At 45.0% G+C, this 144,179-nt stretch overlaps 1 protein-coding gene across 4 annotated transcripts; it reads right to left on the reverse strand.

Annotated features, from left to right (window-relative positions):
• Positions 1-1,988: 1,988 nt before the first annotated feature.
• On the reverse strand, positions 1,989-69,091 carry FDX2 (ferredoxin 2). 4 transcript variants are annotated; one of them, XM_069218859.1, is made up of 6 exons: positions 68,847-69,087; positions 47,693-48,018; positions 29,794-29,842; positions 24,161-24,267; positions 12,987-13,074; positions 1,989-2,316 (listed from the first exon to the last, which is right to left on the reverse strand). In XM_069218859.1, the coding sequence occupies exons 2-6, from the start codon at positions 47,988-47,990 to the stop codon at positions 2,160-2,162; spliced, it is 699 nt and encodes a 232-aa protein (XP_069074960.1). In that variant the 5' UTR covers positions 47,991-48,018; positions 68,847-69,087; the 3' UTR covers positions 1,989-2,159. The 4 variants fall into 4 exon arrangements, with proteins under 4 accessions (XP_069074960.1, XP_069074961.1, XP_069074962.1 ...); XM_069218860.1 differs by lacking the exon at positions 68,847-69,087 and adding an exon at positions 68,518-68,753; XM_069218861.1 differs by lacking the exon at positions 68,847-69,087 and adding an exon at positions 51,840-51,975.
• Positions 69,092-144,179: the final 75,088 nt, after the last annotated feature.

The raw sequence follows: 144,179 nt of genomic DNA on the forward strand, positions 1-144,179 counted from the left end.
CTTGTTTAGATTTATCTTTTTATCTACTGATGGCCCGCTAAAGGTTCATACATCCTGTTCTCTCTCTCCTTCTGTTTGTGTGTCCTCGAAACCTTGTCTAGAATATTAATATTAGTCAAATGGAATCCGTTAGGAGTGGGTAAAGGCATGCTGACATTGTTGGTGATGTTCACTGTCATGACAAACTCAATTTTAACAACTTAAATATGTTGACAACACGTTCCCCTTGCCCTCACAGGTGATTCTTCTGATTGGTACTATTTTGCTTTTTGAGGAGTCCAACCTTACCATAATTAGGATTTTCCTTGTATGGAAACAGATAGTTAGGGCTTGTTTTGCAAGGCTCTTTCCATCAGTTTCTACTGGTGTCTGCGAGGTCTTCTTGATCTTGCCCAAGAGGGTGTGGGTATTAGCCAAGTCTTGAACTGGAGACGTACCATTGAACCTGGTTTTCCTTAGCATGGGCCTTCCTCCTCTTTCAGCAGAGGATCTGAAGCATAGGAGCAGATTGCTGTGACTGTGACTATGGTCAGGGAACCTCCTGATCCAGAGGACCGTCAGAACCCTGTCAATGTTGTGCAAGACCTGCCCACGAACGATAAAAGGTGGTCTGCATATTTCAAGCTCCGCTAACTCCTCAGCAGTACTGGCACTCCAAAGCAGCTGAAGCAGTTGCAAACCAAGGGCATTCAGAATCTCTCGCAAATGGCTAGTTGGATCAGGTTGGTAAATATCCTGCTTTTTGGTATTGTGATTGTTCAGAGGCCTTTGTGAAACAAAATTCAAATGTTTGGTGGGATGCCACACTGGATTCCTGCAGGACACCATGAATAGACTTCTTAGACAGACCACAAGTGGTTTTACTTTTTTCACTTATCTATTTAGGCCATGGGGTCCAGGTATATGTTGGATTTTGTGGATAGAGTTAGCCCTGAATGTGGTGTTGCATAGAGGTGCCCCATAAGGGAACCACCAAAACAGATGACCCAGCAGAGTTAGGATCGGTGGGCACCCTGGTGCAAGGAAGGTCAGAATTACTTCATAAGGTCCTTTATGTTATGCTGCATTGCCACAAACCAAGATTAGGCAGTCGCTTTCTTCATGCTGGCCCCTACCTTCTTGAACAATTTGCCTCTTTTTTTGAGAGAAAAATAATATACTACGTTTCTTTGGGAAATCTCTGACAACCTGATTGTTTTCTAAATTCTTAGTTTACAATTTGGTTTCGGAGGTTTGCTTCCTATCACCATTAAAGCCATTATGGTGTATGTGTGCTTACAAAAGACTGCTAACTGGATTATCACCTACACCAATACAACTGTGATATAAATAGCATTGTTTGGAGTTGGTCATCAAAGATATTAGCAGTCCTAAGACCGACACAAAGGCAAAGAAGAGCATAACTATCAAGCCAAGTCCATATACTTTAAGAGGAATAAAAAAAATGGAGAGAAAAGCAACAGTTGTATAAGGACACAGAACCTTTAGTGCACACGTGCTCAGGTCTGAAAAGATTGGTAACTACTATCATGCATGCTATTTTTTTTTTAGCAGTTTGATTCTGTTGCTTAAGGTGTGCCCTACATCCAGAGGAGGTGGAGATGTATCAGTATAGAAATAGAGATTTGGAAATGGTTCTATGTGACTCAAGAGAAATGCCATCCTATGTGAGTTGTTTTGTAGACAAATACTTAAAAAGCTCTTGTGAGAGGCAACTGCATCAGACTGGTTCACAACTTGTGAACTGACAGAATGAGCTGAATGCAAGTTCACTGAAGCTGAATCAGTGTTACTGTGTAATGTGATTATTAACATAATTGATCAAGATATTTAACCCAGTGATTCAAAGTGACAGGCGAATGGATACTACTTAAAACATTAATTACTGGGAGAGAACATGCAAAATGTCATTCATCATACACTAAGAAATGCAAGTTGTTGATCCTACTTGCCAATATTCTTTCTTGACCAATGAAGAGTTAAACATGTGCACACAAAAGTTTAATAGAGGTTGGAGGTTACAGAAGCATCCCCACATCTGTCACTAACATTTGTAGTATCCTTGGCATAAATGAATTTCTCTATAGTATACTGCATATTAACTAACTGTACATGTAGGTTTGTTGATACAACCAGTTCTTTAAAGTCCTTTTTATTTTCTAATGGGGTTTGGGTACATGTCCATCCACGTAAAAGTTTCTTGTTATTTTAGGGAGTGTAAAAACAGCTCCTTCGAGTTCTTTGGTAAGTATAATTTGACAACCCAGACGAGAGTTCTCCTGAAGTAATGGCGCCATGTCCAGCATGTCTTCTTCTCTGTAATAAGAAAACAGTAGGAATAATTAAGTTACCAACCATCCTTTGAGGCACATGACTGTACCCACTTACTACAGGTGTACATTTTGAATACACAATTCAGATCACATCCACAGACCTCCCGGGTAGAAAAAGGACTTCATTGATGGAGCCTCAGATCTCACCAGCACCTCATTCATCAGAGATGCCCACACCACCCTCCCTGCTGACTTAAATCTCCAAGAAAAAATTAGCTAAAAAGTCTAGAGAAACCCTGTTCAAAACACAGAACATGGTGAGGCCTGTCAGACAACCAACTCACTCCAAAGACACATCCCCGACCTTGTCTCTTTGACCTCACTAGAAATCCAAAGAAGCCACCCATACACCCAGATTGGACTGGCCACTTTGCCATCTCTATCTCCCTGCTCAGCATTCTACCAACAAACAAACTCATATCTTACCCTATCAACACCCTTCTAAACATTCCAATTAAAACATATAAGTGCAAGACAAAGCCTTCAGTGCCCTGGTACTCCAGAGCTGACAATAAATAATCAATTTACAGACAGGAATGAAAATGGAAGGAAAACAGAACTCGAAATGCCCTTGTATTACCGAGGTCCTTTTGCAGAAAATAAAGACAGCTCATCACATGTGCCAAAGCAAATTATTATGCCAACACCCTCAATGAAGCCACCAACAGAAGCAGAATGCTTTTCAAGACAAACACTGAAACAATTCCCTGCCAAACCCACCTATTTCTCAAGCCACCGAAAAGTAAAATGCCATCAACCTCTTCCTCAGTGGAAAAAATACAGAAAGGCCAACAGCACTTCAACGAGCCTACTTCATCACTTAAGCCCTCATTTTCTCAAATAATCCTGCAATGGTCAGCCTTCAAAGCACTATTTCTCAAAGATCGTGCCAACATACTCAACTTCCTTAAAGCCACTTCTTATGAAGATGATCTCTTACCAGCTTTGTTTATAAAAGCTCTCACTTTGGGCGCTCTTTTACCCCTATTCGCCAATGTCAATGCTTTCCTCATTTAAGGCATCCTTCTCAAAACTACCAAGACAGATGATCTCACTCAAAGAACTCTAATGTCCTCACAAGCTACTGGACCATCACTCACCTACCATTTATCAGCAAGATCATTGAAAAAGCAGTCTATGTTCACATCAGGTCACATCAATGCTAACCATCTCCTGCACGAACACCAGTCTGGCTTCAGATCATTCTGTAAGATGAAGTCCGCTACCTTACACATCATAGATAATGTCCTCCTGACCACACATGAAAATGGCTCCTGCCTCCTGATACTGCTGACCTCTCAGCTACCTTTGAAAGAGTTGGCTATTTCACTTTCATACGTACCTGGAGTCTCGAATAGGATTCACCAGCTATGTCTCTCACCAAATCTCTTCCTATCTTTCCAACCGACACCAGTTTGTTCACATGGCACCACCACATCATAAAAGTCCTATCACCTGTGGATCCCCCCCATGGTTCCAAACTATCTCCTGTTATCGTCAATCACTAAAAAGAGGCACTTGGAGTTCTACTCACAGATAACATAAAAATTCACCAATATGCTGATGATACACACTTCTACTTGAGTCTTCTCTGTTCCTGATATTCAATGCCCCAAGCAGTGCCTGCACATCATCCAGACCTTGATGTCCAGCACCTATCTCAAGCTCAACCCAACCGAGACAGAATTCCTGATATTTGGCAAGAACAAATAAGAAACAGTACGATTTATGCTCAAGATCATAATTTCAACAGCTTCAACCCCCGCCCTTAAGTGAATTCCAAGTCCATGTGATTCGCTGTCAACACCAACCCTCACGGAACAGGTCACAAAAAAAAAATTATAACGATGTCCTGGTATCAGCTCTCTATTCTAAAGAAAATGATACTGTTTCTTCCAGACGGTGACTCCGGAACTGCTGTTGAAGCCCTGGTACTCTTTCATTGGATGGTGTTAAGGCCCTGCTCTATGATCTCCCTGATTCCAACCTGGGAGCCCTTAAGGGCATCCTACAAGCTGCCTGACATCTTATCAATGGCCTAAAAAGAAATTCATCTCATCACCCCCAACACAATGGAACTAAATTGGCTTCCTTCGCCGGCTCCCATCATCTTCAAAAACAGATGCAACATTACAAATCAGTTTCAACCAACACCTGCATATTTTGCAGACAAGGTCTCCATGTTGAATGGCTCTTAGCAGGCCCACAGCCAGGACACCATTATACTGCAGACTAAGAAATGTAAAAAAATAAAAAAGGCAGACATCCCTTTCCATCTACCCTCATCAAGACTGCCCCAGTGCAGCTTCAAATTAGGAAAGAGTTGAAGACTCACCTCTTTAAAGAACACTATGCCACATTGCACAAATGGTCCATAACCCAGCTGTCTCTCCTATCACTCGATGACTTGATGCAGGTCTTTGACCCCAGCCAGCACTAAGCAGCCTTTTGGCTAGGTCTGCCTTACAGAAATTCTATATACACAGATACACCAGTAAAGAGATTATGGTCAAAATGGAGTGTGCTATTAACATGTAATAGCACCTGCCTTTAGGCCATCAGTAGAGTGCAGGTTGGCTATGAGCTGAATAGGATGTTGTGCTTCATTTGTGTTCCAAAGGAATGCAAGTCCACTTAAATGGTTATAGTAGTTATAATAAGATGATCAAACCAATCCTCCTTGGTTTTCCAGCATCAGTCTAACTATTCTACATCATTCAAGGAACAATAACTTTTTGGGGGCAGTAACCACTCCAAATCACACAGTGCTTGCCTCATACATTTACTTGCACTGCCCTTCAAATTTTACCTGTGTGTATGACTTACCAACGTTTTGGATCCTTGTAAATTCTTCCTGGTCTAAACTATATAAACGTCCTTAACAACACCTCTCTCACCTGCTACCATCACCATATTTCCCTCTATGTTCCACTGCATCAATTGTCTCTCCCTTCACAAAACCTATGCTTCTCAACACTAACTGCTCCAAACCGTTTGATACCTCAGTCCTGCCTGCATAAGTCCCTCCGGAAACAAAACAATTTTCAATGGTCAAACTAATTCGGACTCAAACTGTCATATAGACCCATGAAGGAATAAGAGGTGAAAAATGGCCCAGTGCGGATAACAACAAAGTCCAGTTTTGTGTGTTTTTGCATGAATTATAACATTGGTAGTAAAGAACATTGAACTAATGGTTTTCCTCCTCTTGTACTAGTGTTATTACCTCTTGCACACAGCTTCACATGAGCAAGTACCACCGGTTACAGGCTGGTGATAAAAGCTTGTGCAATAATTGAAATAAGTGCAGTTTTCCACCATGAAACAAAACGACTGACACGACAGGCAACCAGAACCCTGAATGGGGATCTTCTTGTTTTCAGTCGGTGGTTGGACATCATCTGCAGTTACTTGGCTATCAGATGGATGCCTCCAGACTGTGACCGCAGGGTAGCAGGCTCAGAAGACTGTAGATTTAAATCAGAACTTTGTACCATAATACAGAAGTACGTTTGTACAAAGAGCACTCTCCTTAAAATATAGTGGGTTACCAGTTTAATACTATCAAATTCCAGGAAAACAAGCAAAGGAAGCGTGCAACAATGTTAGCGCCACACATATGATGGGACCCAAACTCTGCAAAATGGATAGCGATGTGCCAGAGGCAGCAAATGCCAGGGCAAGATCTACATATCCAATGTAAAAAGTGTAAACCACAGCAGTTGTGGCATCGAAAATATGCTACATTATTGGTGGACAACACTGAAACGCTAAAAGCAGGGCACAGACAAATCTTCTACAGGACGTCAGGTGCACTGGTATCAATCAAGCGAGAGGAACAAAAGACCTATAGTTTCCAGACACCCTTATGATAGAGATGCCCTTGTGATAGAGCTATAGAGTGAAACTGATAACCCATGTCCATACTGCAACACCCAAAAGTGGATAAAAAACGACTTTAGTCATGTCAGCTATTAAACATGATGACATATGGCATGTACAACTAGAACCATTATGTCAGCCCTTAAGTTAATTGGGAACCTCAGTACCTGAAGATCAAGACTTGAAAAGTAGGGAAGGGGAGCACACTGGGTTATACGGTGAATTAAAGTAGCAAAGTCAGTGGCCATCTTGGTCTGGAAAACCATACAAATAACCATAAGGAAGGCCAAAACACCTTGAAATCAAGCAGGTCATGGTTTTCAATTAAAATATGATACAATATATATACAAAGTACTTAAGGAACCAATACGCTAAATTCTCACTACAATGCTTTCAATTAAGCACATCAAATACAGAACATAAAAATAATATCTCACAACAGAAACTTAAGTTCCCACACAGAGGCTATGATACAGAATTTAAAACCCCCCAAGTTTCAGTCAGTTCAACAACCATTACTGGATGGAATAGGTTTTACACAGTGGTGGTTGCGAAGGGAGGCTAACCAGATAAATCAAGAGTTTTGGGTGGTGTGATCTGTTTGGATACTACTTTGAATTCTGTACTCTTGTGATACCTTTGTGATTTACTATTAAGCTTTTGCTAGGACTACGGACAAATGTTTGTTCTTAGCCTATTAACTTGTTTGGATTCTATATTTGATTAATTAATTCATGTTGTATGTGGTCACTGCAGTCTATCTCCTATTACAACACTGGGTCTCTGTTGCTGGACAGCTTAGTAAATAATAATACATTCACATAATATGAGCATCCCTCCATGTGTTTTATAAAATCTAGATTTTACAGTCACATCTCCTGTAAACATCAACCTTTTCTATAGACATAAAGGCACTTATTATGGCTGTTTGACCCTCTCCAATTTTGTTACAGGTTATTACTTTAGAATGTGCTTATATGTACCGGCACTGTGTGCTCGCTAACTACGATAGAGAAATACATGGCCCTGGTAGCTGCATTCCTAAGGAAGCTGCATCTCTAGATGTTTCCTCACCAGGAAGTTTTGCTAGTCAATGCAAAGTCTTATGTATTAGCCGAGAAATCTACAGACAGTCTTTCTTGCAAACTGGGACTTTCTCTGATCAAAGAAAAGCCATCCTTTACCCCATAAACTATACTGGACATGCAAACAAGAAATCATGTCCCCCAGAATAGAGGATACTATGACTTCAAAAGCTATAAAGACAAGAGGCAAAAATGAAAACAATTGCACTTCATTTTCTTTAGATAACTACTAGCTATGTTGTCATCCTACTTACGCTAACACCAAATCGCTTGCTATCCATGCATTCTCTACAGGAGAAATTGCATGCACAATGACACAAATTACAGGGTCATTCAACAGCCACTTCAATGCTACAGTAATGGTAACTACTTTTTCCAGGTGGCAGTTGCAGACCAACCTGGCTATCAGACTAACTTTTTCTAAAGTATCAGCTGAAGTTGTCAATTTTATGGAGGTTTCCATAGACAGTTGGGGCACCCATTTACAAGATTTGGTTAATGAGGTGACATTAATTCCACCAAGAGAAGTAGCTGCAAATCAGCGTATTGGAGCTCAACATTAGACAAGGTGGCTCGTAAATTTTATGGACAATACCATGCCAAAGTGTTACATAACCAACCTGGGTGGAGCAAGGTTGTTGCTTCTGTCAGAATAGTGGAACTGGCTTTTCAACCATGGGATCTACATGAAGAAAGTGCTCCTGTTGAATCAGCAGCGTTTTGGTGGTCTTTCTGCATCACACTGTTACGGCCAGAAGGGAGAACTCAATCGGACCTAACTTGACAAGGCCTTTTGCTGTAGGGCCAGCCAGGGTTGGATCGGTTTGTGACAGAAATGCTTCACAAACCTGTTTCTCAACCTTGGTACCTAGAATCTGCCTTTTCAACATCATAGACCTGCGCATTTGCCTACACCATGCCACTTCTTCCCCTCGCCTGTGAGCAGTGGGCAAGATTAAGAGAGCCCCGCCACCTGATCCTAATACCACTGGCCTGCACCACCAATAATGGCACACAAATCTTGTGAACTCAGTACATCCATTAGGCGCACACTAGGTTACCGAACCAGAGGCACAGGAGCTGTTCTCCAACACAATCTAGCATTTCTAAAGCTATTGGAATTCACTACCTTAGACATTTCTCCAGAATGTCATACCAAATGAGCGTAAGCTACGGCATCATAAACTAATAAAACTTACCAGGATAAATGGAGGAGATTTTGCTGGTGGTGTCAATCTAAAGGGCAATATCCATTGTCAAAGCCACATCAAATCCTTCTGCATTAAGCTCAACTGGATTGCTCTTACAGGTCTACTAAAGTTCACTGGCTGTCAACCGCAAGACATCAAACAATCTATCTCTGCGTTTTTTTAATGAGAATCATCAAGGAATTTCATAAAAGGGTTGTTCAGGGTTTATCCTACGGTAAGACTTCTGGTAGTAGACAGGAGCTCAAACACAATTCTAAGTTAGACTAAGAGCTGTTTGCGCCGATTCACAAGGCAGAAATAAAATTCTTTCTCACTGAAGGTAGAGACTCTGGTGGCGCTGACATTCACCTACTGTTTTTTATCAAGATCCAGGCATTTATAATCAAAGAGCCTTTTATACCTTTCCATAAGGAAAAAGTGATTTTACAAAAAACCTAAAGCTTATAGCCAAATTCCTGAGAGATTTTCATCTGAACAAACCAGTTATTCCGAAAGTGTTTTTTTACCACTCTTGCAACTATGGCAGACTAATATTTCCACTCTAAGTTGTGCGCAGACACGCACGGATACCATTCAACTATAGATCTCAATGATGACAACCTGATCAGAACAGTGACAGCCATCTCTTCCCAAATATCGTTTTGTAAATCCCTCCCCCAGCTCAAATTGGGGATACTATCCTTTCAAAAAATGGTGGTCTTCCTCCACCCATTTTAATGTTTTTCGACTTTACCTCTAGATGTACCCTAAACCTTCTTTGCAGACTTAGGCACACTCTTTAGTGAATTTGTCTAAATCACAGACAGGAGGAGGGTGGCCCTTGCCAAACCTCACCTTCCTACAGGTATTGCACCCTCATTTTGAACTATACTATATTGCAGCTCAACTCCAGTAGTTAAGCAGATAGCTTTCGGATCTCTCCCTTGAGGAGACAGCCACACAGACAGCACCTTTTACGAGTGGCGACCTGAACACTCTTCTACTCGAGATCACTCAGCGATATCACAGTCACCCTTGGATCTGCTGAGTAGCTAGTCAGTGCTATTCAGGTGCATTAAATCTCACCAAAAGAGTAGCTCCCAATGCTCCAGCCATTCCTCTTTTGGGTTGATCAACAGCCATCAGCAGCACTGATCAGAGGAATCTTTGTTACCGACAAGAGTCAAACCATATGACCATGGACAATCTATTCCACAAAGAAACCCAGCACTCCTTCAGGAACTTATGGATAAATGCAGACTCCACAGGTGCCAATTTCTGCTATACAACACCACCCAACATACCCTACGTAGGCTATGGCACAATTCCGACTTGCCCTGGATGTTAACCCATTTATTTAGGCATTCTGTAATATGGGTCATGGTTTTGCACGGCCAATTCCCCAAACCTCCGGTACGCAGACTCAGCTCAAAGACAAATGGGAGGTAGAAGCGGGCAGAGCTTTTCACAACTAAGAATGAGCACAAGCTCTTTAGCTTCCACCTATAATGAAAAAAAAAAAATGTATACTATATACTAAACATCTCTTTCCTGCGGCAATTTAGAAGTATATCCCATAAGCAGCATCCTCATACCCCCAATGCTCATCCCATGCTGCAGACTTTCCAACGTGCTTTGGTCTGGCCCCCTCCTCAGACAATACTGAGCCTGCATAACTAGCATCCTGTCTACCGTCACAGCCAAACCTATCCAGTAGCACTTTGAATTTACTAACAGCCCACAAGGTTGGCTAACGTGGCCTTCATTTTAGCAAAGCACACAATCCCTTCCCGGTGAAAGCTGAAGATCCCACCCTCTGTGACAGACTGGACTCCGGCCCTTCTCATGTAGACTGGTGCAGAAAATTCAGCACTATGTGGAAAAGAAGCCAGAGGGCTCCCAATGCATACCAATGCAGCAAACTGAATCATACTCTTGGAACACCTGGCAACTATATTGGCTGAGAGTGTCCTCCCTCACTGTTACAAAATCAATACTTCACAGATATTCCTGTCCATTGGTAATCCTAAAAGTTATAGAACTGACCGGACAGCTTTGCACACTACTTACATCAACTCTATTTCTCTTACTGATTGGTTCCATCCTAAGCCTCACCACCGGGAAACTTTCCAGCTCTGCATGGCCTACCTGCATATCTCTTCCCTCCTCTCACTGTCCCTCCTTTCTCCCCCAAGTCAGTAATTAGGTTAACATCTAGCACAATACAACTGTTCCCTTTTATACTCCAGTTCTTGCGGGCACCTGCAACAGAATATGGGACTTAATGTTGCATGCTCTTAATATATTGCTATCAATGCAGCGCAATTTCTCTGAATTTTGTTTTTCACAAGCACAAATAAGCCCTGCACATGTAAAATATACCTTTGTCTGTAATTGTAAGCATGCTCAAAGTCAGTTGAAATGTTCTAAAATAACAAAATGCAGATACAATTGAATTTAAAGATATGTGCAGATACCTCAAGTTGCAATGTCTTCAGGACAATCACTTTCGGTAAGGCAGACCAACTGTGTTTTCGCCTGACCATCTACAAAAAGTTGGCCTCTCTCTAATGAAGGCATTAGGGGCCTGATTACAACTTTGGAGGAGGTGTTAATCCGTCCCAAATGTGACGGATATACCACCAGCCGTATTACGAGTTCCATAGGATATAATGGACTCGTAATACGGCTGGTGGTATATCCGTCACATTTGGGACGGATTAACACCTTCCTCCAAAGTTGTTATGAGGCCCTAAGTGTTGGATTGCAAGCATCATTATCTGGTCATCATCTCATACTTGCGACAGCTGTTTTTTGGTAGAGCATCTTCCTGTTATGTGCACATTTGATGTACACTTAAATAAATATACAACCATATTTTAGATGGCAATTTTGTGCCTTGTACGTGTATGTACAAACACTACTTACTATTCTGATTGAAGCATGTGATTACATGACAGCCACTGCTGGAGAAAAAAACATGTTACTTATTTAGACCTGTTAGTATCTTTCATAGATTCACGTGACCCACACTCTTTCCCATCACAGGCTCACCTATAGTATATATCCTTTCAAACGTGTGCTACAAAATCTGAGATATGGTTGGATTTAGGAGGAGTTACATATAGGATGCTTCTGTGTGACTGGCTGAAGTCTGGATCTTTTTCTGACACTGGTTGCCTACTAAAGTTCCACTGTCTCTTGCATTTTAGGCCTAGTTTTAGTAACACTACTTTCTAAAGATTACCAAAGGACTCTCAATGGGGAATGATTCAAGCATGTCAGGCTATGAAAGATACACATGCTGGAGAACTGTAGTTACAGGTAAGAAACATGTTTCTTGCCCATAAAGTACAAGGAGGCACTGTTTTTAGAGACATCTGTCTCACACTGGTAATAAGGCCGATGTTGGTGGGGTTACCTCGAGTGACATTGAGGACATCCATAAACACAGCAGTAGCCACAAATGTTTGCATCCTTTAAAAGCCAGGAAAGTCTGGCTTTGGACAGTGAAATAGTTGAGAGCTAAAACAGATTATGCACCCTAGGTAGGCTAAGAATATGCAGGAAGAAGAATTTGGGACCAAAAAGTATAGTTGTGTCTAAAGGTTGTGTGTAATAGACCATGCTAACTTTGACTACCTGACCAAATTAAAACCATTTGACAAACCTGGCTGCTTTTAACCCTATTAGGCTAGTCTCAAGAACGCAAGAGAGACAAAGACAAGGAGCAACATCATCATTCAACCTCGGCAATTAAGGAGAGACAAATACAAAAGGTCTAGAGCTTACAATTTTTAAGTTAGCTGAATTTCAAACATCCCATCACCTAAGTCATTAAAAATACCATTCCTTTCTTTATTGCAAATGCTACAAACGTATTTTGGTTTCAAATAGCAAAAGACGAATCACAAAATATGATAGCGGAAGGTGTGAGGGGGGGAAAAAGTGAAAAAACCCAACCTAATCTCAGCACTTTGGCGATATTCTAGTTGTGACGTAATTAAGTAACTAAAAATATAGCACATTCTTTACAATTGGGTAATTATTCACTGTCATTGCATTTTGATATCCACCATGAAACCATTACTAGATGCCAGACCGTAAGATCCTACCAGATACTTGTTTTTGTTCCACAACAAGAATTGTGAAACCCCATGCTCTGACTATGTTGGAAAGGTGATTAACTGTTATGATGGAATTAGGATATTTTGGTATATATTCAAAATAAAACCTTTTTTCAACCATCTTTGGTCTTATTTTAAGTCATTTCAACTTCTTCAAGTGTGCTCTTCCTTTGCGTTTGAGAATGGAACGTCACGAAATGCCCAGCCCAGCTGTGTTTTTGGAACAATCATTTTAGTTTTGAACGGAGCTTAGTATTTTTGACTGAAAACTCTGACAATGTTTCTAGTGAATTTACAATTTAAAGAAAATAGCTAACAGCATCACACAAATATTTACCACTAGATAAACAATAACTTGATTGGGTTACCTTTCATCTGGGTCAGGGAGCTTACTGTGGTATTCCTCGCTCACATACACATGGCAGGTTGAACATGCTAGTGACGATTCGCAGGCACCTTAAAAACAAACAGCATTTTTCCAAGTACCACAAAAGAGCTCAGTCATTAGGACTCTAGGATCAAATATACTGTGACTCTCTTATAAAGGGCACATTTTTTAACTTATCAAATTATTTATCAGATTCACTTTCATCAAATTATTTTTATTTGTTTTTTCAGATCAGACATTACATTTTATATGTTCAGACAACAGCCTGAATTTCCAACAGTACAGAAATTGTAAGGCCAACAACACCCGTTTTCCCCCACCAACCCTTACCTGTAACAGGGCTTAGAGCAGCTGACATAAGTGGGTGGCGTAGAGATGTTAGTAGTAGTATTTGGACCTTTTTTTAAAATTTCTTAAATCAGTCAGAGAGCTGGAGTGTCTGCAAGCGTGGAGGTGTGAACCACAGGTGTCCTATTCTTGAGGAGGGAACCAGAGTTATTCTAATTTTGAAAAGTATTTAGCCATTTTGAGTTTTTGTAAAGTGCAGCTACTACTCCAGAGGAGTCTCTAAGTGCTAAAGAAGAGAGAACAGGTTCTGCACCAGCAGGGATCAGGCATTACATTATTAGATCCAGGACTTCAAAGCTTTCCTGAACTTAATGAATAATGTTTGGGGTTGAATCTCAAGGCAACTGAGTCCCAAAAGGTTGTACCCAGTATTATAAATGCTCTGCCACCTCGTTTTTGTAACTGAAGTGGGGAATTTGAAAAGTAGGTATGTTCAAGGTTCCAGAAAGGAGCTTTGCCATAGTGGATCTTCCACATTATACGGGAACATGTTCAAATCTTTCTCTTTCTCACTGGTAACCAGTGAGGCTGATGAAGATGATTGGAGACTGGGTCGAACTTTTGGAGACTTCCTTTACTAAGACATTTTGGGTTTTTTGGAGAAGTCAATAGATTGCACAAGCATCACTGATATAGTATAGACGTGAGTGCACAGATATATTTGCTACTACATTTTTGTTGGCGAGAAAGGGGAGGATGCATCACATTACTCTCAATTAATAAAAACAGGATTGTGTAAGCTTATTGATCTGAGGTTTTAGATTAAGCTCAGAGTCCAAACTAAAGCCACAATTATGGACCGAAGAGACCTGATCTGCACAAAAGCTAAACTGGCCTGGCCTAAAGAAGTTGTCCCACTGACTACGCTTGCTAGTGATAGCCAAAATATCTCATTTGAAATAGTTTAGTTTCAGGACGTTTTGATTCATCCAATAAGAGATTGCAGTTAGGGTGCAAGACAATCCTAGCCTGGGATTGTATGTCTCATTGGTCAATTTGATAACAATTTGGGTATCACCGGCATATAAATACACTGTTGCATGAAACTGACTTAGGAGTTTATACAAGAGGGTGAACACACAAACACACACACACACACACACACACACACACATTAAAAAGCAGGGGGAAAACACCCCAAAACAGTAGGGTGGAAATAAATAAGGAGACAATTTGAACTTGTTGGGTTCTGTCAGTTGAAAACAGATTCTTAACAATTCAAAGTTTTTATGCTTGGCTCAAAGGGTTTATGCTCTTTTAGCAGGATTTGGTGGATGACTACATTAAATTTGTTAGATAGGCCTAAAAGTATCACTACTCCTGAACCACCATGCTCCACCAGCCCTCCAAGATCATCGGCTACTGAGATGATGACTGGTTCTGAACCATAGCCTGAACAGAATCCATGTGTCCCTGTACCAGTTTGGTGGTTGTTTTCTCTAGTAAGGTGTAGGCATAAAATTGCTAGGATCATCAAGGGTCAAATTATTATTTTTTAAATTGGCCCCTCTGTTTTATTGCAAAGTATCAGGGACCTTGCCTTGCATGAAGGAAGCACTTGATTTTACTGAACGTAACGGCCACAGAGAGACCATGGGTTTTAAGTTGAGAGGCTGGGCAAATGTCTGGAGGAGAACCAGACAAGTTACTGGTGCTAGTGATGTTAAGGCAGTCTTTCTCTGTGGCAGGGGAGAGAATTAGGATAACGTTTTTAGCTGACAAGCGAGTCGCAGTAATACCATTATCAGAGTTATTCATGGCCACAATATGGTTCAGGCTTTAATTGTACGGATTTTGTCATGAAAATAAGCAGCTAACTCATTCACTGCATTTTGCATAGGAATAGGGTGCAAGCTATTTGCTACATAATTAAAGAGGGAATAGATGATGTGAAATATTTCTCAAGAGTTGTTTTCAGCAGAGAGGATTTAAATGGAATAAGAATTCCTTTTAGCTTTCCTGCAGAGGTGGTTATAAAAGTGCATCTGTCTGAGAAAGATCATTTCGTCCTGGGTATTATAATTTTAGTGGGAGGCTTTTTAAGGCTAGCTACCCTTCTTTGTATTGTCTCTTCTTTGTCCCAGTGGCATTCCTATTAACATGAATTTGCTCTTTCTCTGTACTAAGTCGTTTGTAACTGCTCCATCTGTAGGAATGGTCATAATTTATGAAGCCACAGAGCAATGGATGAGGGTTTTCTCATGCTCCAGAATAAAGAATTGTGTTGTCCTTTCACCTCAAGCATGTGCAGCAACAGGGCTCATTTATAGGCGTTCATGCCCGCCGCAGCCTCTTGTCATACACATAGGTGAAATAATGTTTGGTCTGCCAAGGGAGGATACCATAAGGTCCATTTAATATGCCCTAGGACTTCCTACAGAATGTCTGTTAAGACGAAAAAGGATCACCAAATGTGTGTGATAGTACCCCTTTCATCCTCACAAGTGCAGCATCTATCTGGAGCAGCCAGTGAAATTTGGTGAACATGTTCAGGCATCACGTACCACTAATACATTATTTTAAACAACACTGATTCTCTGTGAGAGACTCTCAGTATATCTTGGGGGTGTCCGACCATAGTTCTTCCTAAGCTTTATCTGGGACCGGACTCTGAAGCTCCACCTCTCACCTTCTCTGATAGACCGATCTCCGTAATGTCTCACTGATTTTGAGTACCTTGTAGGGTTTGGTGATCAGACCCTGGAAGCCCAAGTGCATGTGGCTCAGTTTTTCACGCTACGCCAGGGATCTCTTAGCCATGTTTGGGGTGTGGAGATGAAGTACCCGGTGTCTTAGTTGGAAGTACCAGAGGCACTGTTTTTACGTTTTGTTTTGTAGGCGTGTTTTGAATTTTAGGCCCAAGTTTGTCTTCCTTTATCCTGAGGAGGCCTTAACTTACAAAGACTGAAACATGTTGAACTTGCCAAATGAGGGGTCCCATTGAAATACAATTTTTAATGATTCATTTTATTTAAAGAAAACTCAAGGAATCTGATCCCCCATTGTCTTTTTGGACCACTCCGACTACCTCAAGATGGATTCCACATTGGATTCACTTTATAACTACCCCATTTAAGGAAGCAAAGACAGAACAGACAGACAATGAGCCTTTCCCAATACGGATTATTGAAAAACGTTGTGGATTTTGTGTATTGCATGTTGTAAAATAAATATCTGTAATAAGCTGTTTGTTTGATACAGTGTAATTTTTAGATCGGAATGTTGGGCAAAGATAGGCTTAATTTGAAGTAAGGTAAATGTGTATTATTGATTAAATCTATTTCCCACTGGGAATTCTCGTTCGATTTGGATTCAACTTCAAATTTATCCCCACTGTATTCTATTGCGTTGTGTTTTTCATATAATTTGCCCAGGTCATACGAGGTTATATGAGATTATGCAAGGTTATATGAGCAAACCACTATTTGCAGCATAGTTAATTGGATATAATAGCAAACACACTTGCTGTCAACTGACCGAGGGCCAATGGTCCCACATATAGATCTACAAAGGGGTTTTGAATCAAGGCAGTGGGTCAATGTTAGGGTTGGATTGAATACTTTCTCTGCATCTTCCCATGCTCCCAGAGAGCAGTGCTCTCCTGCTGGCCTTTGAGTTGGCTCATCGGGATCTACTTTGCATCTTCCACGTTGGGGTCCCTGCCCCCCAGTCTCCAGGCCCCAATGGGCAGGTGATTCAGGAAAAGGTCTGTCTGCAGGGCTTGAGCGCACCTGCGACCTTCCTCTCATTCAGTCCCAGGAGCTCTCTCAAGTGTCAAAGAAAAGTGAATTACTCCCATAGATCACATTCAGCCGAGCCGGGAAGAGTTGCCTGTAGGTCAGATTCATAGCTTTAGGTTCTGTTGCTGGACCTATAGACCATGATTTGCTGGTGGCAAGGATCAGGTTACCCTTCTTTTGCGAAGTTTGAACAATTACTTTGCAATTCATGTAACTGAGGAGACGGATAATGAGTAGAAAGTGGGGGAGGGATCACCCAGGGGTAGCCTCAGCACCAATGAGTGGTGTGCCCACTCTAGCACGAAACATAGCAGCAAATCTGAGCCACGCTGTTGTGCAGTGGTTCAACTGAGACAGTTTTGGGCACACTGACACTTTCACCACTCGCACACTGTTGCACCAGGAGCAAACCTCAGCATCATTTGCTCTTTCCTAGTTACCTTAAGAGACTGCCTAGCTCTACCTTGAAAGATTTATAGTGTATCTTCTGCCCCAGACAGCATGCCCCCTGCTTCAGTTACTCTGTCCACCACATTTCTTACCCCTGTGGAGGAGGGACAGGTCACGGCTCACCTCGCCAATCTTCCCTTCGAATCAAGAACATGTTTCCCGTATGGCCTGCAGGATAGTGGAGGTTGCAACTTCCTGTAATTCCTCCAGTCCTTAAGTGGGAGCTCCCCAGAACTCCCTTTCTCATGCTTCAACCTTCTATACTGGAGCCCCAGAGGTGCTGGCTTCACTGGATTTTTCCTGCCTTCTTCCCTCCACGGCTGGATGGGAAGGTGGGAGCAGATTCAATGGGACCTGGTCTGCATTTCCTGTGACTTATTTGTAGTAAAAATCAAGGCAGGCCTGTCAGGTGTTCAGGCACCAACGGGCAAGTTCACCAAATCTGGCGAAGAGGCTAACCAAGCCACAGACCAACAGGAAGATGTGGGCCACCACGATGGGCAACTCAGGTAAGCCGCAGCTCAGCATACATCCTAGCAGTCTGAGTGGCCTTCTATATCATTAGCACACAGGCAGACAGGGACCCTGGTCAGGAAACTCAAGGGTTTTGGCCTCATCACCAAAGCATCCCAGAGGACGACAGGAGTATCAGGCCGACTAGCTGGTGGCAGCCCAGCTCTGACCCAGAACAAAGGGCTGATCCCAATACAGTCCTGATCCCTGGGCTCCAGCTGATCATCTGTCAGGATAGCCAGAATATTCATCTATTTAGGACTGTGCCGCGTTCGATTCAATTTTTATTCAGCCCGCAGATTCTGTCAGATTACAGGGGCAGTTATGCAGAAATCTGCTGCCATCTTCAGTGGCTAAGCCATGTCAAAGGAGAGGGAGTATGGCCTCAGTTGAGAATTGAGGTAAATAGTATCAGAGTTTTTTTCTGAAGTCATCGATAAAAATCGGGCACCACTCGGAAAGGTGTCCAACCTTCTCTGCAGCCTAACCATTTGCCAGTTCTTTTACTGCCTGAACTATTTCTTGCTCAGTGTAGAAGTTTAGTTCCTGCACTTCTTTTTCTAAAAGATAGGGAATATGCAGCTTTCACAAGAACCCTTAATTTCCTCTTCTGAAGTGGTTGCTGAATTTTAATATAAATCCTGAAAATGAGAATATAAAAGCCTTTTTATCTTCAAAACATCCGATGTGAGAAAATGAGTGTCTAGGTTTCTAATATTAGAAATCTGATTCCTGGAGGCCTGGGTCATCGTCTATCAGACCAATAATTTCCCAGAAAGTTCCCCCTCCTCATACAACCATTGACCAATCAATTGACAATTGAATAGCTCTTGCTCCAGGAGAAATCTATCAATTCTTTGTTTTCCATCTACCCACCCCAATAATTATTAGACAGAGAGATCAAATTCCAGTGCTTTTTTGTAGCAAGCTTAATTTGAGAATATTGGTAATCCTTATCTGAACCAAGTAACGCATAACTGAACTCTTTTAGAAAATCTTCCCACTTCACCTCAGAGCCACCACCTCAGTCCTTGAATTTGGAAAGAAACTGAAGACATGGCTCTTTAACTAGGCTTCAGACTCAGCCACTCAGTCCCCTCCTTTTCTAACATCTGGATACCCTCCCAAGTAAAATGTGTGCTCTATTATATTTAGATCAGCTATGTGGATATTTTATATTCTCTAGTCTATCAACAATATCTTCTCAAGAAACCTCCCCTTTTTCTCCAGCTTGAACCACCTATGACCCCAAGGGTCTGGGAGAGCCATTTTGTCCCTGTCCAGTTGCCTGGTCATTCACCCCTTATCCTGAAGCTTGATGCATTGATTGGCACCTACAACGAGGGAAATTAGTGATGATCCTCTCTGCCCAAGGACACTTGTGTTTAGCACCTCCAGTCTCTTCCCATTTGTCTATCTCTCACCACAAACCCACCCCTCTCTACAGCTCAACAGACATAATACTATATCATGATCTCATATGATTAATACTTCTGCAAGGCTATATAACATTCTGCGCCATGTTGCACATCTTTAAGAAATTCCTGAGAGTTAAAAAGCTTGAAAAAGAATTAAAGTATCCATTTGTTAACCCATTTAGCTTTGCAATTTTAGTTACCATGGTATGAAAACACCATGTGAACTTGAAAATATCAATAAAATTGCTAGGAGGCGAGATGATGCTTGATTAAGATTTATTCATAACAAGAAACTCCAGCCACAACCTTTGAAAGCTCAGAAGTAACTTCTCTCACCTACTACATATGACAAACATTTTATTACACAGTTCTAATGGAATACAGAACGCCATGGTAACATCCTTCCCCATGATAGCATTCAATTCAGAAAAGTATAACTTAACAAAATATTTACACATTTTAACACAATATGAGAAAGTGCACATTAACACAAACCACACCATTACAATAGTGGAATAATCTGCTTAAATTATCATGTTCGTTTGGAAGTTTCAGAGGAAAAATCAAATTAAATCTGAAAATCTAATGTATCACCTTTGAAGGTTTATATTGTATGGTAGTAGTCAATACTCCCTTTAACATGCTAATCATCAGTTTACTAATACACAGTTATTGGTCAAATTTGTTCTGTTCTGAATTGTGAGATCTTCCACAAAGCCTGGCCATACAATTGTTCTGATATTCTTCTATCAATTCTGTGACTTAAGATTTTAGCTTTCTCCTCCTGGTGAATTCTAGTTAGTCTTAGATTAGGATTGGGAGCCAATTCTGCCAAGCTCTATTAACATCTCTTCCACTTGGAAACGTAGTGAAAAGGCCATGTCATTTTCATCTTGCTTAATCATGTGAATTGTTCAAATGCTATTCTGCAGCATGGCCACATTTAACACAACATGGTTTGAGTGATCTGGCTGTGAAGAATCTGTTATCTGAGGCATAAAGGAGGCTGCGTTGATTTTGGAAGAGAGCAAATCCGTTACGCTGTGTTTTGGCACAATATCTAAAAACTCCTGTGCCCTCAAAGTGCCTTTACCATTTGGTTTTGATGCTAGAATAGAGTCAGGGACTGGCTTTACATTATGAGAATTATGAGCTAAACTCTGAGCTAAGGGGACGTGCATGATCTGGGCAAACTCCGAGGTGGTTGTTTTTCCCGTGGATAACCCTGCTGTTAACTTTCTGCTAAAATGTGTCTTAGTTAATGTCTCTGCTGGAAGGCTATGATGGCTCTTGGAAAAAAACACCAAAAATGTTATTACATCCCTAAGAGTCTGGGTGTCTTTTCTGTCAGTTATAGAGAATTCAGTGCTACCCCCAGAAGGGGGGGAAGGATGAAGCGATATGGTCTAGACCAATAAGACCTGTTTCCTCTGCTTAATTTTGTAACTTCATATTGATTGGTTGAATCACTTGGATTAAGAGTTATTTAATGAAGGTGATATGCTTTCAAGAGAGCCCATCTAAAGACTCCAATTCTTTTGCCCTCCCCATTTTTCAGCACAACACAAAATCAGAGGAACACTCTGATTAAATTGCTGATCCTCAAGCAGAGTAGCGTTAACTTGAGTATCCTTGATATCATCAGTTCAGTCTCTTATCTCCTTTGATGCAGGATTCTGGGATGTTACAACAGGCATCATGTAAATTTAGCCTGGCTAGTTCCTTGCTGGTATCTTATGACACTGCAGGTGTTTTTTGTATGTTGTTTAATCTGGTGTAGCGCAGCCTTTCATGAGGCTACTGGACTGCCTTTTTCTCTTTGCTCTGACTTAGTGATATAGGTGTCAACTAAGACAAAAAAGAAATCCAAAGCTGGGTGTCTATAGGCTGTCTACAATTCTTCCACCAGTCCGATTAAAAAACATATCCTCCACCCAACACTTTTCTCTGCTCTCAGTTGTACACCTTCCCTTCACCTTCTTAGCCCCTACTAGGATCTTACCTCAAGTTCCCCATTGTAGCTTTCTAGCTTCCTGACCAGACCGTGCTGGTTTCCTAAGACAGACATTGGTCTAAGAATCACGCTGTGGAAGGAGAGAGCTGGTAGTACTTGCATGTTGTACGTGTCCTGGTTCGGTTGTAACTTTGGGTTTGAGTGCTAGCCGCTGGTGCCTTTTAATGTCTCAGACAACGCACACCTAAATTCAGGTGTAAACAGTGGCTGAAATCAAGGTGCCACAGTGCACCATGGTTAGAAGTGTGGAGAGTAAAACCATTGTTGTATTCTGCTGTCTGCTACCTCTGCTCGGTTTGGGTCAACTTAATCAGAATAACGAGAAGAAGCAGCTTGCAGGGAATCTCAAGGAGGTGGGAGGTATTTACTGCAGTGGCCCAGTGGCTTTCGGTGACTCCACGTCTCTGGCGCTCTCATCGTGACCTTCAGCCGGCCATGATGCAGAGATGCATGGTAATGCTAGGGACAGAGGTAATGCTAGGCTAGTTCTGCCTCACGAACAATAATCACTTTGCTCTATGGGATGTGTCCATGGTTAATCTGATAAATAAATAAGGTGGCTAAACTTCATGATTCCTTGCTAATCTCCTTGTATAACCGATCATTCACATTACCATGGTTACAGTTTGATGTTTATAAACTGACAACCACAGAAAACTCACGATACTGCATTTTTGCTTTCCACAGAGTCAAGATAGAGATGTACTCTCCCTTTATCACTTTTCATCCACAGAGTTCCACGTGCCTTTGTAGTTTGTTATTTTGTGCCACTCAGTATGGCCATGGTCCGCTCTGGCATCAGCTGACTGCAGTGCAGCCTTTTTCTCTGTAGGAGCAGAGCTATGTTCTTTGTCTCCTTTCTATTTCTACTCCACAAAATAGAAAGAAGAGTGTGAGAGTGTGGGACTAAGGATGGGGCCTAATAGGGAATGTCTGTAACAATTCTGCGCCTCAAATACATAAACGCATTGCCATTGGCTGGTGCACAAACAAATGGGATATCTGGTGTTTTAGCACAGGCTTAGTTTAGTAGGATTAATATTTTGTCTCAATTTACTTTGTAGTTTTTTATTTTTTTTAGAATGCTTCATCATTTGTTGAAAAAGATTTTTCATGAACTCATACTGCCATATGATTCACAATTTCTAAATACAAAAGAACACATAAGAACACCAAAATGATTTGTAATTGTTTGGAAGGTCCTTAAATCTGAACGCTGTGTTAGTTTGTTAGTTTAAAAGTTCTCTGAAAAACAACTTATGTGCAGCTTTAACATAATTTGTTTATTCATATTGCAGCAAAACACAGCAACAACACTTTGTCCACTGAAAATTTGTCTTCAAAAGCAATTAATTTTAAGATCTGAAATCATAATAACCTCAATAGTTTCCTCACCAATTTAGGAAAAATAACTTAGGCAACAGGACGAGGAAACTGTTAAGATTATCTACAAAAGTGAAATCTAGAATTCAGTTTGAGAATGGGAGAAAATCAACAGGTTGTAACTGTAGTTCTCCTAATGATATATTAAATGTTTGATATGCAACAACTTGAGAAAAGGAGACTTGGGGATTTCAAATCCTCGTTGAGCAGCAAAGGAAAACACCTAGATTAACTGCAAAGCATTTCTAATGCTGCCGTCACATTTTTGTTACTCTAGATAAAGGAGTTATTGGGAATTTGATATTAAAGCCTTGAAAACTACATGGAAGCAGCAGACAGTATGTAGCAATAACAATTCTGAAAAGACAACTATTAACCTACAAAAATTAAACACATGAACCACTTGTGAATGGATGTGTAATAGATCTTAATGAACTTTACAAACATTAATGTTTGGCTACTGTTATAATTACATGAATGTAATATATGAATTTGTAAGAAACACATGACTTGAGAATACATTTACTTAAGTGAATAAGTTATGACTATCTCAGAGTTCAGTTTTTTTTTTTTTTTGAGAACCTCCAAATTATTTTTCTATTATAGTGTACATCATTATAGAAAGAGATGACTGGTGTAGTGGAGGGCAACACGCATTGTTCTCGGATTCTCCCTTTAGTTGATTACATTTCCTGGGTATCCAATTCATGTTTATCCCTTGATTCATGTGTCCTGGACTAGGCTACAGCTAGATTCTTAGCCTCAACGATCGGTTCAAAAACTAAATATGGGCTGCTATTTTTTCTCTTATCTTTAAAATATTCTCACATCAACGGTTCAAAATTATGCAGCCATGCATGGTTGTCAGAATATAGTGTTCACCTTCTACTCAAATTCAGAGCTGCCAAAATGTGCAGCCGTGGCCAGCATTACATTCATGTCTTCTTCAGAAAAGACCAGCTCCTTAGCTGAAATCTCTGCAGCTGCATCACCAAAGCAAACTACTATGTTGCTTCTCTAATCCCTTAAAAGGGGTGGGCACACCAAAGAGGAAATCTATGAATCTTAACCGCACTTGAGGCCGGAACTGGATAAAATCAACTTTGCTCCCCACAATGTTCTTTTCAGCAGATGCACCACTCTTATAATCAAAAGCTCAGTCCTGTTAGTCCCCACAGAAATAAGCATTTTTGCTGCAGGTGATGTGTACACAATTACTTATTTAAAATGTTCACCTTAGGCACACAACAACCAAACAAAAACCAAAGAGACTACAAATAACACATACCTTCCAAATCAATGCCATACCTATGTGCCAGGTACAAGACATTTTCTCCAAGTTTTCCCCTCACTGGAATTCGTTGTCCAGAACGATCTACAAAAACCACATTAATTCTAGGAAAAGAAAAATAATTTTAGTGTTAACATCAATCATATTTATAGCACCTCTAGCTAGATGTTTATGAATTCCCAGAACACACATTTATTACTGCACTTACGCAAGTGAGCATGTTAAGTTTACAACATATGTTACATAAGGAAAAAGGACCTGTCTTAAGTTCGGTGTAAAGGACCTTTGTCAAAAATGTTTCTGCTTGTGACTGGATATCAATTACTGAGGGAGGATGGGGATTACGTACGTTTTATTGGCTCCGATTGTTTTTAATTGTGCAAATTTTATTATTAGCAAAGCAGGTGAATGTTGCGGCTCATCTAGGAGTGCATTTTCTGAATGCACTTACCAACAATGGAATAACAAAGATGACAATCTACAACTGGAAGACGAAAGTAAATCTGATCAACATTAATTTTGGTGGAAAACAATCTGAGGAACATAACTATATTATGTGGTGGAACTACAGAAGTGAAGGTTATTTTACTTTGGAAACAGCGAAGAAAAGGTTAAGAGACATAATGTACATTATATGTATGTTGAAAAATTAACTTAGAATTAGATCGCTGGGTGAAGTAATCAGCGTGCAAAGTGTAACTCTAATTCAATTTCTAAGTACCTACATTTGGAATGGAACGAAAGGAAGGAAGGAAGGAATCCTTCAAAGACAGAGTTACTGAGGATGTGATGATACTGCTATAAAGAAAAGGGTTATTATTACAGGCCGTAGGTCCTGAAGGACCCTGAAAGGCAGAGAATACATAAGGGTTGGAAGGGTCTATGGTCATAAGGATGTATATGAGGAAGCTTTAGGTACACTAGAGCCTTCAGCCAGTATCTGAAAAAGGCCTAGATCTTCAAAAGGAATATGGCCCAAAATGTGTCTATTGGTAGATATACCGTTTTTAGGAGGAAGCAAAAGCGCAGCATTGAAAAATGTGTGACAAACGTGATATCCTTGGCATCAATTTGTAGATTAAGTGTATGCAGGAGGAGTTCAGAGAGGTTGCAACTGAATAATGAATCAGTAAAAAGAAAGTAATGGTTGTAGGGTCAATCCTTCAAAATGAAGTTTATTACAGTAGTGGTAAGAAAATCATTGTGAAGAAGGTGTTTTCAATTGGTCAAGGGAAGAAGAGAGGACAGGTTGGATGATATAATAAGCAAAACAGATAAAGCCTTCAAAATGAAGAAAACAGTTCAATAGTATAATAACAAAGCCAAAGGAGGGTTAAGAAATAGAGGAAGGGCAAGGTTTTGTGCTATTTAATGTGGATTGCATGGAAAAGAGTAACAACGTCCCAAGTATAAAACATTCTGACATTCTACTAGGTGCTGCAAAACGAAGAATTGTTTGCAAAGTTCAAAATGCACGATAAATGTTGTCTCAAGAGACTGAAATAGGATATGAAATGTTGAGAAGAAAGGAGCAAAAGGCTTTCTAGTTTACCTGTTTGTAATGTGGACAACGTTGGGATAACAATTGAGATGACTGAAGATTCAGCATCTCCGTTTACCATAGCTTAAAGGAAGGTAAACATTTAGTGAAGGGCAGGGGTTTAGTTTTCCTGTGTGTTAATTCGAGCACATATGATGGCCACTCTAAATAAATTGGGTTAGCACTAATTGAAATTGAAATTTAGAGGGAAAAGGCTGTGTCGTTTGTGGCAAAAACAAATATGTCAGTGTTAGGGAGATGAGACCAGGAGAAGTTAGATCAGATCGGAGCCAAGTAGGGAGGAACAGGTAGTATTAGTGGAACAAATCATTAATAGGATCCGAAAAGACTACTGAGAAGCATTCAGAGGTACTATTGGTATGTTTTTAAGTACCGTTATTAGCATTTTTGTAACAATTGAATACATCACATTAATTGAATCACTGTTCATTATATAGAGATAATATTCAGTAACATCTCGCAGTCATGAAGTATTTTGATAATTCTTAAATCAACAACGACCTAATTGATTGTACTATAAGTGGCACTCAAGATTCAATCAAGTCCACTCTCACTTTATTGAGAACAGCTTATATTAAACTAGGTGAATTTGATATTTCAATGAAGCAGGGATACATATAAATCAGAAATGGGATAGTCTGAAGTCATTTTTAAAGAAACGTCCACTTGAAGTATTCACTGTGCAATCTAATATATGAGAGGAGGGGGCAGTCTACAATGGTCTATTGCTGTCAATGAGGTCAAGCAAGCTCAAGTTATGATCAAGTCTGCACCACCCGATTCTGAAGATTGGGGCTTAGGAATGCTACGCTCAACCTTGGACCATTTCTTTGATTCTCTTTTCCAATGCATGATGCCTGGCGCCGTTGCAGCCTTCTATGTCATTCCTATATTGTGTCTGGCTACCACTACAGCTAGCCAATAAGCCTGCTTTCGGTCCTCAACTTTTTAGGACGTGGCAGAACAGCAAGAAGGCAACCTGCTGGCTTATACAAATTGGACTTGCCATTTATTGAGGCCAAGTTTGCTGTTAACATTATCCAATAAGGTTCCAAGTTAGGTTAAGCCTAGACCATGTGGTAAAGTTAGTGTTATATTGTTAAACATTTAGGACATGTTCCAGGCATGTCTGCCAAACTTTTACAGAGTCAATTTGAGGTAAATAATTTTGGCGGGAATAACTAAATTGCACCAATGTAAAGGAGGCATTTCTTGATACTTGAGTTGTGTTTTCCCTATACACGTCCAGTCTTTGTCAGAAAGCTCTCAGCCAGGTTCCCTTTACCTTCTGTGTACCTGTATCCGCATCCTATAGTCTGGATGTCCCATTGTCAGGTGCATCTTTAGTTTATTCATCTCATTACCCAATGTCAGTAGCAATTGCAACATCTTGTGTTCTGGTGGTTCAGTATTTTTTCATATTAAGGCATTGGTTTTGTTCTTTGCATAATATTAAGAGGACGGGTGTTTGTTAGGCACTTCCCAGTGGTAAATCATATCCCTGGTTGAGGTCTTCCATTGTGAACGTATCCACTCTTAACCAGAGGATCCCAACTCTGCTCACTTAACTGTAGGAAGGCACCAAGAATCTCAGCCCACAATGCCACTAGTATAGATATTTAGGTTCAGTGCACATTCTAAATATTGTGCTTTACAGCTTTTATCTTGGGAAATCCACCTATCTACAGTCGTTGAGCAGCTCCAAACCAGTAACTCTGAAACTACACTCCGATATAGGAAATATTATTTCTTCAACGCAACTCTTTTTCTTTAATCGTTCCATACTAAGTTTATTACCTTTGTCTGTATTTGTTTGATTAAGCTTCAGGGGAGAACTACTGATATATTAGCAAAACAGGAAAGCAGAGGAGGCAGTAGGACCATTGTGGAATGGATCACCCGTGTAAATATCAAGAGAGGAAGTCAGGTGCCGATACTGCTCTGATAAAATTTTCCTTAAATTAATAATATTGGTGAAGGTACATTCTGATCTCCAGATATTTAAAAGTGGTTTGAGCATGGTACATTTGGATGTTAGATGGCATGCACTAGCGTTGTTTAGGCTTCCACTGGAGTAGAAACACATGACTTAGTACAATTTACCTTGAGCCACAGAAGTCGCTTAATTTGTTAATCAGTTGTATTCAGGTGGAAGGGTAATTTTTGGGATCCCATAGTTACGAAAGCACATTGTCAGCATAAAATGAGATAACAAGTGTTGCAGTACATGCCTTCCCTCTTTCAGTTTGCTTTCCATTCTCATACTACTAGCCGAAGGTTTAATTGCCAAACAGGCCAGAACACGCAACCCTAGCAAATCATTCTTTGGACTCTTCAACTATAGGAGATCACCTGTTCTGTTCCACCTCTTGCATTTGGGTTACCATATAGCAGCTTAGTTGAGTTGGTCCCAAATTCAGGGTGCCAAGGACTGCGTACAGAAAATCCAAGTTGATGGTATTGATGCCACTGCATCTGACCTTTCTACTGTATTAGGTAATTCCTTGATGATGTAGAAGAGACGACATATGGTTGAGGAGGTGCTCCTGTTAGGGAGGAAGCCATTCATGTCTGTTTACACCATGAATGGCAGTACCTTCAATGGTATAGTAGTCACTATTTTACTCAGCAGTTCATAATCCAAGTTACTGACAAAGGGTGCAATAATGCTCCGTCCATGAAATCATAGTCACGTTTACAAAACGACCACAAGTAATGCTTCCTTTTTTGTTGGGGGAAGGGAACCCTTTTTTAGCTAGGAGGAGTGCAGATTTAACATCTAGGGCGCTAGCAGGTCTTAGAATGTTATGTAGCATTCGGCCAGTAGGCCATCCGTGTCCATGGTTTTGTTTCTATACAGACGCTTGAACACATTCAACATTTTAGGCTCACTTAACTGGTGCCTTCAGTAGTCTCTAGCTCTGGAGTGAACACCAGGAGGAGAATGCCTTTAAGTTGATGTGTGTAGTGCTTGGAACTGGGAAAGCAGAGTAGAGACTTGAAATATGCTTGAAGAAGATGGCATTAATGTCATTCTATGCTTAGCAAATTTCACCATTTTCACCTTGCAGTGCTGTCAGCTTCTATCAGTGGTGGTTTTGATTAGGTGGGCTGGTAATCGGTCAGGTTAATCACTTTTGTTACAGAAACAAATCATATATTCTCCAATGTCTAAACATGTTTGACTCTGCACCTTCAAATATGAGAGTTCAGCATTTCTGCTGTACAAAAAAAACATCTTGTTTGATTAAACAGACTAAACATTTGTTCCATGTATAATAAGAATCTAGCCCACATATAGAGTACACATGAGCCATGACTTGCCTCTTAGTTTACTAATAGCATTGCCATGAGTTTCACCGTTTATGCTTAAACACTCACTTTTAATAAATGTATTACTAAAGCATGGTGTAGTAGCTCACTGTCATTAGCAGAAAGCAAATTTCCAAGAAATGGCCAAAAATCTTCCCACTAACTTGCAACTTTACTGATAAAACTATATAGTGTATTAACAATTATCTGTGAAAATTGGGTTTCAGGAAACATATTTATCATTGCACATCACCAAGTAAAGTTTTCTGATGGTTTTCATACTATTAAAATATTTTTTCATCACACAAGTGTACAAAAAAAAATGGTCTTCCACAACTACTGAAATATATTTTGTAATGTTTGTAGCGTTGACTTAGTTATTTAAATGTTCTATGATAGGAAAAACCTGATACCCTACAGGTTTTAATTTCACACTTTGTTCAGCAATTCAGACAGTTTTACAATGAAATGTTCTGGGATTCTGCTCTCCTTTTGATCTGTATTTGAAGGTTGCCTGGTCTGTTCACCTTAAACATGCAGCAACTTGCAGGCTACAAGTTCACATCAAGGCAAGGCTGACCCGTCATTCCACCCATATGAAGTTGGTGAGCTGAGTATCATGACACTCTGCAACAACAACACAGGTTCCTTACAGTGCTTACAATGACCGAAGTGTTGCAATGAAGCACCATGAATAACAGAAATTAATTCTACAAACATCAATATCAAATCAATGCATTTTCCTATTAGTACTTACTCCTCAACAGAGGGTTCTGCTTCTTTCCTTTCTTCTTTGGCTTGATACACTGTTGAGGAAAAATGCATACCCCAATTATCATTATTACCAATGACGTTCTTGTTTTACATACATGAAGATACTGATTGTACCTTTATGAAATCAAATATAAAAGAAGACAGGAAAAGCGAGAAGACAGGGTTCATAGTGCCACTGGGGCCTCTGCAGGCCCTGGCGGTTTACCATATTTACAACCCAAATGAAATCCATTGCATTAAACTGGGGGGTGGAATTAGGTCTGGGATTCATACACATTACTATCACCCAAGTGCAGAGCACAATTAAGGCAACAACAAACACACACACTGACCTGAAGCCACTCGTGGATAGGCGCAGACAGATGCATACACACATATTTTACTTCAGGTTTTTGGAAGTTGGAATGATTTTTAGCAAGCAAAAAAGTAATTTTACTTTTGGGGCAAAAAGCCAACAAGTGGATTTTGCCTTCCTTCGTAATGGACTTAGTGGTACTGGGCTACATCTTTCTTTTAGTGTGACTATAAACAACACTGTGCTTCACCAATTGCTTTCTGCATAAATCTATATAGTATATAAGAAATCGCGTAGAGTGTAACACACTAGTTATTACTTGTGTTGAGTGTAGGGAAGGGCCATGACTCACAAGAGGCGAAGCCTAGCGTGTGTCAGGATGCCTCTCCCATCCCCTGAACAATGGTGATAGCATATTTGACTCAGCGTATCTGGATATATGTTTATGCCGTAGCATTTTCCATGTGCATTTGTCTTATGAAATGTACTTAAGCAAACCTAGGGCAGAAGGAATTAATTTGTGCAGCTACATAAAATCACACTTGAGATATGATGACAATTAGGAAAGTTGTCTCGTTGTATAAAGTAACTGCTACATGCAATGAGCATTAAAAAGTGTATTTCTCATCTCACTGTTGCTATACTGTGGTAATAAACTCAAACTTGACTTTTGCATGGCAATAAATGTGTGAATGTGTTTTTTCGTACAATTAGTCCAAATAATGTGTAATATGGCACATCGATTTTCACTGTCATAGCATATATAACCAACCCAATTTACTTATCTCATATATAGGGCTGTGTGGGTAGGCTTATGTTGATGATCTCAGAGTTCATCGTTTGCAGAACTTGGATGCTAAGTGCATAAGAGAAAAATAACATGTTGTCGCTGGAGATGAAGTGCACGAAAGGCCTCAGGTATATGTAATATATTCAGAGAATTAAAGGCCAGCTCTTTTGGAGCCCACACATTACAAATGAAGGAGTTAGAAAGACCCAGATTGAATGATAAAGAGGAATTAGGAGTACATTTAGGCAAGAGGTTCATAGAATGGCTCATTTGGGAATCATATAAAACATCAGTTATGGAACTTAAAGAGAGGCCAAAATGCAACAGCTAGAGTGCTGGCACTCCTACAAAACAAGTCGATGTTTTCAAAATGCTCATTTTGCAGGCAGTTATCTATACAATCACTTTTAAACTGACTTGTCTCATGTGTAAAATTCCTTATGGTCTTCCTAAACTCAGTGAACTTCCCTACTGTGCCTAAAACGAAATTTGCTTGCTATGCCGATATTTAAGTGAGCTGCAAAAGAAGTTTATTGGTCACAGTATGCCAAATCAACTTCTCCTTTAGTAGTGGGAAAAACAATTGGTTGGTAGCCCCATGCCAAGGCTTGTTTGCATCTCCTCCAAGGGGTTTTCAGGGGACGTGTTGCTCCAGTCCCCAGCACTCCTTCCTGTACAGGCTCTGCGTGGTTCTCCTGCAGCGTGGGATCCATTTCTGTGTGCTGCGTGGGCTCCTTCTGCGAATTCTGTGTCCCTGTCCTGTGGGACTCCTGTGGGTGCTGCCTCCGCTCCTGTGGGTCCTCGGAGTCGCTGAGGGTCCCCTGTGACTCCCTCTCCTAGGTTGAGTCTTCCTGGGCCTTGCTGGTCCCGGCAATACCACTTGTCCACTAACCACGAATATGCCTGTGCCAAGGCTTGTTGGTGGAATTCCTGCACCAACACCCGCCTGCAATCTTCACTTCAGCATGAGACATGGTCTGCCTCCATCGGGGAACTCTTCTCTGGATCCAGGGCTGCACTGCTGATCTGTTCTTCCTCACCGTCGACCAACTCCTGCAAGTACAGTTGGGTGGGTAGTAGCTCCTACTCCGCCTGGACTTTCCTGTTACTCTTGGACTTCGTCCACTCTCTCCACAGGTCTTCTCCAGGAATCTACCGCTGGTTTCTTGCAGTCTTGTCTGGGTGTTTTCTTTTAATCTTTTTCCTCCTTTTGGGTGGTTTGGGGAAATTCCAGCGATTTACTCCTGCTATCCTGGTCGCTGAGGGGGTACTGTGTTACTTCTGTGGTTTTCTGCTACTCCCAGTTCCCCCTACACATTCCACTTACCTAGGTAGGAGTCCTGTGTTTGCATTCCATTTTTTGAGTATGTGGTTTGGGCTCCCCCTGGGGCCACTATTGGTTATTGCTATTTGCACTGTATTCTAACTTTTTCTATGCCTATTACTGTTCACTAGTGTATATATTTAGTGTATCACTTACCTCCTATTGGACGCTTGAGTCTCTAGTACTGTTTGGTATTGTGGGGCAAAAATAAAGCACCTTTATTTCTGTACAACTGAGTGTTTTCCTTCATGTGTGTAAGTGCTATGTGACTACAGTGGTTTTGCATGAGCTTTGCATGTTCCCCAGATAAGCGTTGGCTGCTCATCCACAGCTACATCTAGACAGCCCGGCTTCTAGACCCTGTCTACACTTCACTAATAGGGGATACCTGGACCTGGTATAAGGTGTAAGTACCATAGGTACTCCCCACACACTAGGCCAGCTTCCTACACCGGGTGTCCGTGTTGATGGAGAGGGCACAGTCACTGATCCAGAGACAATCACCCTCACTCTTTGTAAAATATTATCAAACACTGTACAAGGCAAGAGACCGAATGCGGTAATATACAAACCTATTATCTGGGACCTGTCGATTCCCAGGCTCTCGCTGGAAACAGAGAGGCACTGAATCAGGTGATATTGGAAGAGGTAATCCTGAGATTTTTATGTCATCCTCAAAAATTTCCATTTGGTAAACATGGCACACTGAAAAACCTTAAAGGTAACAAGGAAAAAGAGTTTACTGTGCTCTGAAAAGATCGATAAGACGACGAGAAGCATTTCACACAAGGTAGTACACCAAATGTGCATGTTTAACTGGTTTTACACCTCAGCATGACTATTAGATCATATTTATCCTCACAGCAATTCCAAATGTTGAAAAGGAAAATCCTCTGAAGAGATGCATCATTTATTTTGTGATGGTGTTCTAAGTTGTCTCTGTTTTAGCAGGAAGTCCTTAGAGTCTGCCCATGGGGGAGACTTTGGATCCCAAAGGCTTCCCAGTGGAATTCTTTAAAATCTATGCTACTCAATTTGTCCCATAACTATCCCTGCTTTATTGGGAGGTCCTGCAGCTGGGAAGAGAAAAATCCTCCCAAGAGATGCATAATATATTTTGTGATGGTGGCCCAAGTTATCTATGTTTTGGAAGTCCTTAGAACCTTCCTATAGGGAAGAATTTGAATCCCAACAGCTTCCCGATGGAATTATTTAAAACATATGCATCTCAAATTTGTCCCACAACTATCCCTGCTTTATCGGGAGGCCCTGCAGCTGGGAACTCTGCTGCATGATCTATGTGGTGCCCATGTGGTCGTTCTACATCAACATTGTAAGCCCACAACTGACTGTGCCTCGTTATCAGCCGATAACCTCTTATCAACACTGAATCCAAAATACTAGCTAAGGGTCAGGCTAACCACTTAGAAGGCGTGATCTGCACCCTGGTACTTAGGGATATAAATGGCTTCACGCCCAGGATGGAGACAAGGCACTGTATACACCACCTGCATGTTGCACTGGATGTGGCACAAAGATTGATGGGGCCACAGGCGTAATTTTCATGGGCTTTGAGAAGGCATTTAACATGATCGATTGGCCCTTCTTGTATGGAGTCCTTGAAAATGATTATCGGCCTGAAATTTTGTGCCCTGGTCTGACTTTTATATGAGCTATCGTAGGCCACAGTGTGTGTAAATGGAGCGGTTTGTGCTGGCTGTTAAATCATTAGCAGAATGGATACACATGGATGGCCAACTATGGGGATGCATGCACTTCAGGATCATGAAGACCACATAGCGCTCTATACTGATAATGCCCTCTTTTATGTTCGATGCCCGGAGCATACTATCTCCCGTCTAATGCGGTTTCTTACTGTATACAGGGAAGATTCCATCTTCAAGGTCAACTGGGATAAATTGGTGAAGCTTCCCATAAACTGCTGTCCGGATACAGCAAGGGAGTGCATTACAGCCCCCAGCAGTGGGCCTCTGTCTTTAAATAGTTGGAGAAACATGTCACTCTGGACTCAAAATGTTGATGGGACTTCAATGGCGAACCAATGCTGTGCCAGCTTTAGTCCCAGCTTGATGCCTTAGGTAAGCTCCCACTTCTAAAAATGGGCAGTGGGACCCTCTTTAAAATGATTGCTTTGCCTAATGGTTGTACCTCCTCTAGAATTTCCCACATGCCCTCCCTGGGAACTTCCTCACCTCCGTGCAATTTAACATTACCAATTATATATGGGGTGGTGGGACCCCAAGAGAGGCATTCAATAAATGTGTGTAAAACCCGTATGATAGGGGCTTAGGACTGACGGACATCCGATTATATTACTACAACTCACAATTATTGTGAATCAATGACTAAACGTATGCAGATGGGGCGGACTAATTTGTCCGGTTGGAGGTGACATGGGCAAGCATACTGGTGGTCCATGCACAATTATACAGCCACCAGGTCTCCAAGGAGCTGCCCAGGGTCACCCGAGCCTTGAGTGATTGCTGGCGCAGAGCACTGCAAAACAGTGAAATGCCACAGTAAGCTCACTAAGCAAACGGCACTCTGGCACAGGACCAAGTTACTAGAGGTTCCTCAACTAAACAGATTTGCTGGGTGGGACATTATTGGAATCTCGTCTTTAGGTAATGTCCGTGAGTTGACACAACTTAAGTACCTTGGGCAACTGCAAAAATAATTTTTGCTTCATAAGATGCAGTTTTTTGCTATCTTCGGAATTGACAAGGTCTGTAGAAATCCTACCGACATCTCCATGACAACCCAGACTTTAATCTGCTGGAATTCAAGCTGCTGCTTTAGCGGCGAGGCAGTAGAGCCATCTCATTCATCTACAGGGTACTCATAGTCAACATGCCAGATCTGATGCACACACTCAGGGAGAGCTAAGAGAGGGATCTAAGCCCTTTAGAGGAAGAGAATTGGGTTGAGGCAACAATGGGCGCAAGGGCACTAGTGATACTGGTGAGGCTTCATCTCATCCAATTTAAATATTTCCATAGAATATACTTCACCTCGATATGCCTATACAAAAACAGGGAGAAGCCCCAGGGAGGCTGAGGATACATTTCTCCATATGGTATGGGACTGCCCAGAGATATCTAGATATTGGACAATTATATATGCCCGTTTATTGGTTGAAGAAGACCGCCCGCATGGCTTTACTGGGAATAATGTCAGGCTGTGGTGAGAACTGGGTGGGGAAGAAACTGGTCACACTGGGTCTGTTGATCACTAAGAGAGACAGCATGGAACTGGAGATCAGCAGCTATCCGAACTATGGTGGAATGGAAACGACCAATGGACTTCTGCGCAGCCACAGAAGAAAGGATATATTTGGCACTGGGTGCCCAAGGAAACACCAATAAATCTGGTCTCCATGGCTGAATGAGGTGGGTTAAATGTAGGATGGCATCACTACCGCAAAGAGGGGTGAGGGTTGGTGATATCAAGAAAGACACTTTTCCTTTATACTCAAGAGGAAGAGTGGTGTTTAAAATAAATTTTTGGGGTGGGGTGGGGTGAGCTGCAAAGTTGTTTTCTGTAAACTGTTTCTCATGTAATGTTTTCTCCAGGTAAATTCAATAGAAAAAGAGTTATAATTTCGTTTTTTTATGCCACCAGCATGAATGTGTTACCCTGCCTGTTCTATTTATCTAAGGCATTTCCAATTGTGGTAGACCAAGGACAGGCGTCTTTAATCAGCTACAATAGGTGGGCTCTAGATTTATATTGAATATTGAGAATCTGAGACACGCATTGAAGTTACTACAATAACCACATTTTTTGGAAGTCTTTTGTTCCCTAATTTCAGAACCTATAATTATGCAGCTCATCTTGGGCTATTTAAGGGATGGTGCTAAAACATGGTTGTAAAGAAATGGCTCCCTGTTGCAGTTACCCCCCACTTTTTGCCTGATACTGATGCTGACTTGACTGAGAAGTGTGCTGGGACCCTGCTAACCAGGCCCCAGCACCAGTGTTGTTTCACCTAAAATGTACCATTGCTTCCACAATTGGCACAACCCTGGCACCCAGGTAAGTCCCTTGTAACTGGTACCCCTGGTACCAAGGGCCCTGATGCCAGGGAAGGTCTCTGAGGGCTGCAGCATGTCTTATGCCACCCTAGGGACCCCTCACTCAGCACAGACACACTGCTTGCCAGCTTGTGTGTGCTGATGGGGAGAAAATGACTAAGTCGACATGGCACTCCCCTCAGGGTGCCATGACAACCTCCCACTGCCTGTGGCATAGGTAAGTCACCCCTCTAGTAGGCCTTACAGCCCTAAGGCAGGGTGCACTATACCACAGGTGAGGGCATATGTGCATGAGCACTATGCCCCTACAGTGTCTAAGCAAAACCTTAGACATTGTAAGTGCAGGGTAGCCATAAGAGTATATGGGCTGGGAGTCTGTCAAAAACGAACTCCACAGCTCCAGAATGGCTACACTGAATACTGGGAAGTTTAGTATCAAACTTCTCAGAATAATAAACCTACACTGATGCCAGTGTTGGATTTATTAAAAAATGCACACAGAGGGCATCTTAGAGATACCCCCTGTATTTTACCCAATTGTGCAGTGCAGGACTGACTGGTCTGTGCCAGCCTGCTGCTGAGAGACGAGTGTCTGACCTCATGCGGTGAGAGCCTTTGTGCTCTCTGAGGACAGAAACAAAGCCTGCTCTGGGTAGAGGTGCTTCACACCTCCCCCCTACAGGAACTGTAACACCTAGCAGTGAGCTTCAAAGGCTCAAGCTTCGTGTTACAATGCCCCAGGGCACTCCAGCTAGTGGAGATGCCCGCCCCCTGGACACAGCCCCCACTTTTGGCGGCAAGTCCAGGAGAGATAATGAGAAAAACAAGGAGGAGTCACTGGCCAGTCAGGACAGCCCCTAAGGTGTCCTAAGCTGAGGTGACTCTAACTTTTAGAAATCCTCCATCTTGCAGATGGAGGATTCCCCCAATAGGATTAGGGATGTGACCCCCTCCCCTTGGGAGGAGGCACAAAGAGGGTGTACCCACCCTCAGGGCTAGTAGCCATTGGCTACTAACCCCCCAGACCTAAACACGCCCTTAAATTTAGTATTTAAGGGCTTCCCTGAACCTAAGGATTTAGATTCCTGCAACAAGAAGAAGAAGGACTGCCTAGCTGAAAACCCCTGCAGAGGAAGACCAGAAGACAACAACTGCCTTGGCTCCAGAAACTCACCGGCCTGTCTCCTGCCTTCCAAAGAACTCTGCCCCAGCGACGCCTTCCAAAGGGACCAGCGACCTCTGAATCCTCTGAGGACTGCCCTGCTTCGACGACGACAAGAAACTCCAGAGGACAGTGGACCTGCTCCAAAAAGACTGCAACTTTATCCAAAGGAGCAGCTTTAAAGAACCCTGCAATCTCCCCGCAAGAAGCGTGAGACTTGCAACACTGCACCCGGCGACCCCAACTCGGCTGGTGGAGAACCAACACCTCAGGGAGGACCCCCGGACTACTCTACGACTGTGAGTACCAAAACCTGTCCCCCCTGAGCCCCCACAGCGCCGCCTGCAGAGGGAATCCCGAGGCTTCCCCTGACCGCGACTCTCTGAAACCTAAGTCCCGACGCCTGGAAAAGACCCTGCACCCGCAGCCCCCAGGACCTGAAGGACCGGACTTTCACTGCAGAAGTGACCCCCAGGAGTCCCTCTCCCTTGCCCAAGTGGAGGTTTCCCCGAGGAAGCCCCCCCTTGCCTGCCTGCAGCGCTGAAGAGATCCCTTGATCTCTCATTGACTTCCATTGCGAACCCGACGCTTGTTCTAACTCTGCACCCGGCCGCCCCCGCGCCGCTGAGGGTGAAATTTCTGTGTGGGCTTGTGTCCCCCCCGGTGCCCTACAAAACCCCCCTGGTCTGCCCTCCGAAGACGCGGGTACTTACCTGCTGGCAGACTGGAAGCGGGGCACCCCCTTCTCTCCATTGAAGCCTATGCGTTTTGGGCACCACTTTGAACTCTGCACCTGACCGGCCCTGAGCTGCTGGTGTGGTAACTTTGGGGTTGCTCTGAACCCCCAACGGTGGGCTACCTTGGACCAAGAACTGAACCCTGTAAGTGTCGTACTTACCTGGTAAATCTAACAAAAACTTACCTCCCCCAGGAACTGTGGAAATTGCACTGTGTCCACTTTTAAAATAGCTATTTGTGAATAACTTGAAAAGTATACATGCAATTGAAATGATTCAAAGTTCCTAATGTACTTACCTGCAATACCTTTCAAACAAGATATTACATGTTAAATTTGAACCTGTGGTTCTTAAAATAAACTAAGAAAATATATTTTTCTATACAAAACCTATTGGCTGGATTTGTCTCTGAGTGTGTGTACCTCATTTATTGTCTATGTGTATGTACAACAAATGCTTAACACTACTCCTTGGATAAGCCTACTGCTCGACCACACTACCACAAAATAGAGCATTAGTATTATCTCTTTTTACCACTATTTTACCTCTAAGGGGAACCCTTGGACTCTGTGCATGCTATTCCTTACTTTGAAATAGCACATACAGAGCCAACTTCCTACATTGGTGGATCAGCGGTGGGGTACAAGACTTTGCATTTGCTGGACTACTCAGCCAATACCTGATCACACGACAAATTCCAAAATTGTCATTAGAAATTGATTTTTGCAATTTGAAAAGTTTTCTAAATTCTTTAAAGTCCTGCTAGGGCCTTGTGTTAGTCCCTGTTAGCATTTCTTTTACAGTTTAAAAGTTTGTTAAAAGTTTGAATTAGAACCTAGAACTAGTTTTAGATTCTTAAAAAGTATTCCAACTTTTAGAAGCATAATGTCTAGTGCAGAGATGAATGTGGTGGAACTCGACACCACACCTTACCTCCATCTTAAGATGAGGGAGCTAAGGTCACTCTGTAAAATAAAGAAAATAGTAATGGGCCCCAGACCTTCCAAACTACAGCTCCAGGAGCTGTTGGCAGAGTTTGAAAAGGCCAACCCCTCTGAGGATGGCAACACAGAGGATGAAGATAGTGACTTGGAGGAAAATTCCCCCCTACCAGTCCTATTTAGGGAGAACAGGGCCTCTCAAGCCCTGACTCCACAAATAATAGTCAGAGATGCTGGTTCCCTCGCAGGAGGGGCCAACAACTCTGAAATCACTGAGGATAACTCCAGTGAAGAGGACATCCAGCTAGCCAGGATGGCCAAAAGATTGGCTTTGGAAAGACAGATCCTAGCCATAGAAAGGGAAAGGCAAGAGATGGGCCTAGGACCCATCAATGGTGGCAGCAACATAAATAGGGTCAGAGATTCTCCTGACATGTTGAAAATCCCTAAAGGGATTGTAACTAAATATGAAGATGGTGATGACATCACCAAATGGTTCACAGCTTTTGAGAGGGCTTGTGTAACCAGAAAAGTGAACAGATCTCACTGGGGTGCTCTCCTTTGGGAAATGTTCACAGGAAAGTGTAGGGATAGACTCCTCACACTCTCTGGAAAAGATGCAGAATCTTATGACCTCATGAAGGGTACCCTGATTGAGGGCTTTGGATTCTCCACTGAGGAGTATAGAATTAGATTCAGGGGGGGCTCAAAAATCCTCGAGCCAGACCTGGGTTGATTATGTTGACTACTCAGTGAAAACACTGGATGGTTGGGTAACTGGAAATGAAGTGTATGACTATGTTGGGCTTTATAATTTGTTTATGAAAGAACACATTTTAAGTAACTGCTTCAATGAAAAGTTGCATCAGTATCTGGTAGACCTAGGTCCAATTTCTCCCCAAGAATTGGGAAAGAAGGCAGACCACTGGGTCAAGACTAGGGTAACCAAAACTTCCACTGGGGGTGACCAAAAGAAAGGGGTTACAAAGCCTCCCCAGGAGAAAGTGGGTGACACTAGAAACAAAGAAAAAGAGTCCCCTGTAGGCCCCCAAAAACCAGACCAGGTGGGTGGGCCCAGAGACACAACCCAAAACAAAGGTGGGTACCAGGGTAAGAGCTGGGATGCCACTAAGGCATGGTGCCATAACTGTAAACAGACAGGGCACCACACCAAGGACACTTCTTGTCCCAAAAACAAACCCCCTAGCAAAATCCCAGGGGTAACCAGTGTAGCCATTGGAGATGACTCCTCAGATGAGGAGGTCTTCATAGCCTTCAACTGGAAAAAGGGCCCAACAGGTGAGTTGGAGATTCCAGAGGGAAGTAGACACTTCCACCACCTACTGGTGAATGGAATCCCAGCCACTGCCCTGAGAGACACTTGTGCCAGTCACACTATTGTGCATGACAGGCTGGTGTTCTCAAACCAGTACATCCCAGGTGAGATGGCCAGAGTAAGAGTTAGCCCAGACAGGGTCACAGATAGGCCTGTGGCTTTTGTGCCCATAGAAGTGGGTGGGACTTTTAGCTGGAGAAGGGTGGTAGTCAGTACAGACCTCCCCCTTGATTGTCTCCTTGGAAATGACTATCCAGAGGTTAGTCAGAGCCCAAGAGAGGAACTGGTCCAGTGCCAGTCCTCTCCCAAGGATTCTGGAGTTCCTGCCTCTGCAGTAAATGCAAGTAGGCCCCAGAAGAAAAAGAAAAGAAAACAGTGTAGGAAGGGTGGACAACCTTTAGCCAAGGTTCCAGCAAGCCAAGGAGATTCTGCTCCAGTAGGGGAGAACTCCAAAAGTGGCACTGGTAAAGTCCAACCTAACCCACAAGAAGTCCTGGCTAGTCAGGCAACTGTTAAGCCTGAGTGGGTGGCTCCTCAGCTAACAGAAGAAAGAGTGGAAGAAGGGTGTTTACTACAAGATGTGGTAACCCCCCACTCTAATACAGCAGACAGGCACCCTGAACCCAAAGAAGCCTGTAACTTAGCCCCTTCCCTTGTAGGTGAAGAGCTAAAGGTGTGGTTCTGGGCATTGACAGCTGCCAGTGGCCTCTGCTGGGTGTTAGCCTTTATGGCTGCCCTATCCTTGGCATGGTGGTCAGACCCCATGCCAAATAGCAAGTTAGGCCCCCTGACCCTGTTGGTCATGGTGGGGTTACTCCAGCTCTGGGTAACCTCTTTGGGTAAGTTAGGGGTGACCCTGGCTAAGATAAGATTAGCAGAGGTGGATACCTCTAACCCCAAAATAGAGAGAATGGGTGAAGACATTAAAAGCACAGACAAGAGGCAGTTCAGATTAGGTCCTATCACTGTGGAAGTGGGTCAGTTCCCCAGAGGGAATGACCTGGACAGGAGGATGTAAGGCAGAGTAGGCCCTGCAACAAACCAGCCTATTTCCTCTACTCTTCCTCGCCTGACAGACTAGGAAGACTCTCCCAGCTTTGGCTGAGTCTCCTGGCCTGTGGGCTGGGGGGGGCTTGTGTAAAGAAATGGCTCCCTGTTGCAGTTACCCCCCACTTTTTGCCTGATACTGACTTGACTGAGAAGTGTGCTGGGACCCTGCTAACCAGGCCCCAGCACCAGTGTTCTTTCACCTAAAATGTACCATTGTTTCCACAATTGGCACAACCCTGGCACCTAGGTAAGTCCCTTGTAACTGGTACCCCTGGTACCAAGGGCCCTGATGCCAGGGAAGGTCTCTAAGGGCTGCAGCATGTCTTATGGCACCCTAGGGACCCCTCACTCAGCACAGACACACTGCTTGCCAGCTTGTGTTTGCTGATGGGGAGAAAATGACTAAGTCGACATGGCACTCCCCTCAGGGTGCCATGACAACCTCCCACTGCCTGTGGCATAGGTAAGTCACCCCTCTAGTAGGCCTTACAGCCCTAAGGCAGGGTGCACTATACCACAGGTGAGGGCATATGTGCATGAGCACTATGCCCCTACAGTGTCTAAGCAAAACCTTAGACATTGTAAGTGCAGGGTAGCCATAAGAGTATATGGGCTGGGAGTCTGTCAAAAACGAACTCCACAGCTCCAGAATGGCTACACTGAATACTGGGAAGTTTAGTATCAAACTTCTCAGAATAATAAACCTACACTGATGCCAGTGTTGGATTTATTAAAAAATGCACACAGAGGGCATCTTAGAGATACACCCTGTATTTTACCCAATTGTGCAGTGCAGGACTGACTGGTCTGTGCCAGCCTGCTGCTGAGAGACGAGTGTCTGACCTCATGCGGTGAGAGCCTTTGTGCTCTCTGAGGACAGAAACAAAGCCTGCTCTGGGTGGAGGTGCTTCACACCTCCCCCCTACAGGAACTGTAACACCTAGCAGTGAGCTTCAAAGGCTCAAGCTTCGTGTTACAATGCCCCAGGGCACTCCAGCTAGTGGAGATGCCCGCCCCCTGGACACAGCCCCCACTTTTGGCGGCAAGTCCAGGAGAGATAATGAGAAAAACAAGGAGGAGTCACTGGCCAGTCAGGACAGCCCCTAAGGTGTCCTAAGCTGAGGTGACTCTAACTTTTAGAAATCCTCCATCTTGCAGATGGAGGATTCCCCCAATAGGATTAGGGATGTGACCCCCTCCCCTTGGGAGGAGGCACAAAGAGGGTGTACCCACCCTCAGGGCTAGTAGCCATTGGCTACTAACCCCCCAGACCTAAACACGCCCTTAAATTTAGTATTTAAGGGCTTCCCTGAACCTAAAGATTTAGATTCCTGCAACAACAAGAAGAAGGACTGCCTAGCTGAAAACCCCTGCAGAGGAAGACCAGAAGACAACAACTGCCTTGGCTCCAGAAACTCACCGGCCTGTCTCCTGCCTTCCAAAGAACTCTGCTCCAGCGACGCCTTCCAAAGGGACCAGCGACCTCTGAATCCTCTGAGGACTGCCCTGCTTCGACGACGACAAGAAACTCCCGAGGACAGCGGACCTGCTCCAAAAAGACTGCAACTTTATCCAAAGGAGCAGCTTTAAAGAACCCTGCAATCTCCCCGCAAGAAGCGTGAGACTTGCAACACTGCACCCGGCGACCCCGACTTGGCTGGTGGAGAACCAACACCTCAGGGAGGACCCCCGGACTACTCTACGACTGTGAGTACCAAAACCTGTCCCCCCTGAGCCCTCACAGCGCCGCCTGCAGAGGGAATCCTGAGGCTTCCCCTGACCGAGACTCTCTGAAACCTAAGTCCCGACGCCTGGAAAAGACCCTGCACCCGCAGCCCCCAGGACCTGAAGGACCGGACTTTCACTGCAGAAGTGACCCCCAGGAGTCCCTCTCCCTTGCCCAAGTGGAGGTTTCCCCGAGGAAGCCCCCCCTTGCCTGCCTGCAGCGCTGAAGAGATCCCTTGATCTCTCATTGACTTCCATTGCGAACCCGACGCTTGTTCTAACACTGCACCCGGCCGCCCCCGCGCCGCTGAGGGTGAAATTTCTGTGTGGGCTTGTGTCCCCCCCGGTGCCCTACAAAACCCCCCTGGTCTGCCCTCCGAAGACGCGGGTACTTACCTGCTGGCAGACTGGAAGCGGGGCACCCCCTTCTCTCCATTGAAGCCTATGCGTTTTGGGCACCACTTTGAACTCTGCACCTGACCGGCCCTGAGCTGCTGGTGTGGTAACTTTGGGGTTGCTCTGAACCCCCAACGGTGGGCTACCTTGGACCAAGAACTGAACCCTGTAAGTGTCGTACTTACCTGGTAAAACTAACAAAAACTTACCTCCCCCAGGAACTGTGAAAATTGCACTGTGTCCACTTTTAAAATAGCTATTTGTGAATAACTTGAAAAGTATACATGCAATTGAAATGATTCAAAGTTCCTAATGTACTTACCTGCAATACCTTTCAAACAAGATATTACATGTTAAATTTGAACCTGTGGTTCTTAAAATAAACTAAGAAAAGATATTTTTCTATACAAAACCTATTGGCTGGATTTGTCTTTGAGTGTGTGTACCTCATTTATTGTCTATGTGTATGTACAACAAATGCTTAACACTACTCCTTGGATAAGCCTACTGCTCGACCACACTACCACAAAATAGAGCTTTAGTATTATCTCTTTTTACCACTATTTTACCTCTAAGGGGAACCCTTGGACTCTGTGCATGCTATTCCTTACTTTGAAATAGCACATACAGAGCCAACTTCCTACAATGGTTCTCATTGAAGAAGCGGTGATGGGGAGAGCACTTTAGCCTTTCCCTTGGCTAGCCAAAATCAAAAGGCTAGCTCTTTCTTACTTAAGAACATCAATGGGCGCTATGCTATATATTTGTGTTTGGATTCACTTCCTTCCCTTCTCCACACAAACCAATTAATTTTTTCTTAGGAATTTTGACCGTTGAGAAATCTTGACCCCTGTGACTTATGGAGGGATGGGGGCTGCAGAATAATATCTGATATGGTCTCCAAATGAGTGAACAGGCCATTCAGTGTAACCAGCAGTTTGGACTGTATTAAAGGAACAGGCTGCTTTAAATTGTCTGTGACACTAGCTTGAGAACCTCCAAATAAAGGCTACTCCTTAACAGCAGATCAACATCCAGAGCCAAAACATCAAATATTTATGCCATTTTTATGTCACCCTAAAAAAATGTCCATTTGGTAAACAAGACACACTGAGAAACTTTATGGGTAGAAAGGAACAAGAGTAGACTGCTCTGAAAAGATCGATAAGTCCATCAGAAACATTTCACATAAGGAAGTACATCAAATGTGCATGTTTTATTGGTATTATACCTCAGCCTGACTACATCATATGTATCCTCAGAGCAGTTCTAAATACTGAAGAGGAAAATCCTCCAGAGAGATGCATCATATATTTTGTGATGGTGCTCCAAGTTATCTATGTTTTGGAAGAAAGTACTTAGAGCAATTAAGACGATTTTTGGTTACTCTACCCCTTCCTTCCAGAAGCTGTAGTTTTGTGTCCAAGGACAACTGCTTATTGTTACATAACTAAACAAGACACGACTTCACTCTGGCAATACTTGTCAGACACGATATTATTATTTGCTGATTCCTGGAAGTGACTGGATCCCCTTCATTGACATTCTGGCATTACTGCATAGGGAACATCATTACTATATACCATCCATGTGTTAGTTGATGCTTCCAGATTTGGCTATATTTGGAAGTCTGCGACTGAATACAAGATTCAGGGTATCCCGTCTCTTTTCGGTTTTACCAGACTGAGAGCTCAAGATCTACTTGGATAATCCCAGAAACTCAGTATTTAGGAGAATCCCAAACCTTCTAATAAAACACATATTATTAAATGAATTAAGCTCGAAAAGCCTTTAAGGGCAACTAGACATTTCAGAAAGCTTAGAAGCCAGCCTGCCCAGGAAACCAACTTACACAAAAAAATGGGTCCTTCAAACTTTCCACAGCGTACTGACAATCACAACAAAGGCTCTACTCTTTGCATATTTCCTGACGGTCCTAGTGGACACCAACAAGATTCTGCGCACTGATCTCAAGGCTCTCTTGGCCAGTGAAATGTCAGACATTATTTCAAGTACTAAATGCCTTTGCCACGAAGTGCTTTGTGTTTAATGGTAAGAACCCAATATGAAATTCAGGCGTCAAATGGAAGCCAATGCAGTTCTTGCTGTGCTGCAGAAGTACGGACCACATTAAGTAAAGCATAGAAATCCCGAAGTTAGGTATTCTGTAGGAAGTGCAACTTTTTAACATGAACTTTAGATGTCCCAGCCAATAAAGCAGTTCAGTGATTGATTTTGGAACCTATAAAAAAAAATCTTGTAATATTTGAGCAGTCTTCCGGGGACACGAGATGCAGCATCTTTCTTAGAAATTTAGAGTGATAGTTAAACAACTAAAATGACATAGTAAACATGACAGTCCATTGAGAGGTGCCCATGCACAAAGTCCCCAACATTTCCACATTTTCCTTAACCTGTACTTCAGCACTGCCCAAATAAAAAAAAAGGAGTAACTAGACTGTATTTCTTCAGTCAGTAATCTGAGCCAGCTAACAAGAGCTTTGTTTTGCTGACATTCAAGATCTGTCATCTCTAGTTAATCCATTCTTGAATTAATACAAATACTTCCCCTACTGTTACTATGTCTGGTGTTACATAATTGGTTAACTGGAATACAACTTATGCATTATCAGCATAGTTCTGAAAACTGCTGCTGCAAAGTTCTTGTATGTCTGCTCTTATTTAATGTCTACATCAATCCTGCAGCTGATGTAGAAGCTGGAGGTAGACATTAAATAAGAGCAGACATACAGGAGCTTTGCAGCATGCTTCTTAGTATCTTCACAATTTCTGCAGCCATTCTACCTAAGCAATCATATGAGAAAGACTAGAGATATTTTAACAACACTGGACACAACCACAATCCTAGTATATATTTTTAACAATGTTGTCTAGTGTGTAAAATGCTGCTAAGAGATCCACAACGTCAGTAGTGCAGACTGTCCTGAGTGTGCAATGCCTAAGCAGATTGAACAACAGTCAGTGCTTTCGCTGTTCCTAGTTGTCATTGAAAGCCTATTTTGTTATCCCTAGGGATATTATTAAACTAAATGGAATACTTCACAAGCAGTAAGCCAATACAACCCATTTATTAAGAAGACGTCCTAAAGATTTAATGCGGCTCCAGAGAAGAAACACATCTGAAGCATAAAAATTGAGAACCACTCACATCTGAGTCCTCACTTACTGATTTCAACAGTAACATTTATATGTAAAATGTATTTGTAATGTATTTTATCCATTTTTCCTTCCAGATGAACTTAGAATGTAGCCATTAACTTTAAAATAAAGCAGCAATCTCAAAAATGTTCTCCGAGGACAAATACTTTATAAAGAGTGGTTCTCCTGTCAGTTTCCTACCCTCTTCCATTGGGTCCAACCTCAAGTCACTCAAAGCAAATGGTTACACATGAACAGTGACGTGTTCACAGAATTTTCAAATGTTTATTCATGAAATGCAGTTCTGGATGGATAATCGTGTTGTGGCCCCATCCTTCTGTTATACGTGAAGCTCTCTAATGGCACCAGCGTCTTATTTGGATTTTATAATCAAGTACAAACTAAGTATTTAAATAAATAGGTTCTAATTTGTATGCTTATGAATAAAATGGCAGATCCATTTGTGTTCCCAAGAATAACCCATCCGGTTTACATTCCAAATTCAAAACACTAAAACGCCTCCTCTCACAAAACACACTTTTTATATATGAAAGCAAATAAGATGTGTAACTTTTGAAATTAAAGTGTGCTTAGGTGGTGGGTAATATGTATACTGAAGTACTAAGTGTGGATTTTAAGATGACATGTCAACATTAAAAGAAATTGCAATTGCTTACAATTCTTACCAGCTCATAGTCAATGTAGTCATTCTTCCTCACCTTTGTATACTACAACTCTTTATCTAGTACTCTCTTATAAAATATAAACTTCCATCCGAGTACCACAGTTAGATGCGGACAGGCGCTTTGCATCATGCCACTGGTTCTCCATACAACTTGAACTACTACAAACATCCCCTGCCAATGGAGGGCTTGGGTGGCAACACCACTACTAGCGGTGCGCATAACTCACCTGTTGTCTGGAATGCTCGGACTCTTTCTTCTGCTGCTGCTGTAGTGCTGCTCGCAACCTGCCCAAATCCTGCACTGACGGCATTGGATTTAGAGTTCACAGCTGCTGTGGAACATCCAACCACAGACGCCCCTATGGCAGTGCTTGAATGCAATCCACACATGGGAAAGGGTAGCTGCGGACTATTACTGTACAGTTTTATGTTTTTCCACAATGAGAGTTTTTGTAACAGATGTGCAGTTTTGTGAAACATTCCTCCTTGAACGTGCTCAGTCTCACTGGGTTGTAAGATCCTCATTTACAGTATTTTCAAGCTTCAGTTACAGCTGTAAATAAATAAAAACAAAAATTGAGGTTACACTATGAATTTAATATTTTTAAACAAATGTACAACACAAAACTGGGTATAGAAGGAGGTAATGTTTTGGGGGCTTTCAAGGCATAATACGTTGGTTTGCGCTCAAGTGCTAAAAATGTCATTAAGAATGCAAAAGGGAAATGTACTTATAAGCATAAAGTTTAATCATGGATAGACCATTACAATCACTTTCCTGTACGCAGATGAAAATTCACACTAGATTCTGAGATGTTACCCAGCCCTATCGCAAGAGGAAAATTCTTATTGCACTAATTTAGCCCCATCTATAATATTATCCTTGGATGTACAAAGGATGCATACCCCTCAACCTACAGTAAGTGACATGCTTGATAACAAGGGATCTCTACCCATCAGCCACAAAAGTTGCAGGGTGGACTCTCTAACAGCTCTTATGCTTATATTTTATTTATTGGAGAGATAATGCTAAGAGTAATGTCGCATTTTCCTAGAAAATGTTTTACAGTTTGGGAAATCACTGAACAGTTAAAATTGTGCCGGTGGCGGGCCATATATACAGTAGTGGTGGGGCAGGCGCACTCTTCCACAAAAGCACATGCATACTCACACTCATCCAAATGCAAACCCATCCATTCACAAGTGCGCACACATACACCCCATCATTCACAACCACATGCAAATGCACACCCCATTCACAGCACGCATGCACAGATACACATACATTCATATGTACACACACATGCATACGACAATCAAGAAGCTCTTACCAGGCCTCAGTGGTGACATCGGGTGATGGGAGGGAGAAGCAGAAAGGCCTCAGTGGTTACTGGATGCTTTGGGAAAGGAAAGCACTGATGGAACACCCCGCTGACTCCTCTCATTTGCTGACCTTGCCATGGGTCAATCAAAGACGAGGACCTTGCGGGATGGGGGTACTAATACTCTACTGGACAATTCCATACTTGATACAGTTTTAAACTGCATTATAAAAAAAATGCTCAATGATTTCTGATGAACGCTTAATATTTCTCAACCAGTGGTCAGACATTTTTGCTGCCCTAGTCCACTGATCATTTTGCTGGAAGCACTTGTTGGACTGGATGAGAGTTCAAACCATTGGCTGTACTATTCACAAACAGAGGATCAGATATTTACTTCGGCAAACAACTATTGGGCTGCATTCCAGGTTAGCTGTATTTTAATGTAATGCAGATAGTCCAGTAAGAAAGACCACTAAAGTCATTGATTGAAAGACAACCATCCAATTATTTTTGTGGCGCAACTGAGTCTTTTGCCCTTTACACACCTAAGCTGATTTGATCGTGCTTTGAAAAAAAATGAACATTCCAAATTGATATCTACTAAAAGCATCTCACTCGTCTAGTCCCCAAAATATTTTCTTTCCTCTATTTATCACCAGTGCAAAAGTAAATACTTGTACATACCCATAAGAAGAAAAAACAAAAAAAAAACATAGTACTCCAGTGGAAAGGCGGCTTGGCAAGGGGTTCTAACCTTATGCACCATTACTGAGTTTTTACAATGCATGCTGGACATTGTGATGACCATCTGAATAATTAGACAATCTATGGTTTTAAGACTACTTAGACTCCTTCACAGCCCTGAATTAAACCATGCAAGAGACAATAATCAATTTGCTTTTGTACCCCAAATTAAAGTTTGTTTTCAATAACTGAACACTGAAGTTTCTGACGCTTCAATGAATGTAATGCAAATCCCTCAGTGTATTCTGTGCCACCTGTCATTCAAGGTAAAACTGCCCCCAAACTAATCAATATAATCTACAATAATATATGTCTTTTACGAGGCAACAAAATAATCAGGATACACCATAAGGTAAATCAGTTCATTGAGTCCAAAGATTTCTCCATAGATTTTGAGCTCGTATACAAGTACCAATTTTTATTAATCTTCAATTGCTTTGCATAAGAAAACACTGCAGAACAGCCACCGTTTTGAATAACAAAAGCCCAGAGGAAGCTCTTTAGGTTTGAGAGCTAAACACACTTGCTGTTCTGCTGTGTTGTATATGTCAAGCAACTGAAGAACAATAAAAGGAGATAGTCCTCTACGAGCTAAACATATAAGGAGTTTTCTTTTGACGCAATGAAATCATTTCTCTTCTGTTGTACACTGATGATTTTGTTGCCTCTTTTGCTTTCCAACTTTGCTTGAAAATGTGTGTCTTGGGCATCTTGCCCATGGAGGCAGCCAACATCCTTTTGAACTAAAGAGAACTAATTTGGAGTTATGGTTTAACACGCCTTAGTTGTCCAATCTTCTTTTAAAAATTTGTCTTGACTTGAACAAATGGGCTAAGAAAAGGCGCTCACAATATTTGAAAATAACTTCTCTTAATAAGTACCTCAAATTGCAAAGTCCTTCTAAAACCTAGCATAGAATTAACTCTTGCATGAATTACAAGAGCTGCTCCTTATTCTTCACAGCCGTGCCACCTCAATACCCATCAATAACTTTTGCTTTGGGTGCCCCTCCCAAACACCACATGGCACAGTACTCAATCCTTTGTTCTCCAAAAACATGATTATCATGCATATGGTTTAATATTCTGCTCTCAATAACAAACAAAAAAATCATTCAAATATTCGCACCCCAAATTTATTTCTCTCCACTGAGTACAATGTCACCTTGAAAAATCAGTGCCTCTCAGTGACATTTCAACACGTAACTCATCCATAACCAGCCGCAAACAAAGAGATCAAAAGGCATCTGTAAAATCCATGACAAAAGCTGTATAATGTCTAGAATCTTTTGTGAACACACCCTGACAATACTCAGAACTCGAATCTAACTTGGAAAAATAAACTAGCCCCATTGAGGGTTCCAACCATCTCATCTATCATGGGCAGAGCAACCCTATCCACACAAACTGCTAAATTTACACTTCTCAAAACTATGAAGAATCTACTCTCAAACCCTTTCAAATTCCCTTCCTTCAATTTCAATGAAGTTCTTTTTGATATTGTCTTTGAATTCTGTTTCTCATCCCCTTTGTTAGGTATAGGAAAGCGCTTGACAGTTAGTCTACGGTTTGCCTGTACATGTTTGATCTGTGCGTGCTGCCCCTTTATTGTGGCTGGCTGTTACCGCATGATGAGCCTCTGGTGGTGGTGTGCATGTTCTTCTGCTTACACATAGGCAGATCTCTTTCTTTGACATTTGACCACAGAACGAGAGTGCTGGGGTGTCTCGTCACCACAGTTCGCCACAAATGCATAGCTGAAGGTGTCAGCTGCACCACTAATTTGCCTCTCCAGTGAGGTGCAATAGAAGTGGGAGCACTGGCTAGTTGCAAAGACGCAGCAGTTCCAGTCAGTGCACTGCTGCTACTAGCTGCAGGTACATGGTAAGGGCATGCTACATTTTCTTGTGGTGCCAGTTGGCAGCAGTGATTGTAAGCCATCTTCCTCACCAGTTAAAGGTAGCCCCCGGTATGACAGTAGGCATCATCATGCGCTCTACAATGATCCATTCACTGTTGTAAGGAAAATAGCTACCCCAACAACGTCACAGGTCAACCCTTTTTATTAAAACTACCACGTCATCAGGCAAAAACATTCTGGACTAAGTTATAGATTTGTGTTGCACATGAGTGACTCCATATCTTTGACATGGGTTATCAATATCCTGAGAGTTTGTACAATCATTGTTAAGAAATCAATCAAGTTTTCTTTCGGACATGAGAATACGACAAGGTACAAAACTGTTTCAAATACAGCGTTTTAAATATCTGTAATTATTCACGAGTATTAGCAACAATACTTTTACCTCAACGCTGCTTTGTGCCAGACATCTATGACAGAAAGGTGAAGGGAGTCAAGTGAACTTCCATACCCAGCATGTCTGCTGTGCCAACAATAATCGGTGTTTACTGGCTTCAGCAAATTCTTTCAGTTCAAGTTTGAGTTCCTGTTCCACGCGATGAGAGGTAACAGAGGAAAAGACAGAGTTCACATACCCATAAGTGTAATCTATTAAAGGAGAGCAAAGGCTGCCCTATCAAAGACATCAACTGCCTACTGTAGAAATAGAAAAAAGTCAAAATGTGGAAATGCACAAATGTAGCAGGCATCTAATAATAATATAAAGGCTTGGAGCCTCACATTGCACTCTAATTTCGTGAAACCTTATATACTACATGAACCTCAACTGTCTGCAAGTGATCGGCTGACATGCGCTTTGAAGGTGTTTACTGAACATTTTATTGGAACCAATCATTATTTAAAATAATCAATCATGCATTCACTCTTTATTTTCCCGGCCCACTCATCTGAAAGCTAAACCTTTGCACTAGGACACGCAGAGGCCAGAAGAACAGGGGGCGCCAGCACTTGATATCTTCTTCAAATCAATGTCTACAATGTGTCTTAAAGATGGCAGCTAGTGGTTCTTCTTGCCTGGCTGAGTTATAGGGGATGGCATATGGCGTTTTATTTTGTGCTTCATCTCCTGCCATAGCAGATATATATGTGTTCTGTCCGTACTGCAAACTGGTAAAAAGTGAGGTGATTCAGTGGTCGATGAGTCTGCAGCAAAAGGGAAACAGTGGGGAATAAGAATTTTTTATTTTAGCCAGCGCACCTCTCATTACATAACCATGGGTCCAAAAGCTCTTCCAGAACACCGAACTGATGTCTAACTTAGCAAGGACTCCTGATCAACTCAGCTGTGTGCAGTCCATAATGCCCAAATTCAAGCAATCCACCAGCTTCAGTCTCTCAAGTAGCTAAGACAACAGGTACATGTCACAATGCCCATTAAATGTATCTTTGGCACTAGTGAGGCCAAGATGGCAGCCAGTTTGTAAACTGCCCATACCACGCTAACCAGGTTTCCGATCACCATTGCTACAGCTACAAAGAACCAGGCACAAAAGACTCTTAATTCTCCCACACCTTTTATGGTGATTACTGGCTGACTTGTACTGCTTCAAATGCTTGTTAGCATCCATTACATAGACTTACCTCTAGTTGTGCCTAGGGAAATCCAGTGTGATGGTGGCGTCCAGCTTCTCCCGTGGAAGACACAGACCAGCCAGCAAAGGTGATGGACAAAGTGGATTTGAGTCAACCGTTAAGGGCCTCAATCCTCAATCACACTCTTGGGAGACTCCCAGAGGGGAATATTTACTCTGCCAGTCCTACAGGCTCTTCATTTTGCATGTTAAAGTCCACGATGTCCAGGGACGAAAGACCGGTCTCATCTGAATCGGATCACACTTCTGCCCCGGGCACAGAGGGGTGCAAGCTTGAAATGGCTGAGCCTGCTGCGGAGCTTGAGATGGCAGAAAGGGGATCCTTTGTCATGGACCCTGCTGATGCAATAGACTTGGCTTACTTTAGTTCCACTCTTTCACTACTCAACAGTGCTTCGGCTCTCCTTGGCACTACAGGTGCAGAGGAGTCAGACAGGAACAAAGACAGTTGTAGGAATAATAAGGGAGAAGGAAAAGCAGAGATTATTTAGAAGAGGACCTACAATACCATGCAGCAGGATTGACCATATCTGACTCTAGTGGAGCCCTGCAAGTAAGGCAAAAGTTTTACACTTTGCAAGCAAATATAAAAGAAACACAACACAAACAGTATCTGCACTGACCATTGTTGGAAATGGCCCTTTTTGCAGAGTTATCCCCAAACTGTCTGCTTCTGACCTCATGTGTGCTGCATTTTGTTTTTGCTGGTTTTAGGATTCTGGGCACGTTACCACTGCTGACCAGTGATAAAGTGCAAGTGCTCTCTGTATTGCGGATTGGTTTATCAATGATTGACATGTCTGATTTACTAGTAAGTCCCTAGTATAGTGCACCATCCATGACCAGGGCCTGTAAATCAGATGTTACTAACGGGCCTACAGCACTGATTGTGCCACCTATATGCATAGCAATGTAAATATGTCTCGGATATGCCAATGCAGTGTCTGTGTGTTCGCAGTTTTAAACTTCCATTTCGACCTGGCAAGTGCACCCACTTTCCAGTCCCAAATCTTTACTTTTACTACATGTCAGCCACCCCTGAAGTAGACCCAAGGCAGCCCCATGGGCAGGGAGCAGTGTATTTTAAAGGTTGGACATGTACTGGTGGGTGTGTTTTACATGTCCAGACTGTGAAATAATGCTAAATTTGTTTTTCACTATTGCAAGGCCTATCTCTCCCATAGGGTAACATGGAAATTGCCTTTAAATATATTTAAGTGTAATTTCCCCAATGCGAGCAGATAGAGATGTGGAGTTTGGGGACTCTGAACTCAAAATTTAAAAATACAATTAAAAAACAACTTCACCAAAAGATGCAAGTTTGAAAATGCCACTTTTCGAAAGTGGGCATTTGCTTGCTTAACCATTCTGTGTCTCTGCCTGTCTGTGGAATACAAATCTGGGTCAAGATGACAGTTGGGCTGTTTGTGAATTCACTCTAAACAGTCACACAAAGGGAGCTGAGGTGTGCCCTGTATACCCTGATGGGTCTTCCTGACCTATAGTGGTGGGAGGAGCTGACACTTGCACCTGAAAAGGGCTGTGCCTGTCCATACACAAAGCAGTCTCCAACCCCCTGGAGTGTGTCTGGGGCCAGGGTAGGAAAGGCAGGGTTTTGTGCACTACAAGAGACTTCTCTTTGAATTCTGCCTACTTCAAAGGCAGAAATGGGTGTAAGCACTGGACCTCTGACCCCCGCAAAGTTAGAATCAAGTTAGAATCCTTCTGGACTGAGGACATTCTGCCACGAATAAGAGCTGGATGCAGTAAGAGGGATAGTCACTCTGCCTGTTTTGCTGTGCTGGCCTGCTGCTTCTGTCCTGGAAGTGAAAGGACTTTGCTTTCTACATCCTGCTTTCAAAGGTTCTCCAAGGGCTTGGACTGAGCTTGCCTCCTTTTAAGACGTCTCAGGAACATCAAAGACTTCATCTGCCAGCACCTGTGTTCTCTTTCTGAGAGCCCTGACTTGCCAAGAGGTGCCAAATCCAGTTCCTGGGCCCTTGGGAGCGAGTTCTGGTGTAACCAAGAAGAAACAATCACAGACTCCAGAGCAAGTTCAAAACTGGCACCACTGTACGACTTCGCGTCGCTGCCTGCAAGGGAAGCGTTGTCCCCCTTCTGAGTGCAACGACTGAGTCCAACAACATAGGCCCGATGCCACCGCAGTGCCTCCAAAGTTCCAAAGCATGAGTCCCGAGTGCTGTGTCACCGATGTCGGTGCCATCGGACTCCGACTCTGCCGCAGCACCCATGGCCCCGTGGTGTGATCGTGACACCGTGAAATTGACGCCTCGCATATTGACCAGCTGGATTCATAGGCCCTCCCTTGTCGTAAGAAAGGGGCACAACTTCTTATCACAAAACCAGTTCTCAAAGATTCAGCTTGCTCAGATCAGGGCCTGGTAGACAGCTGGATATGGAATGCACTGGATGAAGTCTTACCTGGACTTCCAGACACTCTACAAGAATTATTCCACGGGCTCCATGGTTTAACGACACACTGTGGCTAGAGAAAAATCACTGTAAATTCTTAGAGGGGATCTGGAGAAGATCCTATGATGCGGCCTCAAAAGCCTCATTAGGAAAGTGATTACCCAATATCATAGGCTCTGGAGGAAGGTGTGTGTACTATTCCAACCAATAAAATTATCAAGGCTCAAAATGGACTCTTTAGTTTGGTAAAGGAGCTCCAAGTCAAATATCTCCTGCGATGTCGCTATCACAATCTCAGTGTGAGGAATTGGGTCCATTTTTTTTTTTTTTTAACGAAAAAGGTAGCGGACATCCATGTACAGATTTAAGAACTCCAAAGATGGTGAAATGATGTCGAACCCTCGCAGTTTTGATGACTATGCTAAATCCACCCTCATGACACCTAATAGCGCCACCCATTGTCCAATTCCATTAATTGCAAACTGAGGTCATGGACCTTGTTGAATGTCACCTCATTTTTGGGTATATTATAGTCGATCGATTAAATCTGGCTCGCCATTAGACTCCTTAACACCTTTTAAGTTTAGCTTGGTAAACTTGGAACTAATTCAGGTAGTGGTGAACCTCCTTAACTCCTCTCTATAGAACGGTGTTGTTCCGGCATGCTGGAAACATACTATGGTGCTTCCACTTTTAAAGAAACCTAATCTAGACTCCAACATCTGGTCGAACTTCCAGCCCATCTCTCTGTTGCCCTTCCTCTCAAAGGTGTTGGAGAAACATGTAAATGCATTGTTACCAGTGCAAGTGGAGAATCTAAACTTTATTCACTCTTCACAATCAGATTTCAGGACAGTGCATAGTATGGAATCTGCCCTCTTGGGAGTTACGGAACATCTCAGAAAGCTCCTGGAAGAAGGCGGAACTGCGGCTCTCATTTTACTCAATCTGAGTGTGGCATTTGATACCGTGTCCCACTCTATCTTGATTGAGAGATTGTCAGTGTTGGGAATTGAGGGTACTGTGCTGGCTTAGTTATCCTCATTCTTTCATAATCTGTCCTTTCAGGTATTCTCAGCCCGAGCAGTGGGCAGCATCTAACATCGGGTGTCCCGCAGGGCTCAGTCCTCTGCTTTTCAACATCTATGTTCGCCCGCTGGCGTGGTGGAGAACTGCGGTCAGACCCTTTTTATTTACGCAGACGATACTCAATTGTTTTCTTGTTATTGTCTGCATAGGACCAGGGTCCCTCTGATCTTTACCGGGACTTGAGGTTAATCGCCATCTGGATGAGTAACAACTCGCTCAAGTTGAAACACAGTAAGACGGAGGTGATGATATTGGGTAAGAATCCTGAACCCTGGGGTCTCCATCACGGGCCAGCCTTGTCGGGGCTCTTTCCTACCCTGCCTTCCAAAGTTAAAAATCTGGACTTCCTACTTGATGATAATATGTTGATGAAACCTCCGATTGTGAATACCAATGCCATACCAAGTGGTTTAAGAAAATCATCTGGATTCCTCCCTTGTCAGCCAAAAAGACATTGATCCAAACCTTAATCCTGCCCAGATTGGACTATGTAATATCCTTTATCTTGGTGCAGACCAGGCTTCCATTCGGCACCTTCAGGTGGTTCCAAATGCTACAGTGAGGCTTCTGTTCCACCTCTCAAAGTATGCTTCGATTGCCCTGCTCCTTCAAGAGCTTCGCTGGCTCACGATCTCGAAGCACATTCAATTTAAGGCACTGTACTATGTCACTAAAGCCAAAGCAGGGTTGTCCCTCACTATATTCAGGAGCCGATATTGCCCTATTTCTCGGCCTGCTCTCTTAGATCCCAGCACATGGCTCTGTGCAAGGTTCAAGGTTCCACATTGCCCGGATGAGCGGTCACTCATTTTCAGTTTTGGGTCCCATGCTCTGGAACTCCCTTCCAGTTATCTTAAGGTATTGTTCCACACTCCTTGCCTTTCGCATGAATTTGAAGATGTGGTTATTCTCATTTGGGGAGACGGCTTCCATTGTTTCTTTGGTTTAGCCCCAGGAAACTATTTAGGTAGCTGTGTGCTCTACAAAATTACAATAATAGTAACAACAACAACAACATACACACAGTATATAACTACTGATATTAAAAAGGACAGGGCTCCCACTCTTCACAACTATCTGTATTTTATTTCTAATATGTTTACTATCACAAAGCAATAAGATAGATAATATAAACCTAGTTGAAAGGACTGTTCCAGCAAATGAATAGTGGCCCACGTGGAATTACATCAACTAGTTGGAAATACAAATTACCTATAAGCAACAAGTTCTGCAACATCAGATGGGATATGAATTGTGAGTACTTCCCAACAAGTTCCCAACAGGGGTGTTGCAATTCTATTTAAAAGACACCAAATAATAAAGACCACTAGATGTAAAGCCAATAGCTCTGGAAGATGGGCCATTGCACAAAATGATTTGGTCATGCAACACTTCACTATATATGCTGTTTATTAATCCAATTAGGATGACCCAGGTACTTGAAGCAGCAGGGTGGACTTTGGCAATAAATTTAAGAAGGGATTTTAACTGTATGCTCGACTATAAAGATGATTCCATAAATAATTGCTCCGTTTCCTGGAGGAGGAAGGTATAATCGGACATACATAAACAAGAACAAGTTTATGGTCTGGTGTGCATAACAGGAGCGGAAAAGGGGCAAGATTATATTTACATTCAACTCTCTTGTCCACAGACACTATCCTAGAATTGATATGGGTAATATCTTGGGCACGCTAACCTTGTCTCAGATCATTATTTTACCAAATATTACCTCGGATGACAAACCTTTACTTTTAAAGATTACCACTGATCCCCATAATTTCCCATCTTTTGGTGGACTTTCGGTAGCTTTCTATTAGTGGATATGCATTCAAGCAGTTTATGGATGTATTACGGTGCTTCTTACCTTGAATAATGGTACAGAGCCCCTATATACCACTTGGGAGGTTCCAGAGGCATACACTCAGGATATTACCATTAGATAGGTCTCTAATACAAACAAATTGCCACATAGACACGTAGGATGAAAGGTAATGTGATGCTTTGACTATAAGATGGAGCATGCGAAGCTATTTGATCTGGGGCAGCAAATGAAAAAGATATATTTTTTAAAAATATGTTGACATATTGGCAGGCAATGCAAGAAGAAAACTGGTGTAGGCTACCTATTTCATAAAGGCTTTGGCCGTGAATATGGAGAATCCGTGGGCCGTATCCCCACTCACAAATCAGGAAAAAGCAATTCCGGGGCTATTCGCTGTATCAAAGACAGTCAAGCAGGATGCCAAAAATCAGACCACGAACATCCTGCAGCAATTTCAGAACTATTATCAATCATTCTATATGTAGAACTATAATGCACTTATAAGTGCTGATGCACTTGAGAGATCACTTTCTCCCAAATTCTGTTCCCTTAGCGATATACTAATTAATGATTTAGAAGTGAAATTACATTTGAAGATGTTGACATTAAATTCCTATCTTCAGGTGATGCCTCCGACGAGGACTCAATAACTCTCGAGTTCTTTAAACCTTTTTCAAATGAATTAACTGTAACTGATGTGCAAACATCTGTATAAAAATTAATCAGGGCTGTGAAATCCTCCCTTCTGGAATTTTCAAATATTAACATTTTTCTAAAGAAAGGGAGATCAGTAGACCAGTGTGGGCCGTAACATCTGATTTCTTTATTCAATGCAGGTGCCAAAATCGACTCCAAAGTGCTCGCCAATTTGGTGACTGAATTGCTGGTATTCCCAGAGCACCATTGTTTTCTATCAAGCATGACCCAACAGTTCATATTTAACAATGCTATTTTCCTAACATTACAGAGCACATACATTAGAGAAACAGCCTGGTAGGATTCTCCAAGATGCTTTTGCGCATGTGTCTTGGCATTTTAGTTGGTCAGTCATTGGTAAAAACGAGGTTCCATTTATTTTTCGGATAGATTAAAACCCTGCTGCTAGAGAGGTTGCTGTGTGGCATTTCTCCAACTGGATACAAATATGACATGATACCCATTCAGGCCACCTCAGAGCACCAATGCTATCTGCAATCTATCTATAACCATATTTACAACACATTTTAAAATAGCTCTCAAATTTAACCAGTTTCCAAAAATAGTCTTCAGATTTAAGTGGCAACATTTGCTGAGATTGTTGCCATTGTGACAACAGCAGTTAATCAGGTTGAGGTTACAGCTGAACAATTTGGTATTTTATCAGGGAATAAATTGTTTCCAAAACTCAATTGTTAATCTTCTAGTGGGATGTGCTGATGAACGGCTGGTAAGAGAAACAACATATCAGGGGGAAAAAATATGTTGTGGCATCAGATTCATTATACCTCTTAAGTACATAGTACTCCTATAACATTTGGTGTTTTAATGAATCACAAGCACCACCTGCATTTAGTCTGATTAGACAGTGTAAAGTAATAAAAATGAATATTCTCCCCAAATGTCTGTCATTTTCACTCTATCCACCTATTGGTCCTCAAATAATTTTTCAGCATCTTTAAAGTGCTATTAGTAGCTTCATCTGTGGCTATCGAGCAGCCATATGGGCTATTCAATTTACCAATCTACATCTGAATAAAGTTGTTTGGGCTCTTCCTGATTTTAAGTTTTACTTCTGGGTTCGTTTGGGATGCATTAGTGCTTATTCAATGCTGAGGATGATCACATTGCAAGCATGTTTCAAATGAACATTGAATCTAAAGTCACAGGGTGGATTTCAAGGGGCTGTTAACTTCTTTTTATTTCAAGAGGTTTTGACTAGTCAAAGAAAGAGAAGGGAAAAACATATGCATACACAAGCAACACACGGGTTCAGTTTTCTTTGCAATCTAGGGCTTGTTTTTTTATTTGTAATGATATAATAAAAGGAGTACAAAAAAGGCAAATGGAAAAAAGGGAATTGCTAGGTTCAAGGGGAAGTGAAAGGTGGTGGAAAGATGGCCAGGGGCTTGTGATGGGAATTATTTTCATTCCGCCTTGGGGATGAACATTAAAACATTCTGGATTCATTTCAGAATGAGAAATTGTTGGAAATGGCCCTTTCTGAAGGGTCATCCCTAAGCTTTTTTGCCTTCCTTCTCCTAATTTTGCTGAATTTGATTTTGGTGGCCTTAGGATTCTGTGCTTGTGATCATGGCTAACCAGTGCAAAAGTGATTGTGCTCTCTCCTTAAAACATGGCAACATTGGCTTATACCCAATTGGAATATTTAATTCACTTATAAGTCCCTAGTACAGTGTCATTACATGTGTCCAGGGCCTGTAAATTAAATGCTAATGGGGCTGCAGGACTGATCGTACCACCCACTTGCGTGGCCCTTTAACCATCTCTCAGGCTTGCCACTGCAGAGCCTGTATGAGCAGTTTAAAATGCCATGTTGACCTGGCAAAATACCCCTTATATCAGACTTAAACCTTCCTTTTTAATACATATAGGTCACCCCTAGGTTATGCCCTGGAGAGCCCAGAGGGCAGTGTTCAATGTATTTAAAAAAGCAGGACATATACTTTAATGCTTACATGTACTGGTATTGAAAAACTCAAATTTATTTTTCACTACTGAAACGCCTATTTCTCCCGTAGGATAATATTGGAGTTGCCTTATTATGTTTTATATGTGTAATTTCCAAATGATAAGATATAACTCTTTCAAGTTTGGTATCTCTGGAATCACAACGTAAAAAAAATTCTACCTTACAGTGAAGTCAGATTTTAATTGCAATTTTGAAAATGCCACTTTTAAGAAGTTGACATTTTCGTACTTTGGTCGTTTGCTGCCTGTCTCCGATTAACAGTATTTGGTAGGTGACAGCTGGGCTTTGTGTATTTCCCCTAGACAGCCACACACAATGGGAGCTTAGGTTTGACTTGATGGGCCATCCTGGCAGGATGGGAGGGAGGGGCTGGACCTATCCTCACTCACACCTGAATGGGTCCTGTCCTGTCCACACATAAAGGTGTGTATAACTCCCTGTAGTGAGTCTGGAGCCAGGGCAGGAAGGACAGGACCTCTGTGCACTTCAAAGGCCTGTCTTTTAAATATCCCCCACTTCAAAAGCACCACTGGGTATAATTAGAGGGCCTCAGGCACCACCATTTCAGTATACTTCTGGACCGGTGGATACTCTGCCAGGAAGGACTGCTGTGCAGTTGAAAGGAGTGCCACTCTGAAGAAGCAGTTGTCTTGCAGTGCCGATTTGCTTCCCTTTTCCTGGAGAGGAAGAACTGGACTTGGAACCCATTGTAAGTGACTCAAAGGGCTAGTTTGCTGGCTTCCTGATCTGAGCCTCAGGGAGATAACAGGCTCCTTGACCCATTTTCAACAAGCTCATGCCTCCCAAAGAGGCGCCCCACGGGTCCGAGTCCCTTGGAAGTGTTTTAGAGCTCTTAAAGTCAATCTTTTGGCCTCTTCGCGAACAAAATGGGCCAGTTCAGCCCAAAACCTAGTTGTTCACCCGGAAATCCAGCACTGGCACCTGCAAGTTTGTCTCTTCGCACAGCAAGCATCATCCGCCCATGTGGATTGCAATCATGAAGCTCCAGTCCGTCCACCCGAACTGCTCCTCATGCTCCACCAACCATCGCCAGAGACGCTGTTGTTGCTCCTGACAAACTTCTTTCTCGTGAATGGGACTCTAGGCACAATTCTTGAGAAGGTAAAACTTCAGCGGGACTAATCTGCAGTTGTATACGACGCGTGCTCAATCGCTGTCTGCTAGAACATTTGACTCGTCCAGTGCAACCAGAAAGCCGGCACTTTATTCTTTTAGGCACTATTGTAAGGAAATGGCTCCCTGTTGCAATTACCCCCCACTTTTTGCCGAATACTGATGCTGACTTGACTGAGAAGTGTTCTGGGACCCTGCTAACCAGGCCCCAGCACCAGTGTTCTTTCACCTAAAATGTACCCTTGTCTCCACAATTGGCACAACCCTGGCACCCAGGTAAGTCCCTTGTAGCTGGTACCCCTGGTACCAAGGGCCCTGATGCCAGGGAAGGTCTCTAAGGGCTGCAGCATGTCTTATGCCACCCTAGGGACCCCTAACTCAGCACAGACACACTGCTTGCCAGCTTGTGTGTGCTGGTGGGGAGAAAATGACTATGTCGACATGGCACTCCCCTCAGGGTGCCATGCCAACCTCACACTGCCTATGGCATAGGTAAGTCACCCCTCTAACAGGCCTTACAGCCCTAAGGCAGGGTGCACTATACCACAGGTGAGGACATGACCACTATGCACCTACAGTGTCTAAGCAAAACCTTAGACATTGTAAGTGCAGGGTAGCCATAAGAGTATATGGTCTGGGAGTCTGTCAAAAACTAACTCCACAGCTCCATAATGGCTACACTGAATACTGGGAAGTTTGGTATCAAACTTCTCAGAATAATAAACCCACACTGATGCCAGTGTTGGATTTATTAAAAAATGCACACAGAGGGCATCTTAGAGATGCCCCCTGTATTTTACCCAATTGTTCAGTGCAGGACTGACTGGTCTGTGCTAGCCTGCTGCTGAGAGATGAGTTTCTGACCCCATGTGGTGAGGGCCTTTGTGCTCTCTGAGGACAGAAACAAAAGCCTGCTCTGGGTGGAGGTGCTTCACACCTCCCCCATGCAGGAACTGTAACACCTAGCAGTGAGCCTCAAAGGCTCAGGCTTCGTGTTACAATGCCCCAGGGCACTCCAGCTAGTGGAGATGCCTGCCCCCTGGACACAGCCCCCACTTTCGGCGGCAAGTCCAGGAGAGATAATGAGAAAAACAGGGAGTCACCCACCACAAAGGACAGCCCCTAAGGTGTCCTGAGCTGAGGTGACCCCTGCCTTTAGAAATCCTCCATCTTGATTTTGGAGGATTCCCCCAATAGTAATAGGGATGTGTCTCCCCCCCACCCCCAGGGAGGAGGCACAAAGAGGGTGTAGCCACCCTCAAGGACAGTAGCCATTGGCTACTGCCCTCCCAGACCTAAACACACCCCTAAATTCAGTATTTAGGGGCTCCCCAGAACTTCCTGCAACCTAAGACAAAGAAGGATTGCTGACCTGAAAGCCCTGCAGAGAAGACGGAGACACCAACTGCTTTGGCCCCAGCTCTACTGGCCTGTCTCCCCACTTCAAGAAAAACTGCAACAGCGACGCGTTCCACAGGGTCCAGCGACCTCTGAAGCCTCAGAGGACTACCCTGCATCTAAAAGGACCAAGAACTCCTGAGGACAGTGGCTCTTTTCCAAAGAAGAAACATCTTTGAAACAAAGAAGCAACTTTTAAAGAACACACGTTTCCCGCCGGAAGTGTGAGACTTTGCACTCTGCACCCGACGCCCCCGGCTCGACTTGTGGAGAAACAACACTACAGGGAGGACTCTCCGGCGACTGCGAGCCTGTGAGTAGCCAGAGTTGACCCCCCCTGTGCCCCCACAGCGACGCCTGCAGAGGGAATCCAGAGGCTCCCCCTGACCGCGACTGCCTGCTTCAAAGAACCCGACGCCTGGTAAAGACACTGCACCCGCAGCCCCCAGGACCTGAAGGATCCAACCTCCAGTGAAGAAGTGACCCCCAGGTGGCCCTCTCCCTTGCCCAGGTGGTGGCTTCCCCGAGGAGCCCCCACCTTGCCTGCCTGCTTCGCTGAAGAGACCCCTGGGTCTCCCATTGAATCCTATTGCAAACCTGACGCCTGTTTGCACTCTGCACCCGGCCGCCCCCGTGCCGCTGAGGGTGTACTTTTTGTGCTGACTTGTGTCCCCCCTGGTTCCCTACAAAACCCCCCTGGTCTGCCCTCCGAAGACGCGGGTACTTACCTGCTGGCAGACTGGAACCGGGGCACCTCCTTCTCCATTGAAGCCTATGCGTTTTGGGCACCACTTTGACCTCTGCACCTGACCGGCCCTGAGCTGCTGGTGTGGTAACTTTGGGGTTGCTCTGAACCTCCAATGGTGGGCTACCTTGGACCCAACTTTGAACCCTGTAGGTGGTTTACTTACCTGCAAAAACTAACAAACACTTACCTCCCCCAGGAACTGTTGAAAATTGCACTGTGTCTAGTTTTAAAATAGCTTATTGCCATTTGTGTGAAAACTGTATATGCTATTTTGCTAATTCAAAGTTCCTAAGTGAAATATCTTTCATTTGAAGTATTACTTGTAAATCTTGAACCTGTGGTTCTTAAAATAAACTAAGAAAATATATTTTTCTATACAAAAACATATTGGCCTGAAATGGTCATTCAGTGTGTGTTCCTCATTTATTGCCTGTGTGTGTACAACAAATGCTTAACACTACCCTCTGATAAGCCTACTGCTTGACCACACTACCACAAAATAGAGCATTAGAATTATCTCTTTTTGCCACTATCTTACCTCTAAGGGGAACCCTTGGACTCTGTGCATGCTATTTCTTACTTTGAAATAGTACATACAGAGCCAACTTCCTACAGCTATACTGCAGTTTATTCTTTAAAAATGGATAACTCCAGTTCTACTGATTGGATTTTTGTCGTTTTGGTCTTGTTCTATTTAATAAATTAAGTTATATTTCTCTAACCTGATGTGGGAGTCTTTTTGTATGGTGTTTTTATTGATTTACTGTTTGAAGTGTTGCACAAATACTTAACACATTATCTTCAAGTTAAGCCTGACTGCTCTGTGCCAACCTACCAGAGGGCGAGCATAGGTTAATTTGGGAATTGCATGTGCTTTACCCTGACAAGAACTGTGGTTGCTGCTTAGCCAGGGCTCACACCCCAGTCAACCAACAACCCAATTTACAACAGATATAGAATGAATCAGATTTTATGCAGACGTACAGGAATAATCAGTATCAGATCAGTGGGTACTGCAAATGATCTGCAATGGTTTTCAAGTATGTTTTCACTTCCCTCCACAGACTTCTTCTGCATGATCTTTCTTCCAGAGAACCCAATGAAGAAACACGCTATACAAGAAGGAATCCAAAAATATCTTCAGAAGGTGATAATTCCTGTATAATACTAGCCAAGAAAGAAAGCAGTTTATTACATTATTTTTCTAATAAAATAGTCAATGAGGGAGCACAGACCAGTTTCGGGTCAATAAACTATAATTATTCCACATGTCAGATTCAAAATGATGAATGACAAATTTGAGTTTCTAGATAACACAATAAAAATCCCAAATCGAATTAGAAAAATAGAGTATATTTTAATAAATAAAATGACACCAAAATGACAAAAACCATTCAAGGGAACCAGCAATATGATTTTTTAAAGCTGAAAAGAAAAATAGCACTAAGAAGTGCTAAGCACCAACCGTGGTCAACTGGCTGCTGTAGATCGGGACCTAGGAGCAATCACAGGCTAACCCCAATGGAGCGCGGGTTGGATGCAGAAATTGGGTTTGACCTAGTCTGAGGTCTTACTATGGGACTCTGCCTTAAAAAGTAATGTCCAAAATCTTCTGCAAGGTCAGCTAGCTGTTGGACGTGGTCCCGGTGAAGCTGTTTATTGTTAGGAAGAAAGCTAAGAGTGGAAGAAAGCTGAATTTCATGCCCAGGAAAGTCCTCTCACCAGCTTTGGTGCCTTTGCACGGTCAAGATTACTAAGTTTGCACTTAGTCACCTTAATCGAGCTCACATACTTGAGCAAAGCAAAGCTGAAGGCTGTAGCCAAAGAAGGCTCCACGAGGCTGAATACCTTTTTCACGAGGTCCTGTTATGTTGGATTTGCTGCTGCAGAGAAGCTCAAAGCGAGGGAAACCTTAATCTTCAGCAATGCTCTGTGGGTGGATCAGCTTGACAGGTTTCTCCCACTGCTCAAAAGGTCTGGAGGTTGAAAAAGATTTTAGGTCCCAGATTTTCCTGGGGTGGTGGGAAATTTCCATCCAGACAAAGCCAGGGACCCAGGAACAGCAGTTTGGGATCAGAGCTCATTAGCTGGATGGGAAGCTAATGTGTAATTTTTGGTTTGCGAGTGATGACTTTGAGTGATGACTGTGGTTAGGAAATCCTGGACTTAGAGCAATGAAGATTACAACTAATTAACCTGGGGCATGCACAAATGGTAGCTGATAATATCCGATTAATGCTAGTGGCCAGGGATGGAAACAGAACATACCACACACAGAAAAAAGCACCCGATTTGAAAGCTCCCACCATAATCTTGTAATTGGAGTTGATGAGCAAAGAGCGCATCTATTCCAAAGTAGCTCCTGTAATTCCAGTCCATTTTTTCAGCTGTTTTAACAGCTTGGTGTGGTGGATTGAGGCTGTCTAGTTTCCCTCATCCAAATATGGCCATTGATGCACAAGGTTTTGAAATTGCTATGTTGGTAGCACCGAGAGCCTGAATCCTGACTGGCAATCATAAAGTGCATGACTGTTCTTAATAACCTCCTGATGATGCCTTGATATTTCCTTCTCTGACTGGGAAAGGGATTTTTGAAATTGCTCTGTGGTACATCAGTAATCCTGGGCCCACTCTGAGTTTCAGAGGTAGGATGATAGTAATCTTATTATGTCTGGTTGTGTTGCCTGATGTTCACTGGCTGTACAACCATCACTGCTGAAAACCAAACCATACACCTATTTGGGTGTGTTATGCCTCCCCACTGCCCCGGTAGCTCAGGAAGAATCATGTGCTGCTCCTTCCATTAATCCACGGACAAATCATGTGCTACCTTCTCCCTGCAAGACATTGCCCACTCGTTGATAACTCCTACATGCAGCTCCTTGTGCAATTTGATCCTTACATGTTGCACCTGGCTTCTCCCTTTCATAAACAGTAATTTAATAATTAATTCCCACCCTTGTTATAGATTACCTAGTGGCGATTGCCACTAGGTAGTTATAGTTAGGACCTAGTTTCTATATAAAAAGCATGTTTTTACTTGCCTATATCTTTGGCGGCGCTTCATGAACCTTCACAAAACTTGTCAATTGCTGTCTGGGTCCCAAAACATGTTTTCCCCCATTAAATTTTCCCTAGGGATTTTGAACAGAGATAGCACCGAAACTACTGGACGGAATTACACCAAATTCAGCAGGGAGGTAGGTCCTGGCCCTGAAGGATTTTTATATTTATTTTTTGGCCCCACCTCCCCAGGACAAAATTATTTTAGAGCATGGGGGAAAGCCTGTCGGCCTCCCTCTGAGTCCTAGGCACCACAACCTCCTCAAGGCTTCAACTACTTAAGAAGCGGGTGGCACCCGACACCCCCTCCCTCTACTGCCCCAGGGACCACCACGTCACCAGGGCTGCATTAGTATTTTGTGTGGTGGGGGGGGGGGGGGGGTACATGCCCCCCACTGCCCCAGCGATCACCACCTCCGCAGGCTATATATTGTTAGAGGAGGGCCATGCAGCCCCCCTCATGGAACCACTGATGGCCCTGGGAACCGCCACCCCCAGGGCCAGCTGCTGCTATGTCTTGGGGTGCCCACCCCCTGGACATAGCTGTTTGCTGTGGCTTGGCTGCAGCTTTTGCAGTTTTATAAATTTTAATCCCATTTACATTTCCACGATCACCGCATGATGTACCTTCTGCCAGCCGCTTTGGCTTCTGTCCCTCCTTTCAGCCACAAGCATGTGCAACAATAAGTTCCTACAGCACAAAGGATCAGGTCTCGTTCCAAGCAGCCCTAATGTGATTCTTGTAGTCCTCATATGTTGTCCCCAAGCAAAAGTTTGCTGTATACCCCAAACAGACCAGCTCTAGTCGTAAAAGGGACTACTTTTATCCTGGGACAGTAGTGACTGGCCTTACCCTGCTACGACACTTGCGCATTTAGCAAGACAGTGTGTGCTAACATCTTCTGCATCAACAGTCCATGATCAACACCACCGCCCTGCAGTGCTATAGCTTGGCGCAATGCTTCACTTCAACAACTTCCAAAATCTTTATGCCCTTTTTCGGCTATATTCGCAGCTCGTGTTCTTCTCTACAACACTTCAAAGGTCAGGGTTTTAAACGCACACAAACACAGCAACAGGCACACGTTTTACCATTTGCACTTTGAGTTGTAAGCACGATTAACTTGCTGGGGTTGGTACTTGCACGTGATGAATTAGGGACAATAAACTAGAAAGCCACGGCATGCAGTACTACGATACTGCTCGTCAGGTTGCAGCTCCTTTGACGTAATCTGCTCCAACTTCCTAGCAGTCCCTGGGACATCCCTGCAGTATTCAAGGACGCTAAGCTCTGCTCAGTCCCCACGCAGCACATGGTTTTCATAAGCTTTCCCACCCGCAAACAGCCTGAGGTCAGTCTGTATCTAACGCCCCCCCGAATGGCGAGAGTTTATTAACCCACTTTCATTCTGTTTATTTACCTTTCACGCGCGACCCAGGTACTTCCGGTAGATCTATACCATCCCAACATGGCGACAGCGCACACGGGTGATCGTGACCTCGAAATCCTAATAGTAGAAGTAGACATAGGAGAATGTTCTCCGCAGGCTTCAGTCCCTGCTTGGGAGTCACCCAACCGTCATCAGCAATGGAAAGAGGACAGGGTTCCGAGGCGATGGCTCGGCTTCGGAGTTTCCCGTCTTTTTCCCTTCAAATGTAACCCCCGCCCCCACCCCCGGGCAGCGCGGGCTTTGATTGGCCCACATTATGGCTGCTCCTATTGGTTACAGCTCCAACAGGCTCAAGCTTGCGAAACAGCTTATGATTGGCTGCAAATGTGCCCATGTAAATAGCTGCACCGGATGAAGCTGCCAAGAGACAGACCTTGGTCTTACGGGTGCTCCAAGTGCTATCTTGCGGGTCACGGCATCTGACTGATCGGCTTTGACATTTAGTTGGTGGCGTCTGTGGCCTTTCTTGGGGGAACCTGGGGTCAAGTAGGTGTGTGCAGTGGTGAAAGAGGAGGCCTAACGATGGGAGATGGGGCTTGGCTGGTTGGTGGCAGAGTCCTGATGATGGTTAGCGGGGTGTGGCTGGTGTGGCCTAAGAATGGTTTATTAGTAGCTGCAGACATTCTCATGGCAGCTAAAGTCCTTCTTGTGTGGAGAGACATTTGGCTGGTTTTAGGTGAGGTTTGGCATTACGGGTAAGAACTGGCTGGTGAGAGACTAGGTCTAACAAGTAGGAGCAGAGGCCCAGCTGGTTCATCCAGAAATCTGGCTACTGGGTTATTAGTTCTATCTGGTCATCACTGAGAGCTGACTTATAGTTATTGTTACGGATGGTGGTAGGTGACTCCTAGGAGGAACTAAAGTCTGACTAGTGGATTGCAAGGTCTAATTGGTGGGGATGAGGTCAATTTGGTGAGGTCTTTGTGTTGGGCTGCAAGGCCTGTCTGGTAGCACGTGAGAGCTGACGTGTGAAAAATGGCCTGACAAGTAAAAGCGGAGGTTTCACTTGTGGCTTCATAGATTGGTATGGTGGTAGCGGTGGCCCTTTTTAGTAGAAGCTGAGGCCCAGCTAATGAGTGCTGTTGTCTAGATCATCTGCCTTGAAGACCCACTGTTGGATCATACTGGCTGGCTAATGGATCTTGAGGTCCAATATATGGCTTGTGATGTCTACCAGGTGGATCCTTCGGTGCATGTAGTGAGAGCTGAGGTGTGACTGGTATGTTTAGGAAGTTCTTGTGATCTTCTGATGTCTGTCTGCTGCCTCAACAGGTCTGGTTGGCAGGTTCTGACAACTGCCTGGTGGTATCTGAAATACTTTTAGTTACAACTATGTTTGAGCCTGTGTGTGCTGTAGTGGTACTGAAGTCTGATTTATGCTCACTGAGACCCGTTGTTGGGTCCTGATGTTTAGTTGGTGTGCCGTGATTATGTTCATAGATATGGTTGATATATTGTGACAGCTTTGTCAACAAAATCTGTCAGGGTCAAGAGTTATATCAAATGAGCCATAAACTCTGGCTCATATGTACTAGCACCCGACTTGTGGATCTTGTGGTTTTGATTTTGCATCCCATGTTGTGACTAGTGGATTATGAGGTCTGGCTGGTGGGACTCGAGGTCTGGCTCTTGGACCTGCAGTTTAGCTGTCAAAGCTGACTTCCAGTTTTTGTAATTGAGTTCCAGTTGGTGGAAGCAGAGGTCTAGTTTCTGGGAGCAAATGTCCTACTGGTGGGTCCTGGGTTTCAGCTGTGAGCCCCGGAGTCTGGCTGGTGGCAGCTGAATTTCTTCTGCTCTAAGCCGAGGTCCGAATGTGGGTCTCTGTGGTTCACATGGTGGATCTAAATGTCTGACTGGTGAGTCCTGAGGTCTGATGTGCTGCTCCTGCAGTCAGGCTCACGAGAGTTTAGGTTTGGCTGATAAGATTCTGAGGCCTAACTGGTGAGTTTCTGCTATATGGCAAGTCATTCAAGCCTCCCTTTGTCTGTCCATTTTGTGATACAGCAGGTGTGTTTTTTGGTGCTTTGTAAAATTGGTGATTGCAAGGCATGGCTGGCAGGTTACAAGGCCCAGCTAATGGGATGTACAATTCAGCTGCTTGGACATTTGGACTGGCTGGTGGACTTCAAGACCTTGTGTTTCTTCTGGTGTGTGGCGAAGCCAGGGGTCTGCCTGTAGGATCTCAAGGTATGGCTTGCAGGCCACATGTCTGACTAGTTGGTCACATAGTCTGTCTGGTGGGCTATAAGGTCTTGGTGGTTGGTTATGAGGTCCACCTTGTGAATTTCAAGGTTGGACTGCTTGGTCATGTGGTCTGGTTGCTTGGTGTTGAAGTCCATTAATTGGACTCAGTGCCCTGAAGTCTAGCTGGCAGCATCTAGAGTTCAGGCTGATGAACCCTCAGGTGCATCTTAAAAAGCTGTGATCTAGCCTGTTAGGAGCAAAGGTCTGTGAGGTAGGAGAGGAAATCCAGACACTGGCAGCAGGTCCCTAGCTGGTAGGAGCAGATGTCCTCTTGATGGGATCATAGATTGGTGGCCAGAGCAGAGGGGTGGCAGGTATGTCACAAAGTCCAGCTGGTGAGCCTTCAGGTCTAACAGGGGAATTCCCAGGCCAGACGCTGAGTCCTGAAGTATAGCTGGTGAGATCCCTGGTCCAGTTGAATGGAGGGTTGTGAGATAAGACCAGAAAGTTGTAGAATGACTGGTGGGCTCTGACACATGACTGATAAAAGCCAAGACCCAGCTTCTAATCTGGTCGCATAATTTCACTCTTTATTTGAATTAAAAAAATAGGTGAATTTCTCCCTGTTTACTTTCCGCCAACCCATGTCCAGAGTCCTGGCTATTATTTAATGAGTTCTAAATGGTGTGTCAAGAGATCTGGATCTTGTTCACTGAGGTTCTGCTGGTGGGTCATGAGGTGTGGCCGGTGTTTGAGAGTTCTGGCTCGAGGTTTGAGAGGTCTGGCTGGAGTGTTGAAAGGTCTGACATTTGGCAGCTGAGGTTTGCAAACTGGATTGGAAGGCTCGGTTGATGAATGTGGTGTTTGGCTGGCGGGTCCTTGTGAGGAATGCAGTTTAATATATGGTGTAGTTATGTGACCTCACTGTGTAATAAACTCACAAGCCTGTCTTCAGTCCAGTCAGGTTAATTTGCAAGACCTTAGCTCAACCACAGGTAGCTGTGGCTTCGAGCAGTCAGCCTTTGTCAAAGGAACAAGTGCACAGCATTTAGAAGTACCAAACCAGGTCAATAAGGAAGAAACACAAGACAGAAAATCTGACATTAATTTATAAATATAGTTCTTATTTATATGAATTTTTAGACACAGTGAAATTCCAGACCCTCGTTCGTAAATGAATAACACACTCAAAACAGCACTAAGAAGCAGAAAACATATTTCAGAACATTAATATTAAAATCCTGAGCTATTGCTTAAAATATAAATGGTAATCACACAGAATGCAAAAAGCAATGCAACTAAGTATGTCATGATCAGCAAAAACAGCAGGAACATTTCTAACATGGTTACTGAGTTCTTATTCGAACAATTTCATGTAATTCCTAATAGCTATACTAAGTTTTTAGTGAGCTTCTAAGATGGATCACACAGCATACCTGTTTTCATTATGAGATAGCAATTCAACTATTCTCTATCACAGCTTGTTTGGTGCTTGAAAGTAAACTGAAGGCCACTTCTGCCCAGGTTGTACCCTCCGACTTAGGCTGGTTAATGCCGCAAACCAGAATGATCTCTGACTTGATAGTCCTAGCGCATAGTCACTGTCGCCCTATGGTTCGAGTCCCTGAGCTTTTATAGTATCTGATCACAAATTTGTATCTTATATTTTGAAAACATTGCAGGGCTTGCAGGCAGTAAAGCATCAACAAAACTAAACATTCATGGCGTCAGATGTGCCATTACAATTAACATATTGATTATCGGTGGACAACATTATTGATATAAAGTCGAAGACCAGGGAAATTCAAGTAAGACTTTATTCCAACTCCACTGCTCCAACTGCTGCGTCCCTTCACAGGTCCTTCCTCACAAAGCCAACTGACCTCCCTCTCTCCCAACATTCCAATTGACCCAAAATCCTACACAGGGGGGAAGCACTAGGGAAGATACCATCCCATACAATGATTACCATAACGCTATATTAATGTGAATAGATTCCTTAACATTATGTAAGTTTATAACTATTATTATAACAACTATATCACAACCCATCTTCCCCCTTAACGAATTTTGAGAACTAATACATTCACCTTATAATATGATGTTAATATGCCTAACCATATAAAATATAACAAATAACAGTGTGTAAATAATTATAAACAAGTTACAATATATATATTCAAATTACAATTAGATATCATATACTATTCCACAGATACAACTCAAGGATTGACTTCATCAATATGTTCATTTATGTTATATTTGTGGTCACTTCATAGTCCTTGTGCCATAGTGGAGGCTTGATGTGTCGAAATCCCAACCTCCTTTGGAACTCGCTTCTAGGAGAATTTCTTGCCAAACCCTTTACCGCAGCTTCTTCCACTACGCTCCCTTTTTCTACTTCATCATTCACCGACAATTTGACAAGTCTGTCCATGCTCCAGCATTGACCATTATCTAATATCACTACATTTTTCTTAACTTTACTAATGCGGAATGGGCCCATGAATTTTGTGTCTTTCATACCTGCCTGTACTCCACCATATGGTTTCTTTATATACACTTGATCATTGACATTCCAATACTGTTTTTTTACTCCTTGTGTGGTCTCATACCTGCTTTTATATTTGTCCTGATGTTCGGAGATTTTGATATTGCTAAGACGGGTGGAATAATTACACTTATCCCCGCCTCCTAACCAGACAGGAAAAAAATTGGTACATGGTTTCCTGCCCTTCAACGCTGTAAATGGAGAAACGTTAGTGACAGAATTGGGGGTGGTGTGATATGCCCATAACATATCCCTGATAGCACTTTCTACATTCAAGTGATTGATACTTGCTAATTGAATGCAATCTTTGATCATACGATTTGTCCTTTCTGCTAGCCCATAAGCTCTTGGACAATATAGTGCTGTAGTAAGGTGTTTTACACCAATAGATTCAAGGAAGTTCTTCATTGCCCAGGATGTCAATTGAACTCCATTGTCTGTGATGAGAATTTCCGGAATACCCTCCACCGCAAAGGAGTCCTTGAAAAAATTAATGACTGCCTCAGTATTTATTTGATTGACTAATTTGGTGGTTATCCAATGTGACCGGTAATCGATCAGAACTAAGCCAAATCTTTTACTAACACCTGGAATATTGATAGGACCAATGATATCAAAGGCTACTTTAGTCCAGGGTTTATCTGGTATTTTGACCGGAGAAATCGGGATTTTGTGAACTATCTTACTTTTGTCACTAAGTGCACATATTGAGCAGGTTTTAACTTCTTGTTCCACCATAGCATCCATGTTAGGGAACCAGAACCTTTCCCTCAATCTAGCTTTGGTAAGGCTTCTACCTAAATGGCCTTCATGAGCTAACTTAATAATCTTGAGTTTCAGATCTTGTGGTGGAATGATTTTATCATTCCTAAATACTATATTGTCATGCTCATTAATTTCGTACCTCACTTCCCAGTAATTGCTGATGATTTCTTCAACGTTCTTCCTCAATGTTGGCCACCCATCCCTTGCCTTGGTTCTAAGCAAATTTAATGACTCGTTGTAGGAAGTTGGCTCTGTATGTGCTATTTCAAAGTAAGGAATAGCATGCACAGAGTCCAAGGGTTCCCCTTAGAGGTAAAATAGTGGTAAAAATAGATAATACTAATGCTCTATTTTGTGGTAGTGTGGGCGAGCAGTAGGCTTATCCAAGGAGTAGTGTTAAGCATTTGTTGTACATACACATAGACAATAAATGAGGTACACACACTCAGAGACAAATCCAGCCAATAGGTTTTGTTATAGAAAAATATATTTTCTTAGTTTATTTTAAGAACCACAGGTTCAAATTTAACATGTAATATCTTGTTTGAAAGGTATTGCAGGTAAGTACATTAGGAACTTTGAATCATTTCAATTGCATGTATACTTTTCAAGTTATTCACAAATAGCTACTTTAAAAGTGGACACAGTGCAATTTTCACAGTTCCTGGGGGAGGTAAGTTTTTGTTAGTTTTACCAGGTAAGTAAGACACTTACAGGGTTCAGTTCTTGGTCCAAGGTAGCCCACCGTTGGGGGTTCAGAGCAACCCCAAAGTCACCACACCAGCAGCTCAGGGCCGGTCAGGTGCAGAGTTCAAAGTGGTGCCCAAAACGCATAGGCTAGAATGGAGAGAAGGGGGTGCCCCGGTTCCGGTCTGCTTGCAGGTAAGTACCCGCGTCTTCGGAGGGCAGACCAGGGGGTTTTTGTAGGGCACCGGGGGGGACACAAGCCCACACAGAAATTTCACCCTCAGCGGCGCGGGGACGGCCGGGTGCAGTGTTAGAACAAGCGTCGGGTTCGCAATGTTAGTCAATGAGAGATCAAGGGATCTCTTCAGCGCTGCAGGCAGGCAAGGGGGGGCTTCCTCGGGGAAACCTCCACTTGGGCAAGGGAGAGGGACTCCTGGGGGTCACTTCTGCAGTGAAAGTCCGGTCCTTCAGGTCCTGGGGGCTGCGGGTGCAGGGTCTTTTCCAGGCGTCAGGACTTAGGTTTCAGAGAGTCGCGGTCAGGGGAAGCCTCGGGATTCCCTCTGCAGGCGGCGCTGTGGGGGCTCAGGGGGGACAGGTTTTGGTACTCACAGTCGTAGAGTAGTCCGGGGGTCCTCCCTGAGGTGTTGGTTCTCCACCAGCCGAGTCGGGGTCGCCGGGTGCAGTGTTGCAAGTCTCACGCTTCTTGCGGGGAGATTGCAGGGTCTTTAAAGCTGCTCCTTTGGATAAAGTTGCAGTCTTTTTGGAGCAGGTCCACTGTCCTCGGGAGTTTCTTGTCGTCGTCGAAGCAGGGCAGTCCTCAGAGGATTCAGAGGTCGCTGGTCCCTTTGGAAGGCGTCGCTGGAGCAGAGTTCTTTGGAAGGCAGGAGACAGGCCTGTGAGTTTCTGGAGCCAAGGCAGTTGTTGTCTTCTGGTCTTCCTCTGCAGGGGTTTTCAGCTAGGCAGTCCTTCTTCTTGTAGTTGCAGGAATCTAATTTTCTAGGGTTCAGGGTAGCCCTTAAATACTAAATTTAAGGGCGTGTTTAGGTCTGGGGGGTTAGTAGCCAATGGCTACTAGCCCTGAGGGTGGGTACACCCTCTTTGTGCCTCCTCCCAAGGGGAGGGGGTCACAATCCTAACCCTATTGGGGGAATCCTCCATCTGCAAGATGGAGGATTTCTAAAAGTTAGAGTCACCTCAGCTCAGGACACCTTAGGGGCTGTCCTGACTGGCCAGTGACTCCTCCTTGTTGCTTTCTTTGTTCCCTCCAGCCTTGCCGCCAAAAGTGGGGGCCGTGGCCGGAGGGGGCGGGCAACTCCACTAAGCTGGAGTGCCCTGCTGGGCTGTGACAAAGGGGTGAGCCTTTGAGGCTCACCGCCAGGTGTTACAGCTCCTGCCTGGGGGAGGTGTTAGCATCTCCACCCAGTGCAGGCTTTGTTACTGGCCTCAGAGTGACAAAGGCACTCTCCCCATGGGGCGAGCAACATGTCTCTAGTGTGGCAGGCTGCTGGAACTAGTCAGCCTACACAGACAGTCGGTTAAGTTTCAGGGGGCACCTCTAAGGTGCCCTCTGGGGTGTATTTTGCAATAAAAATGTACACTGGCATCAGTGTGCATTTATTGTGCTGAGAAGTTTGATACCAAACTTCCCAGTTTTCAGTGTAGCCATTATGGTGCTGTGGAGTTCGTGTTTGACAAACTCCCAGACCATATACTCTTATGGCTACCCTGCACTTACAATGTCTAAGGTTTTGTTTAGACACTGTAGGGGTACCATGCTCATGCACTGGTACCCTCACCTATGGTATAGTGCACCCTGCCTTAGGGCTGTAATGCCTGCTAGAGGGGTGACTGACCTATACTTGCATAGGCAGTGAGAGGCTGGCATGGCACCCTGAGGGGAGTGCCATGTCGACTTACTCGTTTTGTTCTCACTAGCACACACAAGCTGGCAAGCAGTGTGTCTGTGCTGAGTGAGAGGTCTCCAGGGTGGCATAAGACATGCTGCAGCCCTTAGAGACCTTCCTTGGCATCAGGGCCCTTGGTACTAGAAGTACCAGTTACAAGGGACTTATCTGGATGCCAGGGTCTGCCAATTGTGGATACAAAAGTACAGGTTAGGGAAAGAACACTGGTGCTGGGGCCTGGTTAGCAGGCCTCAGCACACTTTCAATTGTAAACATAGCATCAGCAAAGGCAAAAAGTCAGGGGGCAACCATGCCAAGGAGGCATTTCCTTACACAACCCCCCCCCCAAACGAAAGAGGATGAGACTAACCTTTCCCAAGAGAGTCTTCATTTTCTAAGTGGAAGAACCTGGAAAGGCCATCTGCATTGGCATGGGCAGTCCCAGGTCTGTGTTCCACTATAAAGTCCATTCCCTGTAGGGAGATGGACCACCTCAACAGTTTAGGATTTTCACCTTTCATTTGCATCAGCCATTTGAGAGGTCTGTGGTCAGTTTGAACTAGGAAGTGAGTCCCAAAGAGGTATGGTCTCAGCTTCTTCAGGGACCAAACCACAGCAAAGGCCTCCCTCTCAATGGCACTCCAACGCTGCTCCCTGGGGAGTAACCTCCTGCTAATGAAAGCAACAGGCTGGTCAAGGCCATCATCATTTGTTTGGGACAAAACTGCCCCTATCCCATGTTCAGAGGCATCTGTCTGCACAATGAACTGCTTAGAATAATCTGGAGCTTTTAGAACTGGTGCTGAGCACATTGCTTGTTTCAGGGTGTCAAAGGCCTGTTGGCATTCCACAGTCCAGTTCACTTTCTTGGGCATTTTCTTGGAGGTGAGTTCAGTGAGGGCTGTCACAATGGATCCATATCCCTTCACAAACCTCCTGTAATACCCAGTCAAGCCAAGGAATGCCCCGACTTGAGTCTGGGTTTTTGGAGCTACCCAGTCCAGAATAGTCTGGATCGTGGGTTGGAGTGGCTGAACTTGGCCTCCACCTACAAGGTGGCCCAAGTAAACCACAGTTCCCTGCCCTATCTGGCATTTGGATGCCTTGATAGAGAGGCCTGCAGATTGCAGAGCCTTCAAAACCTTCTTCAGGTGGACCAGGTGATCCTGCCAGGTGGAGCTAAAGACAGCAATATCATCAAGATAAGCTGTGCTAAAGGACTCCAAACCAGCAAGGACTTGATTCACCAACCTTTGGAAGGTGGCAGGGGCATTCTTTAAACCAAAGGGCATAACAGTGAACTGATAATGCCCATCAGGTGTGGAGAATGCTGTTTTCTCTTTTGCTCCAGGTGCCATTTTTATTTGCCAGTACCCTGCTGTCAAGTCAAAGGTACTTAAGAATTTGGCAGCACCTAATTTATCTATGAGCTCATCAGCTCTAGGAATTGGATGAGCATCTGTCTTGGTGACAGAATTGAGCCCTCTGTAGTCCACACAAAACCTCATCTCTTTCTTTCCATCTTTGGTGTGAGGTTTGGGGACTAAGACCACTGGGCTAGCCCAGGGGCTGTCAGAGCGCTCAATTACTCCCAATTCCAGCATCTTGTGGACTTCCACCTTGATGCTTTCCTTAACATGGTCAGACTGTCTAAAAATTTTGTTCTTGACAGGCATGCTGTCTCCTGTGTCCACATCATGGGTACACAGGTGTGTCTGACCAGGGGTTAAGGAGAAGAGTTCAGGAAACTGTTGTAGGACTCTCCTACAATCAGCTTGCTGTTGGCCAGAGAGGGTGTCTGAGTAGATCACTCCATCTACTGAGCCATCTTTTGGGTCTGATGACAGAAGATCAGGGAGAGGTTCACTCTCCGCCTCCTGATCCTCATCTGTTACCATCAACAGATTCACATCAGCCCTGTCATGGAAGAGCTTAAGGCGGTTCACATGGATCACCCTCTTGGGGCTCCTGCTTGTGCCCAGGTCCACCAGGTAGGTGACCTGACTCTTCCTTTCTAGCACTGGGTAAGGGCCACTCCATTTGTCCTGGAGTGCCCTGGGAGCCACAGGCTCCAGAACCCAGACTTTCTGCCCTGGTTGGAACTCAACCAGTGCAGCCTTTTGGTCATACCAAAACTTCTGGAGCTGTTGGCTGGCCTCAAGGTTTTTGGTTGCCTTTTCCATGTACTCTGCCATTCTAGAGCGAAGGCCAAGTACATAGTCCACTATGTCTTGTTTAGGCTCATGAAGAGGTCTCTCCCAGCCTTCTTTAACAAGAGCAAGTGGTCCCCTTACAGGGTGACCAAACAGAAGTTCAAAGGGTGAGAATCCTACTCCCTTCTGTGGCACCTCTCTGTAAGCAAAAAGCAGACATGGTAAGAGGACATCCCATCTCCTTTTGAGTTTTTCTTGGAGCCCCATGATCATGCCTTTTAATGTCTTGTTGAATCTCTCAACTAAGCCATTAGTTTGTGGATGGTATGGTGTAGTGAATTTGTAAGTCACCCCACACTCATTCCACATGTGTTTTAGGTATGCTGACATGAAGTTGGTACCTCTGTCAGACACCACCTCCTTAGGGAAACCCACTCTGGTAAAGATACCAATGAGGGCCTTGGCTACTGCAGGGGCAGTAGTCGACCTAAGGGGAATAGCTTCAGGATACCTAGTAGCATGATCCACTACTACTAGGATGTACATATTTCCTGAGGCTGTGGGAGGTTCCAGTGGACCAACTATGTCCACACCCACTCTTTCAAAGGGGACCCCCACCACTGGAAGTGGAATGAGGGGGGCCTTTGGAGGCCCACCTGTCTTACCACTGGATTGACAGGTGGGGCAGGAGAGGCAAAACTCCTTAACCTTCTGGGACATATTGGGCCAGTAGAAGTGGTTGACTAACCTCTCCCACGTCTTGGTTTGTCCCAAATGCCCAGCAAGGGGAATATCATGGGCTAAGGTCAGAATAAACTCTCTGAACGACTGAGGCACTACCACTCTCCTAGTGGCACCAGGTTTGGGGTCTCTGGCCTCAGTGTACAGGAGTCCATCTTCCCAATAGACCCTATGTGTTCCATTTTTCTTGCCCTTGACTCTTCAGCAGCTTGCTGCCTAAGGCCTTCAAGAGAGGGACAGGTTTCTTGTCCCTTACACAGCTCCTCCCTTGAGGGCCCCCCTGGGCCTAAGAGCTCAACCTGATAAGGTTCAAGCTCCAAAGGCTCAGTTCCCTCAGAGGGCAGAACTTCTTCCTGAGAAGAGAGGTTCTCTTTTTCTGACTGTGTTGCAGTTGGTTTCCCAACTGACTTTCCTTTTCTCTTGGTAGGCTGGGCCTTTCTTCCAGACTCCAGCTCTACTTTTTCACCCTGTGCCTTGCACTGTGCTCTTGTTTTTACACACACCAGTTCAGGGATACCCAGCATGGCTGCATGGGTTTTTAGTTCTACCTCAGCCCATGCTGAGGACTCCAGGTCATTTCCAAGCAGACAGTCTACTAGGATGTTTGAGGAGACCACCACCTGTTTCAGGCCATTGACCCCTCCCCATTCTAAAGTTACCATTGCCATGGGATGTGCTTTAGTCTGATTGTCAGCGTTGGTGACTGTATACGTTTTTCCAGTCAGGTATTGGCCAGGGGAAACCAGTTTCTCTGTCACCATGGTGACACTGGCACCTGTATCCCTCAGGCCCTCTACACTTGTCCCATTAATAAAGAGCTGCTGCCTGTATTTTTGCATGTTAGGGGGCCAGGCAGCTAGTGTGGCTAAATCCACCCCACCCTCAGAGACTAGAGTAGCTTCAGTGTGGACCCTGATTTGCTCTGGGCACACTGTTGATCCCACTTGGAGACTAGCCATTCCAGTGTTACCTGGATTGGAGTTTGGAGTGGAACATTTCTTGGGACAGGCCTTGTCTCCAGTTTGGTGTCCAGACTGACTACAGTTTCGACACCAGGCCTTTTTGGGATCAAAGTTTTTACCCTTGTACCCAGGATTGTTTTGTGAAGAGGCTCTGGGCCCACCCTCCTGTGCAGGTTTTTGGGGGCCTGTAGACGACTCTTTACTATTTTTATTTTTGGCTGTCTCACCACCTTTCCCCCGGGGAGGTTTTGTGACCCCTTTCTTTTGGTCACCCCCTGTGGAAGTTTTGGACACCCTTGTCTTGACCCAATGGTCCGCCTTCTTTCCCAATTCTTGGGGAGAAATTGGTCCTAGGTCTACCAGATGCTGATGCAGTTTATCATTGAAACAATTACTTAACAGGTGTTCTTTCACAAATAAATTGTACAGCCCATCATAATTACTTACACCACTGCCTTGAATCCAACCATCTAGTGTTTTTACTGAGTAGTCTACAAAGTCAACCCAGGTCTGGCTCGAGGATTTTTGAGCCCCCCTGAATCTAATCCTATACTCCTCAGTGGAGAATCCAAAGCCCTCAATCAGGGTACCCTTCATGAGGTCATAAGATTCTGCATCTTTTCCAGAGAGTGTGAGGAGTCTATCCCTACACTTTCCTGTGAACATTTCCCAAAGGAGAGCACCCCAGTGAGATCTGTTCACTTTTCTGGTTACACAAGCCCTCTCAAAAGCTGTGAACCATTTGGTGATGTCATCACCATCTTCATATTTAGTTATAATCCCTTTAGGGATTTTCAACATGTCAGGAGAATCTCTGACCCTATTTATGTTGCTGCCACAATTGATGGGTCCTAGGCCCATCTCTTGTCTTTCCCTCTCTATGGCTAGGATCTGTCTTTCCAAAGCCAATCTTTTGGCCATCCTGGCTAACTGGATGTCCTCTTCACTGGGGTTATCCTCAGTGATTTCAGAGTTGTTGGTCCCTCCTGTGAGGGAACCAGCATCTCTGACTATTATTTGTGGAGTCAGGGCTTGAGAAGCCCTGCTCTCCCTAAGTAGGACTGGAGGGGGGGAATTTCCCTCCAAGTCACTATCTTCATCCTCTGAGTTGCCACCCTCAGAGGGGTTGGCCTTTTCAAACTCTGCCAAAAGCTCCTGGAGCTGTATTTTGGTAGGTTTGGGGCCCATTGTTATTTTCTTTAGTTTACAGAGTGACCTTAGCTCTCTCATCTGTAGATGGAGGTAAGGTGTGGTGTCGAGTTCCACCACAGTCACATCTGTGCTAGACATTTTGCTTCTAAAAGTTGGAATACTTTTTAAGAATCTACAACTAGTTCTAGGTTCTAATTCAAACTTTTACAAACTTTTAAACTCTAAAAGAAATGCTAAACAGGATCTAACACAAGGCCCTAGCAGGTCTTTTAAGAATTTAGAAAACTTTTCAAATTGCAAAAATCAATTTCTAATGACAATTTTGGAATTTGTCGTGTGATCAGGTATTGGCTGAGTAGTCCAGCAAATGCAAAGTCTTGTACCCCACCGCTGATCCACCAATGTAGGAAGTTGGCTCTGTATGTGCTATTTCAAAGTAAGGAATAGCATGCACAGAGTCCAAGGGTTCCCCTTAGAGGTAAAATAGTGGTAAAAATAGATAATACTAATGCTCTATTTTGTGGTAGTGTGGTCGAGCAGTAGGCTTATCCAAGGAGTAGTGTTAAGCATTTGTTGTACATACACATAGACAATAAATGAGGTACACACACTCAGAGACAAATCCAGCCAATAGGTTTTGTTATAGAAAAATATATTTTCTTAGTTTATTTTAAGAACCACAGGTTCAAATTTAACATGTAATATCTTGTTTGAAAGGTATTGCAGGTAAGTACATTAGGAACTTTGAATCATTTCAATTGCATGTATACTTTTCAAGTTATTCACAAATAGCTACTTTAAAAGTGGACACTTAGTGCAATTTTCACAGTTCCTGGGGGAGGTAAGTTTTTGTTAGTTTTACCAGGTAAGTAAGACACTTACAGGGTTCAGTTCTTGGTCCAAGGTAGCCCACCGTTGGGGGTTCAGAGCAACCCCAAAGTCACCACACCAGCAGCTCAGGGCCGGTCAGGTGCAGAGTTCAAAGTGGTGCCCAAAACGCATAGGCTAGAATGGAGAGAAGGGGGTGCCCCGGTTCCGGTCTGCTTGCAGGTAAGTACCCGCGTCTTCGGAGGGCAGACCAGGGGGGTTTTGTAGGGCACTGGGGGGACACAAGCCCACACAGAAATTTCACCCTCAGCGGCGCAGGGGCGGCCGGGTGCAGTGTTAGAACAAGCGTCGGGTTCGCAATGTTAGTCAATGAGAGATCAAGGGATCTCTTCAGCGCTGCAGGCAGGAAGGGGGGGCTTCCTCGGGGAAACCTCCACTTGGGCAAGGGAGAGGGACTCCTGGGGGTCACTTCTGCAGTGAAAGTCCGGTCCTTCAGGTCCTGGGGGCTGCGGGTGCAGGGTCTTTTCCAGGCGTCGGGACTTAGGTTTCAGAGAGTCGCGGTCAGGGGAAGCCTCGGGATTCCCTCTGCAGGCGGCGCTGTGGGGGCTCCGGGGGGACAGGTTTTGGTACTCACAGTCGTAGAGTAGTCCGGGGGTCCTCCCTGAGGTGTTGGTTCTCCACCAGCCGAGTCGGGGTCGCCGGGTGCAGTGTTGCAAGTCTCACGCTTCTTGCGGGGAGATTGCAGGGTCTTTAAAGCTGCTCCTTTGGATAAAGTTGCAGTCTTTTTGGAGCAGGTCCGCTGTCCTCAGGAGTTTCTTGTCGTCGTCGAAGCAGGGCAGTCCTTACAGGATTCAGAGGTCGCTGGTCCCTTTGGAAGGCGTCGCTGGAGCAGAGTTCTTTGGAAGGCAGGAGACAGGCCGGTGAGTTTCTGGAGCCAAGGCAGTTGTTATCTTCTGGTCTTCCTCTGCAGGGGTTTTCAGCTAGGCAGTCCTTCTTCTTGTAGTTGCAGGAATCTAATTTTCTAGGGTTCAGGGTAGCCCTTAAATACTAAATTTAAGGGCGTGTTTAGGTCTGGGGGGTTAGTAGCCAATGGCTACTAGCCCTGAGGGTGGGTACACCCTCTTTGTGCCTCCTCCCAAGGGGAGGGGGTCACAATCCTAACCCTATTGGGGGAATCCTCCATCTGCAAGATGGAGGATTTCTAAAAGTTAGAGTCACCTCAGCTCAGGACACCTTAGGGGCTGTCCTGACTGGCCAGTGACTCCTCCTTGTTGCTTTCTTTGTTCCCTCCAGCCTTGCCGCCAAAAGTGGGGGCCGTGGCCGGAGGGGGCGGGCAACTCCACTAAGCTGGAGTGCCCTGCTGGGCTGTGACAAAGGGGTTAGCCTTTGAGGCTCACCGCCAGGTGTTACAGCTCCTGCCTGGGGGAGGTGTTAGCATCTCCACCCAGTGCAGGCTTTGTTACTGGCCTCAGAGTGACAAAGGCACTCTCCCCATGGGGCCAGCAACATGTCTCTAGTGTGGCAGGCTGCTGGAACTAGTCAGCCTACACAGACAGTCGGTTAAGTTTCAGGGGGCACCTCTAAGGTGCCCTCTGGGGTGTATTTTGCAATAAAAATGTACACTGGCATCAGTGTGCATTTATTGTGCTGAGAAGTTTGATACCAAACTTCCCAGTTTTCAGTGTAGCCATTATGGTGCTGTGGAGTTCGTGTTTGACAAACTCCCAGACCATATACTCTTATGGCTACCCTGCACTTACAATGTCTAAGGTTTTGTTTAGACACTGTAGGGGTACCATGCTCATGCACTGGTACCCTCACCTATGGTATAGTGCACCCTGCCTTAGGGCTGTAAGGCCTGCTAGAGGGGTGACTGACCTATACTTGCATAGGCAGTGAGAGGCTGGCATGGCACCCTGAGGGGAGTGCCATGTCGACTTACTCGTTTTGTTCTCACTAGCACACACAAGCTGGCAAGCAGTGTGTCTGTGCTGAGTGAGAGGTCTCCAGGGTGGCATAAGACATGCTGCAGCCCTTAGAGACCTTCCTTGGCATCAGGGCCCTTGGTACTAGAAGTACCAGTTACAAGGGACTTATCTGGATGCCAGGGTCTGCCAATTGTGGATACAAAAGTACAGGTTAGGGAAAGAACACTGGTGCTGGGGCCTGGTTAGCAGGCCTCAGCACACTTTCAATTGTAAACATAGCATCAGCAAAGGCAAAAAGTCAGGGGGCAACCATGCCAAGGAGGCATTTCCTTACACTCGTCAAGTTCAGATGCTGACACCCATTCTTCCTTACTGATTGAAGGAACATTGATCATCATAACCGGAAATTCCTCGACTTCAAAGTCCTCTTTAAGGTCTAACGGAACTCTGGATAAGAAATCAGCAGCTGTATTTTTGTTGCCAGGGAGGTATTCCATTTTAAAGTAGAAATTTTCTAATCCTAAAATCCACCTAGCAATTCTAGGTGTACTGTTAAGAAATCCTTTGGACGAGAAAATATAAATCAACGGTTTGTGATCAGTCCTCAGGTCAAATTGAATGCCCCATAAGAAAAATTTAAAATGTTTGATAGCCCAATAACACGCTAAAGCCTCCCTCTCTATTACAGAGTAATTTGCTTCTGCCTTACTCAAGGCCCTAGATGCGAAAGCTACAATTCTTTCATTTCCATCCACAATCTGAGATAATGTTGCACCTAAACCACGTTTGCTAGCATCCGTGGTGAGGATTGTTTTCCTTTTATGGTCAAAACTGCATAGGTAGGGAGCATTAGATATAGCTAACTTAATCTCTTTGAATGCATTTTCATGATGTTCCGACCATTTGTATGGGACATGACTTTTGAGTAATTCCCTGAGGCCAAATGATATTGAGGAATTTCTTTTACGTACTTAGCCATAAATTCTGCCAGGCCTAAAAAGGATCTTAATTCATCTTTGTTCTTGGGAGCTTCTGCCTTCTTAATTGCATCCACCAGTGAGGATTTGGGTTTGAATCCGTCCTTGGAAATAATGTGCCCTAAATACTCTACAGAATTAACTCCTATACGACACTTGTCTTTTTTCAAAGTAAGACCTGCTATTTTTAACTTATTCAATACATTCGTCAAATTGTTATTATGCTCTTCTTCATTAGCTCCATAAATTAGAATGTCATCTTGGAAGCAAAGTGTGCACCTAGCATCACCTAAAATGTGTTGCATTATTTTTTGAAAAACTGCTGCTGCTGAGGCCAGCCCAAAAGGCATCCTATTAAACATAAAAGATCCGAAAGGAGTGGTAAAAGCAGTAAGAACTTTGGATTCAGGATGTAAAAGTACCTGGTGATATGCACTCGACAAATCGAGAACCGAAAAGTAACCTGCTTCGCCCATTGTGCTTAATAATTCATTAATCCTCGGAAGTGGATGCCTTTCCACCCAGATGTTCCTATTTAAGTCTCTAAGGTCCACACATATCCTAATGTCATTGCCATTGTTTTTCTTTGCAACAACTATGGGGGCTAACCACTCTGAACATTCAATAGGTTGTATAATGCCTTGAGATTCCAATCTTTCAAGTTCTTTTTTGACTGCATCTTTCAATAAATGTGGAATAGATCTGGTTTTGTGTATCACAGGTTTAGCACTAGGCTTCAATTTGATCTTATGCTGAAAAGTTTTAAGAAGGCTCAATTCCTCACAAAAAATTTCAGGAAATTTCTGAAAAATGTGTTCCTTATTACTAGAGTTGTCTACCATTAAAACTTGTTCGGGATCGTTAGGGTCTAACCTTATTCCAAGTTCTCTCTGATGTTGCCATCCCAGTAAACTAGACCCTTCCTCCACTACGTAAATTTTTCCAACTGTAGACCGGCCCATAAAAGAAATGACCGCTTTGAACATGCCCTTGAGAAGGATTGGATCCTTATTGTAACCCTTAGGGCTGACATCAGGTTTATTTAACTCAATTTCATTGTCACTCTTCACATGCTTGAAATCATTCACATTTACTATGGTGAAAGGTGAGCATGAATCCGCAAAGACTCTTATGTTTTTGTTATTGATTGATATAGTGCATTCAGGATATTGCGACGGAGCAGTATCTCTATCTTTGACTTGAAGTACAATCTTCTTAACTGTTTGGGAGTTGTCTTCCCATTTCTTATTATCAGATTCTATTTTAGACTGATTCTTACATACCCTAGCAAAATGGCCTCTTTTGTTACATTTCCTACAAACTGCTGATTTTGCTTGGCAAAAGGAAGAATTAGCTAAATGATTATTACTCCCACAACGGAAACACAATAGCCCACTCTTGACACCAACTTGTTTATGTATAGGCTTATCACCAGTTTTCACCTTAAGAACATTCTCACTAGATGTGTTATCTGTTATCTCATTTACCAGTTCAACAGAAGAGGAGGATCTGATCTCTTGTAGACAAATGGCCGTGTGCTCAATAGATTTTGCTATCTCAATAGCTTCTTGTAAATCAGGTTGTCTTTGAAGTAATTTCTCCTGTATTTTAATGTTATTTGTGCAACGGACCAATTGATCTCGTATGAGGGAGTCATTTAATTCTCCAAAATCACACAATGAACATACATCATGTACAATTGTGAAGAAAACAAGAAGTATATTTATGCTGATATTAAAATAAAAAAATAATCATAAAGAAAGCTGTGCCTTTTATTTAAAGAATACTCAAGCTGTGCCAGTCAGCGTTTTACCAGGACCAGCATTTTGTTAGTTCCTTGGTGCAGAGAAAACTGTGCACAAGAATACCTAAGCTGTGCCTGTCAGCGTGTTAACAGGCTTATTCATTAACTAAAACGCCTAATGTCTTTAACCAATGTGCAATATGACAGAAATGTAGCTGTCAAGCCGCGTTGACTGAAGGATTCGAGCGTTCGACGGCGACCGCCTTCATTTAGTCAGTATGACAGAAATGTTTCCTCATAGCTGTAAAGCCGTGTTTATTGAAAAAGTCGAGCGTTCGATGGCGACCGCCTTCGTCTAATCAATCTTAGCTCACAGTACTTAGCGCGGAATGCTTTTCCTAGACACCACAGCTCGGCAGAAATGTTTCCTCAGATCAGGAAAGCCGCACTATCCTTATCCCCTTCGTCTAGTCAATTTCAACACGCCGTAATTAGAGCGGAATGCTCTTCCTTAGACGCCTGCCCTCTGACCCGTTACCTCAGGTCACAGAAAACAAATATACTTTGACAGACCCGCTAATTATAGTTATCAGTATACGAGCAGAATGCTGGTCCCTCGAAGCGCGCCGATGCTGAAATTTACCTCATGTTTGAAATTGAAATTAAAACGAACGCGTTTACTTGACAGACGAAATCCTTCAAGATCAACCAATGCAGGAATTAAAGCTGTTTAATCGGTACTCACGATGACAACCGTCGTCACCTAGCCGCTTGCCGTGCTTGAAAGCTTAATTGTAGTAAACTTACGAAGTCCTCAAATAACAGTTGGAGAACAATGACAGGAGGGGTGGAGCTGGCGATGTTCCCTCACACACCAACTCGTCGCCAGTGATATAAAGTCGAAGACCAGGGAAATTCAAGTAAGACTTTATTCCAACTCCACTGCTCCAACTGCTTAGTCCCTTCACAGGTCCTTCCTCACAAAGCCAACTGACCTCCCTCTCTCCCAACATTCCAACTGACCCAAAATCCTACACAGGGGGGAAGCACTAGGGAAGATACCATCCCATACAATGATTACCATAACGCTATATTAATGTGAATAGATTCCTTAACATTATGTAAGTTTATAACTATTATTATAACAACTATATCACAACAATTATAAATAGAAAAAACAAGTTACCCTACATAATAAGTCGAACTAATGCAAGTGTTTTTACACGTCTTAAGCACACTTTCTATGAAAGAATACAAGTCTGATAACAGGAACAGAATTGAAATTGTGGAGTCCAAATAGAAACAAATGATGAAAGTAGAAAAGCTTGAAGGGGAACTTTTTCAGTGTTCATGACAGAATGACCAGACCCAAGTCATCCTAGGGGCTCTGGATTACCCGAACTGCTAGGCATGGGCATCTATCTTCAGATCAGGCTACCCCTTTGGGAGGATCTTCTGTAGTAGCAACAGGACAAAGTCCTGCACCCACACCTGCACAATATTCATTTCCATGCTTAAAGATTGAGAGATGGCAGTTGACTGAATGCGATCTTCCTCCTGAAGTCATAGATGAAATTTTGAAAGCAAGGTATGTCTCCCCAAAATCCGTACATACATGGTAAGGTGTGGCACTCAGCAGACTGACCCATTACAAGCCAGACTATCTGAAGTATTACTTTTTGTGTTCCCCAGTCCTGCAAGGACTTGCTTTAGGGACAGTTAAAGATTATTTGTCTGCTCTTTCGGCTTGTTTTTGCAGTACCAGATCAGCATTCCTTACTTAAATGATCTGTTGCAATGCATTTCTTAAAGGATTGCAGCATTTGTTCCCAACCACACCTTTTATCATTCCTCATTGAGACTTGAATGTAGTCCTCCCATTCCTGATGTGTTTACCTTCTGAGGCATTGCACAGCTGTAATTTGTGGCTCCTTACACTAAAGACGACCTTCCTCAATGCCATGTCAAACCGCCCTACAAACATTCTCTGTGGACAAGCTAGTGCTAAGATGTAAGCTTCTTTTATACCAAAAGTGGTAACAGTCTGGCATCTTATTATTATGTAGAAGGTCAGGAAACTGAGTATTCACAAGAAAGACTGTTTCCAAAGGTAAGTAACTTGTTCAACAAGGTAATCGATTGTTTATCATTTGGGCGGCACATTTCACTTTGTCTTTGATGGCAGTTTCTTTTCTAGAGTAGACCTTAACCAATATTGGACATCATTATACATCTGTAACAGTCTATTGGCCTGATTTAGATCTTGACGGTCTTACCACCAAACTGCCGCAGCGACAGTCCTAGGTACTTCGTCAAGCTGACGGCAGGCTGCCCATCCTATTTAAATCTATGGCCGGTTAGCTTCCGCCCGCATTGACGGTGTACTCCGTTGCGCCAGCTGCACCCTGCAGCTGACACGGTGGACTCCAATGCTGACAATTAGCTCTCTGTCGCTGTCTTGATGGCGCAATCCCACCAGGCCCATTTACATAACAGTCGTGCTAGTGGTGTATCAGCGGCGGTCCCATGAAGGCGGGAGTCCGTCACAAAACCAGTTCAGTGTAGTAGTATGGCTGTGCCTATTGGTTGGATGCTAGCAACCCACACCTGTTATATAATGGACAATGATGAAAACCTGCAAAACATAGTATAAAACACACTCAATTTCAGATCATGATACTTTGCCATTACACTGCATAATGCCATTTGGATGCAGGAATTGCCCACAGGAGCCAGTTTTTTTTCTGTGTTTCTCTCCCTCTGTGTTTTTTGTTACTATTACTTTTTTGGGCACAAGTGTTTTTCCCCACAATTATTCACTATAGCAGGGAGGAGAAATCCATGTTTCACAGATGGAGAGTTGTCTGTCATAGTGGATGAACTTATTAGAGAAGAGCCACAATTGTTTGGAGTACAAGTACAGTCATATCTTAGAAAAGGGAAATGTGGACCAGAATAGTGGACAGAGTGAATGCTGAAGCTAATAATCTACGCACAGAGGAGGAAATTAGGAAGTGGTGGAACCACCTGTCGGAGAGAGTGCGTTCCCTGGCCTCTAGGTGTTACCTGTGTCGCGTGGGCTCTCATTATCCTAAATGAGACTACTGGATTTCTAGGCAGCAGGGTCGTTCACAGTGTGGGGGACTGAGTCTGACCCACTTGGAAGGACCTCTGTCACCCTAAACCCGGTTTTGCTCCGGCTAACTAGCAGTGCCTCATTTCTCCCAAGGGGAAGAGATGATTGGGCAGCAGAGTGCATGACATCTTTGGAACTTCTCAGGGAAGTCGTGGTCACTCAGATCCAAACCAACTCTCTCATTTACAGTATGATCTCATATACAAATGACAAAGGCAGTATAAGTTTTATATAATGTTTTAATAAAACGACTGCATTTTAGATATTAAGGCGTGAGCCGCAATAACCAGAACCATACAACACAGTAGGATTGAAATAGTCACGAGGAGAGTGAAACATAAGAACAACGCTATCATGGTTTTTAACAATTTCTACTCTCTCTCAGCTAGTTCTATTTCGAGCACAGCATGTTAAGCTTCTAACTTGCCTTTCTGAATCCCTGGGGAGACATCAGCCCTCATACCTGAGCAAAGGCCTGTGATCTGGTTCAGCATCTGCAACGAGGCAGTCAGGGTCTAGTTGTGGTTTCCTGGTCGGAATCTCCTTCTTGCGTGTATTGGGACAAGGAAGTGTTTTTATAACTAACATGTCAGCGTGATCACAAAATGTCCCTACGCAGGAATGCCAAAGACTAAACTCCTACCACGTCTATCGGCAATGTACCAGACTGTATCCTTGACTGAAGCACAGAGTGAACAGGATTGTGTTATGGAGAACTCCAGTGCCGAAGTAGGCTAAACAGTGTGATATAAAAAATAAAACAAGACCGTAGAACTGGCTATTTGAAAAATAACAGTACGAAGCCGAATAAAAGCATTTAGAGCAAAGTGCACAGAGGCTCTAAGCTGCGAGCAAAGGAATAAAATACATCCAGGGCAAAATGCACAAAGGCCTAAAGCCTGAAGCTAACGCGCAAAGGATACGTAAAACTAACCACACTACACCCTCCCCTTGTCGGTAGCAAGTGGTTCCAATAATATAAAATGTGCCCCAGATATAAACAATACATCAAAATATATATTTCGACAAGGTCAGAAAACAACAAAGTCATACAAATTCAATATAATGTCAATTTTTGTTATTAAAACAAATCCAATTTTCAGACAGAAGCCATGGAAAGCAGGAGTTCCTCCACTTCGATATATGTCAATATCGGAATATCCACGCCAAAAAGTATCATGGAGCGGGTGTGTTCCAAAGCCCCAAAACTATTCAGGGCGGCACCCCGTGGAGGGCCTATGAATGAGACAATACCATCTTCCTCCAGGAAGGGAATCTCATAAACTGGCTCACGAAGCAAACGCAACCGTAGTGCACAAGTCTGGGAATGAGCCCTAATCAGGAACATCAACAGATCAGTATCAACCACTGAGGGGCGCTGCAGTGAGAGACAGAGAGCCAGTGCATGTTCAAACGAGCACCAAAGGCACCGAAACACGGGTTGCACACAATCCAAAACTGGCCGGAATGTCAGAGACCAGTCACACTCCAATTGTCCCAGGAGTGTCGCTCCAAAATGCTGCATCATGCGTTCACGACACAGCTGCGCTGATGGGAGCGCCAATATGGGATCTCGTCACGGCGGGACAGCCATTACGGAAGAACAGCAGCAACAACAAAACCCCAGCCAATAAAGCCAAAGTAATCGGGAAACCCCCAAAAATGCTTCCGAAAATAGAGTGAATAGCCGAAGGTATTAAACCGAATATTGAAGAGAAGGTGTGAGCAAAACCAACACCAACGGCTTTGAAAAAATGTGCAATTCCAGCTGTGCTGGATGCATTAAATATACGTCCCACGAGTTCACCAAAGTGACTCGGAAAGTTAGTATTCAAAAGGGACTTTATCTCCGCAGATGACCTTGCCACTTGAAGTGCGTAGGTCTCGCTAGCAGAAGTAAGGGCCACATGCTTTTGAAACAATAGAGCCTTTAGTCGACTCAGCTTGTCGAAATTTACCTTGGAAGTAGCAATATGAGGCCAGATGTCCGCTACCTCCCTAATTTGAGTGGGGGGAAACAACACATTCCCGCAGCACGTAACGGCCTTGGTGACAACGACCACGTAAACTATTCCGGCACTCATGCCACAACAGCGCTCACTGTTAAGAATAACGTAACTGCCGTTAGAAAGCACCTGGAAAGTGTTTTTAATTACTGGGACTGGAACTCCCTTCAGATAACAAGCTAAGTTAGCAATCGAGGCATTACATGCCCCGCGCAAGGACAGCTGTTTACAAACCATGGAATGGCTGACAGAAGCTTTGCATTCACTACCGCTAAGAAAAACCTCCCTCAAACCATTAATACATCTGTACAGAAAGGGAAGCTCCCACACCTCGTGTATGTAACTGTCTCCCAACCGTTCATATCTACCCACCGGAATGTGCTTTAAAGAAGAAGTAAATTGCAGAGTGGAGATAGGCAAATTAATAACCCCATGAATCAATCACTCAGCTGACGGAATCTCAGCAACCGTAAAAGGTAGTTTCTCCAATTTTTCAATATTTAACATAACATATGTCGCTTCCATTTTAGCCATCAGCTGTTGTTGACGAGTCAAATTAAAGGAAATACATATCTCCCTGGCACGAATGTGCTGCCATGGAACGTGACCTGCCTTCAAGGTCTGTAGAGTCCAACCCAGCTGCATGATGGACCGTGTCTGACTCTGCCCATGATATAAAGAAGACATATCCGATTTAATAATGTCTATAGCAGAGGAAACGATGTTGTCAATTGTATAAACACGGTCTGAAAGGGTATGTATCCCATTATCCACAACAGACAAAGCCTGTATCAGATTTTCCTGATCAAGTTGTCTCAAACGGGCCGCTGTCTCTTGTTGTGAAAGCTTCCAAATCTCATTATATACTTCATATAGAAAACGCCTCTTCCGCGGCATTCGTGGTCCTGACAAAAAATCTTGTAAGTCAGTATCATTAGACAGTAACGTGAGATGTGACTTAACTGCATCCAGCGTGGATGACTTCAACCATTGCTGACAAAGCTTCCCCACGCTGTATGTAGTAATGATATCAGCATGTTCTTGTGATACGTAGCGAGGGTCTGCCCTACTAGTCCTGAACCCCACCGAAGAGGTGACAAAACGCTGATGACACCCATTAGTGTCTATGGGCCATAATAACCACCCGCCCGGATGTATCAATGAAGTGTTCAGCGTACCATTCTGGACCCAGTGTGTAAACTCACTAAACGTAGCATTAACATATCGCTGCCAATCATTCAATTTGGAAGGGACAGGTATACCAGGCAAATTCAAATTCCCAATCGTTGCTGAGCCCAAACAGCTAGTCTGTTGTACAGTGTCATTGAGGAAAATCATTTGGACAGGAATAATACATGCCCTAAATAAAGTGTCCCTGCCTCGCATTTGCCAATTTTTCGTTCCCCAGACACTTTTCAAGTCAACAGTCTTGGACCAATATTCATACCCCTCAACCGAAAGTTTAGATACAAACAAATTTGAATACAGTAATTTAGTATCGGTCAACAACATTTGCTTATTAGTAGACGGAGTAACTTTAAAATAATAAGACTTAGCATTCTGTTGATTATGCCCAGAAAAATATGCAAATTTATCATGATACGTTTTAGAACTCCCCTGTGGAGGAGTCGGGCAATGTTCCCATTGCATATACTCAAATATCGACTTAGGGCTACTAGCTTTATGAATAAAGTGGTGTCCATAATAATTGTAGCAAAACATGTCACCATGATTATCTCTAAATAGGTAAGCATCTTCATCGTCATAGACATTATAAAATTGCAATTCAGTCAGCATAGAATCTACTGTCTTCACATCCCAATCATTAGAAACAATGCCTGGTATAACAATATCATTCATTGATAACTTGAGAACATACGGTATTTGAATCAATTCAGTGGAACCATATATATCAAACATCACTTTATCCCACACAATCCCATCCGGAATCGGTACTGCAGAAATGTTCACATAGGACAAGTCTCTTCGAACCATATGAGAGGAAGAATGTTGTTTCAACACTGTCTCCACGTGCTCAATGTCAGTGCGTTCAGGAAGAAAATGACCATTGTATTACCAAAAAAAAAGTAACCACAAATCCCAACCACAAAAAAAATAGTCAGTACAGTCATAAAAAGCCACACATAGTTCCAAGGAAAAACAAAATATGTTTGTTTAAGCCAACATAGCAGCTTACGTGGACCCCGGGCTGAAGATAGAGAGGACGTGGAGTCTGACACAGTATCATCAGTGTCGTTGAAGCAGCCAGAGGCAGTTCTTGCAAAAGGTGCAACCGTAAACAAAGAAGCAGATGGTGGGTCTCGCCGCGGCACGCTATAAACCACATGTTCAGTAATATAATTAGAACGTACAGCAACTTGATCAAAAGATTCCAAATTAATCCTCGTCTGTGGAACAACCGCAAGATCAGCTTCCACCCTCCCCAAGCTCGGAGAGGAAATAGCATCGGTGCAAATCACCTGCAGCGGGACCTCTTCCCCAGTAGTGAGAGGGATTCCGGAACTACTGGGTGTCCCTCTTGGTCTGCTGTGCAGAATCGGCCACATGTTGTAACTTGACATTATCAATCGAAACAAAGCGATTTCCCTTGGCCCCGTGCAGCGGCGGTAAAATTACAGTTCTCGTGCCGCTAATTCCCAACACAGGGACAGGCACCCGGTAAGAAGGACCAAATTCTTTCTTTACTGCGACCTTTTCACGCACAAGATCCCCAATCCTGGGAATCCAACCAGTAGGCGTTACTGGTTCATCCTTAATTCCTGTGGAGGCAGCACTTGCAGAAGAGTTATCTTCACGAAATTGTTGTAAATCCTGCAAAACAGTGACACAATCATTTATGTCAAAGGGCGTCTCTGCCATCTCCACACCAGGACCATCTAGATCAGGAACATACATTTGTGTTCCAAACAGGCACTCATATGAAGTACGACCCCCCAGGGACCTTCTAGGCAAGTTATTAAGTGCTCTCTGTACTCCATACAGGTGGGCTAGCCAACTACGACCCGTACCTATAACTCTGGCCGTTAAGGATTGCTTTAAATCACGATTTAAACGCTCCACGACAGAATTTCCCTCGGGATGAAATGGAGACGAGAATTGGAGTTGGACCCCCAACGAAGCCATGGTGTCCCTGAATGCCTTAGAGGCAAAAGCAGGGCCCTGGTCCGAATGAAAAGCCGCAACTGCAAATGTATCGACAAACATGCGCAAATCTTTAACAACAGTCTGAGCGTCAGCCGAGCGCTGTGGCCAGACCCACACAAATCTGGAGCACGAATCTACAGCAACCAGTATATATTTGTATGCACTATCTGGTGACAGCGGACCACAATGATCCAAGTACACACACTTTAAAGGCTTACTTGATATCAGAAGGGGCGTCTGCTGCGGGCGTCTAGCCGTGGAAACTTTAATTTGTTGACAGATGTCACAACAAAGGACATACTGCTTCGTCTCTTTATAGAGACCAGGCCACCAGTAACGAGCCTGTAAGAGTGAAATCGTGGCAGCCACACCAGCATGTGCAGATGCCGCCCCTTCATGCGCTGCAGATATTAATCGAGGTCTCTCCACTTTATTGGACATTTCACGTACACCAACGCCTGGGATTTTAACTACAGCGTTTAGCATACTACCCATGCAGTAACTATATGCCATCAACCGTAGCTTTTATGGCAGCCGAAATCTCTGTGTCTGGTTTGGAACTCGAACGAGTCACTGCGGCCACAGTGGCAACTGCCACCGCCGATTTTGCGGCTTCATCAGCCAAAGTATTCCCAGCAACGTGTATACCAACGCGCTGGTGCCCAAGTGTATGTACAACATGGACTTTAGGAAGCGTTTCTTTCAGATTCGCAACCTTCCCCCACAGCAATTTGTGTTTAACGGTGTTGCCTTTGGAATCACTGAACCCATTCAACCTCCAGTAGTGCAAATATTCATTGAAAGACTTAACACAGTAGTAGGAGTCACAGACAAGCAAGGTAAGTATCGCCGGATCCGCGTGTTCCAAGGCTAACAATAGAGCTTTCAGCTCAGCCAACTATGCCGTACAATCTGCCAAGGTCTGCGTATAAGTATGTCAGGGGCAGAACACATCCCCCTCCATAGTGCCGCTCACCACCGCACATGCAGCAGAATAATGTTGTTTAGTCCCAACCGCTGGTTGAGCAGAGCCATCGGTATACATGACCACCTGATATTGGTCAATAGGCAATGTGCCAGCAGGAACTGGGTACTCCATTTCATATTGAAGAAATTCTTGAGTCTGCAGTTTAGGATCAAATATGTAATCTACATCAGTGGCCGTCAAAGACGTTGCCCATTGCATCCATCGCGGGTGTAAAGCTTTCGAATTAGGAACACTCGCTTTTGTAACAGCCTCTAAGGCTGGAATCGGGGAAACAACAATAATGCGTTGGCCCTGTGCAAGAGGTCGTTCTTTAATAACAGCCATCTATACAGCAGTGAGAATCTCGAAGAATATGTGTATGCTCAATCGTCCAAAATCTACTCGAAAAATTTGGGCGAATCAACTCGTATAAGGGTTTGATATGTGTAGCATAATCAGGAATGTAAGTTCTGCCAAAATTCAGAAACCCCAACAATGACTGGAGCTTCCGAACCGAGTTAGGAGGCTGCAATCGAGCACATTTCTCCCAAAAATGCGGCGCTAAGCTCTTGCCCTCATTTGACAACTCATATCCAAGGAAAATGACGCTGAGGAAGGCAATCTTCGATTTTTTAAAATTAAACTTGTAGCCAATTTCAGCAAATCCCACAACAATGCGTGCTACTCGTCTTAGATGTTGCAGTAATTCATCATCCGTCATATATATATTATCTACATATGATAATGCTTCAGGGTCCAACTCGTGCAGAATTTCAGTTACTCGAGCTGAAAATAGTCCTGGGCTATTCTTATACCCCTGAGGCAGACGACAAAACTTTTTTTGAGAGCCAAACGCACTGAAACTGGTATAGTCCCGACTTTTGGGCGCTATATTTTGGCAGAAGAATCCATTTGAGATGTCTAATGTTGTTTTGTATTTCTTACGCACTATATTATTCATGAGCGCTGCGCGAATTCTGTATTGCATATGTGCGTGTATGTCCATTTAAATGTCTATAATCCACCACTATCCTATATGAATGATCCGGTTTAGAAACTGGAAATAAGGGATTATTCATCGGCGAGACACAGGGTTCAATTACTCCCTGGTACTCCAACTGTGTAAGAATTTTCCTTACCGATGCCCTTGCTTAAATTTGTATAGGATATTGCGGCTGCGGCTGAGGTTTGCCTTTTATCGGAATTACATGATAAGGTGATTGTCTATCCCACCCCACATTATTTCTATATAGGGTGGGGGCCTGTGCTAGAGCCCATGATTTACTAGAGGACTCTGCTAATCCTCCCGGAACAAGTGGTGAGAAGGAAGGTGTAATAACCTCCTCCCCAACTGGAGAGTCGCGAACAAAGTCAGGCGGCCAATCTTGTTCGGCCAGCAAAACGTCATACAATTTTACCATATGGTCCCAAAAGACAGCTTGTACAATGCGGGCAATGTCCCCTTCTAATTGCAAAGTTACTTTATATACTCTATCGGGATCAGAGACACGCATATCTGCCGTTTCGACTTGTATGAAGTCATCAGTTGCTTTCACCTCCAGATGCTCTAGAAGACTCCGGCGAACTATTGTGACCTCTGCCGCGCTGTCTAACAGTGCCAACGCCCATGTCTTGTTCTTCAAGAGAACTCTCTTCTTGAGCGGCATGTCTAATTGAGACTGCTGCCACTTTCTTCTTTTTAAATTGTTGTTTTTATTGGAGCGGTTTCTCTTCCTGTTTAATAGAAACCTCTGTTGAGCGTTGTGATTCCTGTCTTGGTTTCACGTACTCAGTTCTCCTCTCTGATCGCCCACCTCTCTCACTTCTCTTGTCCGAGGAGTCCTGAAAGGAACGAGATTGGCGTGTATCAGTATATTGATAGCGATCAGACGTTTTCAAATTATCCCTATTCCTGAGATTATACCTATTCTGCGGGGTCTCCGGTTGCGGAGACTGCCCCTCATCTTTTTTAGGTGTCTGTTGTTTTTTCTCCCAGCGCTTCTTAGTACTCTCAGGCTGCTGTTGTTTAGCATTATCTTTATTATTTTTACCCTGTAATTGGGGTTTTTGCGGTGTAGCCCCTAGGCTATCACGACCGATACTTGAATATGTTTCTGCTATTATTCTTGGCAGTTCCCGCTCCTGATTAGGTTGCGGAACGTCTCGAAGACGCATTCGCACTGCCAGCGCCACTGCCTCTCCTTTGAGATTACTCAAAATAATAGACAAAACTGCAGCAAAATTGCCAATGAGCTGCATCCCCAAATCTAAGGCCGGGGCAGCCCCATATTCATCTTGAATCTGTTTAAGCACTTCCGGTAGATTAGCCAATGTCGGAGTACCGTGTGCTGTTGTGTAGAGCGCGGCAAACACCGTGCCCCAGGTATTACAATGGTCCACTGTGGGAACCATGCCATACGGCAAACACATTGTCAATATTCTATGTTTATCCTGAGGTTCCGTATGGGGAAATACTGCTTCTAGCGTATTAATTTTTTGTGCCAGCCAAAATGGAGTCTCCTCACGTTTAGCCAGAGCCCTACCCATAACTGAGTGTACAGTGGCCGGATTGAGACCCGGAACCACCACCTGTGGGTGTGCCGGAGCAGCACGCGCTGCATTAGTACTTAAAGTCTGCATCACAAACTGAACCAGTCTTCTGTATGTGGTAGCTAGGTCAACATATAAACGACGAACATCAGCCACTGCCAAATTAGCAACCGCAGGATATGGTGTGTATGTAGCCAATAAAGGCCAGGTCGGACCATCATTACTCAGTGGACCTTATCTAACCTGTGCTACTGTGTGTGGGAGGGCGCCATCAACTCAATTATGGTGTTCTTGATAAGATAAAGGTATCTCTAAGTATGCATAAGCCCTGTATTGTCCAGGGACATTCGCAATAGTGTAATCGGGAAAAGTATTTGTGCCCCCATCAGCTGCTGGAAATACGACCCAAGAATAAAAAAGTTCTGTTCTATAGGCTGCATGGGTGTCCACCACAAAAGTGACCGGACCCCCCCTGGATCGTCAGACCATGTGCTATCAGATGTCCTGTGAGCGGTTGGCGCATATTAAGCGCTATATTCACTACCTGGGGATTCGCCATTTATTTAAATAGCACTAGGACAGAGAAGGCACACCAATATCGGGGTTTCCCTTTCAAAGTTCAAGCTTGAACAACCAACCACTAAGTAATAGGATGCACCTATCCCCTGGCGGCGGAAATGCTCAGCCCCACGGACGTCTCCGCTTATGGAACCGAGGAGTCAATATATATATGAGACCAAGAGAGTCAGCCGGACCCAAAAATTAGAGCCAGACCAATCGTTGGCGACGCCATGTCGCGTGGGCTCTCATTATCCTAAATGAGACTACTGGATTTCTAGGCAGCAGGGTCGTTCACAGTGTGGGGGACTGAGTCTGACCCACTTGGAAGGACCTCTGTCACCCTAAACCCGGTTTTGCTCCGGCTAACTAGCAGTGCCTCATTTCTCCCAAGGGGAAGAGATGATTGGGCAGGCGAGCGCATGACATCTTTGGAACTTCTCAGGGAAGTCGTGGTCACTCAGAACCAAACCAACTCTCTCATTTACAGTATGATCTCATATACAAATGACAAAGGCAGTATAAGTTTTATATAATGTTTTAATAAAACGACTGCATTTTAGATATTAAGGCGTGAGCCGCAATAACCAGAACCATACAACACAGTAGGATTGAAATAGTCACGAGGAGAGTGAAACATAAGAACAACGCTATCATGGTGTTTAACAATTTCTACTCTCTCTCAGCTCCAGTTCCATTTCGAGCACAGCATGTTAAGCTTCTAACTTGCCTTTCTGAATCCCTGGGGAGACATCAGCCCTCATACCTGAGCAAAGGCCTGTGATCTGATTCAGCATCTGCAACGAGGCAGTCAGCGTCTAGTTGTGGTTCCCTGGTCGGAATCTCCCTCTTGCGTGTATTGGGACAAGGAAGTGTTTTTATAACTAACATGTCAGCGTGATCACAAAATGTCCCTACGCAGGAATGCCAAAGACTAAACTCCTACCACCTCTATCGGCAATGTACCAGACTGTATCCTTGACTGAAGCACAGAGTGAACAGGAATGTGCTATGGAGAACTCCAGTGACGAAGTAGGCTAAACAGTGTGATATAAAAAATAAAACAAGACCGTAGAACTAGCTATTTGAAAAATAACAGTACGAAGCCGAATAAAAGCATTTAGAGCAAAGTGCACAGAGGCTCTAAGCTGCGAGCAAAGGAATAAAATACATCCAGGGCAAAATGCACAAAGACCTAAAGCCTGAAGCTAATGCGCAAAGGATACGTAAAACTAACCACACTACACCTGGAGGCCCAGAGAACTGGTGGTGGTTCTCCAAGCCCCCTATTACTCTTATAACTCTTGCAGTGGGAGGAGAAGGTCTTACAGATCCTACATCCTGAAGGCTTGACTGGAATCCTTGGTGGAGTGGAGACTGGTAAGTTGCACTTAGCAATGCCACAACAACCAACAATCACAAATGGAGTTCTGCCCTTACGTTAGCTGCTTAGAATGTTTCAACACCCTTATCAAAACTGATATATCTAAACTTGACTCCATAAAATATATTGTTTTATCCCAAATACTAGCATCATGGTTGTATCTCTTTTAATAATGTGCATTATGTTTAGTCAGATTGTCTGCTGTTCCCCATGGCTCCTCCCTTGCATTTGCCTAGTCCCTTGCTTTCTCTTATTGTATGTTGGTGTTCTCCAAAAAACAGGTCCAAAACTCCATCCATTTGCACATGAAGCTATAGCGCTTGTAAGTGGTATTTTCACCTGTTCACATCATACCCCTATGTGTGTTCATTTTGTAAATGTATATTCATCTCCACTGTAGTTATTGAAATAGAAATGTGTAACTCACTTTTTTTTTAACAACTATTGTCTATGGTGTTAACAGATGACTACAACTACTATGATGCCCTGTTTTGTATCTGCAAAACAATAGTGCAATGTAATTTTGCTCTATGTTCCTTTACTTCCATATATGCACACATGTAAAAAACATGTGCATTTGACAGCCACCATGTAATGCTGTGTATGAAAATGTAATTTGTTGTGTTGATCAAGCATGTTGACACCTTTTCATAGCTACATTGAATTGATGTAATTGCTCACACAATTCATAGTCTTCCTGTGTCTCTGCACAATTTACTTTGCTCTGTCCATATGATAAGCAATGCCAGTTTTTCTATTAAGTTGAACTACAGTTTGTCTAATGTTTTTTAGCCAGCTAGACATTGGAGTTGTTTAGTGCTTTTAATCTACTCACTACTGTGTTGGGTTGAATGTCTAGTACATGTTATGTACACTTCATAAATAACATTTTGCCTTTTAGGGCATCTCTACAACATCATCACTGGATTTTGAATCTGTGTAAATCAGGCTACATGTGTAACTCAATGAAAATCACAACAAATACCCCATCATTTAATCAGTCTGATTTTTAGATTGCCTCTTTTATAGCTAAAGACACATTTGAGGTACAAACCTGATTTTAATTTCATATTGTCTGCATTCTATTCAGGTCCAACACTCAGGGACAGTGAACCACCGTGTGCTACTCAAGACACCTCCACTCCAGACCTTGATCAAGTCTTTAGTGAAGACTGCACTCCTGCAAGTCCGGATGATCTGGAGCAGGCTGGTCCACCTGGTCTGTCTGGGCAGACAGCTCGAGTAAGTTCCACTCGGCCCACACCTATACCTCCCACTGCAGTTGAAACCACATCTCAGTTTATGGATACCTCCTCTTCCTGTGTCTAGAAGACCTTCACACCAATCTTGTGCCCCCCCAATCCTGGCTGCTGTTGAGACAACACTGGCTCCACTTGTGCCAGGACCCAGTGGGATGGGGCACACTGCCTCCAGGGCTCAGGGTACTGGGGGTAGGGAATGTTTGGGACAGCACAATTAGGCTACTGGTGTCTTTCTGACCCAGACCACCATTGATCAAGTCTTAGGAGCAGTACAACAGTCCCAGGACATGATGGGCCAAGTCATAACTGAGCCCCGGGAGATCAAGGAGGTACAGGGAGAGCTCATGTTGGAATTCCGCAACCATAATGACAAAATGAGCTCCCTGTCTAGGGTGCTTTTCGGTATCTATCACCACATGTGCAGGGCTTTTCCCATACCATCCACCACTGTCTGTGGTGTTTCAACATCTGGACGAAGTACACCAATGCCAGCCACAGACAGGGAGGCCCTGCCACTGGAGGGGCCTGCTATTCCCACCTCAGTCCCTGCACCTGTGCCTCCCTCCCTGGAGGGGATGGTCATTCGGACTACCAGGAGGGGATGGCAAGACCTCCACCACCACCTTCAAGAGACACAGATCCTAATTTCCTCCCGTGTGTCTAGCATTCACTCTGTGGAATATTTCATGGACACATTTACCTTTTTTTGAGGACAGTTATAATTTGTACATTGGACTCCAAAAAACAATTTTGCCTCTAATACTATACTTTCATCCACCATGATAGACTCTTTTTTTGTTTTGTACTTTGGTTTATTGTTTGAAACCCTTTTCAGTTCCTTTGTGTAATGTAAATAAATAATGACACAAACTCCAAGACTATTGTTGTTTTTATTGAGGCATATAATTTTTCTTGTATTTCTTCCACCATCATTTTGTCAAATCTATTGCACAATTAGTTGCAAAGGAAAATTAGATATGACAAAGCGGTAACGTGTTACCCATTTCATTCAAACAAAACAAATCAAAATCTTAATGTAGTGGTGTCATACATTTGTGGGTAACACGTCTTCAATGAAATTAGAGCTGATATTCACAAACCATGCATACCCCTAATAGTACGTGCCATTTAGAGGTTGACACTCCACCACCTTTTTTCTTTTTAAATCTTTTTATTGCAAACAAAGCTCAGCATACAATTGGAACTCATATCAGTTACATATTAATAGCAGCTCATACAGGGTACACAATATTATCCGGCCACTAGCCAGCATTACACGACCACTGTACCTAAACCATCTCTTGTGCCTAGCCCTGTAACTCCTGCCCCCCGAGATTCTAGAATGATAGCCTGCTCCTTCCTGGTTATTCTACTGTGTCTCTCTATGTCACCCATTTTGACCATATTTTTTCATATTTCTTCACACATACCCTGCTTTTGTATATCTCTTGTTCCGCCCTCTGGCACTAATCTAGGTCCCTCTCCCAGTCTACAGTTCGTGGAGGGTCCTTCGCCCTCCATTCCCGTGCAATATTTAGCGTAGCAACGCCGGCCACTAATTGTAGCCAGATCTTCAAGTATCTAGGCCACCCTTTGTCTCCTGTAATGCCCAGGAGCAGCTATTTTGCCTCCACTGTTATGTGTAGCCCGGTTACTGTACTCATTATCTGTGTCACCCCTCTCCAGTACCCCTGAATCACTGGACATCCCCACAGGATGTGGAAAAAGGATCCCATGACATCACATCCTCTAGCACACAGGTCGGAGTCAATACAACCCACCCTATGCAATAGTGTTCTAGAGTAATATGCTCTATGTAGAACCCTCAACTGTATGAGACGGAAGCAGGCCTTATAGCTACCTCCCTGGGGCTCTGAACCGCCTACACCAAATCCTCATCCTCGAGTGTGCCCAGATCATTTTCCCAGGCGGCCCGCAAGGTTTTCAGAGAGTCTCAGGAGTTATTCATAATTTTCTTATAGGTTAGGGAGATAGCCTTGCTCACCAAGGGCTCCGTCAGCAATCTGCCTTCCAGGGGCAATGACTCTGGTAGTTGTTCTCCCTCCACTATGTGCCTGTGTAGTGCATGTCCAAGCTGCAACAACCTATAATGTTCCGACTGTCCAATCTCATACTCCCGCTCAAGGTCCTCAAATGTCAATAGCGCTCTCCCTTCCACACATACCCCAGGTACTGTATCCCAGTGAGCTCCCATTTCCTAAATCCCTGAAGTTTTCTAACCTCCTGCAGGACCATAATGGAGTTCTATTCGTGAGTTTCCCTTCCCAACCCCAAAATCTGTAGGCCACCCTCCAGGCTCTTACTACCGAGTGTGTATGGAACGGCAGTCGATCTAACCGCCCGCCCCCATATAAGGGCATGTGGAAGCCCCGAGGTCCCAATCCCTCTCTGTCCACCCGAAATGCCGGGTCCTCTCCTGCTGCAAACACCCAGTCACTGATTATGCACATTTGAGCTGCCCAGTAATATGTACATATGTCCGGGACCGCCAGTCCTCCCTCAAACACTCCCCTCTGGAATTTAGTCAGAGAGATGCACCTGCTATCCCGAACCCATAGGACCTTCCTCAGTTCACTATTGATATTTTGAAACACTCCAGGTGGCACCCTGTAGGGGGTATTTTTAAGGCAATACAGCAGCCGTGGCAGGGCCATCATCTTGAAGAGTACAGCGTGTCCCATCAGAGAGACTGGGAGTCCCTGCCAATGGGTGACATCCGGAGGAAGACGTCTCAGCTGCACTAGCAGGTTTTCTTCCAGGAATCTAGGCACGTTTTGTGTGACATAAATACCTAGATAGCAGAACCCCTTCGTTGCCACTGGGACAACACATCGCATAGGCAGCTCCAGGGTGCTCTCTGTCAGCGGGTAAACCAGTGATTTGTCCTAGTTAATTTGGAAGTCTGAGTAACTGCCAAAAATTTGGAAGATATGTAGCAGCCTATCCACTGTGACTCCCGGTCATGCAGCGTATAGAAGAATATTGTCTGCATAAAAAGAGATACGCTCTTCCCATCCCCTACTTCCTTCTATCCTGTACACCAAAGGGTCTTGAGTTACCCAAGCAGCCAGCAGTTCCAGTGCCAGTGCGAAAATCGTGGGGGAACAAGGGCATCCCTGTCTTGCCCCTCTGTATAGCCAAAATGGGTGAGATATTGTCCTGTTCACCCTCACCCTCGCCAGGGGGGACTGGTAGAGGAGCCACATTCATTAACAGAATCCAGAATCCAGGGCCAAATCCCAGCCTACCCAGAGCCGCAAACAAATACGGCCATTCTGTACTATCAAATGCCATCCTGGCATCTAATGATAGCACTACCGCCTCTTCGTGGTCCGCATCCTTCGTCATGTGCAGGACCCCATACAGGCACCGGAGGATAAGTCTAGTGCCCCTCTGGGGCATAAACCCTGCTTTGTCTGGGTGAATCAGTTTTGTAATTACCTTCCTCAGCCTGTTGCTAGGATCTTTGCCAAGACCTTAACCTCCACATTCAACAACAAGATGGGCCTGTACGAACTTCAGGTCTCTAGGTTTTTCCCTTTCTTTGAAATTGCTATTATAGTGGCTATTCTCTGATCCCATGGTAGGATCCCCTCTACCCTTCCTGTCCTGAACATTTGCAGCATATACTTTGCCGCATCCTTGACTACACACTTGCACAACTCGACCGGAATGCCATTTGGACCGGCGGCCTTTCCGGACTGTAGCTCCCGAAGGGCCTGTCCAAACTCCTCCCCTGACAGTTCCTCCTCCAACTCATTGCGGTCCTCAGGTGTGAGGGTCCGCAGAGAAACGTCCTTCAAGATGTCTGCACATTCCACCCCGGAAAATTAGATCCTGGACTCATACAGCCGCTCGTACCACTCTGCAAACGCCTCACAGCTGCCATCTCGAGCACCCTGATTTCTGTTTCCAGACCCTCTACTTTGATCAGTTGCTGCTTTTTTATCCCGCCTATCAGTGCTTGCACCTGGCCCCGGATTACTGCTTTGTATGCCTCCTACAGGATAACTGACGATGACACAAACCCGTCGTTTTCTTGGAAGTACAGAGTGGTCTGTTCTCTTACCCTGTCCCTGAAATCAGGATCTGTAAATTGTCAAGGGTCTAACCTTGGGGGCAGTCTCCGTTCCCCATTCGGACCGCTGAGCACCACTATCACTGGGGAGTTATCAGGGATCCCCCTGGTAAGATGAGTTGCCCCGTAGAACCGTCCCGCTTGGGGGTAGAGAGTGAAGATGTAGGCTATTCGTGAAAAACTGTTGTGCGCTGTCGAGAAGTACGTGTATTGGCCCCCCCCACAGAGTTGTGTTCCCTCCAGAGGTCCACCAGACACAATGCCTCTATGAACATCCTGAGGGGACTCTCACTTCCCCCACCCCCACCCCTTTGGGCCCTGACAGCCTGTCCCTCCTGGCATCCATAATGTCATTCATATCCTTACCCAGGATCAAGATGCCCTTGGGAAGTCCCAGTTGCCCCCCCAGCTCTCGGAACATGTCCCCCTGCAGCCTGGGAGGCACGTAGAGCGAGCAAATGTTTATTGTTTGACCCTCACAGGTACCCGTCTGTGTTACAAATCTGCTCAAGGGGTCTGCACGCGTATCACCTGGGGTATATGCCACCTTTGTGTTGACCAATATTGTAACCAATGTTCCCTGTAAGGCGCGCGCGCACCTTTCCTTCCCCCATCGCGCAAGCCCCTTCGGCAAGCACGCACGTTAATAAATAAGCCTTTTAGAGCGATATACGTGCTCCCCTAAGGCAGATAATGCTCATATTTGAATCTGGATTGAAGTGAGTGAAAACAGCGTTTAAATGCCGCGGGGAGTGTTTTAAACATCATTTGGCGTACTTTAGCATACAAGGGAGCAAGTGATATTTATGTTGAAAATTAATGGTTAATGAGCTAGGAAATGCTTCAGAACAGTAGGAAATGTACTGTTATCAACTTTTCCATCATTGTCATACTTCATAGTTGTTTATATGCATGATCACTTTCTCAGATCAAATAAGCCTTTTAGAGCGATAGTCGTGCTCTACTATTGCAGAAAATGCTCATATTTGAATCTGGATGGAAGTCAATGAAAACAGCGTTTAAAGGCCGCGGGGAGTGTTTTAAACATCATTTGGTGTACTTTAGCATACAAGCGAGCAAGTGATATTTATGTTGAAAATTAATGGTTAATGAGCTAGGAAATGCTTCAGAACAGTAGGAAATGTGCTGTTATCAACTTTTCCATCATTGTCATACTTCATAGTTGTTTATATGCATTATCACTTTCTCAGCTCAAATAAGCCTTTTAGAGTGATAGTCGTGCTCTCCTATTGCAGAAAATGCTCATATTTGAATCTGGATTGAAGTGAATGAAAACAGCGTTTAAATGCCGCAGGGAGTGTTTTAAACATCATTTGGCGTACTTTAGCATACAAGCGAGCAAGTGATATTTATGTTGAAAATTAATGGTTAATGAGCTAGGAAATGCTTCAGAACAGTAGGAAATGTGCTGTTATCAACTTTTCCATCATTGTCATACTTCATAGTTGTTTATATGCATTATCACTTTCGCAGATCAAATAAGCCTTTTAGAGCGATAGTCGTGCTCTCCTATTGCAGAAAATGCTCATATTTGAATCTGGATTGAAGTCAATGAAAACAGCGTTTAAAGGCCGTGGGCAATGTTCCTCTGTTTTCTCTAACTGGGGTGTAGGTGGCACTTAACAGGTCATATCCTTGGGGTGTGCAACCAGATCACAAAACTGCCTTGATGCCCTATTGCATGGAGCAATGATATCCCTTTTTTGCTTTAGTGGTATGGAGAGGCTAATGCCAAAGATCTTGGCTAGTTATGCGCTGCACACGTGTGAATGGTCAATTTCTTGGCGCACGTATCCTTGGCTGCAGCGCACAGGGACCGCACACTGCCGCACACAGTGGAAAAAAATTAGAGGGAAGATTGATTCTAACCCCCCTCGAACTAGTTGTATAGCCCACATGTGCAACCAAGGAGTAGCCCATTCGATCTAGCGCCTTATATCTGTTCCCTTTCAAATGAGTTTCCTGAAGCAGGATAATGTCTGGTGCGCGTCACCGGATGTGTTGTAAGACTACAGTACTCTTAATTTTGTTTCCAAGGCCATTGACATTCCAGGTCATAATCCTGACCTCTGTTTTAGTCTGTCCTGACATGTCAGGTCCATGTGTGCCTCCCTATCCAGAGTCGTAGCCGTGCCCCACCCTGTGAGCGTTGTGCTGCTGAGCTGAAACAAGAAGTTTCTAAAGGGACGGGAACTGTCCCTGGATAACCTTCCCCAGAACTCCCCCCCTTCCCTGCTACCCTACATTGTGGACCTGAACCTGCACACCTCCCCAACTTGCAGAGTACCTGTCGTCCTAAAACAATCCAACTAGTAAAGGACTGGCTGGTATCACCAATCAGCTTTTGGTAAGTATATATGCGAGCCCTGCACCCCTTGTATATCTCTATTAACCGTACATCGGCTCCACCTAACTGCCAAATAAGCACTGTTTTGTTCGTAGTAGGATGACTGCCTCCTGGCAATCCTCCATCGTTGCACACCGACACCCTGAGTCATGTATATTTCTAAACCATCTGCCTTCCGTGTGTTTGTATTCACTCTTTGGCCCCTGATTCTCATGACTCAGTGTCTGCCAGAACACTCTCTCCTTCCCGGTGTCCATCTTGACGTTTCACCCAGTCCTCGGCGGGGTTCTGGTCCGATTTGGACGGTACCGATTGTACCTTTGCGACCCTAGATTGCTGGTCCGAGGTCCTGGTTGACTTCTCACTTCTTGTTTCTCACCATTGTTTCTCCCTTACCCCGTGTCCTCTGGGGGGAGGAGTGGGAGAGGACCCCCTTCCGCCGCAATTTCTCCCAGGCCGCATCTTTCTCACACTCAGTCAATGTGCCTCACATGCACTTGCCTGCGGGCCCTGCTGGGCCAGATCGGGCCCCTCCAGCCCCTATTGTTGCCTCCTTTTCACTTTGCGGCCCGCTGCTCCTCTGTTGGTCCTCACCCTCAGTTTTCTGTCTTAGACACGTACCTCCGTTCCCTGCTGCATGCTCTCTCTCTGCTCTGGCGGCCTCCACCTTGCGGGTCTATATTCCGTCCGTCGCGTGTTATCAGGGTAAGCACCGCCTGACTCGGTGAGCAGAGCCTTCCTCCTTTCCCAGCTCGCCCGCTCTCCTCACTGTCCTCCCTGCTCCCGAGGTATCCCGGGTCTCAGCGGCCCATTTTTGGGGCTCGGCTTGGCCGGCCCGTCACGGCCTCAGCATTGCATACACTTCACACCCCCTCCAACGTACTTCACAGGGGGGTAGTCCGGGGGCTGAGGTACTATGACCCCCCTTCCAGACCACTCCCGGCCAGGCCCGCTTCCCCCGCCGGCCGCTGAGCCCTTTCCCCGACTGCGAGGGCCCCACGCACCTCACCGGCCTCCGTCAAAGCGACTCACGGGCCAAGCTATGTGCTCCCAGGCCCCCACTTCTCACTCTCCCGCAAGTACCGGGCCCATGCCGACCAGCCTCTTCACAGTCCTTCTCCTGCTGCTCGGGCGGCTCTCCAGCACTCCTCTCCTTCCGGTGCCTTCAGCCACCACTCTCTGGAGCACCACATGGCCTGCTCCTTCGCCTCAGCCGTCACACAAAGCTGCCAGCCGGTTAGTGGAATTCCTCAATCGTGCGGTCTATCAGGGTGACATTCCTTCTTCTGTGGGGCAGTTTTACTGTGCCGATGTAGTTGGATTGTAGGCGGATGTCGGGTGAAATTACGTGCGGTTACCGGAGCTCCTTTACATTGCGGCCATCTTGGCTGCTGCCAAGCCACGCCCCTTGACACTCCGAAACCTTGATACCATGGAAGAAAGGGGAGTTTTCAAAATTTCAAAATAAATCAGCAAAATATCATTGATTTGTGGCATCAGCTGGAGTCAGACAACCTGCCCTCACAACAGGAATTCTACACCAGTAGTCTACATCATGGCAGTTACAAAATTGTAGACCACATGACCATTGCAGTACATTGTGGCAGTATCTGGAGCATGTCACAACACCTTTAAGTGGTGTGCTGCAAGACGCTCTTGCAACTATGATGAAACGCATCAACAGATTTGTACACTCAAAACAAATTGAAGATTTAGCCAATGTGAAGGGGGAATCACTATGGTATGGCCTGACATACACATGTGGTTAGAGCAGGTTAAGCAGCACATATTGCCTTGGTAGCAACATCCAACAGAAAACAGGCCTATTTCAAATCTCAAGAACATCCATTCAATCACTGTGCAAATTGTCCCTGTACAAGATTTGTACATCCAAAGTGGGTGTCTGTCCCTGGATGAACCCATGTTCCCTTTGTACTTTACAACAGCAAGATATCACTGCAAAGGTCACAACTTTGAAATGTCCAAATGAAGATGACATGGTGAAGGACCCTAAAACAGAATAAAAATGGACTAATAATGATTTCACATGAGGAAGTTGACTTAAGTGATTTTTTGGAGGACACATAAATGTAGCACAATCAAAGAAAATCTCTGTTAGTAAACACAGTAGTTAATGTATAAACACTTTGATCAATAAACATCTTGGCCTTGGACTTTCCTGAACTGACCATTACTACACACACTTGTTCATACATTACCCAAAACCAACCCTCCCATACAGCCCTTAGTCACTGTATGGAGTACAAACTATAGTATCTGACTCTTAGAAGGTTAGGCATGATGAAAATGTAGCTGTGCATGTGGTTATGTGCAAATAATGTACAGGTTGTTTAGCCTTTAGTAGCATACAATGAGCTGGACTAATCTGGAGTGGTCTCACTACAAGAAACATTTCCTATCCCTGGCTTAGGGTGTTTGTATCCTGTACTGGTAACATGAGGAAAAAAATGTTGAGGCTACTTCATAGATCACTGCAAATTAGTGTTTCTTAGGATCTTTGAAATGTTTGTAGATAATCTGTATTGGCTGTTTTAGGAATGCAAGTGACCGCTTCTACTAAGTTGTGTCACTGCTCTGCGGACAAACAAAATCGCTCAAAACCTCTAATGTTGTTATTTATTCCCATTCACACAGGTCAGCACCCATCAGAAGCGTGATTTGTGGAAGGCCATCGAGAAGAAGGTGCGGACCTTCGGGGTCTTTAAGCGGCGCAGCCTGCATTGCAGGAAGAGGTGGGAGAACCTGTGGCCCTGGACTAGGAAGTCAGCAGAAGTCAAGCTTGGCCAGGCCTCTCAACAAGGCAAGCACGTGTACTGCACCCTGACCCCCTTAATGGCCTGCATCCTTGCGTTGGCCTACCCGGAGCTTGATGGGCAGTTGTGGGCCCAACAGCAGCATCAAGGTGGTCAGTTATTGTATGGTTGTATAAGCGAATCTTGATGTTTAACCTTTTTTATTTACAGCAGTGGGAACTGGCATCAACAAGACTGTTGACACACATGCAATGCAGACAAGGATTTCTGGAGGTATACGTTTTTCAGACAGTGTCTGATGCTATGTTTGGTATATCGTTTTTTGCTAAAGTTTGTCACTAGACTCCTCATCACAAGCCAAGTACTGTTTTGAGCAGACACATGGCTGCATGCGAAAAAAGGGGTACCTGCATTTTCTCCACATTATGAGGGACATTTGTACCAAACGTCCAATTTGAGGATTAGGCCAGGTGTGATGTTCCATTAGGCAGTCGGTGTAATAGTGGAGGTATTACTGCCAACAGGCTGGCGGTACATACCTCCACTATTATGATATTGACGGTTTGGCCAAAGCCAAACCACCAAGTTAACACACCGACCGCCACAGCGGTAAAGACTGCCGGGCTGGAGACTACAGTCTCCAGCCCGGCGGCCATCACTAGGCCACCCATGGCATTTTGACCCTGCCCACCCCCATGGTTTCCGTGGTTTCTGTACCGCCACGGAAACCATGGCGGTAGGCACTATCAGTGCCAGGGAATTCTTTCCCTGGCACTGATAGGGGTCTCCCCCGCCCTCCTCCTCAGAGCCCTCCCCAACACTCCTCCCCCACATATACACACATACATGCACATATATACACACCCAAACACACACGCATACACACAATCACCCACGCATGCATACATTCATACACATTCACAGCAACACTCACAAACCTACATCCAGACACGCACTCAATCACACGTACACACACACCCACTCATGCACACACGCATTACACACCCATGCATGCATTCAAACACAGTCACACACACACCCACACACGCACACAACACCCCCCACCCTCTCCCTCGTGTCGGAGAACCCGACTTACCTGCTTGCAGGGGGTCCTCCGGCAGGAGAATTAAATATACACCAGGGAACACCACAGTAATCCAAGTTGTATCATCCAAAATGGAAAAACAAGTTCAAAGTTCTGAATTTGTTCAGTAGTCAGTTGAAGTTTATTATTACATAGATAATGGTATATCCAAACAGTCTGGTACATCCAAAACAGCCGACACATGTTTCATCACATTTGACTTTTTCAAGGCCACAAAGCAGGCAATTTGCAGACAATGGTCATGGTCACAGATAATCCCTGGAGTCCAACATGGAAATGGAGTAATAGAAGTGTGGGGTCCGTAGTAATAGCAGTTATAATCTCAAAGACAGAGTACCAGTTGGTCTTCATAAAGTATACTGTGGAACAAGGCCATGATAAGCCTATTCAATGGTGTTCATGCCGTGCAGTCGGTGTGCGTGAAGTGAATTCACTTTACTTACTGTACTTAATATGGCCACACTGCACTTACAATGTTTAAGGATAGGCTTAGACACTGTAAGGGGCATATTGCTCATGCAGCTATGCCCTCACCTGTGGTATAGTTCACCCTGCCTTAGGGCTGTAAGGCCTGCTAGTGGGGTGACTTACTTATGCCACAGCCAGTGTTTTGTGGGCATGGTACCCTGAGAGGGGTGCCATGTCGACTTTGCCTTTTTCTCCCCATCAACACACACAATCTGCAATGGCAGTGTGCATGCATTTGACAAAGGGTCCCTTAGGGTGGCACCACACATGCTGCATCCCTTAGGGACCCTCCCTGGCCACAGGGCCCTTGGTCCCACTGATGCTGTTTACAAGGGACCTATCTGTGTGCCAGGGGTGTGCCAATTATGGAAACAATGGTATAGTTTTTTTGGGAAAGAACACTGGTGCTGGAGCCTGGTTAGCAGGATCCCAACACACGCTGTCAAGCTAGCATCAGATATCAGGCAAAAAGTGTGGGAGGGGGAGTAACTGCAACAGAGGCCAGTTTCCTACAAATGGCATGAGTCCTTATCTGAAATTGTTAGAAATATGTTTTAATAGCAAATTTCAATTCATTTCGTGTACACAGTAGCAGATTGTCACGAAGCTTCAATCCGTCCCAAATGTGCATGTAAGCCAGTCTTTGTCAACCAACATGCATTATTATGCCAGACTGTATTAATTGAGACAGGCAGGAAGGTGTCCACATTGGTGACCAAGTTACACATAACCCAAATGATATTTAAGTGCCCTTAGTTATGTCCAGATGAGAAAGCAATCACAGTAAGAAGAGTTATACTTAAAAGGACAATTGCAGATGGAATGTTTCATCACATAGATTTCGGAGTATCCCATCTTTACAAGCCAGTATCAGGCCCAAAATATGTCTCTTTTGGAAATGTGGAAATGTTTTTGCTCTGTACTAAATTGGTTTAGGAATATATGTATTTCCTAATGCAGTCAAAGGCATTTGTCCTGCAGAGAAATAAAAGTGGATAAGAGACCAAACGCATACATGATATGGGAGCTGGCATGGGAATTTCTAGACTGTGAGCACATGGTTTACGGAATTCTTCCCCACATGTATGAGATACTGATGATTAAGAAGCCAAGTTTGAGGGCCTTGCAGTTGGTGTATTATGTAGGCTTTGCAAATGTTTTGTGAGCAAAGTTCATGTTCCAATTACTTTACACAGATACCCTAAAACTGTTGCATCTGTCTTTACAGCAATATCTGGGCATGGTAAAGGTAACAGCAGCCACGTCGGAGGGGAAGAAGCTGGGCACTGTGATACTGGTGCAGACACAACCGACACTGAGGGACCCAGTGCCACAGAGGGTGAGGAGACTGGCACGGAGGTCATGAGTGCCTCATCGTCATTTTTGTAGGCCTCCACAGACAAACAGTCCCTAGTGGTGGCAGAACCTAGTGCGACGATTCCAGCTGCATCCTCGCCCGCCACCCATGTTTCAGTCCTCACCCCCATATCCCCAGTTGGCAGTAGCCGATCCCCTAAAAGGGGTACCATCACCTTCGCTGCAGGCACCTCCCCCCGCCATGGTCTCCCAGGCTGCACTCAGTTAGGAGGCTGTTGATATTTTGTGGACTATCACTGTAGGCCAGACCACACTAATGAATGCCATCCAGGGGCTTAGTGGTCAGAATATGCAGATGCTAGATTACCTGAATGGCATTCACAGTACCCTGCATGGCCTACAGCAGTCATTCCAGGGTCTGGACTGCTCGTTGACAGCAGCCTCCCACCCACCCCAATCTCCTGCCCCCACTCCCACCCCTTCCACATCCAAGATCCCTCTACCCAGCCCTATCCAGAGCACATGCACACCTTTACATGCACCCACTCAAACAAACACAAACAGCCCATCCTCACATACACACAAAGTAAGAAACACAGACACACACATGCAGACACCACAGTCCCCACCACCACAAGCATATCCACAGACACCACACCCACCATGACACAGACATCGACACTCACCACCAGCACACCCGCAGATACCATACCCACCAAACCCCAAACACCCACCACACCCCAGTCACCACACCCACCACAACATACACGTGCACCAGCACACCCAGAGGCACTACAACCACACACAGCTCCTCCACAACAGACACATCCACACACACACTGTACACAAATGCCCACAGACACCCAGTAAAAAAACACAAAGCAAAACATACACCACATACACCAGACCCTCAGGCACCCACCATCAATAGACACATGTGCAACAGATACTGCCACTCCCTCTACCTCCCAACCCCAACTCCCTCCCGAACGCCCTAGGTTTTCCCTGAAGAAGGACATGTTGTTTGCCCTGCCCCTGATCCTATCCTCATCCCAGACCACCCTCTCAAATGGAAGTCCACCCCACTCAAATATAAGGGTACCCCTTCCAACCCTCAGCCCACCCCTCCCACATCTCAACCCACCCCTTCCAAAGCCAAACCCATCCCTCACAAATCCAAACCCATTCCTCCCTAACCCATGCCCCCCCCACAAAATCATTGAGGTGCCTGCTCGCTGACCCATAGATGCCCCTTCCAGAGGATCTTTATTTGGGAAGTGACATTAGGAGGCATGCTGTGGGTATGCAACCCATACTTTGGACTTGGCCTAGACCCTCTTCAATTTGTTATTTGTTCCTAATTTAAAGGAGTGCAATGAGAGACATATCTCATTTATATATAGTGTTTGATTTTGGAATACCTTTGCCCTCGCCTTATTTTTGGATTGTTACTAATTGTTTGCTGATGATGGTATTTCTGCTAATGTGTGTGCCATGCACTTACTCTCATTTGTGACAGGGACAGGCACAGGTATATTTTAGATAATTTTTATAATGCATACGTTAGTGTTGCACATTTGTGATGTACGTGTCAATTTTGTTGCAAGCATTCATCATGTTACTGAACACTTACTCGAAAATGATATGTGTTTTTGTTATTGTGACTGAAGAATGCATGTGTGTTCATTTTGACATGATATGCATTACACAGGGAACCTGACACTTCGTAGATCTGTGACATGTTTGCAGTTTGGAGGTAAGATTGATTTTACATTCTGTGTACACTCACTTGTAGCATTTTTCTAAGTGCAACATTTACACACATATCCATTGGACATCTGTTTATTGTTGCTTGAAACAATTTGTTAAATATGCTCTAGTCCAGTGCTACTGTACAGCACCAGTTTCGAGGATGACAGCTAAAACAATGACTTACCTTCTGTTCTGGCGAGGACCTGGTTGATTTCATCTTGGTCTAGGAGCAACAGCAGAGGAAGTACTGGTGCGATAGGATTCATGGCGGCAGGAACTGGGCAAATTTGGAAAAAGGCAAATTTAGTGTTAATATCCCTCTCAATCCGCCAACTCAGGTTTGGCGGCTTGGCAGCCACAGTTAGGTTGGTGGGAATGCACATCATGATTGGCTCTGCATTTAAAGGGACTGGAGTCCAGCCACCAGGAGCTTTTTCCTATGGTGCCGTCGACACGGGCAGTGATTCATGGCAGCGACGGCGGTGATCAGCTGTCTTTCATCTGTGGGATTGCCAACATCTAAATTGGGCAGGTGGACTGCCAAGGGGACGGATGGGAAATTCATCAGTATTTTGACGGCAGGACCATTACGGCGAAGAACTAAATCAGGTCCAAAGTTCGAACTGTGCCCTGAATTAAATGTTACCTGTAAGATCAAACTGTATGCAGGTGATCCCAATGCTATAATTCACCACTGGCCATGCCAGTCATATAGTGTATTTGCCAATTTTCGTTTTGTATTTAATGCTTTGTGCTGCTGCTGAAAGATAACGTAATCTCATTACCTTTGTGCCCCAACCCTATTTCATGTCCCAGTTGCTATCTAGAAGGTGCCCTAACCTTTTAAATAGAAGGCTCCAGTGACAATTTTAGAGATCACAGACCCCTGCCGCCTCAACCTTGTGGCATGAACTCGGACTCAGAGGTACTTCAGAAACACTAAGTGGAAGCAGCTGCAGGGGGAGTTCTGGACATAATCCCTTTAGTGGCGCAGGTGCGAGCAGTGAAGGAACTCTCAAGGCCTTATTTAGAGTTTTGTGATTAGGATACTCTGTCACAAATGTGGCAGACATCCAGTTCACTGTATTAGAAGTGCAGTATTGTCAATGGCACTTGTTTTGTATTGGGCAGGGTATTCACCACGTTTGTTATTTAGACTCCCATCTGCGAAACTCAAAACAAGGCCCTTACTGTGGATATCATTGCCTCACGAATGTTTGTGTGCCTTGGACTCCCAGAACTGGTGCATTTGCTGTCCAGATTTTTCCATGATAGCGGATCTGTACAAAGAGCTAATTCGTGACCTCCATTCCTCTATTTCATTTCTGGAATTGACGAGCATTGTTTCCAGAGCTTTGGCTTTGTGGAGAGATTCACATGTACTCACCATTCAGTGCAAAGGCTTACAGTCCATGGAGCTCAGCAAGGGGGGTGCATATCAGGTTCATGTATCACTCACATGTAGTGTATGTTTTTCATTCGTGCCCTTACCTTCACTTGCTGATCATCATCACTGGGCTTCAAGGAGCTTCCAATGATGTGCATGCCTGCAGGTTTGGAGTTCGATTCATCCAATGAGACATTCCTCAGGCTATTGGGTTTATAGTTATGTATAAAAGGTATGTGATGTCAAAATCTCTTGATTGTTTTGGCTGGAACCTGTGCTAGTCTCTGTAAAGGAGTCCTGGTGTATGCCCTCTTGCATCACTATTCCAGCTATTGCCAGGTGCTGTGAAACATCATTGTAGATCCTCTTTGCATTCAGTTCCTTCCTTTTTTCAAGTGAATGGAACCAGGATGCTTACCTCTCATAAAGGTCCAAACAGCATATTTGAGATATGTCCATCGCTCCCTTCAGCAGAGTTTAGATTATAAATGTTCACATTTCGACATTCCCCAAGCTGCCCCTAAGGGTTAGTTCACCTTTCTAAATGCATAAGTGTTTCCTTTTGTACATTCTCTCACTTTGAAGCCCAGTCTAAGGTTCTTGGTGCTCATAAATATTTGGAGTCTCTGTGACTGGTGGACAGGTGGCTGAGTAGATCTGTAGGTAGGGGCCACCTGTACTGGGCTGCTCTACATACCCACACCTCTGCTGACCCTTCCAACCTGACCGAGAGTTGTAAGGTGGTGGAAGATTAATTAGTGGGTGTTGGTCTCCTTCAAACTGCAGGTTGCTCTGGAATTTAATTGGGGAGATACTCAATAAACTGCAAACATGTGGGTCAGAGGGTCCTTTCCATTTCTGGGCTTTCAAAAGCTGACCGCTCAGTGCCACATGGGGTGTGGGAGATGGTGCCTATCCTTTCTTGGCTCCTAAGGCACCCAGTTTTGTTTTGATCTGCATGGATGATGGAGGGAAAGCACCCGTTGTGGTCTTGTGTTGTTGTCTCCCAGCAGTGTCATTCTTCGAGGGGCTCATGTGGATTCAGAGTGCTTCTCACTCACTTTCTGGGCCAGTCACTCATTGTCAATTAGAGATGGCCCATCTTGTTAGCTCCGAAGTCAGTCTTTCCTTCTAAGGTGGTTAACAGCTTTTTCTCCTTTAGCACTTTTTCTTCTGATTGAATCTAAAATGGTAGTGTAGAGTTTCTAATCTGCTTTTGGTTGGACCTTTTTGTATCCCTCCTGTGCCATATCTCTGGACCGATTTGCATGCCACCATTTATTTAAGACTGGTCTTTAGTCCGAGCTCTGGTCTTCTCCTTCCAATCTTGGTTCTGGTAATGTATAATGCCGCTCCATTCATCAGCACAGATGGAGCCAGACTGTTACCACGTCTGCCAAATGGAGTCCTTTTCTGTTCAGGAACTTCCTCCATATCCAGAGTGGGTTCCTTATGGGGTTCACATCTTATTTTTCCCTGCTGTTTGTTTGACCGGTGCTGCCTCTTGAAAGGCTCGTTGGGAGTGGGATGGGCTGTTTAGGGGATGCTTCTGGTTTGTCTATACAGGTCTTGTCCTTTTGAGACTCCTTACTGCCCGATTATTAGTCTCAGTTCCTCTAGTGTGGCTTTGATGAGAAGCATGATGTTGTGTTATGGTAATGAGATTCATAGAGTGCACGATTACCCTAAGGTGTCTTAGAAGTAGTCCTGAGAACAGTTATGGGTTAGCCCAAACAGCTATTTGGAAAACAACTAGGGGCCAGATGTATCAAATGATTTTGCACTTGCAAACTGCGAAATCGGCAGTTTGCGAGTGCAAAATCGTGGTCTGCAATGCATCAAAGGCATTCGCAGACCACAAAATGAAAATCGCAAAAATTTCGATTTTCTTCGTTGCGACCTGGATTTTGCGATTCGCAAAATCCAGGTCGCAAGGCAATTCTGCAAAAAATCGCAAATTGCGATTTTTCGCAGAATGGTATTTTGCACATGCAAAATACCATTGTCTGCAACCAGGTGGTAACCTGGTGCTAAATTAAAAAATGCAGTAAAACTGCATTTTTAAATTTAATATGTAAAGCACACATGCCCTTTTGGCATGTGTGTACTTTACATGGAAAAAAATAATAATTTGGGGTGCAGGAGAGGGGGCCTTAGGCCCCCAGCACCCTGGCCTTTTGCATTTCCCAAATTGCGATTTCTGTTTCAGAAATTGCAATTTAGGAAATGCAAAAAATTTGCAGCTATGGGCCAACAGGTCCATAGCTGCGAATGGGGCCAGTATCGCAATTTGCGATTCGGTAATTGCATTTGCGATTTTTAAGAAATCGCAATTACTTAATCGCAAATGTGATACATGGCCCTTTGCGAGTCAGTAATTGCGATTTCTTAAAAATCGCAATTACCGAATCGCAATGGGCCAGATTCATACATCTGGCCCTAGGTCTTTAATTCCTTCCTGAAAGAGAAGAGGAGCGGTAATGCTCTGAAGGATGGAGGCTGTTCCACAATCTGGCTGTTCTAGTAATGAAACACCTACCTCCCAAGTTAGCCTTCCAATTTGAGATTGCTATTTGCTTGGCATAGGAGAAACAAAGGTGCCAGGTTGGTTTATACCACTCCAGGCTTTTTTTTAAGAAGTCAGGCCCTTCCTTATATAGAGCCTTGTAAGCAATGCATAAGGCCTTGACCTTGATGCGGCTCCTGGCAGGGAGCCAGTGAAGTTTACAAATTGGTTCAGATATAGAGTGGATCTTAGGGATGCTAAAGAGAATCCTGGGAGCTGTATTTTGGACCAATTGAAGTTTGTTGAGATGTTGTTCCTGCAAATTAGTCAAGTTTGGACAAAATTTAGGCTGTGACAACTGCTTTTTTGATGGAGGTTGGGATAAAAGGCAGAATTTTCTTCAGCATTTTGAGTGTAAAAAATTGGAAGATACCACTGAGTTAACATGGCTTGCATAGCGTAGTTGATCATCAATATGGACGTCTACCTTTTTAGCCTTTGAAACAGGTATGGGAGGGGAACCTAATTCCTTAGGCCACCAATTAGGGCCCCAAGTGGGTGCTCAGTTTCCAAACAGTACTAACTCGGTTTTATAAGATTCAGAAAGCAGTTTCTCATCCATAGACTGATAGCATGCATACAGTCATGGAAGTGGGATGAGACTGTTGGATTGTTGTGAAAAACTGACACTATGATCTCGGTATCATCAGCATAGGAGGTTCATGTAAAATTGAATGTTTTAATCAGAGAGGCCAGTTCAGTGACGTACACATTGAAAAGAGTAGGACTAAGAGAAGAACCCTGGGGGATTCTGCATGGCAGAGTACAGGGGAGGATTCGAAGGGGACCAAAGCCACAATGCTTCCTCTTCCAAAATGGAACGAGGTGAAGAGGGTTAGAGCTTTATCTTTAATACCTAAGAGCCTAAGGCAGTTGACCACAAGCTTGTTATCGACCATGTTAAAAGCTGCTGACTAATCGAGGAGGATAGGAGCAGCAGCACCGCCTCTATCTAATGCCACCCTAACTTCTTCCGTTGCTTTTATCAGGGCAGTTTCTGTGCTGTGCCCTGGTCTGAAGCCAAATTGAGAAGGATCTACTAGGTGATTATTATTTATACACTGGGAGAGGTGGACATTCATTTCCTTCTCAACAATTTTTGCTAGCAGGGGAAAACAGGAGATTGTTCTTGGGGTCTGCGCTTGAAGGCATCACAGCAGCCACAAGGGGGTGAGTACAGAATCAGATTCATTACTTTGCATGCGTTAAGGTTGTACCTGGGTGGGGGATGTGAGCTGTGGGTACCCCTAGGCCAGGGCGAACTGGCAGGGTTAGGTCCCTTGTTGGTGAGGCTCTGAAGCACTCCAACCCCAATAGTGTTAGTGGGCATCTATTACTGGGCAGGGTCCTGTTGGTTTCAGCTGTGCAGATGATGGCGTTAGGCAATGTACCCCATGGGCTGGTGACTAGCTTTGTAACTGGTAGTGCATGGCCTAGTGCATAGGGCTGATCCCTGTGTGTTGTGTACGCCAACAGTAGTGTTGTTGCTAGCATTGACCAAGTGTATCCTCTGTCTCTCCCCCCACCTTTTTTGTTTTGTCACCCTGTCCTTGTGTGCATTAGCGTCATCTGGCAGAGGAGCAGATGCACCGATGACGGAGGGAGCTGCATCCCACGTGGGCCTGGAGGCCGAATCCACTGACGGTGAAGGCACTAGTGGGACGGAGGGTGAGGGTTGCACCACGACGGAGACAGGTGGGGACACTACAGACAGTGACTCCTCCTCCGATGGAATCTCCCTGGCGGTGGCGGACACCTCTGTGCCCACCCCAACAACAGGTACAGCCGCCACCCCCGTTCCAGTACCGCCCTCCCAGCAGCCCCTCAGCGTGTTTCCTGTGCCCACTCACCCAGGAGTGTGGGCATCTCCTTCACCCCAGGCACCTCAGGCCCTGCCCCAGTCAGCCCTGCTGCCCTCAGTGAGGAGACTATTGACCTCCTGAGCTCCCTCACTGTTGGGCAGTCAGCCATTCTGAATGCCATCCAGGGTGTCGAGAGGCATTTGCAACAAACAAATGCATACCTGGAGGGCATTCACTCTGGCATGACGTCCAAACAGAGAGCATTCCAGGCTCTGGCCAACTTACTGATGGCAGCCATTGTCCCTGTCTCCAGCCTCCCCCCTCCAACTTCCTCTACCCAGTCCCAATCCCCTCAACCCCAGCCTATCCCAAGCACACCTTCAGACCTGCATTCACCCAAATCTACACACAGAAGTGGCTCAGGCAAACACAAGCACCAGACTTCATCCCACAGGCACTCACACAAGCACCTTCCAGATGCAAACACACCAACATCCACTGCCTCCACTGTGTCCCCCTCCCTCCCAGTAGCGTCTCCACTCACACCTGCATACACTACATCCTCATCCACTACCTCCATCACCAGCACGCCTATCACTACAAGCCCCTCACTGACAGTCACCACCCCCACATCCATGCACACGTCCCCTGTGTCCTCTCCCACTGTGTCTGTGACCCCTCCTCCCAAAGTACACAAACGCAAGCATTCAGACACCCAACAGCCATCCACCTCAAACAGTATCCAGCCCATGCACCTGCACCCAAACACAGCAAACACCTCCTACAGCCACTCCCTCTTCCTCCACTCCCAAACCTTCACCCTCTTCCCACCACAGTGTCCCTAAGAAGCCTTTCCTCGCCACCACTGACCTATTCCCTCCCCGTCCCCCCACCGTCCTTCACTTCGGGCCAGGGTGGGCAGAACCCAGGCCAGCACCTCAGCCATCCAGTCTACGGCCACTGTGGTTTCTGCAGCTATTGCAGGTGTGAGAGGCTCCAAGGAGGCACCCATCAGCACAGCCAGTGTGCCAGCACAACCTGCCAAGTCCAAGAAGGGGCCGCCACCTAGCAAGGGCAAGAAGGGGACACCAGCCAGCAAGGGAAAGGAGGCACCAACAGCCAGCAAGGGGAAGGAGGCACCACCAGCCAGCAAGGGCAAGGAAGCACCACCAGCCAGCAAGGGCAGGAAAAGAACACCAGCTGGCAGAACCAAGGAGGCACCACCATCTGCCAAGGGCAGGAAGGGGCACACAACACCAGCCATTGCACATCAGCCGTTCGAGGATGCAGGGGAAGGGTTGGAGCCTCCCCCCACCACCGACAGCACCGCCACCTGCACCACGGCCAGCACCGCAAGCCAGCAGCACCACTGCCAGCTGCAGCAGCCCCAGTGGGCAGCCGTCCGAGGCTGAAGAGGAAGGGCTGGAGCCTCCCCCTCCACTGGCAGCACCGCCACCTGCACCGCGGCCAGCACCGCTACCTGCACTGCAGCCAGCACCGTCACCTGTCCCACAGGCAGCACCGCCACCTGCACTGCGGACAGCAGCACCGCCACCAGCAGCAGCAGCCCCAGTGGGCAGAAGTCCGAGGCTGCAGGGGAAGACCTGGAGCCTCCCCCCTCCACTGGCAGCACCACCACCTGCACTACGGCCAGCACCGCCACCTGCCGCGCGGCCAGCACCGCCACCTGCCCCGCGGCCAGCACCGCCACCTGCACCGCCACCTGCACCGCGGACAGCAGCCCCGCCACCAGCAGTAGCAGCCCCACTGGGCAGCCGTCCGAGGCTGCAGGGGAAGGGCTGGAGCCTCCCCCCACCACTGGCAGCACCGCCACATGCACTGGCACTGCAACCACTGTACAGCCGCCCCCTTTGGCGGATGGACAGTAGTCATGCTTCCATGGTGTGTCATGCATCATGCCCACAGAACATCGTGTGGATCTGACACCCAGGTGAGTGACTGTGACCTTGCACACCCCATGTGCTGTATCATTGGGCACCAAGCCCCCTCCAGAACCAGTGGAAGAAGGCATCCACTAACCCTATCCTTGGCAGGATGAAGCACACTGGGCACAAAGCCCCCTCCAGAACCAGTGGAAGAAGGCATCCACTCACCCCCTCCTTGGCAGGATGAAGCACACTGGGCACAAAGACCCCTCCAGAACCAGTGGAGAAGCCATCCACTTGAGAAACTGTGGCTTTGCACTCCCCATGACCAAGCAGTGGGCATGGAGCCCCCTCCAGGCCAGTGGCGTTGTACCATCTTCCGGCTGAGGTGCCTCCCCATTCCCCGTCCCCTTGAGGTGCCTGTGTTTTTTTGACCTGATGCCCCTGCAGTGTTTTCTCCGTATTGAGTCAGGAGTCAAGTGTGGCCTTGGCGTATGTGTTATGGCCCCGTGGGCCACGGATATTTTGGAGTGGGCATTGTCCCTCCTTTTGTATATATTGTACATACTGTTTATTGATTTAAGGACATATTTATCTAAAACTGTACTATTACACTCATTTTAATCCATTCCTTTTGTCCTTGCGTTATTCCTGAGGGTTACGGGGTGTATATGTAATGTTGTTGCATCAGTTTGTGTGTATGGTGTTGGGGGTGAGGGTGAGGATGGGGGTGGGCGTGTTGCGTGAGTGTGTCACTCTCTTTCCCCCCACCCCCCCTTGTGTGCTAGGTGCAGTACTCACCGTGGTCGTCTTCGCCAGCGTTCGTGTTCCTGGTGTAGGAGGAGGTACACCAGCATTGGAAAAATGTGCAGCTTGGGCTCCATGGCGTCGTGGTTCTTCCTTGAGTGTCGAGAGGTGAGTTGTTTCCCTTCAGTGTACTGTTTCCGCCGTGCTTTTGATGGCGTTGGTACCTCCCCGGGAAAAGCTGGCGGATAGGCCTGTTGTAATGCTGTGGGCGGTACATTGTCTTCCGCCTGGCTGTTGGTGGTTACCGATGCGGTGTTTGTTGCTACTGCCGTGGCGGTCGGAGTGTTAAAGTGGCTGTCTGTGTTAGTGGTTTACGCCACTTTATTACCGACCGCCAGGGTTGTACTAAGGGCCTATATTCTCAATGGTGATGACTTCACCCTCTAGAATTGGTGAACTCCAGGCTCTGTTCATCCACCATCCACAGTCTTCTATTTGGATAAAATGTTTTTTTGTACTTGTCCATTTTTCTCACTAAAAGTGGATTCTGTCTTTTACATGGATCAATCTATTACTCGTCAATCTTTCTTCCCTCCTTATCCCACCAAGAAGAAAAAGAGGCTGCATAGGCTTGATCCTAGTTACCAGTATCTTACTACCGCACACAGTAGGACAGAGTGGATCTTTGCGGGCTTCGCCAGTACCGAGAACAGTGAAGCAGTGACTGAGTGCACCACTTCATGTTGGATTACCCTTTGTATTAAAATCTGCAGTCCCTTAACTAGAAAAGACTCTTCAAGTCACATTCATACCACCTTCACCAGGGTAATAGTTGCCTCCCCTGCTCTTATCAGAGGCATTCAGGTGGTTGACATATTTTAGTTGGACACCTGGCCATTAAACACGTCCTCACAGCTCAAACAGGCAGTGGGATACTTTACTGTTTTTGTGTTGTAAGGCTTTCTTGGTTAATCAGCAGATTTTGTTTTGGGATTTTAAGATTCCTTCTGCAAGAAGAAGTAGGAATCAGAAGGAAACATCATATACCTTCGGCAACAATATTAAAGGTTGATACTTTTTTACCACAGTTTTCCTCACCACCCTCTCTCCAAAATAGTGCCACCTTTAAGTTCACCAAGTATACAAAGATTTTGTGCACTGTATTGTGTATTGTTGCTCCTATTATTGCTATCACAGTACTCTCTGTATGTCTTAATGGGGCATTGAAAATGTTACAGGAACTCGTGCAATTCTGCCAGTTGGACCCTTATACACTCTGATGTGGGAAGAATTGGAAATCTTTCAGAATGTGGTAAGTAAAGGCCTGGTCAGTGCTGTGATTGTATGTCTGTGAATGGCATGTGTGGGGCTGAATCTGCCAAATTGCTGAATGGCCTGTGCATGGCTAAATCTAGTGAGCTGCTGGAAGTCCTCTGGGGCTACATCTACCAAAGAAAGTAAGGTCCTGTTAGGGGCTGCACCTGCTTTTCATTTGGTGTCAGCCTGGGCTGCAACCTCTGATTACTAGGACGCCAATGGGACTGCGCTTACTAGCTGTCCAGCTTCTGCTCACATGATCATCTCAGGGCTTCTGATCTTCAGGATACCAGCTGCACAGTTTATGGATGGGCTGCCATCCAGACCATTGTAAGTGCAAAGTAAAGAATGGGCAAGTGTACTGGCAAACTTGGCCCTGCTCCAGTGGTACTTCACTGACGACTGCTGGTTTGTCACTGTACTAATGAGTGAGTAAGACACTGCCCTGAAATGACCCTGAGAGGACTTAGTCATCCTGTGAAGGGGCAAGGCTGAGCGCACAAATGTATTGTGAGCACCTTAGCCTTGTTCTTATTATTCCTCCATAGTCCCTTGGGTAAGAAGGCAATCCAGAAATAGTGTAGGAAGACAGTGAAAAAGAGGGATAGATAGAGAGGGAGGAAGCGGGGTGGGTGAAAAGTCTGCTAAGAATGGCAGTGAAGCATTGACTTGCTGATGATTATTGTAGTTTGTAAAATAGAGTGCAACAATGTGATTAAAGTACATTCTTTCAAAGATAAGCCTTGGGTTGGACATATGCTTCTTTGGGTTTGTTGGCTGATTTTTGAGCTTGAGCATTCCCACGATACCTCCTCGAGAGGTCTGCGACTGCTCAACCTTTCTAACCGGACAGTCAAGTGTCGTAAATGTTGGACTTGGCCCAGTTTGCAGACAACCAGTAGAACAGGTTTGGTGACGTCACAGGCAAATGACCCACACAGTTGGGGCACGGTAGCCCCGACCTGCCCCAGATCCGCAAAAGTGGTCTGATAAGTGACCTGTGGCAGTCACCTCCTTCCTGTCACTCAAGGTCATTTAAATACCTACCAAGATATGAACTTCTAATGTACTTGAAATATGAAGATTAAAATAAACAATAAAGTATGCTTCGAAATGTTAACCACTCCTTCTTGTTATTTTACTGTCACTCCAAACCTTTTGTTTCTGTCTATCTTGCTGTCAGTGAATTTTGGTACTATGCAAATTCTTGGGTAAGCTCTTCATAATAATATAGTTTGTATGGATTGGAAAGCATGATGACTAAAAATGATTTTTTTTTTAAACGTACCTTTTCCAACTAAAGACAAAGGCCCTCATTACAACGTTGGCGGGCGGCAAGCGCCGCCTGCCAAGTTGTATCCGCCTTGCGGCTGCCAATGAGGCCGCACTCCTGCGGTGGCAATTTCAAGATCCCCGCTGGGCCGGCGGGCGGAAACCTAGTTTCCGCCCGCCGGCCCAGCGGGGCTGTCGGCTGCAACACGGGAGCCGGCTCCAAATGGAGCCGGCGGTGTTGTGACGGTGCGACGGGTGAAGTTGCACACGTCGCGCTTTTCACTGTCTGCTAGGCAGACAGTGAAAAGCTCCATGGGGCCCCCAGGGGCCCCGCGACCCCCCTTTCTGCCAGCCTTTTCATGGCGGTTCATACCGCCATGAAAAGGCTGGCGGGAGGGTGACTCGTAATCCCCTGGGCAGCGCTGCAAGCAGCGCTGCCCTGGGGGATTACAACCGCCGGGACCAAAATTGGCGGGAAACCGCCAGGACCAAAGTGGCGGGAAACCGCCGGGACCAAAGTGGCGGGAAACCGCCGGGACCAAAGTGGCGGTGCGACTGCGGCACTTCCGGCGCGGTCGTAATTCCATGGGAAGCACCGTCAGCCTGTTGGCGGTGCTTCCGACGAAACAGCCCTGGCGGTCTTCGACCGTCATGGTTGTAATGAGGGCCAAAGTTCCCTCACCACCTGTTTCGCCATCCCACTAATTGTATACCATCATTGCACTCTAGAAATTGTATAGTAACTGTAATGTACAATAGGAGGGTGTGCCGGTGTACAGAAGAAGTCCTGACATTTACTAATCTATAAATGGATCAGCAAAAACATGTTTTTTTAAAATCGGTGGTGCTTTTGGAAGACCTCATTATTATTTTGCATTAAGCGCTTAGCATCTGTCTTCAACACACAGAAGCCTTTAGCTTCAGAGGAATCAAATACAGCATGTGTAAGGGCTAAGTTACTATTAAATTTAGTTTCTTTTCTTTTTCTCTTTCTTTTTTAAAAGAGTGGGTACCACTCCTGAGTTGGTTGAAGTAAATGCCTATAAAGCGCATTCTGATACAAGTATATCGTAAGATACTGTGTGCTTTATGAGTTTCAACGGAGAAGAAAATAGGGCTCCCTTAGGTAAACCACTGAAGTGTCTATGTATGCAAAGGAAAAGTAGAAGATAGTGAACATTAAAAAGATGTTGTTCCCTGGATTAATTACTTTCTCCCACCCGGTTCCACATACTTGCTTCTTGCTATGACCCCCAGGTGAGATTGTCACCTGGGGACTCAGCACCTTTCTGCTCCATCTCTGCCGGGTATTCGTCTGCTATATTCTGCCTCTTACCCATAAGAATGATAGGACTTCCCCCTAAATACATGAGATCAGGTTCTCCTGCCTTCATAACTGTCTCCCTCTCACAGTGGGAATGATAATTCTGTAGGGTGAAAAGTCCCTGGGATATCACCATGTATTTTTCTGCCTCTCGTTTTATCTTTCTACTGGACCATGTATATTTTCCTCCTCAAGTGTCTCCTACTTTGATGCCCCAGACAGGCGCTCAACAATGTGTTAGATCCTAGAGCAACATCCAGTATTAACACCCAAAATGATACTTCCTTTATCATGAGTATCCATCGTCCCCATGGCTAAGCAGCTGATATATAGTTGTATGGTATATGTCTTGTTTTCACTCCCCAAGGAGTAGACTGCATAACACTGTGGAGCAGTGGGCATCGCTTGGGCACATGAAGGGTAGGGTATCCTAGGTTTTGGTCTCCCAGCATGTTAGTAGCATCTAGGATGTAAGGTGCCTTCTAGATGTAGTCATAGAAGCCAGCTCTGGGTATGTAGGGCTTGCCCATGGGACACTGGTCCCCTATGGTGGGCATTGGGCTAGGTGTAATGAATCATGTCTATACTTAGACAGGAGTCATTTTTTGGCTACTTGTGTGTCAAAAAATTACGCTAGGCTGACTAGCGGCAGATATTTTGCCTCTAACCAGCCTAATATAATTTCTTACCCACTAGCACCATTTCCCCTAACGCCATCCCTCACCGGCATGCGTCTTTTTTTGAGACGCTAGCCATTCCTTAGCCCCTTTGTGCATCATTTTATAAATTTGGCACGCGGGTGGCACTAAAAAAAAATGACGCCCAACTGCATTAGTGCAGTTGGGCTCCGTTTTCCTAAATATGGGCCTAAGTTTATGAACAATTTCTTGTAGAATAATAGAATAGAATAAATGGGACAGTTGGGTCGAAGGTGTAGTTTGTGGCATCCTCTCGCTTTTTTTGTTACCAATTGTCAGGGTCTTTGAAGTTTGGGGCATTCCCATAAGATGTGAATTAAAGTGCCCCTCCGTTCCCAATTCTGTAAACACACCTCTGTCCCAGCCCTGTCTATTTTGCTTAGCAAGGTTCTACTATAATGTATCCTGTGTAAGATTTTTAATTGTATGAGTCTATTACTGGCTTTTATGGCCAATTCTCTCAGCCATTGTAAAGCCAAGTGGATGTGTCTGGTATAGATTCACTTAGCTTTTAAAGGAACAGCAGGGCTCTTTGGGTCCACCTTCTGTGGATAAAGCCTGTTCCAGCAGGAAAACCTCTTGCTTGTGAAATAAGGCACCGGAACAAAGGATGTCTATTCTAACTAAAGAAAATGGCCTGCCTGCCCGTTTATTACATATTATGGCACTTTAAGCAAGAGTTTATCATAAGCTCTCAATTGGCGGCAAGAATGTCTGACTCCAATAAGTATATGTAGTGGACATAATGGGGTACCTACCGTCCTCAGTGAAAAAGTGACAGTGCACCTTCGGTAGCCGGATAGCAATAAACTTACATCCCCTAAAGGAAATATGCACTTTTAAATCCCTTAAAGGTCAAAGTGATCGATGGCCTGGGTCCAACATACAATCTTTCTAGATATAAGCTGGTAAGGTGGGTCCAATTAGAGCTCACCTTTTCTAGGCAGAGCACTCTCCACCTGTGTAGAGGTTAGGTCAAGGTCCAGAGGTAGGATATTTTACTTGTCTTGTCTGAAAGAGTAGACATTTATTCCAGGAGTGCTGGAAAGGTGTGTTGCTGCTTTGTCATGAAAGGAGAATAAGTATTCTACCTGAAATATTGAGAACCTACTTCATTTAGCTCGGAGCTCCGAGTTCAGCTGTTCCATGTGCATCTATACATAACTGTGGACTGCTAAGTGCTGCCAAGATTGGAGGCTTGATTGCTGCATCGCCCAACCCAGGATTGCTGAGGAGAGAAAGTAAAGCTGTCATCATCTCCAAAAAAAAAGACTGCATCCCAGGTGAGGGTTGAAAGAGTGAAGAAACCATTGGGCAGACTGCTGTGTGCAGATGTGGCTTACTCTAGTTATCTCCTGCCTCCTGGCATTAGGCAACTGCCCCTTGTGCTGGCCCTTGAATTAAGCCATGTTACAGTCCTCTAGACATTTATGATGTGATTGTCTTCACCATTACTCGCACTAAGCACACCGTTATGCTAAACAATTTGTGGAGCGCATAGGTGCCCAATCAACGGATCGTCCCAGCGCTGATCCTAAAAAAGAGTGAGTGACCAATCGCAGAGTGCTGCAGGAACAACTAAGACGAGAACAACCAGGTCTTTAGAAGTTTCCTGCAGGACCAGTGGTTCTGGACACTCCTAATAGACAGAGGGAGTGTGTTCCAAAAGGCAGGGGTCTTAGCACGGAAGGAACATCCTCCAGCTCTGGCTCTTCTACCACAGAGTCAAGCCACATTCTGATTGGCTGAACGCAGTGGTAGAAATGGGGGCAGTAGATTGGACAAGATGTGGGCCCCTTAGGAGAAGATCTTATGGATGGTGCACAAGGTCTTAAAGTGCACACACGTCTCCACAGGGAGCCAGGGCAAATTACAAATAAGACCGGAGAGAGGACAATGCTTTGGAAGAGAGAACAGCAGCCTCCCCCCAAGAATTTTGAGCCAGCTTGAGTCTGTGAATCACAGCCTTGTTGGTTTCCAGGTAGAGGATATTACAATAATCCAGCTGGGAAAGGATGGCTGCCTGAATGATTACTTGACAGATGGAAGGGTAAAAAAACACAAGGATGAGTTTAGGGACAGACAGAAGTCCAAAACACATGCCTGCCACTGACTTCGCCTGTGCTTCAAAAGTTAAAGCGTTGTTCACCCAAACGCCTGGGTTTTTTAACACCAACTGGGAACGAGGAGGGATTCATAGTGAGGAAACGCACTCTGATCATAATCCCCAAACACCTCACTAGAAAAAATATGCCAGTGATCATGATACTCAGCTGCAATCACAAGAGGTTCTGCATCACCAACTGTGCATGACCAGTGTCACCAGTGATTATTGCAGGTTCTGCCCTGAGAACAGTAGTCACCAAGCATCATTGTGACAACTTCAGTCGGCCAGAAGCCACCAGTCATAGCATTGCAGGCTGCCCTGGGGGCAGCAACCAGCACCCATGGTCACCTTACCTGGCTGGGGGTAGCAGTAATTAGCCGTGGTTGTGGTTGATTCCCTGGGGTCATCAGGCATGCTCATGGTAGCTGCTTTGGAAGTTGCAAACTCCAGCTATATTACTGCCTGCTGCATTGAAGGCAGCAGTCACCATCCATTTGTGCAGGATCTGCCCTGGAGGGCAGTAGTCTCTGCCTTTGGTGATGATTACTGCCTTGTAGACTGCACTCGCCAGCTGTGGGTGTGGTAGCTGCCCGGGGTGAGCAGTCACCAGCTACAGCATTGAACGCTGCATTGATGGCAACAGTCACTGGTCTGTGCTGTTCTATTCTATGCTATAGTTTCAGGTTTCCCCCTGGGAGCAGCAGTCTGTAACCACAGCACTGCATGCTGCATTAGGGTCAGCAGTCACCAACTGTTTTTTGTGTAACTGCCCTTCAGGGCAGCAGTCACTAGGCATGGCACTGCATGCATATCTGGGGGTCAGCAGCCATGGTTGTGATAATTGCCATCTGAGAAGCAATTACCAGCCATGGATGTTGTAGCTGCCCTAGGGGTAGTAGTCACCAGCCATTGCATGCTGCCTTGTGGGCAGCAGTCATTAGACATGGTTGTGGTTGACGCCCAGGCTGCAGCAAACAGCAGTGAAGTGACTGCCTGATGCCTTGAGGGCAGCAGTTATGACCCATTGTTGTAAAATCTGCCCTGAGGGCAGCAGTTTCCAGCAGTTGCTGTCCTGGGGCAGCTGTAAACAGCTGTGGTTGTGGAATCTGCTCTGGGGCAGCAGTCCCCAGCCATTGCGCGGCATGCACCCTTGGGGGCGGCAGTCACTCATTACTGTTGTAGGTTGTGCCCTGGGGGCAGCAACCATCAGCCATGCCCATGGTAACTGCCCTGGGGCAGAAAACAACAGTTTTACCACTGTTAGCTGCCTTCAGGGTGGGCAGTCCCAGCCTTGGTGATGGTTGCTCCCCTGGGTACTTTGGTAGCTGCCTTAGGGCTATCAGTAGCAACAGCACTGAATGCTGCCTAGAGGACAGTAGTTAATAGCCATTGTTGCAGGATCTACCCTCTGGCCTTCAGTCATCAGCCATATCATGGTAGGATGTCTTTGGGGCATCAGTCACCAGCTATTGTTGCAGATTCTCCCATGGGGTAAGCAGCAGCCCTATTGTAAGTACCCTGGGAGCAACAAACACCATCTATATCACTGCCTGCTGCCTTGAGAAGCAGTCAGCAGTCACTGCTGCGGGCTCTGCCCCGGGGTAGCAGTCACCAGCCATTGAATGACATTCTACTCTGGAGGCAGCGATGACCACGCAATGCTGCAGGTTCTGTCCTGAGAGCAGAAGTCACTAGCCATTTTAAAAAAACATATTTTTATTGTTTTTCGTCATAAGTCTTACAGTCAGTCTTGAATTATGGCATAACATTATAATTTGTCATGTGGTTCTTGAGCAGTTTACATCTATTGCATACAATTACACGAGTTGTCAGATACGGATCATACGATAATGCAATGCACTTCAGTCTGTCAGTTCAAACATGATAGTTACATCTCGTGGCTTACACAGGTTTTAAGATAACTTGTGTCTTCACAATTTCCCACCAATCCCGCTGCACATGACATCTACTATCTGTATAAAGGACACAGCGGTTACATACTCTGTTGATGATATTATATAATGTGACATGCAGTTGTTTTAAGTATCTTTACTTATCAGGGATCTATAGATCCACCCCTGGTGGAGACCCATGGACACTGTGACCTGCTCTTTTCCATATTCCCCCATCTGCGGTATCTATGTCATTGGGAAGGTTATTGTTAAACCCAGGATTATGAAGTTGGTGGCATAGGTGGCCTCACCTATTCTCTTTCTCATTGTCAGGGGCTGTCTTGAAAGATTCCAAGGGAGTATCCCATCCCAGCGCTATGGGGCATTGTTGCATCCCTTCGTATTCCTCCCGACAAAGGTGGTGCCTTCAGCTAGACCCCACTCCTCCACGTCCGTTCTCCACTGTGCCACCAAAGGTGCTGTTGCTGCTTTCCAGTGCCTAGTTAATAAGCACTTCGCCAGCAGCAAGGCTAAATCAGCAAATTGCCTTGTCACCTTCTTGGTATGTGAGAAAAGGCCCAAACAGCACGCCTCTGCCATTCACCTGTCATCCCTTCCCGTCACCTACTCAAAGACTGTCCACTGCGGGACCAGTATTGGATTATACTAGGGCAATTCCAAAGAATGTGGATTAGTGTTGCCTCTTCCGCCTTGCATCTCGGACATGCTGATGATACAGTTATTAAATATGTAATCTTTGTGGTGTAAGATATGCTCTATTAAGTATTGTGTATTGTATGAATTTAAATCTAGTATTCCATGATACTCTCTTAGGGTATGCCAGTATGGAGGTCCACTGTTTGTCCAAAATATCCCTACCGATATTTCCCCCCCATTTGTCTCTCAGAGGCGTCAAGGGCCTCGATAAGTACACTCTGAGACCTTTATAGAGCCATCTTTTTAAGTGTTTCCCATGTCCCATGGTATAAATTGCTTGGATAAATTCATGCGTTGGTGGTTCAGTTCCGTCTGGTGTCCAACGGTCTTTGATGTAATGGAAGAGGTTTGCGTGTAACAAAAATAGCGAGGTGGGCAAGTTGTGTTCATGGGCAAAGTTTATGTGCGTGAGCAGTGTTCAGTCTCTGAACAGTGCCCCAACTGCAGTGTTCATACTTGTATCTTCGCTTGGGACAGTATTCCAGCATTTGTGGGGAGTCCAAGTAATGGAATATTACACAGCAGGCCTTAAAGTCTGGTGCTCTCATTCCTTCCTGTTCTGTGGGCATCTGCAGTTTCACTAAACTGATCCACCACCTGCCAGCCCCCCAGATTAAGTCAATCTAGAGAGTATAGTAATTTAAAATAAGTAGTAGGAACCATTACCGGCAAGTTCACAAAATAGTACATTATGCGTGGTAACATTACCATCTTTGCCAGTGCTAGCCGGCCGGCTATGGACAGCAGCAGTCATCCAAAACCGAATCAGCGATCTGAGTGAGGTTATCACTCTCTGTAAATTGCCCTCTAGTAGATCTACAGGGTCCCTGTATTAATGTATACCGAGATATCGGAAAGTGTAGACTGCCACTTGTAAGGTTTAAATACCAAAATTAATAGTGATTCCTAACTCAGTCTCTCAGAATGAGAATGCAATTGATTTACTGTAATTTATTTCAAGTCCTGATAAGGGCGCAAAGTCTGTGAATATCTGTGCTGCTGTTGCTAGGTTTCGCTCCAGATCCTGTGTATATAATATAATGTCGCCGGCGTACAAGGACACCATGTGAATTGTAGTTCCTACTGTGACACCCCATCTCCCGGCACCCTGCCAAAGTCTCTGCTTCAGAGGCTCAGCAGGGGAGAAATTGGGCATCCCTTCCAGTTGCCCCGATATATGGGATAGGAATCCGATATACACTGTCCAGTGCATGCCGTTGCTGTGTGGAAGGCATATAGCAGTCGGACCCATCGTATGTAGGATAGGGGGAGCCCAAATCGCTCAAGAACCTTGAACATGTAGTCCCAGTTCAGTGTATCGAATGCCTGACAGAGGTCTAGGGAAAGATAACCGGCACGGGGGTATCTATCGCCCACATAGACCATAATAGGGTACAAGCGACAAATATCAAGGGACATGTTGCGATTTGGTACAAACCCACACTTATCTGTATATATCAGTTTGCACAGTAACGGGAGGAGTCTGCACTTATACTTTGGCCACTATTTTATATTCGGCATTTAATAATGACAGTGGTCTGTATGAAGACATATTTGTTTCGGGCTTACCAGGTTTTAATATTGAGGTCACTATTGCCTGCTTTGCAGTGTCAGGAAGGCAACCGGCAGCCAGTGAGGCTTTATATGACTTTTCCAGTTGGGGAACCAGTTTTCTACTATACTTGGAGTAAAACTCAGCTGGGAGACCATCTGTCCCCGGCGATTTGTTACAAGCCAGATTCTTAAAGGCTTCCCGTATTTCCCCTTGTATAATCTGTGCCCCCATGGCCTGTCCCTCTGTGTCATCGAGCACTGGCGGGTTAAGACCAAGGAGGAAGGATTGAAGCTTCGTTAGATTCAGTGGTGGGGGGCAGAATACAGGTCTGTTTAAAAGTCTCAGAATGCCGTGTTAATCTCTATCTGAGTGTTAATATTGGATAATTGAGGGGTGAGTATGTGCAAGATGGGAGTGGGAGACTGAGCGTCTTTCATCAGTCGCGCCAATAATGTGCCTGCTTTATTTCCTTCACTATGTGCCTGTTCCCTGTATGCTTTATGGTCCACCACCTGCACTCGTTCGAGAAGTTCCACATGTTCAGCCCAGGCTGCCTGCAACATCTGGACTTGGGGGGGGCGCTGAGCACGCCATTTGTCTCAAGCTGACCTAGCCTTTCCTCTACGTGTGTCAGCTCTTTCACTATTGTAGCTCGAGCGTCTACTATAGCTCCCATTGTTGTCCCTCGGATCACCACCTTGAATGCTTCCCACTCTACTAATAAGGAAGCAGCTGTCCCAATATTTTCTGTGAAGTAGTTAGTTATTACTGTAGCTACCTCGTCTTTTAAGCACCACATCTTCCAGGAGTGGTGGTTGTAGCCACCACGTAGGGATCGGAGTGGGCATTTCCCCCCATTACATCGTCAATTCTAGTGGGTTATGGTCGGATAATGTTTCCCCTAAATAAGTGGCATGGGTTATGTGGGTCTGTAGTGTAGTAGTGCAAAGTATACGGTCAAGTCTTATGTGTAAACGATTTAGAAAGGAGTAAAATGAGTATTCCTGCATCCCTTCATTCCTCCACGCCATATGTCAGTGAGTGTTTAGCCCTGTATCCTCCGCCTGTCTATGTGCATTGATGCCCGGCAGCGTATCGATGGAGCGATCAAGAGATGTGTTGAGTACTGCATTATTGTCACCCCCAAGCATCCAGGGTAGGTGTGCCCAGTGTGTCAGGACATTTGAAAGATGTGTCAGATAGGTATCTTGTTCAGTGTTTGGGGCGTAGATACTTCCTAGAACCACCGGCTCTCCATCTAGATTGCCCTTGAGTAACATGTACGTCCTATCTTTGTGTACTTTTGTATCTGTTACTTCGAAGCGGGCTCCAGAGCGTATCCATATGGCCACTTCATGGGCAAATGCAGAATAGGAAGTGTGAAATAATTGTCCTCTTCATTTTGTACGTAATTTAGCCGCCTCATGTGTAGTCATATGCATCTCTTGTAAATACACTTTATGTGCTTTGCGGAGGTTCAATTGAGCCAATATTCTGTGTCTCTTATAGATAGAGCCCTTAACACGCACATTCCAGGTGATAATATTATTGTTGCATGTGGGCGACATTGTATGTTCCTAATGTATGGTAACTAGCCTTGTCACATTTATTTCCGCTGTGTGTAGTGTATAGAGCTTGTGGTAAATGTGTGGATGTCCTAAGAGTGATATAATAAACATTTCCCCCAACTATTTTCAATTCTGGGCTGAGTATGAACTCATTTAGCCAAACTATTAATAAATATGAAACTCTGTAATATAAAACAAACATTTGCTAATGGGGGCTAGTAGGCTTGGAAGCTGTAGGCTTTGCAGTAGTAATAAACAGTTAGTTCAACATGGTGTTCTGCTCATAGGGCCCATCCAGGCCCGCCAGTCATTGGTCACAATACACTCTCAGAGGAGGGTGGGGCCATATTATCCAGCGGGGGCGGGGGTCAGAAGCTCACAGCTATGCTTTGTCATCCCAGCAGGTTTTGGCTATATTAGTTTATTGTGTGTTGCATATCGTTGGAGGTCAGTGTTCCATGTCGTATCTCATTTCTTTTGCTGCGCCCACGCCAATCTAGGCAGGTAGACTTCAGTACTCAGTATAGTAACCTTATTGTCTCCTCTTATCAACCCATAGTGACTCTCATGTTGTAGCGCTGTCCGAGTCACAAGTCGTGGGCTGTCTGGGGTGTAATCGATGGGAACAAGGCGACACTCCCCTCCGAGTCTGAAACCACAGTACTATCTGTGGAGGAAGCAATGCTAGGAGGGTGATATCGGGCTCTCTGTATGGAATATGCAGTTTGTATTGCTTCTTTTTGACTCTCCAAGGCTTGCAAGAGTGTAGGCCCAGTGTTTCCTTGAGAAGGGTGGCGCCGAGGTCTTCACTCCCTGCATGACAATCAGTGATTTTTTGATGGCAGAAGCCAGCGGATCCCCGGTGTTCAGAGTGAGGGAAGGTCTGGTCCAACCAGTATCGCGCGAACTCAGGTGTGTCAATGAAGTGTTTTTTTTTATTATACGTGATCCGTAACCGGGCCGGGAACAGCAATGCGCAGGAAAGGCCCTCTGCTCGGAGTCACTGCTTTATGATCTGAAAGGAGGCTCTCCACCTCTGGACCACCAGTGTATAATCTGGATATCGGGATACTCGAGCCTTTTTCAATAATGAGAGGGGCTGCCTCACACGCCGTGCGCAGGAGGGTCATCACAGTCTCTGTAATTCAGCACACAAGCCAATATTGAGCAAGGCAGTCCCCCTGGTGGAGGTCTCCTGTTTGGGGCTCAATGTGCTCTCCCCACCATGAAGAAGGCCAATAATCCAGTGGTCGCTATGTTTTGCAGCCATGTCTCCAGTTATTGTGTGGCATCTCACCCTTCCGTGCCCTCTGGTAGGCCAATTATGCAGATATTGTTGTGGCGCGACCTTTCTTCTGCATCTTCAAGCCTCTCCTGTAGGATTTCCACCTGTTTCTCTAATTGTGCCCTCACTGTCCTTCTGTCCGGGTATGAGGGCAGCAATTTCCACCTCTGTGCTTTTTACAGTGTCCGCAAATTTCTAGTGTTTATCTTTGATAAGGCCAAGTTCAGTAGTGATGGACCCCAGTCTTTGCTCTATTGCTAGACTTTACTCTCAAATTTCTTTCAGGATAACATCTAGTTTGTCCATAGGGGGTCCAGAAGTGTGGGCAGTACATAGTCTTCAGACATTGATACCCTAGAACTTTCCGATTATGTTGATTGATGGCCATGTTCTTTTGGGTCCACGTGTTTCCCTTTCGTACGACCCATAGCTAAGTGCTTGTTTGCCCCCAGGTGTCTCGGTCTCAATACAGGGTATGTGGTTTAAGTGGCATGGCCATAAAGTTCCATATAGCTCCATACATCATTCTTTCTCCAGTTGTCACCGGCCAGTATGGTAGGCCTTTAAAGTTAAATATTTAGCCCCTCCCGGGGCTCACTGCGACCACTCACCTGCCACCCCTCCGTACCCGCAGATGCCCAACAATCGGTGGGGGGTAGAGTTAAGGCCCCTGCCGGTCCCACAGTGCCAGCTCCGGCCCTAATTCGTCATCTATTATGCCAGAGATCGGCACTGCTCGTCGCGGCCCTCTGGCGGAGTCCATCTGATTGGAGGGCCGATTTTGGTCACTCATAGGCCTGCCTCCCTCCATCACCTGATATCAGTGCCCTTGCTAGGGATGTAATGAAAATGGTCCGTCCGTTCTCTCAGGGCCTCCCGGAGTGTCCTCCAACGCTCTCATCTCCTTGCCTGTTCCTCGGGGAGCCGTCCAGCTCAGTCTCCCAGTCACTCTTTGTCCCACCGGCCTCCCACTGCTCCATCCCACGCCTTCTCTCTTTGTTTCACTGCAGCACCAAACCCCGTCCTGCTGCGGTGTCGCGGCCAGCCCCCAGGCGTCAGGGATCGTCGCGGTCAGACAGGCACAGCCGGCCACTAGGCCCGGCCCATCGCACCGCGTATCTCCTCTTCAACAGGATACGGCCGGCCCAGATTCTCTCCACTGGCAGCCCGCCTCTGCAGCATTTGTGGGGCATCCCTCCGAGCAGTGGATGGCCCCTCAATATGGCAAATAATATGTAGCTAGCGGGCCCGGATCGGGAGCCCTGCCATCAGACATCCGCCATCTTCAGCAGTTAGCCACCCCCCTCCTGAAGTCACTTGCCAAGGTTTTGGTTGATGCCCTTGGTGCAGCCGCCATCAGCCAGGCTTATGTAGCTGCCCTGGGGCGGTAAACACCACCTATATCACTATCTGCTGCTTTGGGGGGCAGCTGTCACCAACTATTGTTGTAGGCTCTGACCTGAGGGAAGTAATCACCAGCCATTGTTGTGGTCGATACTGTGGGGCCAGCAACCATCAGCCAGGCTTATAGTGGGCAGCAAGCACCAGCTATATCACTGTCTGTTGCCTAGGGGCGTAGCTTGTTCAGTATGACTTGAGGGGTGTAAGCTTCAGATTCCCAACAATCATGCTGCAACATCTTGTTAAAACACATTATATGAGAAGCAGGACATGAGAGGGGCTTGAGGGGCAGTGGAAAGAGAGAGGAGTGTGGACTGTTAGGCGTACTTAAAAACCAACATTCTTCAAACTAGTCAACATTTTTTTAGGCCTTTATAACATAGACGAGTGAGAGTGTCACTACCGATATGTACAAATCCCAGCTCAGATCCAACAGACTCTTCACATTAACCAAACTGAAAGCACTTGAACCCAACTATTTACTACAGAATATATTTTTTAGGCTGGGCGGTGTAACACCCCGAACACCATGCTGGTACTACGTCCCCTGGTGTTGCCTTGAGGTCAACAGTCACCAACCACTGCTGCAGAATCTACCCTGGAGGCAGCAGTCTCCAGCCTCGGTGGTGGTTACTGCCCTGGGGGCAGCAGTCATCAGCTGTAGTTGTGGGACCTGCCCTGGGAGCAGCAGTCACCAGTCATAGTGCTGAATGCCATCTTCCATGCTTGTGGTAGCTGCCCTGAGGAGGGCAGCAGATATTAGCTATATCACTGCCTGGCTTGAGGGCAGCAGTCAGCACCCATTGCAGGTTTTGTCCTGAGGCAACAGTCGGCAGCTATAGCATGGCATGCTGTCCTGTGGGTAGGAGTCACCAGGTACTGCTGCAGGTTCTTCTGTAAGGGTATTAGCCACTAGCGATGGTTGTCATCAATGCCCTGAGGGCAAACGTCGCCTGCAGTAGTTATGTTAGCTACCCTAGGAGAAACAGTCCTAAGCCATAGCATTGCATGCTTCCTTGAGCAATCACCAACCATTGCTGCAGGGTCTTCCCTGTGGGAAGCAGTCTCCAGCCTTGGTGATGGGTTACTGCCCAGTTGCCAGCTATTGTGGTAGGTCCTGCCTTCAGGGCACACAGCATCAGCCATAACATGGAAAGTTGCATTGTGGGCAGCAGTCATCAGCTACTGTTGCAGGGTCTGCCCTGGGAGAATCAGTCACCAGTTATTATTGCAGGTTCTGCCCAGAAGGCAGGAATCTCCACCCATGGTTGTGATCAATGCCCTGAGGCAGCAGCCATGCTATGGTAGTGGCCCCAAAGCAGCAGATACCAGCCATTGTGCTGCATGCTACCCTGGGGACACCAGTCGCCAGCCATGGTTATGGTAGATGACCTAAGGGCAGGAGTCAATCAATCAATCAGTTTTTGTAATGCGCGGATGCTCATCCACGAGGGTCTTAAGGCGCTCATCCAAAGAGCCACATCTTGAGATTCTTCCTGAAGATGGTGAGCGACGGGCTTTGCCTGAGGTGCAGGTTGTTCCAGCTCTTTGCTGTGATGTAGGTGAAGGAACGTCCTCCGGCGGTAGTTTTGCGGAACAGTCTGCTGGGATCTATCTGAAGATCTTCAGAAGTTTGCAGTGTGTGTGCCAGCAGGAGGAGGCAACTGAGTTTACCTGGCGTTTCATGGATAGGGAGGAGTCGAGGATGATGCCTTGGTTGCAGGCGTGCTCAGTCGGTGCAGGGGGGCGCTAAGGGATGTGGACCACCAGGAGTCGTCCCAAGCTGAGGTGGCGTTTCCGAAGATGATGAGCTCAGTCTTGTCGGAGTTGAGCTTGAGGCAGCTTTATCTCATCCAGGTGGCGATGGCTTCCATTCCTGAATGGAAGTTCCTTTTGGCCATGTCCAGGTCTTCAGTGAGGGAAAGGATGAGTTGTGTGTCATCGGCATATGATACAATGTTCATACCGTGGCTTATGATGAAGGCAGAGCACCTCATGCTGCCTTGGGGCAGCATTTACCTGACACCTTTGCAGGTACAACAGTGGTGATAGCAGTCTCCAGCCATGGTTGCAGCAGTTGCCTTGAGAACAGCACTCTTTGGTAGTGGTTGTGGTTGCTGCCCTGAGGCAGCAGTCCCTAGCCATAGCATGGCATGTTATCCTAGGGCAGCAATCACCACAGTTATAGTAGCTACCTTGGGGCCAGGCATTAACTACCACAGCACTGCATGATGCTTTGGGGCATCCTTCTTCAGTCATGGTGATGGCTAATGCCCTGGGGGCAGCAGTCACCTACCATGGTTATGGTAACTACCTTAGGGACAACGAACCAGCCATGGCTGCCGTAGCTGCCTGGGAGCAGTGGTCACCAGCTATAGCATGCTGCCTTGTAGAGAGAAATATCCTGGGGCAGCAGGTAACAGCAATGGTTACAGTACCTGCTCTAGGGGCAGAGTCAGCAGCCACAGCACTGCATCCCATCTTGGGTGAAGCAGGCACCAATTATTGTTGGGGTACCTGTCTTCGGGCACCAATCAACAACTATAGCACTGCCTGTTGCCTCAGTGCAACTAGCCACTGTTGCTGGTTCTGCTGCAGGGTTCAGCAGTTGCAAGACATGGTTGTGGTAACTGGGGGAAGAGGTTCCCCGCTGTGTTTGTGGTAGCTGCCATGTGGACAGCAGTCACCGGCCATAGCACCATCCACTGTTACAGGTTCCGCCCTGGGTGCTGCACTTACCGGCTGTGGTTCTGGTAGATGTCCTGCACACAGCAGTCACTTGTCATAGAACTGCATGTTGCCTTAGGGGCTGCAGTCACCAGCCATTATTGCAGGTTCTGCCCAGGTGCAGAAGTCAGCAGCCAATTCATAATATACTGCATTGGGGCAGTGTTCACCAACTGTTGTTGTAGTTTCTGCCCTGACGGCAGTAGTCACCTGCCATGATTGTAGTCAATGGCCTGACGGCAGTTGCATCAGCCATGATTATGGTAGTTGGCCTTGGGCAGCAAACACCAGCTATGTCACTGCCAGCTGCTTTAAGGGTAGGCAGTCTCAAGACTTAGTGATAGTTGCTCCCATGGGGCAGCAGTCACCAGCTGTACTCGTGGTACTTGCCCTAGGGGCAGCTATCTCAAGCTATTTCACTGAACGGTGCCTAGAGGGCAGTCGAAATCAGTTATTGCTGCAGGCTTTGTCCTTACGTCATCAGCTGTTACATGGTAGGATAGTTTGGAGGCACCAGTCACCAGCTATTGCCGCAGGTGGTGCCATGGGAGAAGCAGCCATTAGGCATGCCTATTGTAGCTGCCTGCGGGCAGCAAACACCAACTATATCACTGCCTTCTGCCTTGAGGGCAGTAGTCACCTCCCATTGTTGCAGAATCTGCCTTGGAGGCAGCAGTCTCCGACCTTGGCAATGGTTACTGCACTGCAGGCAACAGTCACCAGCCATTGCATGACATGCTTCCCTGTGGCAGCAATCACCAGCTATTGCTGCAGGTTCACCAGACATGGTTGTGGTCATAGCCCGATGGACAGCTGCCATCAGCCATGCAAATAATAGCTGCCTGAGGGCAGCAATCACAAGTCAGAACACTGCATGCTTCCATGAGGGCAGCAATCACCAACCATTGTACCATGTGGGCAGCAGTCTGTTCTCCAGCCATGGTGATGGGTTACTACCCTGAAGGCAGTAGTCCCTAGCTATTGTGATAGGTCCTACCCTCAGGGCGGACATCATCCGCCATAGCATTGCATGTACCCTTGTGGGCAGCAGTCATCAGCTATTGTTGCAGGATCTCCCTGGGGGCAGTAGTCACCAGGCATGGTCATGGTGGTTGCCCTGGGCTCAGCTTCCATCCGCCATGGTAGCTGCCCTGGGAGACAGCAAAGACTAGTTATATCTCAGCCTGTTACACTGGGGGCAGCAGTCACCAGCCATAGCTCTGAATGCTGCCTTGTGAGCAGCAGTCACCAGCTATTTTTGCAGTTTCTACCCTGGAGACAGCTGTCACCAGGTATTGTGATGGTTCTGCCTTAGGGACAGCAGTCATCAGAAATGGTTATCTTTGCTGCCTTGGAAGCAGCAAACACCAGCTATATCACTGGCTTCAGGGCAGCAGCCACCAGCCATTGTTGCAGGTTGCACCCTAGGGCAGCAGTCAGCTGCCATAGCATGGCATGCTGCCCTGTGGGTAGAGGACACCACCTATCATTAGAGGTTCTGCTGTGAGACCATTAATCACCAGCCATGATTATGGTTGATGCCTTGGGGGCAAAAGTCTCCAGTT

This window comes from Pleurodeles waltl, chromosome 1_1 (genome assembly GCF_031143425.1).
Source record: "Pleurodeles waltl isolate 20211129_DDA chromosome 1_1, aPleWal1.hap1.20221129, whole genome shotgun sequence".
In the NCBI taxonomy this organism is placed as follows: Eukaryota; Metazoa; Chordata; class Amphibia; order Caudata; family Salamandridae; genus Pleurodeles; species Pleurodeles waltl.

Coding starts and splice junctions, on each gene's coding strand:
- FDX2 (XM_069218859.1), bottom strand. CDS start 47,990: ATGAGGATCTTACAACCCAGTGAGACTGAGCACGTTCAAGGAGGAATG. Junction 29,843..47,692: donor CCGAGCATTCCAGACAACAG/GTGAGTTATGCG, acceptor TTTCCTCAACAG/TGTATCAAGCCAAAGAAGAA. Junction 24,268..29,793: donor GCAGAACCCTCTGTTGAGGA/GTAAGTACTAAT, acceptor TTCTTTTCCTAG/AATTAATGTGGTTTTTGTAG.